General features: G+C 38.4%; 1 long non-coding RNA gene across 1 annotated transcript; it reads right to left on the minus strand.

The window, feature by feature from the left end:
• Nucleotides 1-42,699: 42,699 nt before the first annotated feature.
• LOC308339327 lies at nucleotides 42,700-117,324 on the minus strand. Its single transcript, XR_013966494.1, has 3 exons — nucleotides 117,178-117,324; nucleotides 61,973-62,103; nucleotides 42,700-43,716 (listed from the first exon to the last, which is right to left on the minus strand). It is a non-coding gene; the product is annotated as an uncharacterized lncRNA (long non-coding RNA).
• Nucleotides 117,325-144,179: the final 26,855 nt, after the last annotated feature.

Genomic DNA, 144,179 nt, shown 5'->3' on the forward strand with positions numbered 1-144,179 from the left:
GAGGCAAGGATAACCAAGCCATGTCAAGTGAATCTGCATATTTTAAAGGCTCTTTTGGAACCCCAGAAAACTTTCTAGACCCCATAGAATGAAGCAATCATAGTGGAATAAAAGACAAAGGCTCATGTTTGGGGATAAAGGACTTTCTGTCACTCTCGGCAGAGAAGCCAGCTTCAGGCCCTGTAGCCAGGCTTGTAGAGGAAGCTTGTGTTAAAGAGGTGGTGAGAGGAAGCCAAACACACGCTCTCTCCCTCTTTCTAGTGATCCTCCTTGATAGAGAATAAGGATAACTTGGTATGCCTCCATGTACTTGGTAATGGTTTCAGATGAAATGCTGGTCTTCGTTTCTTATCAATGGAAAACACTTGAGTGTTTTCCAGAATGTTAATCCTACAAGAAAGGTAACTTTATTTTAGAAGGAAGGAAGGAGGAGAGAGGAAGAGAAAGAGGGAGGAAAGGAGGGAGGGGGAAAAAAGGGAGAGAGGAAAAGAGGGAGAAAGGAAAAGAGTTTAATCTTGATTAACTCTTAGAAATGTATAGATGCAGAACCCTGGAGAATTAAACAATTATTGCATTATATAAACATGCCAGTTACATGGGTAATAACTGATACTAAGAAGTATAATAAAGAATCAGTAATGGATATCAAAAAAGGAGAAGAGAATAAACATATTTGGTTGTAATCTTACCATAAATCACTCACTTTTTAAATTGCATATATTAAAAAAAAAAAAAAAACTAGTCACAAGGGGCACCTAGGTGACTCAGTAGGTTAAGTGTCTGCCTTTGGCTCAGGTCATGATGCCAGGGTCCTGGGATTGAGCCCCATGTTGGGCTCCCTGCTCAAGGGAGAGTCTGTTTCTCCCTCTCCCTCTGCCCCTTCCCGCCCAAGACTGTGTGTTCACTCACTCTCTCTCTCTCAAATAAATAAATAAAATCTTAAAAAAAAAATAGTCACAAATCATTGAAATAGCTATTGACCAAGTCCTAAATAAAACTTGAACAAATAAAAAGAAATATATATTTGAAACTGATATGCTGTTTTTCTTAAACATAAACATTTCAAAAATTACTTTTAAATCATTCCAATTTTCTTTCATTTTCCAAATACCGAACTTGTGTTAGCATTGTCTTCACTCTGCTGTCAACTTACTCGCATTAAAAGTAATCTAGAAATCTACAATTTAAGCAACACTTAGATAAAATGGGTTACTTTAAAGATATATATTTTAATAAAACACTGTATGTTGTCTGACTGAAAGCAATAGTTTTGTTAAAAGAAAATGTCCACAAAATCCTGTTTTGGACCTAGGTGCTTCTATCCAAGGACGGAAGCTGTTTAGGGATCTTCTACAGCACAACGTGGGCCCCGCTCCCCAGGAATCTGGAGCCCTCCATTCCTGCTGCCTCTGACACTAAGGCTGATCCACAAGGAAGGTGTCAGTCCCCTCGGCTGCTTCTGTCACCAGAGGGCACTGACCAGTGGCACTAATAACAGTGGAACACATTCTGCAGTTTCCATCTCCTTCTAGATAATGCTACCAGTCTCAAATTTTCCAAACGCAAAAGCATGTTGTAAATAAGGTAGGAAAGCCAGGCTGACAGATAAAGGCATAGTACCTCCAAAGGAAAATAGTCATTAGAATAATCATTTTTACATGCCTTATTTTAATTATTTAACACTTTTATTTCTCAATGTGGATGACTACCCTCTTCCTCAGGAGAACTACAGACATGGGTATGTCTACGTATTACTTTGGTCTAGATTGTTTGAAGTCCCCCCAAAGCTACACTAGTCTAATAATTGAACACTTCTTGAGAGCCAATCTCAATATGAAAGGTGAAATTATAGGTAATTCAATTTACTCTCCCAAAGACTTGACTTTAAAAAGCAAATTAAGTGTGATTGGAGATTTTAAAATGATAATAATAATGAGGCTTACATGTGAGCCCATTCTCTGTGTTATAAATTCCTCAGCTGTACATATGCTGGATACAAACATGAAACAACCAATCAAAACCTACTTTGTGTTCCCAACTGTACTAGTTCTCCAATGACGGTAGAACAATCTGACTGCCTGTGCTGCTATATAGGGCAGCGGGGGGCGTCATCCCCCTCAACTGTGTGTTGGGGCAGCTGGCTTTGGAATGTTTTTCTACTGAGCTATGTAAATTTGGTCAAGGGATTTAGCTTCTCCGAGCTTTGGTTTTCTTGAACATAAAATGGAGACACTATCTTCCCTTTTTTAGGGCTGTAGGAAGAAATCAACAAGAAATATACACCAGTTGCCAGGCATAGTGCTTGGTAAATGGTGAATGCTTGTAATAGTTAGTAATTACAGTTGCAATGGTGATTTTTTAAAAAACATTGGTAGTAGTTATTCTAAGGAGAAACCAACTGGAAAAAGATGTTATAATACCTACACCTTCCCTAGTGTCCCTGGATTCCTTTCAGTGAGGCAGTTATCTGTATATCACAGCTTTTCCTGGTGTAATACACTCATGTATGGGAAAGGAACAAGTAAAGGAGGAATACCCTTGGCCTACATTCCAGATGATGGGCCTAAGCAGAGAATCACTCATCCAAAAGGAATAATTTCAGGATCCAAAGTATCCACCAATCCTTAAACTTCCCCATCACTGGTAATTTGGGGCAGGACAAATACAAATTTGGTTCCTCAAATATTTGGTGCAAAATGTAGTCCACTTACAATGGACCAGGCACAATATACAGGAGAGAAGAGATGAGTAGGGCCCCTTTACTTTCCATTGAGAAGCTTCAGTGTAATGGAAGAAAGATGGGCATGTAGACAGTTAAGGGCTCAGGAAAAGAAGCCAGAAATCAAAGACCCAAGAAGAAAACACTGACTGGGAGCACAATCCAAAGATCCAGGGGAACGTGGAGTTGAGATGGAAGCCAAACACAAATGCTTCTACCATTGCCCATTTTTCCACTTGTGTTCATGATTCCCTGATCATTCCTTAAGTTTCCTTTTTTTTTTTTTTTAAGATTTTATTTATTTATTTGACAGAGAAAGACACAGAGAGACAGGGAACAGAGAGAGACACAGAGAGAGGGGGAACACAAGCAGGGGGAGTGGGAGAGGGAGAAACAGGCTTCCCGCTGAGCAGGGAGCCCAATGTGGGCCTCAATCCCAGGACTCTGGCATCATGACCTGAGCTGAAGGCAGACACTTAACGACTGAGCCACCCAGGAGCCCACATTTCCCTTTTTAAAGTATCTTTTGTGAGGTGAAGAATGCGGCACATTTGCTCATTGGCTATATGATGTACAATTAATTATGCGATAACTGAAACAGGCTATGCTAACCACTCAGATTAGTTCTAATATTTCATAGGAGAGTATAGAGGCTAAATCTCACATTCCTTTTTTAAAGATAGAGACATACTTTCTAAGTATATCCTAAGACACATTTTCTACATTTGAACTGAATGAGGATTCATGCATATTACAAATGCTAAATATAACTTTTTAAACACCAGTATACTGAGAAAGTTTGGAAAAGCCACTGAAGGGATCATCATAAAGAAATCTTATCAGAATTTTCCTTAGCTTATAAAAGTAGAGCCTCCTGTAAATATAGTTGCCACAACCCCCTTATAGGGCAGATTCCAGCCTTCCTTTCAGGAAGGAGGCTGCCCCAAAGAACCTTCCATACTTTCACACTAAAGCCCTGCCCCCCCCCACACACGGATATACGAATACTTACCTCTGGTTATTCTGCTAGTTACTCACTACTGAGTTCTCTCACTGGCATAATAAACTCTTCTATTGTTAAACTGTTTATTGACAATTCATGGGCCCCACGACTGAAACCTAAATTGGAACCATTCACTTTGGGACATGAAATGGGGGGGGGGGAAATTCTTCCCCTTTACTCTACAGGCAACCTACCATAGATGTGAAAACTACACTTTAAACAACTTTTTAATGGTTTATATTCATTTGTATTGATTTTTTTTTCAAAGTTTATGGCATTTGGTAAGTTTTGTTACAGGATAAGATGCTACTCCCCTATTCAAGGACCACATCAGCATGCCTCTACTATATCTTGTTAATTTTTGCAAGATGTTAAAAAAAAAAAAGAATTTTTGCTTAATACAAATGTTTGTGGTTAACTTTTTTTTTTTTTTGGCTAAGTATGCCTAAATTAAAACTTCAAATGTACTGAACCAAGTAAAAACTATTTTAAAGGAGGATGCCACCTCCATCAAAGTCAAGTATACCTAGAAATAAAGCATGAAGTGTAATGGAAGAGTGTTATGTGATCTTGGTTTCACGGACTCAAAATGTGAGAATCATACATAAATTGTGGTGCTCACCACACCCAGAAGAGTGATGTTTCCGTAGTAACCAATATACTTACAAAGAAACACGAGTACTGTGGAAGAAAGAAAAAGAAACTAGAGTAAAAAATAGAAGTAACTGGCCCTGACTATATGATGACAACAAGAAAAACACTAAGGTCATGTCAAGATGGTGTTTTATCTCAGAATATTAGAAACTTAGAAGATTCTATGATGAGAGCCATATCTTCTGTTCCTTTTGAATCTTTTTATAGACTGAAACAAAGAGGCACTCAAATACTTGACCGAGAGAGAGAGAGAAAAGGAAGAAAGTCCAGAGGAGAGGAGGGGAAAAATGAGAATATCCAAGAAAACAAACACTTCTTTACCATCAGATCAAGAGGCATTCAAACAAGAGGGCAAATATCAGTGATCACCTTTACCATCAATTCTTGGGCATGATGATAAGGGGGGAAATGGCCTTATTAAAGCCTATGATTATAGGTGTTGATAAATTCCCATCAAGTCAGCCTGAACTAGCACTGGCCCTGTAATAAAAAAGGCTCAGACTGAAGGTGAATTATTTTCATAAGTTTGAGTTTAGTTCATTCACCCAGTTTTGAATGTGGAGAAGAGAAGAACATATGTTTCCTTCCCCAGTGGCATTTTTACACTCAAATAAGTCAAAAGTAATTATTCTGTCAATAACTCAATACTAAAAAAAAAAAAAAAGTGCATGACTTTAAAGGTTCATACACTTAAAGACACATGGACATTTTACAGCATGTTTGTAGGTATTTTGGCTTTTGAAATGTGACCTTTGGGGTTTCATTTCATTTTGTATTTTGTGTTCTAAGCTTATCTATCTTTAAGCTTCCAAGAGTAATTAAAAATTAAACTGGCCATATTGGAGAGGTAAATTTATTTGTGTTGCAGATTGAAACAGAAATAATTTGTGCTATATTTACAAAGCAGTGTACCTCTATAAACCTTAATGCTTTCTGAAAACATCACCAAGAAGTCCAAATTTTGAATTATTGTAGTGACTGCATAGAAACCAACTCTGTGCTTCTGGGACCTGAATGTTGTACACACATCCCTGGGATCTTGTTAACATACACATTCTGATCTACATGGTAAAGACTAAGCCTCACCATTTAAGTCACTCATTTCAGGTGAGGCTGAAGCTGCTTGTCAGCAGGCCACGTTTTAAGTAATAGGCTCCAAAGACTAGAATTTTTCATTAAATATTTCCCACTTTCTTCCTTTACAATTTGAGATTGATTCATTTAGAATTTTAACCCTGAGACTAGCTAAGTGTTCCATTCATCTATATTCCTTAGTACATAAAGAGAACTGCACACACAGAATTTCCTTAGAAATCTGGAAGAACTGCTCACTCCAAAAGGTTAATTTGATTGTTTTTCTGTCTTTGGTGGAGAGTCCTGATTATTTTAAGTCCAACCATTGCAACAAATTTCGCTACACGTACAAAATGTGATGTGAAAATCTAAAAGAAATATTAACGATACAGAAGGTATCTCCAGACCTGACCAAAATAACATTTTCAGCAACATACGGAGGAACGGGAAAGTATAATGAGTTTCTTTTAGCCCAAAATGCAACTACAAACATATCTCATATTGTTATTGGAACAACAAAATCAATGTCCTCCATATGGGCCTGCAAAAAAAGACGCCATTAAAATACCATCAGAAAATTTTCATTGAGAATTTGTTCAACTGTATCTTCTAGTCCTCTTTCTTTCTCCTCCCCCTTAGGGATCCCAATAATTCTGACGGAGTGTTTCATGGTGTCATTTATTTCCCTAATTCTGTTTTCATGGCTTCTAAGCTATTTGTTCCAGGCCTCCTCCTGATCCTTTTTCTCCATTAGTTTGTCCTCTAGATCACTAATTCTATCTTCTGTCTCAGTTACCCTAGCTGTTAGAGTATCTAGATTAGTTTGGATCTCATTGATAGCATTTCTAACTCCCTCCTGGGTGGCTTTCACTTCTGCCCTTAGAGGTTCCACTTTGTCACCAATGGTTTTCTCCAAACTAGCCATTGCCTGGATAATTGTTACCCTGAATTCCCTTTCCAACATACGGTTTATGACCATATCCAAATAGTTCTGATGGAGAGGGCACAGTCTCTGAATTTTTCCTCTGTTGGGTGTTCCTCTTCCTAGTCATTTTGGTGAGAGGTGGTTGAGGGGAGGCGTAGCTGAATGTATCAACCACAATCTAGGCAAGGTGCACCCCAGAACACTTCTGAGCAATAAGGAGTAACATGGAGGACACTGGGAGATGGGGAGAAGTGAGTTGGGGGAAATTGGAGGGGGAGGCAAACCATGAAAGACTGTGGACTCTGAGAAACAAACAGGGTTTTGGAGGTGTGAGGGGTGGGGGACTGGATGAGCCTGGTGGTGGGTATTATGAAGGGCACATATTGCATGGAGCACTGGGTGTGGTGCACAAACAATGAATGCTGGAACACACACACACAAGTTAAATTAAATTAAATTAAATTTTAAAAAATACCATGAGAAGCCATAAATTAAAAAATGGTGCAGACTAAAGAGTGTAATGATATAGGCAGGACACAAACAAGAAGCCAGGAGATCTTCAGGGGATCTTCCATGGCCTCTGCTCTATTAAAAAATACACCCACACACATGGAAGTAGTTTCTGGTGATTTTATGTTTAGTTTTTTGTTGTTTTCTATTTATATACATGCTTTCAGTGAACTCTCAACTAGGTAACCAGCCAATTCAATCTGGTTGCCTACCTACCTACCTAAAGATTTGATTAATCTTATTCACCTGGTAAATGTGTTATAGTTTTTAATGAATTACAGATGCTTACTGAGCAGAATACTTTATAAGGAAAGAGCAGAATATATGCACATTTATTAACTTTAATACTAAAATAGAACAGAATTTCAGGAGCTAAGGTATGTAGATTTGACAACAACAGAAATTATAATGTTCAGCTTTTTCTACTACAGATATACTACCTACCTGAGTTTAGCTTTGTTCAAAGTTAGTGTGGACACTAAAATACTCTTATTAACCACAACTTCCTTTTTTCTTAATTTGTCTCATAACCATGTCTCTTAAGACAGAGGGAAAAGATGGTACATGACTGACTGGATACATTACTGTGAGTCAAAAAGCAAATTAGGTGGGGCTTCAGGTGTTGAACTCTTTTCAAAACATTAGTTCATACACACTGGACCCACCTAAGACTCTAAATTACTGTAAGAATTTAATTTTACTGAATGTGCTCAAAGTGTTTCAAAGTATAGTCATGAATACTGTATTTGTACCCACAAGCAGGATACAATGGATTTAAATGATCTGATTCCTATATCAAATTGGCAAATACTCAAGAATTAATTCCCCAAAGCTCCAGAACTCTGATAGGCATCACAACTTCCTTTGATATCAGAAGGTAAATTAGTTTTTTTTCATTTGCTATGTGACTGAGGGTAAAAACAAATATCCCTAATCCACAGGGTTGTACAACCTCCATTTTAAAGAACAGACTCCCCAGAAAAGTAAGATGGATGAATTTCTTTCACATTTGTTCTCACTATCTTAACTATCCATGCCCTTGAGAGGATATCATACCTATTCAGCAAGGCATTTCAGTAAATTCAGAATGGAACTTTACATTTTAATGGTTGACATGAGAATTTCTTATAATAAACTGTTTTCTAAGTTTAACTTTTTTTTTTTTTTTAAGATTTTATTTGTTTGAGAGAGAGCAAGATAGAATAAGCACAAGTTGCGGGGAGGCACAAAGGGAGAGAAAGAAGCAGGCTCCCTGCTGAGCAGGGACCCCAATGTGGTGCTTGATCCTGGGATGCTGGGATCATGACATGAGCCCAAGATAGACACTTAACCAACTGAGCCACCCAGGAGCCCCAGTTCAACATTTTCCATTCTGTATAACGCATCTGTACTTACAGCTATAGAAACTGACCCACATGATGCTAGGTATAGTCCCAAGACTCTAAAAGAAACACAAACATTTTCCTTATAATGTAAATAAGAAGGAAAATATTTGATGAACTTTATGCCTTTTTATGCAGGTAATCAATCAGTTTTTCAAAGATTATTAAGTCTTAAATTTTACAAATAAAGGATAAGTACAGTTCCTGAGACTTGATAAGGTCTTGATCTAAACAATTAGTGATCATAGTTCTAAAAACCTGTTCCTTTCAGTATCACTGAAAGTATCACTTGGAAAGCCCATAGGACCATTCTTTCTTTAATCCGGAGATTGCATCCAAAATGCCATAGGCCACACTGAGCTTAAAAATAGGTGTGGCATTAAGACTTCTCAGTTTGGTTTGGTTTTTGCAATTTGGTATTTTGAAGGCTTTTAGTTGGAGCCTGACCTTGCTACCTCACCCCACTTCTCACTTTTCCCTACTGTTTAACATTCGTCAAATCCACTCATTTTTCTAATCTGTCTGATCTCTGCTGTAGTCCCTGAACCATGAGCCAATGTCAATGGAAAAACCTCAAAATAAAACACCATCCACTGCAACATCTTCAAATGGAGGGAAAAATGGCCCAATTCTTTTTCCTTGCACTGTGCCTCGTAAGTATGCTTTCATTTTACACAACAGCAAACCAATACTTGAAATGCGAGGGAATACTCAGCACAAGTCAGTTTTGGCAGCTTCTCAGCCACTCTTGTGACTCTGAGCATCCTGGAAAACTCTGCTGATCTGTATGCTGCTCAGCTTGGTGTCCAGTCAGCTTTGCAACATTATATTGCACAACTGAATGAAAAGGTGACATCTTCCCTGTCCCCTAACCCCCATCCTCCCAACCCCTCAGATGGTGGAATTTTCCATTAGAAAGAGCGACTATAGTACTTGGGGGGGAAAATTCAGTTTTTTGTTCTCCTTCTTCTGTCCACTATAATACAAAGCTTTGCTCCTCCTCTCGGGAAAATGTAAGGCTGGCTGGCAGTCAGTTTGACAGAAGGAGATCAGTGCAGCGGAAAATTGGATAACAGGATAAAATCTATGGGGCCACAGGAATCCCATCAAAACCAGCTCCTCCTGTCAAAACCTAGACAAGTGACAAGGACAAATATAGAATGTTATTTATATTTAAATATTTCTAATGATATCATAATTATACTTCTGCCTCTGTTAGGCAGCCATTTTCCTGTGAGCCACCATTCTGCAAACCAAATGCTGTATGTTGGGGAAAAATCTACATAAGAATCAGACAGCTTCAATCAGACACCTAGGAAAATCCTATAAACTCCTCAAACAGCTATTTCTAAAGGACAGAAAATAACTATTTTTTCAAAGACATTTTTCTTGGAATACAATCATCAAGTTCAATAAAAACAAATTATTCCCACTTCTTTGGGAATGGGAAAACCGAGCTATCTAGCAGGCAGCTAACAGATTAATTTCACTTAAAATAAGGCCTGGTATTTTGGAAAATGTCCTATTTTCTTTTTCTACAGTGTGTCATATTGAGTCATTCTACAGATGAAGTTATCAATGGCCTTAAATTGTGAAACTTCACAATAAGTTCAATAAACTAAAATGCAAATTGCCAAAAGATGTAAATTTCTTATTTTAAAATAATTAAGGAAAAGCTTTGATATAGATACTCTAAGTCAATATTCACTATAATTAATTTTATTATTAAAACATTTTAGAGTACTGGGGCACCTGGGTGGCTCAGTGGGTTAAAGCCTCTGCCTTCGGCTCAGGTCATGATTCCAGGGTCTTGGGATCGAGCCCCGCATTGGGCTCTCTGCTCAGCAGGGAGCCTGGTTCCTCCTCCTCTCTCTCTCTGCCTGCCTCTCTGCCTACTTGTGATCTCTGTCTAATAAATAAATAAATCTTAAAAAAAAAAAAACCATTTTAGAGTACTATCTTAATATACTATGAGTCATACTAAAGAATCTGGCACTGTGAGGAAGGGCATTTACAAAGATATAGTCTTTGTAAATACTATTCATATTAGATACTATTCATTAAATACTATTCATATTAGACTTTCATAAGACTTTCATTGCCTAAGCCCTTATTGGTCATCTTTAATATGTATATACTTATTCTCTTTTGTAGAACTATCCAACAAAAAGCAAAGAGGGACTGTCAGCATGCAAACTCAGTAATTTATATAAAAAATACAGTTATTTCTCATAATACAACATGCCAAGTTCTGGGGAAGAAAAGCAAAGATAAAGGAGTATTCAGGTACAACCACGTGCCATCCACAATGTACGTTCTGATACTACAGGCAGAGAATGAACCAGTTGAGGAGTCTCTATCTGCGTGTCATTTCCCACCTAAACACCTCTAGGAGGCTCCCAACTAGAAGAACCCATTTTACTGAAAAATTTTTCATGCTTCTCTTACTGCTAACTTCTTCCACTCCATTTTAAAAGACTCCCTGAGGGGTGCCTGGGTGGCTCAGTCGTTTAAAACCTCTGCCTTCAGCTCAGGTCATGATCCCAGGGTCCTGGGATCGAGCCCTGCATTGGGCTCTCTGCTCGGCAAGGAGCCTGCTTCCCTTCTTCTCTCTCTGCCTTCCTCTCTGCCTCCTTGTGATCTCTGTCTTTCAAATAAATAAATAAAATCTTTAAAAAAATAAATAAATAAAAATAAAAGACTCCCTGACTCTTGCTAATATGTACTGTTCTCATTCTTGCTTTCTCTTGCTTCTGCTCTTCCTTTGCCCACATTCTTTCAAATTTATTCTTTCAGATTTAGGTAAAGTATAATTTTACCTTGAAACCTTTGACTAATCCAAAGGACTGTTTAGCATGCGTATGGCAATGTTCTAGGTGTTTAACATACGTGCTATTATCTACTACAGCTTTGCAGGGAGGCAGAGATGCAAAAAGCTCAGAGCGGTTAGGTCATCTGCCTCAAAATACACAGTAAAAAAGTAGGAGAGTCCAGATGCACGCCCCATCCAGCTGATCCAAACACCTGTGTAGTTGAGGAATTACTCAGTTATTCTGTTCCCTTTCTAATACCTTCCTATCTGAACTCATGTTTTAGATAGTAGCAAATGATTCAGTACTTAATAGTTCTTGTGTTCATATATACTACTCTGGGCTCTTCAGTTAGACTATAAATGCAGAGAAGTTTATTAACCCAACACTCAAGCCTAATACCAGGCATTACACTTGTTGATGGATTCAATCTAGTTAATCTACAGCATTTTAATATATCAGAGAGAAAGCTGCGCTTCTCAGATGATTACTATTTTGCCACTGCTTTGGGTTATCTTAGCTCTAGTCACCCTGTGGAACTATTTGCCTTGCAGTGCAGTATAAAATGTGAAGTTCCAAAGGAACATCTTAATTCCCCATGTCTTTATTGAGTGACAATTGTGTGATAACATTTTGCCCGGCACCTGTTTTGCCGGGGGAAAATAGTAAAAAGGCTTAAGACAGTCTCTACTCTTAAGACCCTTAGTATTTTGTTGGAGAGATATTTTACCTATATTAAATTATATATGTATATAATGTTTATTAAGTATATGTTACATGTAAGTATATATACTATATATGTATACCAGTTAACATAAAAAGCAGGAATTTATACATAAAATATGATTTAGTACAGTGCCTGGCATACAGTAAGAGCTTAAATAATTTATTAAGAGGTGGGGATAGAGGGATGGATGAAATAGGTAAAAGGTATTAAGAGGTACAATCTCCCAGCTAAAAAATAAAAAAGACAGGGCAATATGATGCACAGCATAAGGAATATGGTCAATAATATTATATCAACTTTGTATGGTGACAGATGGTAACTAGACCCATTGTGGTGACCATTTTGTAAGGTACACAAATACCAAATCACTACATTGTACACCTGAAACTAATACAACATTGTCTGTCAGTTATTCTTAAAGTATCCATCCAGTCACAGCAAATGGAAGATAGTGGGCAAAATTTAATCTACAATTATCCATAATAAATGGTTATTTATCACCACAGACACTTCAACAAATATTTAGTATGTTTCTAAACAGGACTTACAGTCTGACAAAATCAATGCTGAGAAGGAGGTATAGAAAACATAACAAATTGGAGTTTTTCTTATGGAGCCCTCTCCTGAAAAATGTTTCATGCACTAAATCCTTGGGATGAGCTCTTTCCAATAGCATTTTTTCCTCCTTAAAAGTGGAATATAGGAAAAAGGGATAATGTTTTTGTACATCTAATTTAGATATACTCTGGCTATGATTTTATTCTAATATTAAGATCATTAGTAAATCTCTTTTTTACAATTATTTTCCTTGTACGAATTTGAATACATCAGCTTAGGGTTAGGTAAACTAAATGGAAAAATATTGCTAAGTCTAGTATCAAAAACTAGATGTGGTTCTTTGATTCCATGACTTGTTTAATGGATTACAATGAGGCATCAGCTAAGGGCTGGTAATTTAAATTATAAGCAGAGGGTTCAAAGCTGTGGCTAATTCATTACTCACACATCTCTAGTTGAGGTAGTAATTTAAAGTCATGTGTGTCGCATTAATTGTAATCTTGTTTCCAAATGACAAGATAAATATCTCAAGGAACATAATGTATTATGGTCATAGGTCAAACCAAATGAATGTCTAAAATAGATTAGCACTAAGTGCATGCAATATGTCATGTTTATAAATTTTAAAAAGGATAAATTATATTAGCATTTAGCAGATTGTTCATTACACATCATCAATGTTTAGCTTTAAGTGCGTTAATACTTTATTCAGTTACAGTATTCTCTGAAAATACCACACACAGAGCTGCTACAAAATCTCTTACTGAAAATCTACTACTTGGGGGGCGGGGGGAACTAAACAGAATAGGTTAATCCACACCCTCTCCCACCAAGATTTGATTACTTTGTTTCACATATGTGCGAAACATATATTTTGGCCCTGAAGTGGCTCAAACAAGGGCAATGCTCTAATTGGCAAAAGAAGAAAATTGCCAAAATGCCAGGTCCTTACCAATTTGCATGTGTAGCTCTGCTTTTAATTTAAGCCTCTCCATCAGCTGGCACTGGGTTAGAGCCTCGAACATTGTCCTAGAGTAGAAAACCCAATGACACGTGGCAAAGTAAGTGCAGGATAAAGATGCAGGCTGTCAGTGAAATTATAAAATAGACAGTTGGTTTTCGGATTTGAGCTGAAATTTAACTCTTGTGATTTCAGTATGAATTCATCAGTTTTTCTATCTATAAGCCGTGACATCACTGGTGATTTATCCAACTCTCTCATCACTTCTACAAGTCATTATACACTGCTATCTCAGCTTCCTGTTACTGGGGTGAATATTTTGGGAAAAGTCACTTAAGGTGGGTGAGGACACTGAAGAAGGAGGAGCAAACCAACCAAACACAGCTTACAGAAATATTTTCTTTAGCTAGCACAGGTGTCTTTGTGGTTTCACAGTGTGTGTATACGCTTTTCATTAAATCTGAGCATCTTTAAAGCAAGCAAAGTAGCCCCAGCCCATCAATGGCTTCCTCTACTCCTTTCTTCACACAAATCTTCCCACACCAGTGTTAACTACAGGCAGTGGAGTCTGCAATAGTAGTTGCTGCTCCAATCGAGACAGGACATTTGTCTTGCTGAGTGGAGTCTGCATGGAATGAAAATGATCAGGACAGCAGAGGGGATTTTTAGGGTCTATGGAAGGGAAGAGAAGGGGATAAAACGGCAGTTGAGACTAATGGCAAGGAGAGGAACTTTGAGGATGCAAACCAATCATATGAAGGTTCTGCTAGACTCTGGGCAAAGGGAATCCTGCCCTCTGTACAGAGGTTTTAGTAAAATATTAATACCTCACAAATGTATGAAAAAAATAGGTACGTTCTGAAAAACCAAGCAAGTTGTGAGTGTCTTAGTACAAAGCAAGGACTGAGGGTATCTTGAACTACATTTGTGTTAACACAAAAGAGTATTGGGGATTCTTTCTCCATCTAAGCTATGACATGACAGTTTCCTGCCACACAGCTAAGGAAGTGACCTGCATTTAACTAGCAGAAAGGTGTTGGGTCCATGATCAAGGCTCAGCCAATCAGATGTTGATGCAGGCATTTGGAAGCTCGAGAAGGTGAAGGAGAAGGACACAGTGACAGTCAGAACTTATTTACTGTTCAGTGTATTCCAGGCAAACATTTAGTCAAAAATGACATTTTTCAAATAGTCCAGAAAACTCAGAATGGATCTTTTATTGTTCCAATGAAGACCAAAACAATTTTTTAAATTCTAGTACAGGTTATATTAGTTTCAGGTGTACAATCTAGTGATTCAGTGATGCTGTACTTTACCCAGGGGTCATCATGATCCATATACTCTTAATCCCCTTCTCTTATTTTGTGTATCCCCCACCCACCTTCCCTCTGGTAATCAACAGTTTGTTCTCTATACTTAAAAAGTGTTCTTTGCTTAGTCTCTTTTTGTTTGTTTCTTAAATTTCACATGAGTGAAATCACATGGTATTTGTCTTTCTCTCACTTATTTTACTTATTAGCATTATACTCTCTAGATCCATCCATGTTGTTGCAAATGGCAGGACTTTATTCTTTTTTATGGCTGAGTAATACTCCATCTATACATATACCACATCTTCTTTATCCATTAATCTGTCCATGGACACTTAGGCTGCTTCCATAATTTGGCTATTGTAAATAATGCTTCAATAAACATAGGGGAACATATGTCTTTCTGAATTAGTGTTTGCATATTCTTTGGGTAAATAACTCAGTAGCATAATTACGGGATACTTCCCACAGTGGCAGCACCAGTTTGCGTTCCCACCAACAGTGCAAGAGGGTTCCTTTTTCTCCACGGCCTCACCAATACTTTTTGTTTCTTGTGTTTTTGATTTTAGACATTCTGACAGGTGTGAGGTGATACCTCATTGTGGTTTTGATTTGCATTTCTCTGATGATTAGTGATGCTGAGCATCTTTTCATGAGTCTGTTAGCCATCTGTATGTCTAATTTGGAGAAATGTCTGTTCCTGCCATCTGTGCGTTTTTTAATTGGATTATTTGGTTTTTTGATGGTGAGTTGTATAAGCTCTTTATATATTTTGGATACTAACCCTTTATTAGACAGGTCATTTACAAATATCTTCTCCCATTCCACAGGTTATCTTTTGTATTTGTTGATTACTTCCTTTGCTGTGCAGAAGCATTTTGATGTGGTCCCAATTGTTTATTTTTTGTTTCCCTTGCCTCAAGAGACACACCTAGAAAAATTGTTGCTATGGCCAACATCAAAGAAATTACTGCCTGTGTTCCTTCATAGGATTTTTACGGTTTCAGGCCTCTCATTTAGGTCCTTAATCCATTTTGAGTTTATTTTTGTGTATGGTGTGAGAAAATGGTCCAGTTTCATTCTTTCTTACATAGCTGTCCAGTTTTCCCAACACCGAGACCAAAATAATCTTTAAAACTTCTTAAGCTTATTTGGAATCTATGTCAAAAATTTCAAATTAAAAAATGTACAGGACACAAAATTCACAGGGGAAAGTGTATCTGTTAAAATATTCTTGCCTGGACTTATTAATGTGCAGTACTGTGGATTCGTTTTGCAAGTTCAAATCCCAATTTACTATTCCTAACTACATGACTGTGGACTAGTCACTTCCCTGTTTACTTTGATTTCTTTACTTATAACCTCAACCAGTAAAGACAAAGTGGGGGTGACTGGTGTAATGCACAGCAGAGTCAAAGCAGCAATCAGAATAGTCCGAGTCACACCAACCTATGGTGTTGACTAGTATTAGCTAAGACTGCCACACCAGACATCCCAGACTGGAGTCTGCACAAGACAAAGCTATTTTCTCATTTGTAGGTTGGAAGTCTAAGAAGAAAGTGTTAGTAGGTTTGGTTCCTCCTGAGGCCTACCCTACTTGACTGGCAGATGGCTTTTTCTCTGTGCTTATACATCCCTGGTGGCTCTTCCTCTACTTAAAAGGACATCAACCATAGTGTGTTAGGACCCCCACACGTATGACCTCATTTAACCGTAATTACTTCTTTGGGGCTCCAAATACAGTCACACTGGAGGCTAGGTCTGCAACATAACTGGTTTTGGGGAGACACAATTCAGTCTCTAATAGGGTATTCAGAGTGTCTACTTCACAGAGTTGCTACGAGAATGACATGAGTTAATATCTGTAAAGCATTTAAAACAGTGAGTGGTATATGGTAGGCCCATGCAAATATTTACTAAGTGATTTTGAAAAAATTTAGACTTTTTAAATGAGTTAATTTCCCCATCTCTTAAATGAGATGCCTTCTCTCTCTTCCAGATAAGAATCAGCCATGTATGGGGCGCCTGGGTGGTTCAGTGGGTTGAAGCCGCTGCCTTCGGCTCAGGTCATGATCCCAGCGTCCTGGGATCGAGCACCGCATCAGGCTCTCTGCTCAGCAGGGAGCCTGCTTCCTCCCTTCTCTCTCTGCCTGCCTCTATGCCTACTTGTGATCTGTCAAATAAATAAAATCTTTAAAAAAAAAAAAAAAAGAATCAGCCATGTATATTAGTGACTTACTTTTGCATAAAATTTAGCAATTTAAAACAAAATAAACATTTATTATGTCACACAGTTTCTGTGGGACAGTAATTCAGGAGTAGCTTAGCTGGGGCATTCCAGCTTAATCTCTCATGAAGCAATAATCAAAGCATCAGCTGAATCTTAATTGTGACTGGAGGATCCGCTTCCAAGATGGTTCACAAACATGGCCAACTAGTTGGTGCTGTTTTTGGCAGGAGGCCTTAGTTCCTCACCATATATACTTCTCCAAAAGGAGAAGTGTGTAAGTGCCCTCAGAACACGGCAGCTGGCTTCCTCTGATGCAAGTGGTCCAAGAGAGAACAAGGCAGAAATGACATTTTCTTTTATGATCTGGCCTCACAAATTACATAACATTACTTCTTCTATATTCTACTGGTCACAGAGATCAACACTAATATGATATTGGGATTGGGGCGGGGGGGGGAGGGGAACTACACAAAAGGATGAACACCAAGTAGTAATCATCAATAGGAGCCCATCTCAGAAAATGGCTACCATACTTGGCCAATCAGATGCTCCCGCCAGATTTTGAAACCTGTAGAAATGAAACAAGGACACAGTACCGGTCAGCTTACTTACAGCTCAGCACAAATATCAGGTACGAACAGCACCAGTTACAGCATCTGAAGCAAAAATTAGCATGGTGTGTTCTGGACTATTTTCCATTGTCTAACTTTTTTTTGGATTCTTGTTCTCTAATCCTATTTCCCAGTTTCCCAATTGATTCTGCGACCTGCCCAATGTTTTTTCAGTGATTTGTTTTTTAATCTGATAGTCAGTTGGCTTCTATTGTTTGTAATCCAAAACCCTGACTGATACAATTGAGAAATCTTCCCCACTGTCTTCTGCTACCATTAATGTTCCCATATCCCAGGTCACATGCTATTTCCCCAAGGAAGACTTCTTGAAGCTCTCAGATCAGCACAGGGTAGAAAACATGAGTCTCATGGTTCTGTGGTGTGTACCCCACATCTCACATGACAATATCTCAAAAAATGAAGAATAAAAGTCCAATATAAACTTTTTGCAGTTTTGACAGTCTTTGTGAGAAAGCGGACATCCTTCAATCATCCATTTTAGTTTGAACTGAGAACGATATTGTTTTCATTTGTTTTTACATTTTCCAATGTGCTCATTCTGTTAATTTTGAATTTGGTGTTTTCAAAGCTCAGTTTAATGTTGCCATCCTCTGTGCCACCAAGGAGTCCGGCTGAACATATACTTTACTCAGTAAATGATTTCCCTAGGGAGAGCTAACATGTAAGTTTGCTTTATGAACATGGAATTTGAAAATGAAGGGAACGAATTCTTTGATTTGATTGCTCAATGGTATCTGGCTAAGGAAACTTGACTGAGAATGGAGATACTCCCGCCAAGATGTCTGCCGGGTCCATGAGCAGCATTCCCTCTGCAGAAATGAGAAGTGCCAATGCTTGATTCTCCACTCTCTGGGGCCCCATTTTTCTCTACTGACCAACTGTCACGGACCTGGACTGGATCCTGATGGAAGAACCAACCAGCACTTGGAGCCTTTGGAGGATCAGAGGTTTATTTAACACGGGCGGGCTCAGAGGGGACTGTTCTCCAAAGGTCTGAGCCCCGAGCACAAGCAGGGAGGGTAATTTATACCCTTCTACTTCCATATACTTGCTTCTTCTGGCGTGTGTGGGAAACAGGATAGAGAAGAAGAACCCAGAAGGGCTCTGAGACAGGGACTGGAATTCCCTTGCTGGTTTGGTCCGCCATCTTAGAGCACAGTTTTTCCCTTATTAGGACAACCCTTCCCCTCTTCCACTTGTTTTACTCTTTCTTTAGTTATGTTACTAAAACCCACACCCACACTTGATGGTATGGGAATAATTTATTTTAAAGATAATTTTAAGCCTGATCAGATTTGGAAGCTAGAAAGTAGAAGGAGTAGCAGAATTCTTAGGAATTACTCTCTAAGTTTTGGGTCTTGTTTTTGCGGGTTTTTTTTTTTTTAATTAATCTGGTAAAATCAATGTGGTCTGCATTACCAGCTTGAGGTATAATTAAGATCATAAATCTTTTCAATATTCAAATTAATCACTCAATTCCTCATAGGACCGTTTTAAAAGGAAATCCAATGGCTACCTCTTGAAACCTTTTCCTTTAACCAAGTTATTAAGAACTATGGATGCTTGTGTAACCCAAAGGGGTCATCCCTGTTTCTCAGCTACTTGTTGTTAGCAGAATTAACAAAGGAAGGGAAGGAGGCAAGGAGGGAGACAAGGAGGAAGGGACGGAGGGAAAAAGAAATGCTAAAGGAGGAGGAGATAAGGCAGGCACTCAAGCTGTCTGACCAGTTTCATGCCAGCACTAACAATCAATTGTCATTTCTGTTGTCACTGCCATACAAAATTATTGCACTTAACAGATCTTATCTAGTGCATCATTGAGCCTTTCTACACTCGCCAGTGATGCCACACATGCTGCAGAGGTCCACCATGCACAGGCTTCTGAAGTTCCAGGTCTTTTACCCTTTCAGTCAAGTGCCATTGTTTTCACAGTGCACCCATTGTGAAAGAGAGATCTTCTAGCCACAGACTGTTATGGAATAAATCGCTTCATGATTTCCTACTACTTGCTAGTCAAACAACTGTCTTCTCGGGACGCCTGGGTGGCTCAGTTGGTTAGGCCGCTGCCTTCGGCTCAGGCCGTGGTCCCGGGGTCCTGGGATCGAGTCCCGCATCGGGCTCCTTGCTCGGCGGGGAGCCTGCTTCCTCCTCTCTCTCTGCCTGCCTCTCTGCCTGCTTGTGTGTACTCTCTCTCTCACACACAAATAAATAAAATCTTTAAAAAAAAAAACAACAACAACAACTGTCTTCTCTCAGGGCAAATCTTCCTTTGGAGACACAGGGGAACTTATTTGAAATCATTTCAATCTATCTGATGTTCTGATAGGTGGTCTCCACTGGAATGGGAAGATTCTATTTCCTCCTGAGAAGTCTTTGACAATGCAAGTTTACTTCAATTTTCCCCAAGCCTGCACTGCAAAGGTTCTTTGGAGAAAACTTTATCAAGCCACAAAGTATTCTGATACATTGATTCAGAAATAAGAAAAACAGCTCCAAATTGACCCTTTGTAAGTCACTTAGCAAAAAAGTTGCTTGCACTTTCCTTCACCAACCAAGAAACAAAAAATTGTTCTATCTTGCTGGGTATATCTCATACCTCTATGTCCAGGAAAATATATAACTCATAGTTTTTAAGCTATAAGAAAATTTACCACCAACTTGAAGAGTAAAATGTAATAGATAATGGCAACATTAAGCATAGTTACCTTGGGTAATAGTACACAAATTTTTGTCCAAATATCAGGTTGTTCTACATGCAGTCTACGGATATGCAGTCAACTGACGCCCTCTACTCGCATAGCTAAGAGGTAAGCATGTATCATAAAACTAAACTATTTCTCTTTCCCTGGACACAGTAATTAAGGGATGGCTCAATATGAGCCTACAAGAACCTAGTTTTTGCTCTACTCTTGAAGGACAGTAGTTCTCTTTCCTGTTAGATAAGACACAGAACCACTACTAAAAAGCCTGTTTTAAAATGGAGTCAACCCAGAGGAAATATAATTAGCAATAAATCCTGGTCACAGCAGATAAAGAGTACTCAGTTAATGAATCAATAAACTCCCCTTCTGGATGAGTTATTTTGGTTTGGGATTTTTGTTGCTTTCTCTCAACAGAGTCTCCTCTGATACCTATGAACCAGTTAGCATATCAGAGGGTTTAAATTGGTGATGAACTGGGTAGAAGGAAAAGGGTGGGGAAGCGTATTTTCCTTTTCTCTTTCAATTTGTGCCTCTTGTAACCACTATAACAACAGGAAGTACAGTTTAATTGGAAATGGGCTAACATACTTCTAAGAATAATCATCTAAGGCTAACTGCCTGGGTAGTTTTGAAGTCAGATAAATTGGCTCTCTTGTTATAAAGTGCATCTCTCCTGATTAGTACTTGATTAAACAACAACAACAAAAATAACCTCTTAGAACTGAAATATCAACAGCTTCCTGGATTCCATTTTTCTTTGCAAGATAATGAGCATAGCACACTGTTTAGCATGTTTTTAATTGGATGAATATCAGATATACAGTGTTTTTCTATCATTGATGGCTTGTGTGCTAAGAATTTCATTATATCTCAAAATTACCACATAGGATTTTCTTTGTATTTGTCACAAACATATTCCTACACACAGAGATAATTGCCACAACTTCATCATATACATTAAGCTTTTTTCTTTATGTTTAACTTTTCTTTAAAGTATCCACTTTAGGGGTACCTGGGTGGTTCAGTTGGTTAAGCACCTGACTCCTGATTTTGGCTCAAGTTATGATCACAGGGTCCCGATATTGAGCCCCACCTCAGACTCCAGCCTGTTTAAGATTCTCTCTCGAGGGAGGAGTCAAGATGGCGGAGAAGTAGCAGGCTGAGACGACATCGGGTAGCAGGAGATCAGCTAGATAGCTTATCTAACCATTGTGAACACCTATAAATCCAACGGGAAATCGAAGAGAAGAAGAGCAACAATCCCAGAAACAGAAAATCGATCACTTTCTGAAAGGTAGGACCTGCGGAGAAGTGAATCCAAAGCGACGGGAAGATAGACCCCGGGGGGAGGGGCCGGCACCCGGCAAGCGGCGGAGCAATGGAGCACAAAATCGGGACTTTTAAAAAGTCGGCTCCACTGGGAGACATCGCTCCAGAGGCTAAACTGGGGGGAAACCCAGGCGGGGTCAGCATAATCCCAGGACCCGCAGGGTCACATTAGGACTGGGGATGTCTGAGTGCCGCAGAGCTCGCAGGTATTAGAGCGGGGAAGCCGGCTATAGCGACAAAGCCGAGGAGTGAGCTCTAAGCCCGGGGTTACCTTGTGCCGGTCGCAGGCTGGGTGGGCTCGGAGCGCGGCCGGAGGCCACGGAGACAAAAGCGACCCGGCGCTTTTCTCCAGCTCCAACAATTGACTGCTTTCCTCGAGGCGCAACCGCAAGCCAGGGAGGCGGGGCTATTGGGCGCTTTGTTCTGAGAGTGCACTGAGGAGCGGAACCCCAAGCTCTCGGCTCCTCCGGGCCGAGAGAATGGGAGGCCGCCATCTTCATTCCCGTCCTCCGGAACTCTACGGAAAGCGCTCAGGGAACAAAAGCTCCCGAAAGCGAACCCGAGCAGATTACTTAGCCTGGCCCCTGGCAAGGGCGGTGCAATTCCGCCTGCGGCAAAGACACTTGAGAATCACTACAACAGGCCCCTCCCCCAAGAAGATCAACAAGAAACCATCCAAAACCAACTTCAGTCACCAAGAACAGCGGAATTCCACAGCAGGAGAAAGCAAATCCTACCTGGACAAAATGACAAGGCGGAAAAACTCACCTCAAAAAAAAGAACAAGAGGCCGTACCGAAGGCTGGAGACCTAATCAATACAGACATAGGTAGCATGACAGATCTAGAGTTCAGAATGACAATTCTCAAGGTTCTAGCCGGGCTCGAAAAAGGCATAGAAGATATTAGAGAAACCCTCTCCGGAGAGATAAAAGCCCTTTCTGGAGAAATAAAAGAACTAAAATCTAACCAAGTTGAAATCAAAAAAGCTATTCATGAGGTGCAATCAAAAATGGAAGCTCTCACTGCCAGGATAAATGAGGCAGAAGAAAGAATTAGTGACATAGAAGACCAAATGACAGAGAATAAAGAAGCTGAGCAAAAGAGAGACAAACAACTACTGGAACACGAGGAGAGGATTCGAGAGATAAGTGACACCATAAGACGACACAACATTAGAATAATTGGGATTCCAGAAGAAGAAGAAAGAGAGAGGGGAGCAGAAGGTATATTGGAGACAATTATTGGAGAGAATTTCCCTAATATGGCAAAGGGAACAAACATCAAAATCCAGGAGATGCTAAGAACGCCCCTCAAAATCAATAAAAATAGGTCCACACCTCGTCACCTGATAGTAAAATTTACAAGTCTTAGCGACAAAGAGAAAATCCTGAAAGCAGCCCGGGAAAAGAAGTCTGTAACATACAAGGGTAAAAACATTAGATTGGCAGCGGACCTATCCACAGAGACCTGGCAGGCCAGAAAGAACTGGCATGATATATTCAGAGCACTAAACGAGAAAAACATGCAGCCAAGAATACTATATCCGGCTAGGCTATCATTGAAAATAGAAGGAGAGATAAAGAGCTTCCAGGACAAACAAAAGCTGAAAGAATTTGCAAACACCAAACCAGCTCTACAGGAAATATTGAAAGGGGTCCTCTAAGCAAAGAGAGACCCTAAAAGTAGTAGATCAGAAAGAAACAGAAACAATATACAGTAACAATCATCTTACAGGCAATACAATGGCACTAAATTCATATCTCTCAATAGTTACCCTGAATGTTAATGGGCTCAATGCCCCAATCAAAAGACACAGGGTATCAGAATGGATAAAAAAACAAAACCCATCCATATGCTGCCTACAAGAAACTCATTTTAGACCCGAAGACACCTCCAGATTTAAAGTGAGGGGGTGGAAAACAATGTACCATGCTAATGGACATCAGAAGAAAGCTGGGGTGGCAATCCTTATATCAGATCAATTAGATTTTAAGCCAAAGACTATAATAAGAGATGAGGAAGGGCACTATATCATACTCAAAGGGTCTGTTCAACAAGAAGATCTAACAATCTTAAATATCTATGCCCCTAACATGGGAGCAGCCAACTATATAAACCAATTAATAACAAAATCAAAGAAATACATCGACAGTAATACAATAATAGCAGGGGACTTTAACACTCCCCTCACTGAAATGGACAGATCATCTAAGCAAAAGATCAACAAGGAAATAAAGGCCTTAAATGACACACTGGACCAGATGGACATCACAGATCTATTCAGAACATTCCATCCCAAAGCAACAGAATATACATTCTTCTCTAGTGCACATGGAACATTCTCCAGAATAGACCACATCCTGGGTCATAAATCAGGTCTCAATCGGTACCAAAAGATCGAGATCATTCCCTGCATATTTTCAGACCACAATGCTCTGAAGCTCGAACTCAATCACAAGAGGAAATTTGGAAAGAACGCAAATACATGGAGACTAAACAGCATCCTTCTAAAAAATGAATGGGTCAACCAGGAAATTAAAGAAGAATTGAAAAAATTCATGGAAACAAATGATAATGAAAACACAACAGTTCAAAATCTGTGGGACACAACAAAGGCAGTCCTGAGAGGAAAATATATAGCAGTGCAAGCCTTTCTCAAGAAACAAGAAAGGTCTCAAATACACAACCTAACCCTACACCTAAAGGAGCTGGAGAGAGAACAACAAAGAAAGCCTAAACCCAGCAGGAGAAGAGAAATCATAAAGATCAGAGCAGAAATCAATGAAATAGAAACTAAAAAAACAATAGAACAAATCAACAAAACTAGGAGCTGGTTCTTTGAAAGAATTAATAAGATTGATAAGCCCCTGGCCAGACTTATCAAAAAGAAAAGAGAAAGGACGCAAATAAATAAAATCATGAATGAAAGAGGAGAGATCACAACCAACACCAAAGAAATACAAACAATTATAAGAACATACTACGAGCAACTCTATGGCAACAAATTTGACAACCTGGAAGAAATGGATACATTTCTAGAGATGTATAAACTACCACAACTGAACCAGGAAGAAATAGATAACCTGAACAGACCCATAACCAGTAAGGAGATTGAAACAGTCATCAAAAATCTCCAAACAAACAAAAGTCCAGGACCAGACGGCTTCCCAGGGGAATTCTACCAAACATTTAAAGAAGAATTAATTCCTATTCTCCTGAAACTGTTCCAAAAAATAGAAATGGAAGGAAAACTTCCAAACTCATTCTATGAGGCCAGCATCACCTTGATCCCAAAACCAGACAAGGATCCCACCAAAAAAGAGAATTACAGACCAATATCCTTGATGAACACAGATGCGAAAATTCTCACCAAAATACTGGCCAATAGGATCCAACAGTACATTAAAAGGATTATTCACCACGACCAAGTGGGATTTATTCCAGGGCTGCAAGGTTGGTTCAACATCCGCAAATCCATCAATGTGATACAATACATTAATAAAAGAAAGAGTAAGAACCATATGATACTCTCAATAGATGCTGAAAAAGCATTTGACAAAGTGCAGCATCCCTTCCTGATTAAAACTCTTCAAAGTGTAGGGATAGAAGGCACATACCTCAATATTATCAAAGCCATCTATGAAAAACCCACCGCAAATATCATTCTCAATGGAGAAAAACTGAAAGCTTTTCCGCTAAGGTCAGGAACACGGCAGGGATGTCCGTTATCACCACTGCTGTTCAACATAGTACTAGAAGTCCTAGCCTCAGCAATCAGACAACAAAAAGAAATTAAAGGCATCCAAATCGGCAAAGAAGAAGTCAAACTATCACTCTTTGCAGATGATATGATACTATATGTGGAAAACCCAAAAGGCTCCACTCCAAAACTGCTAGAACTTATACAGGAATTCAGTAAAGTGTCAGGATATAAAGTCAATGCACAGAAATCAGTCGCATTTCTTTACACTAACAACAAGACAGAAGAAAGAGAAATTGAGGAGTCAGTCCCATTTACAATCGTACCCAAAACCATAAGATACCTAGGAATAAATCTAACCAAAGAGGCAAAGAATCTATACTCAGAAAACTATAAAGTACTCATGAAAGAAATTGAGGAAGACACAAAGAAATGGAAAAATATTCCATGCTCATGGATTGGAAGAACAAATATTGTGAAAATGTCTATTTTACCTAAAGCAATCTACACATTTAATGCAATCCCTATCAAAATCCCATCCATTTTTTTTAAAGAAATAGAACAAATAATCCTAAAATTTATATGGAACCAGAAAAGACCTCGAATAGCCAAAGGAATATTGAAAAAGAAAGCCAAAGTCGGTGGTATCACAATTCCAGACTTCAAGCTCTATTACAAAGCTGTCATCATCAAGACAGTATGGTACTGGCACAAAAACAGACATATAGACCAATGGAACAGAATAGAGAGCCCAGAAATAGACCCTCAACTCTATGGTCAACTAATCTTCGACAAAGCAGGAAAGAATATCCAATGGAAAAAAGACAGCCTCTTCAACAAATGGTGCTGGGAAAATTGGACAGCCACATGCAGAAAAATGAAATTGGACTATTTCCTTACACCACACACGAAAATAGACTCAAAGTGGATGAAGGACCTCAATGTGCGAAAGGAATCTATCAAAATCCTTGAGGAGAATGCAGGCAGCAACCTCTTTGACCTCCACCGCAGCAACTTCTTCCTAGGAACATCGTCAAAGGCAACAGAAGCAAGGGCAAAAATGAACTATTGGGATTTCATCAAGATCAAAAGCTTTTGCACAGCAAAGGAAACAGTTAACAAAACCAAAAGACAACTGACAGAATGGGAGAAGATATTTGCAAACGACATATCAGATAAAGGGCTCGTATCCAAAATCTATAAAGAGCTTATCAAACTCAATACCCAAAGAACAAATAATCCAGTCAAGAAATGGGCAGAGGACATGAACAGACATTTCTGCAAGGAAGACATCCAGATGGCCAACAGACACATGAAAAAATGCTCCACATCACTCGGCATCAGGGAAATACAAATCAAAACCACAATGAGATACCACCTCACACCAGTCAGAATGGCTAAAATTAACAAGTCAAGAAATGACAGATGCTGGCGAGGATGCGGAGAGAGGGGAACCCTCCTACACTGTTGGTGGGAATGCAAGCTGGTGCAACCACTCTGGAAAACAGTGTGGAGGTTCCTCAAAAAACTGAAAATAGAGCTACCCTACGACCCAGCAATTGCACTCCTGGGTATATATCCTAAAGATACAAACGTGGTGCTCCGAAGGGGCACGTGCACCCGAATGTTTATAGCAGCAATGTCCACAATAGCCAAACTGTGGAAAGCGCCTAGATGTCCATCAACAGATGAATGGATAAAGAAGATGTGGTATATATACACAATGGAATACTATGCAGCCATCAAAAGACATGAAATCTTGCCATTTGCGACGACGTGGATGGAACTAGAGGGTATCATGCTTAGCGAAATAAGTCAATCGGAGAAATATAACTATCATATGATCTCTTTGATATGAGGAAGTGGAGATGCAAGGTGGGGGGGTTTGGGGGGAGGTAGGAAAAGAAAAAATGAAAAGATGGGATTGGGAGGGAGACAAACCATAAAAGACTCAATCTCAAGAAACAGACTGAGGGTTGCGGGGGGGAAGGGGGATGGGAGAGGGTGGTGGGGAAATGGACATTGGGGAGGGTATGTGCTATGATGAGTGCTGTGAAATGTGTAAACCAGACGATTCACAGACCTGTACCCCTGGGGATAAAAATACATTATATGTTTATTAAAATAAAAAAATTAAAAAAAAAATAAAATAAAAGTAATATAATTAAGTAAAAAAAAAAAAAAAAGATTCTCTCTCTCCCTCTTCCTCTCTCCTCCCCACCCCGCTTACTTGCATCCTATGAATGAATGACTGACTGAATGAATGAATCAATCAAGCCACTTAAAGTCTCAGCGCACTTAGCCTGGTTGAAAGATCTTGCTTTGGCCATGGTTTGTCTTTTTTTCAAAACAGGTATTTTCGGAACAGAGGAAAATCTGAGTGGATTTTTGTTTCACCATTAAGTCCTAAGCAGTTACCAATGGCACACGCCATGGTTTTGTTACAAAAGAGAAAGGAAACTGAGAAATGTGCTCTTTGCCCTCTAGAAATTTATAATCTGATTCTAGTTACAAAATGGGCAGGGTGATAATATTTTAGTAGTTTACACAGCAAAATACAAACTAATGTAATATAGAATCATTAAGTGATAAGAAAATATTTGGTAAAGAAGGTCTTAATAAATACTTGTTGTCTCATCAGAGAGAAATTAGTCAGCAAAGTCTTCCTAAATGTCCATCAACCTAGAGTCACAGAGTACCCCCGAATCAATGACTTTATCATTCATCTATTCAGCAAGTAATTACATACATTCTATGTTTTAGATGCTTTTTTAGATGCTTGTAGTCTTTCTAGTTTTATTTAGTCTTTTATTTTGGATGCAATCCATTGTGCAGAATTATTATCCTTGGCTCACAACACTATCATTGATTAATTTGGGGGCCACAATTATGTTATTTCTAGTGGAAGGCTATCATAAACATTTGCTCATGTTTCCTGGTACATAAACGACTGCATATGAACAAGGAGTAGAATTGCGGAGTCAAATGGTATGCAATGCTCTAATTTACAAGGGGAAGTCAGAAATAATAATTACAAGAAAATATCTTCCATTTATATTCCTACCAGCAATGAATGAGAAATCCAGCTGATCCACATCCTCACCAACACTTGATATTATAAGACCGCTTAATTTTTAATTTTTTAATTTTTTCCAGTCTATTGTATATAAAATGTTAGCTCACTGTGGTCTTGTTGTCCTAATTAAACCTAGGTTGAGCATTTCTTCCTATATTTTGTGGTAATATATGTGTTTTTTTTTCCCTTTCTCCTTTTCTGACTGTTAAAATTCTTAACATTATAGATATAGATAAAGAAATCAAAATAGCAAATAAAGATTCTAACAAGTCAACAAGAGAGACCACTTAAAAGTCTCTCATATTCTTTGCTTTTGGGGGAAATATATGAAAGAAAACTTATGCTTTGGCCTAGTAAGGAAATATTAACTGCCAACTATTATTCACCTTATATTACATTAGGCAGCTTTGCATCAGAATTCCTCCATTTTTTTAGCCTCTCCCACACATCAACTCATTCCTATCACTCACATAATTCCAATCAAATCAAAAGAAGAAAGTGTGGCTACAAAAGGCTCCTTTCACACAAAATGACTCTGAGTGACTGAAAGGCTCATGAGTTCTGGTCATGGTCTGAACACCAGTTGGCTGGCCAGGAACACAAAAGTCTCAGGTCACCTTGGAGTCACCCCTGAGAGCCACATTGGGATGACCTGTGAGACTACAGAAAATCACTTCAAATCAAACTGGAATATACATTACAGTCAGAGGGCCAAGCAACATTTGCTTTAAGCACATAATACCAATCAAAGTCACACTCTCAGTTTTTCAATTTTCAGATGTGAAAGAAAGATAACGATTGCACAAAACTTCTTGCTTCACTGGGTGTCTGACACTTGTTGAAAAGCACAGTGAAATACTGGAAACACTGTATAGCTATAAAGACAAACCAAAAATAATAAATTTAACATGAACAGTAAAAACATGTTTTTAAGATTTCATTTATTTATTTATTTGGGAGAGAGAGAGCATGAGTCGGGGTTTGTGGGGAGGAGGCAGAGGGAGAGGAAGAAGCAGACTCCCTGCTGAACAGGGAGCCCGATGCAGGGCTCCATCCCAGGACCCCAAGATCATGACCCGAGCAAAAGACAGATGCTTAACTGACTGAGCCACCCAGGCGCCCCTAAAAATAATTTTTAAGACGTAAAAAAAAAAAAATTATATATTCAAGCCAAATTTGAAATCTCTAAACTTTTTAGGATAATGTTGGGTTTTTTTCCCCCTCAAATGAGAGCAAGAAATTATAAAACTTCAGAATTCAGAGTTACCAAAAAAGGCTTAAGAGATGGAGGAAGTCCAATTGTAATGGTCTTCACTTGCAGCCACAGACTGTCGTCTTAATCCATTCTGGCTGCTGTAACAAAATACAAGAGACTGAATAACTTCTAGATCATAAGATTATTTCTCACAGTTCTTAAGATTGGGAAGCCCAAGACCTTGGTGTCAGCATACTTGCGGTCTAGTGAAGGCCAGCTTCCTGGTTCATAGCCTGTGCCTTCTCATGATGTCTTCACGTGGAGGAAGGGCTAGAGATTTCCCTGGGAGCCACTTTTATAAGGCACTAATCCTATGCATGAGGGCTCCACCTTCATGGCTTAAGAACCCTTCAAAGGCACCACCTGCTAATACCAACACACTGGACATTAGGGTTTCAACGTGGAAATATGAGGGGGACACAAACATTCAGTCTATAGCAACTATATTTCTCATATATTTTCTTCTTCAGCATTCTAGTATTTTCAGAATGGGCAGATATTTAAATTTGCACTTTGTTACCACTGGGCAAATTGAGTATCACTTTCCAAAAGCCACAAGGGGATTAGCCCCACTAACAAACCAGGAAGTCACATCTCCCAAATCCTACTGGCTTGCAATCAGGCAAACTTTTTTCTGCTCTTCTTGTAATAAATGAGTGAAAACACACAAATAACAACAACAAAAAGTATAATTTTAATGATACACCAATTTAAAGCTTTTTTTTTAAAGAAAAGAACTATAAAAGTACTATGTGATCATCCATTTTAATTGTGTATACATTAAAAAAAGTCTACGAAAAGCTTATGAAACCAGTTACCAGCCACCTAAACTCTTTTTGTGTGTCCTCAGAAAAAATTCCCAGATGTCACAATTGTCACACCTACTTGTTAAATTGGAGAAATTCTTGAACCACAGTAAGCAGATGCTGGAACAGATGGAAAGTTTCTTTTTGGGCTGAGAAAAAGAAATTTCCAATTAAGAAATGCCTGGACACTATTTTGTCTCCCTTCTAGTTGACTGAACTATGAGATTTCCTTATGTCACAGTTTAGAATTCAAACAAAAAATCTTTTTAATATTCTTTGTTTTTTTCATATATCTATAAGCATTAGCTTAAAATCTGCTCACTTTTATGTCCTCCTTATAAAATTGCTATAGTGCTTTCCAAAAAAAAAAAAGGAAAATTAATAAAATATTTTCATGTAATGTTTATATTTAACACTCTATCCTTATGCACTTCTGGTCAAGTTTGCCTCATACATTTTCTATTCGCTTACAACTTTATACAGTATCTATTATGTGCCTAATACTTGTTTCATTCAGTATATATCAGTATATTATCTCCAACCTACCCCAAAAGAAGCATTACAAAATGCAAAATAGATTATTTGCACAGATATGGAAGCAGATGTCTGCTTTCCTACCAACTACCATCCCAGCCCTCAAATGCAATCTCCAACTAACAGTTACCTTCCCTAATACCTTTCTGGAGGAAAGATGAGTTGGTTCATTCTTGAACCATCCCGTCCACCTAGCAGCTGCTTCTCTGACAGGTCCTTCAGCCTGGCCTGATGCTTCTTGTAAGCCCTTTCAGGCTTCACTACTGTCACAATCCCAACTCTTTCCTCCCCCATTTACCACCAAGCTGAGAATACACAGAGCAGCTTTCTTACAATGTCTGTGGCATTGGGGCACCTCGGTGGTTCCCTCCATTAAGCCTCTGACTCTGATTATTGACTCAAGTCATGATCTCAGGGTCATGAGATAAAGCCCCACATTGGGCTCCAAACTCAGGGCAGACTTTGTTTGAGATTCTCTCTCTCTCCCTCTCCCTAGGCACCCCCCTCTGCTTGCATGCTCTCTCTTTAAAATAAATACATTAATAAAATCTTTAAAAAAAAAAAAAAGGTCTGTGGCATTTAAATGTCCCCAGCCATTTAAATGTGCTTGATTTTTAATGTAGTTTTACTTCCATAGCAAAATTGAGTAGAAAGTACAGAAAGTTCTCCATTATCCCTGTTTCCACACACACACAAAACCCTTTCTACTGTCTACACCCAGCACCACAGTGGAATGTCTGTTAAAATCAATGAACCTACAATGACACATCATTATCTACTCCAAATCCTTAACTTATATTAGGGTTCACTCTTGGTGTTACACATTTTATGGATTCTGACAAATGCATAAGGACATGCATCCACTACTGTATTATCATACAGAAGAGTTTCGCTGTCCTAAAACTCCTCCGTACTCTTCTAATTCATCCTTCCCTCCCCCGACCCCTGGAAACCAGTGATCTTTTTACCACTGCCATAGTTTTGTCTTTTCCAGAATGTCATATAGCTGATATCATACAGTATGTAGCCTTTTCAGTTTGATTTCTTTCACTTTGTAATATAAATTTAAGGTTCCTCTATGTCTTTTCATGGCTTGATAGCTCATTTCTTTTTAGCACCTAAGAATATTCCACTGTCTGGGTTTATCACAGTTTATTTATCCATTCACCTCCCAGAGGACAACATGGTGGCTTCCAGATTTGGGTCATTATGATAAAGCTGCTATAAACATCACAGTACGGGCTTTTGTGTGGACATAAGTTTTTAGTTCATTAAGGTAAATACCAAGGAGCACAACTGCTAGATCATATGGTAAGAATATGTTTAGTTTCGTAAGAAACCGCCAAACTGTCTTCCAAAGTGGCTGTGCCATTTCACATTCCCACCAGCAATGAATGAGAGCTCCTGTTTGCTCCACATTCTGGCCAGCCTTTGGTGTTGTCAGTGTTTTGAATTTTAGCCATTCTAATAGGGATATAGTAGTATCCCATTGTTGTTTTAATTTCTAATTCCCTAATGACATAGGATGTTGAACACCTGTTTGTCTGTATATTTGCCATCTGTAAGTCTTCAGTGAGGTATCTCTTCAGGTCTCTTGCTGATTTTTTAGTCAGATTGTTTATTTTCTTATTCTTGAGTTTTAAGAGTTCTTTGTGTACTGTGGATACCAGTCCTTTATGAGACATGTCTTTTGCAAATTTTTTCTCCCAGTCCGTCTTCTCGCTCTCTTGACATTGTCTTTTGTAGGGAAGTTTTTTATTTTAATGAAGTCCAGTTTATCAATTACTTCCTTTATGCATCCTACCTTTGGTGTTGTATCCAAAAAAGTCATCACCACACTCGAGGCTGTACAGATTTTCTCCTACAGTATCTTTTAGGAGTTTTATAGTTTCACATTTTATGTTTAGGTCTAGCATCCATTTTGAGTTAATGTCTGTGGAGGATATAAGGTCTTTGTCTAGACTCATTTTCCAGCAGGTTCATGTCCAGTTGTTCCAGTACCCTCAGTCATTTTTTCAATGACTGCATTTCTAGATTCCCTCAGCTCCCAAAATCCATGTTTATTTTTTATTGCAAAGGAGTTTCCCTATTGTTCATCTCCTCAGTTCTTCTAGAGGGCCTCATTTTTATAACAAAGCTCACTGATCCAAAGAAGTAAGAGACTCCCTTACTGAAAGTATTCCATTAGAACATGTTAGGGAACATGCAGATAGGAGGGAGGTGGTCACTGGCTTTGCCATAATTTCATTCCAACTGCAGATAAAACAGACCCAATACTATCATATAAAAAAATAATAAACTATTGTGCCGGACAGCTTTCCCATTTTTCATCTTTTCTCTTATTTTTCAATGTTTTATGAAATAAAACCACAAAGAGGCCTGATAACTAAACCCTGATTAAAAAACTTAAGAAATGAAATTACTGTGCCATATATATACACACACACACACACATACACACATATATATATTCTCTCTCTCTACATATATATGGTCTCTATATACATATATATATGATCTCTATATTTTGCACTTAAGTACTATTTGCCAATATTTAATAAACCCTCTTAATTATCACATTTCAAATGTTACTCTTCTATCCTGATTCTGGCATTTCTTAGCATCATGTTTTCTAAGATACTTAAATAAGTCAACAGTGTAGGAACCAGTTTAATAAGTGGTAAAGTACCTTTTTCCCACTTGCTTTCCAACTTTGAGAGAGCATTTTAAAGAACGACTAATACATTTCTTCCACCATGTAAGAAAAGATTTGAGGGCGCAATTACTGACATTCGTTTGCAAGGTACAGTAAAAATGTCCCTTAAGAAATCCTGTGTCATCCCTATCCTTGATGAGGACATGAGGTATATGAGGAAAGACAGAGTAGGGAGAGGCAGTAGTAAGGGGCTACCACAGTATAAACGAACCTTTGGCAATGCGAGGACGGCATGAAAGCAAAGAGGCTTTGAGAGAGTGGAGTGTTGTGCAACGATAGTCTTTCTCTGGAATTCCAGTTGTATCTGGGCCCATTTGGATAAACGAAGTTCCACTAATGTTCCTTAGAGTCCTCAGTTTTGAGTTTCTATAAAAATAGGCCTTAATGGATTTTGAAGAGTTAGGAATACTTCACAGACACTAATACCTGATGAAATAGAAATAATGATTCCTCATTTTTGTTTTAGCTTTACTTGAACAGGCCTTCGAACTACTGAAAAGTATTTATAAACATTTATAAAGATGCTCCTCATATCCTGGAGTAAATGTGGTGTTCTGCCTGCCTGCTATGAAAGCTGGCAAACAAAAACAGAGAAATTAAATGAATTTTTAGGTAAGAGAAACCTAAAGATACACAGGCAGGCATTCTAACCTAGAATTCTACTTCCTTTTTACAAAACTTCTTAAAATAGTAGGATTCACCAATTTAAAAAAAAGACACATGTCTAAAATTCAAAAATGAGGGTCACATAAATATCGACATGTAATTTTCCTCTAACAATTTAAACAATAAATTGCTAAGACTCTATAAGACTGACTAAATTAAGATTTAGTACCAAAAGAAAAGATTAAAAAAGAAAAGTTTTACCTCATTACAGAATTAGGCTTTACGTATTTATCCTTTCTTCCCTTTAAATTCTTTTTAATTTTATATATAACTTACGGGTTTTCAGCTATTTGTCAATAATGCCCTTGTTTCCTCAAATAAAAGATGTAATGATCTCATGAATTCTTTCTAAAGTTTTATAGTAAAATATGTTGTTCATTGCTTTTCTTCAGAAAACAAGTATGAAAGCGAAATACCTCCATTATAAGCCAACAAAAAAGGATCACTTTTAAAACTTGTGCCCAATGCTGCATTTGGGGCCTCTTTTGCAAATGTGTGATTACATTTTCATGCAGTTGAAGCAATAACAATTTCTTCTCCAAATTACTTCGTATCCCCACAACCAAGTGGACGTTAGGGTGTAAAACAAAAGTTTACTGAGGTTTGAGAAGACTGTCCTACTCAAAGACTGGCTCCTTCATATTGAAAGGCCTGCCTCTCCATTTTGTCACTGCAAACAAAGAACTCCTGGCTTTTTAGTAGCAACAATGAGAGACAAGACTGGTGAGTCATTGTTCAAGTCAGCAGCCCAGCTGAGGAATTGGCCACTGACAGCTGGACTGATGAATATTATGAGTCGTCAAAGAAAGCCTGTAAGAACCATATGGAGTGACATACCAACACTTTAATGTGCCCATCAGAAACTCCCACAGCTGATGGTGTTCACACAGCTGTAGGTTATTAGAAAGGAGCCCTAAATGAAGGAGGGAGCCCTCTTTAGGGTCATTCACTATCATAATAATGTTAACTAAAACCTGCTGGTGGCAGAGCAACTTCAGAGAGAGGAACAATATATCACTTCTTTGACATCTGACAAAAGCTATAGGGAGTTCTATCTTTTGTGTGTCTTGAGAAATTAATTTTATGTCTGAGTTTTACAATGATCTCCAAGAACTAATAAATGTGGCTTTTTGCCTGCCTTGCATAGCTCTTAAAATGTCAAAACATGCCTTTATTAAATACATAAAATTCCATTTGAACTACACGTAAAAAAAAAAAATTAAAAAAACCACTGAGAGTCTCTAAATAATCTCTTCAATACCTCAAGTGAATAATCAAATAAATTTATAATACATAACCACCATGAAAGTTTTGGAATTCTATCCTGAGTAGCCATGACGCCATTTGAAAGGAAGATACAGGGATAGGTGTACTTCTCTGCAGATTATTTCTTTAACATTATAGATTTTATTACTTACTAGTAAAACTCAACCAGTATGTAACAAGTAGCTTCAGGAAAAACCCAACATATAGCTGTCATTCTACAAAAAAAAGAAGCCAGGATCTTTTTCCCATTTGAATTTCAAGTATGCCAGTGTTCAGAAAAATATTACGATAAAATAAAGATCACATAGGCTAAGAACAATTGATGACTCTATTGTTCCCTTAACAAACGCTTAGTAAGAACCTTCTGCGTGTAAGAGCCTAAGACCTCCGAAAGGAGTAACTGTGGCTCAATTTAAGAGCTTGCATTTCTGGACGTGGCTAAGAGGAAGGAAGTCCATTGTGAAGCCAAACGTACTGGCTTCTGCATCAAGCCAACAAGGGAATGCCAAAGAATCACTCATAGCTCATTGTAAGATAATGTTCAGATTTTTCTCATACGTGTAGTTGCTCTACTCAACAAGGTTAACACTATTGAGTCAATAAAGCATTTAATCAAAAAACACAACCAAGAAACCTATTAAATAAAAGAAAAACAGAAAGTTTGCAAGTTGTCCTTTTCAATGATAATGCTTCTCTACAAGTGAGTAGCATGTGAACTAGGACCAATCCTAACAGGAAGTGTTACTCTGAGGCAATACCATCCTCTCTCTTTACTGCACACAGTTGTCATCCTTCATCCACAGACTACCACACGTGGCATTCATGTGGACAAGGAGCTGGGAGTTAGGGGCAGGTTTAGCTGCTCACGGTCTGCTGAGCAAATGTCTAGGAAATACATTTGGGGCTGCTGGCAGCAAAGCGACTCCCAACCCCAGAACCCTGCACTGATTCCCCTCTTACACTTGAATTTAAGCTTTTCCATTTCCAAATTTCTTTTTTGTTGTTGTTTTTTGGGTTTTTTTTTTTTGTTGTTTTTTTTAAAGAGTTTTATTGATTTACTTGACAGAGATCACAAGCAGGCAGAGAGCGGGGGGGGGGGGGCGGGGAAGCAGGCTCCCCACTGAGCAGAGAGCCCAATGCGGGGCTCGATCCCAGGACCCTGAGATCATGACCTGAGCTGAAGGCAGAGGCTTTAACCCACTGAGCCACCCAGGTACCCCCATTTCCAAATTTCTGACCTGTTTTGTATCCTCTTATGATGTGGTCGGTCAGGGAGAGCCACAAGAGGAAGCAGAGGAGAGACTCAGGAAGACAAGGCTGATTATACACCCATATCCTAGAGACCAGAGGCACCCACAAGGATGGTCAGGAAGCAGAAGACATGAGTGCGGGCACACTTTGTGCCTCAGCCTTTATTGGGGTTTCTGTGTAAAAAGCAAGCCAGGGCAGGTAAACGGTTTAGAATTGGCTAATTTGAATAGTTTTAGCAGCAGCAGAACTATAGGGATGGTTTCCCAGTTGCTCAGTACCTGGCCTTGGGACAATGAAGGCAGAGAACTATTGCTGCTGGGGGCATGGCAGCCAGATAGAGAAGGTCTGGCTCTGGACTGGGGTTGGTTGGTTTGCGTATCAGCCTGCCCTAGCTGGGCTTTGGGCTAGCTCTGAAGAATTAGCTAGCCCCAAGGGGGGTGGGGGGGCAGGCAGTCTCTCCCTGGCCAAAAGAATTTTTGTTAAGATATCAAAACATGATAAAATACAGATTAAAAATATATACATAAAAATACAACACACTGCTTTCTTCAAATAAGAAAGAGAAAGCTTACATTAATTTATCTTGACAACAAAATAATAAATGCTGGCCATTTATGCATCCAGCCTTTCAGGGTGCTTTAAGAAGACTGACATTGATTTCTTCCCCACCTGCATTTTTTTAAGCAGCGAATTTTATGATCATAAGTCAGCAGAAAAGTCAAATAAAGACTCGGAAGTCCCATGGTCTTAGCTTCACTTGCCCTCTCACTTTTGAGCTGTATTTCAGAAACCCCTATTTTCTTTCCTTCCTCTATACTACATGGAGACTTGGATATCATGTTATTTGTTTCTACCTAAAAGAGATCACAGTGTGGCAACCAATTCTTCGGACACACACAGGTTTAGCACAAAGGCTTCTTTGGTGGAGACTTGGACTTTTCTGGAGAAGACAAAGCAAGGAATTTTTGAGGTCCACTTTGGCGAAGCTCCAGGTATTGGGGTTTGTTCAGAATTGACCTTGATACCTAAATGCGTGAAAGACTGCTCAAGGTTGCATACGAAGGGACTCACTGAAAACTGTCGCATGTTAAAGGCTGAGAAGACCCACAGGAAATCGATTATGTCCACTATCTCCAAATGATAAAATCCTGGGAAGATTTGCTCTCTATCTGCTGTATGGCTAGGTGGCCACATTTCTTTGGTTGGCCTGATCCCCTGCTGGTTTACACCTGCTTTTCCGGGGGCATTTGAATAAGCACTCTGTTTTTCAAAGGTGTCCTGATAGTGTTAGTTCTGGTTCTAGCTTCACTGTGCTCTAGGGATACTGGAGCAAGTTTCTTGATGTGGATCAGTTTTATCATGTGGAAATGGTCACAGTGGTACCCACCTCATAGGATGCTTTTGCGAACTGTGTTAATGCTTGTGACGTCGTGCTTAGAATACTGTCTGGTACTTGGCAAGGACTCAATCATAGCTATGATTTTATGTCATGGCATATATTTTATGAATCAATAATTATTATGTAGTGGTTTCCTACATTTTGGAGTCGTCCGTGGTTATCTGCCTATAAATACATATGAAATAAGTATCAGGAGATTTGGTCTCTAGAGAGAATACACATTCTCAGTGTATAATGTATAATTTTTTAGCCAGAGGTAAAGAGAAAAGTATGGATTCTTTATTTCTCAAGTTTTTATTTAAATTCCAGTTAGTTAACATACAGTGGATTATTAGTTTCAGGTGTAGAATTTAGTGATTCATCACTTACATACAACACCCAGCACTCATCTCAAGTGCCCTCCTTGAGGCTCCTGGGTGGCTCATTGGGTTAAAGCCTCTGTTTTTCAGCTCAGGACATGATCCCAGGGTCCTAGGATGGAGCCCCACATCGGGCTCTCTGCTCGGCAGGGAGCCTGCTTCCCCCTCTCTCTCTCTGCCTGCTTCTATGCCTATTTGTGATCTCTGTCCGTCAAGTAAATAAATAAAATCTTTAAAAAGAATTTTTTTTTCAAGTGCCCTCCTTAATGCCCACCGCCTACTTAGTCCATCCTCCACCCACCGCCCCTCCAGCAACCCTCAGTTTGTTCACTAGAGCAAAGAGTCTGTTTTCTGGTTTGCCTCTTTCCCCCGCCCCCTCCCTGCCATGTTCATCTGTTTTTGTCTTTTTTTTAAGATTATTTATTTATTTGATAGACAGAGATCACAAGTAGGCAGAGAGGCAGGCAGAGAGAGGAAGGGAAGCAGGCTCCCCGCTGAGCAGAGAGCCAGGTGCGGGGCTCTATCCCAGGACCCTGGGATCATGACCTGAGCTGAAGGCAGAGGCTTTAACCCACTGAGCCACCCAGGCGCCCCATCTGTTTTGTTTCTTAAATTCCACACATGAGTGAGATCATTTGGTATATGTCTTTCTCTGACTGACTTATTTTGCTTCACATTATACTCTCTAGCTCCATCTACATCATCGCAAATGACAAAATTTCATTCTTTCATTCTTTCTTTATGGCTGAGCAATATTCTCTGTGCATGTGTGTACACACACATATATATAGTTCGATTCTTTTAAACTGGAGTTTTGTAGATAACAAATGTAGAGTACACTGCTGAATACTAAGACACATTTTCTCCTTTAATAATTCTCAATTCAGAAAATAGCTGGCAATCAATGTGTATAAAAACTTTGGTATTTCCTATTCCACAAATTTGTTTTGGAATCACTAGAGTTAGAATCATGAAAATAATGGAAATATATTTGGAAGTATATGCACACATACTTATATATATGTGTGTATATATTTATTATATTTGTGTGTATATACATCAAATATCACCTTTCCTTATGTGTGTGCATATTTGTGTGCAAAGTGGCTTAATTCATAGAGATATTGATACACTTGGCCATATTAAAATTAAAAGACACTGAAAGAAAAGGACAGGACAAGCCTCAAAATGGGAGATAATACTTGCAACACATAACTGAAGGTGACAGCATCTAGAATATGTAAAAGGCATACACTTCAATTAAAAAATAGAAAAAAAAGGGGAAAAGTCAGGAATAAGTATTTCATATGCAAGCAACACTTCTGGCCAATAAACAGATGAAGTTGATCCATGTCATGAAAAATCTTGATGATGTATATTAGATCACAATGCAATATCATTTTTCAAAATATGCAGCAAAAATAAGAAGTCTGACAATACCGAGTACTAGAGAATAAGACTATGTTTCAGTTTTATGAAAACAGTTTATGAAGTTGTAGATCTCGTAGATTCAAACATTTTTATACCCAATGGCCAGCAAGTGCTTTCCAAGGTACATATGTAAGGTAAATATTTGCATGTGTGGACCAGTCACCGACATGAAAGAGCTCTTACACCACAGTTCTCAAAAGCAAAAGCTTTGAAAATTCCAAATGTCCACTCACAGGAAAATGGATCAATTCTGGTATACAGTTGTGTGGTGTATGTTTGTATGAAAACAAAATTTAAAGATGAATGAATTACAGATACAAAAAGGATGAATCTTAGTAAATGTACACATTGAAAAGAAACAGATTCAACAAAACCAATGTGTTGTACAGATATATGCATATATTTTTGCTTATGTATATATAATAAAACTATTTTTACAGGGGCACCTGGGTGGCTTAGTGGGTTAAGCCTCTGCCTTCGGCTCGGGTCATCATCTCAGGATCCTGGATGGAGCCCTGCACTGGGCTCTGCTCAGCAGGGAGCCTGTTTGCCCCTTCCCCTCTGCCTGCTTCTCTGCCTACTTGTGATCTCTCAGTCAAATAAATAAATAAAATCTTTAAAAAAAAAAGGGATAATAAATAAATATGGGATATTGTTTACCTCTGAGGCAAATGAAGGGGGTCAGAAAAGAGTGTACATATAAACTTAAGAGAAACATAATATTCTGGTTCTTGGGTTAGCTTATAGACTCACGGGCATCTTTATATTATTAAAACAAATACAAGAAGGTCTTGCTTATTTGAACAATGACAGTATATCCCAGACCACGCATAATGATTAACTCAATTCCAGGCATCTGGGGTCCAAAAAAGATGGTGACTGACTTTAAAAGATTAGTGGTAAGTAGGCTTTCTGCTTTTACAGACTTTCCTTGTTGTATTTTGTGTCATACTGAGGATCTTACGAGAGTCACCCCACATGTCATTACATTGTCTTTTTGTAATAAATGTCAAAAGATAGAGTTTTATGGAACAGAAAAACATTTCCTTTCACATTTTACAAAATGTACTGTGGTGATCGCTGCTTGGCAGGCAGCGGAGAGTAGAGCTGATGCCTTTAAAGATTCACCAACTGTTTGAGCAACTTAATGAGACAGCAGAAAAAGCAAACAGATTTATTTAAAAAAAAAAAAAAAAAAGCAAAACTAGAGAAGCCTATTTGCTTTTCTTCTCTTCTTGCCAATCACCTTTATTTGGCATATCTTTGTGTCTGCGCATGCCCTAAGCTCTGTGTTCCTAGTGATAAGTACAGATCAGGTAGTGGTGAATCAAGTCCATCATCCAATTTTTAAAATATGAATTTTAAATTTAAAATATGAATCTGCAGGTGCCTCGTTAGCGCAGTAGGTAGCACATCATAAAATATGAATCTGCCTTTCCCTTTTTTCTCCCAAGTTTTTATTTAAATTCCAATTAGTTAACATATGGTATAATATTAGTTTCTGGTGTAGAATTTGGTGACTTGTCACTTATGTACACCACCCGCTGCTCAACAAAGGAGTTCTCCTTCATACCCAGCTAAGGCACCATCGGAAAGAAAAGTATATGGCACAAAATGGTCTTAAAAAATATTCAAGAAGAAAGCTTCTGAAACTTATTCATCTTCTAATTATTACTATCTACATTTGGCACAAAATATTACAACTAAAGCACAGCTTTAGATTTGCACTTGATAATTCAAAGTTTAAAATTTGCTATTGTGATCAACCGAATTTCTGGCACCTGAACAAGAATACATAATCTAGAGATGTAGTGAAATTCAATAAAATGTCATAGGCAGATCAATACATGGAATACAAGGACATGAAACCCTGAATTGAGCCAACCTAACAAAAACCATTCCTAAATATCTAATTATTCACTCTACATAGAATGGTCTTGACTGATTACAGAAATTAAAAGGCAGCACTTTCCTCCTCTCAGGACTTTTAAGGCTATTACAACAGACTTGGCATTTGATCAAAATCTCCAAATTGGTGATGTCGAGGAGTTCAGCTGAGGAGCACATGTGCATCTATTTCCTCACATGGTTGCTCCCGCTCTTCGCCAGAGAGCTTTCCAGTTCAAGAGGAGCTGGGAGTGGGGTACAATGAGTAAGAAAGGGGCAAAGGCCTATCTGTCATTCCTTCCTTCATGCAATAAATACTTATTCTGTGTCTTCTACGTGCCACAAACCATGCTGGACACTGGAAAGCAATGCCCAGGAAGGATGGCAAGGCCCCCGCCCTGGTGCAGCTTCTCATCCTGTGGGTGCTGCTGTCCAGTAAAGAGAAATGTAGATGGTGGAGAGGTATGGGCTATGACAGAAGCAGCAATAATGCTTGCAGCAATATGAATGTTAAGAATCTGCAAATACCTGGGCGCCTGGCGGGGGTTGGGGGGGGCGCTCAGTCGGCTACACGTCTAACTCTTGCTTTGGGCTCAGTTCATGATCTCCTGGATTATAAGACTGAGCCCTGTGTTGGGGTCCACACTGGGAGTCTGCTTGAGGATTCTCTCCCTCTGCCCCCCACTTGCTCTTTTTCTCTGTCAAATGAATAAATCTTTTTGTTTTTAAATCCACAAACAGTCTGAAATTGAAATGTTCTGTGTAAGAGTAAACCAATGCCTGCACATTAGGATCGCCTAGAATTTTTTTTTTTTTTTTTTTTTTTGAGAGAGAGCACACACATGAGGGTAAGGAAGGGAGAGAGAGAATCCCAAGCAGGGTCCATGCTGAGCGCCCAATGGATGCCCTCTGTCCCCCACTCACCATGCGGGGCTTGGGGCTAGTCCAGCAACCCTGAGATCACGACCTGAGCTGAAATTAAGAGTCAGAAGTTTAACCCACTGAATCACCCTAGTGTACCACCTAGGATCTTTTTAAAATTGAAAATTCAGGGCTATGCTCCAGACAGCTTAAATGATCACCTCTGGGGATGGAACACAGGCATTGGCAGTTTTTTAAGTTCCCCAGGTATCACTAATGTGTAGACAAGTTTGGGAATCACCAATCTAGAAACAGGAAGATAAACAAAGACAAAGTGGAAATGATCTCTGTATAAAGGACCTGGTATCATTTTCAGGTTACAAACTCAGATGTTTTAAGAGAAAAAAAAAAGTCTTTGTTTCTCTGTAAATGACCTCAGTTTCCTTTTTTTGTTTTTTTCCAAAGATTTATTTATTTATTTATTTGGCAGAGAGAGACACAGAGAGAGAGGGAACATAAGCAGGGGGAGCAAGAAGGGGAGAAGCAGGGCTCCTGCCAAGCAGGGACCCCAATGTGGGCCTTGATTCCAGGACCGTGGGGTCATGACCTGAGCCGAAGGGAGATGCTCAAGGACTGAGTCACCCAGGCGTCCCATAATTTCCCTTTTAAGCCCCCAGTTGCAAAAGGTGGCTGAAGTTTCTCTCACTTCTTCCCTTTGTTCTCTCTTCACTGGAGCTGGAGAATTATCAAGTACCAAAGCAGGAGAGAAGGGTTAGTAGTGACGAGCTTCCATCTCATCTCCACCTAATCTCTACCCACATTGGCTCCACTGAGTCCGCTCCACACGTGGCTTCTCCATGTCAGTTTCCGAGATCCTCAGGCAGCTGCCCTGTATGACCCACAGAGGCTCTCAGGCTCCTGGCCACTCCACAGACATTCTGCTCTGGCCCTCTTTACAATGATGTTCAAGGGGCAGGGTAGCCTTTAAAAACAGTGTAGAAAGGAATTATTGAGAATGAAAAGCACTGCTTAATAATATAGCAGAATAAATCTTGATACTTTTTCTTCTCCTTATTCTCCACTGAGTATGCCAAGAAATTTGTATGTTTGTTAAAATGTGCCTCACTTGTACTGTATCATGTTATCTTCAACCCTCTGCTTCTTTCCTGAACTATTTTATAAGCCACTTGTCCATTTTGTCAGAGTTGATTTTTCTTAATTAAAAATATAATCCATAAACCTACTTAATTGAATGCACAAAACCCCAATACTGTGTGATATACTGAAGGCTACCAAGCTAGGAGGAAGGTCCTATCTCCCCCACTTAGAGAATTCTCTTAGGAAACCTCCTGAATCACATGTGACTCAGAACTGGCCAATAAGGCAACAGTGTCCATTCTTTTTTAAGAGCAAATTTTTCTAAATACAAGTTAACCCCATTTAAAGATGAATACTGACTAGTATCTCTCTTGCAATATTTCTTTAGTTCTCATATGAATCTATTTTGCAAACTCATCTCAGGATTGTGTTTCCAGCATCAGCGATAATAAACCACTGAAGTAAGAGCCTGTATTTGTGATTGGTGAAATTGTTCTTGATTTATGATTCTATGCTATGTTTCTTAAATCTCTCAGAAAACCAAATACCTCAGAATACACATATTTAGTTCCTATTATATCTCTGGATCACGTTTCATTAAAAGATGCTACCACAATCTACTGGAATATACCAGAATCATTTTTGTTAGGTGAGTAAATATTTAACATAAAAGAGCAGTTCAGCAAGTATGCTTAACACCAATAAAAGGTATTTGCAGATATGGCGAAATATTAGAAGGAAACAAGAAATCAAATTAATGATTATGCGTAAGGAAGCTGGAAAATGGGCATTTTTCTCTTAGATTTCCTTGAATCTTTCAGTGATTATTCTAACACTTCCTATTTTTAATAGTTTCTTGATGTTTATTATGCTAGATATAAAGTACAAATCTGCTCACTACAATATAGTTTAGGACCTGTCCTTGGTTTGAGTTTCTTAGAGTATAACCAAAAACCCCCAACCAATTCAGTCAATAGCACAAGAATTACGACACTCCTAATAAGAATCAGCTTTGTGAAGAAGTCTGCTTTCTACACAGGCTTTTCTATGTCTGAAAGGTAAGGGTCTACTATAGTTGGTTTATTTTTAAATTGCACTAAGGTGGTAAGGAATGCCAAAGCATTTATCATTCATCGATAAAAACTGTGCTCAGGCCGAGTGCTTTTAAATATGCATGACTAAGTTCCCAGTGGTTGTTTATTTGCTTTGTGGCAGCCTGCCTGATTGCCTGTTATCTGATCAGTAAAAGCAGTTCAGAACTCAACACTGGAAGGACAGGGAAAGTTCAGGTTCAGAACATTAATTCTGAAGATGGAGTTTTATTGTCTGGTGCCTGAAAGAGGAATTAAAAGAGTTCTAGCTGAGAACAAGAATGAGCAAATCCATTGTCTTTTTATTGAGAAAGGAATCGGAGCATCATTCTGGCCAGGACCCACTGTCCACCTACCAGATGACCTTCTTGTACAGTGAGGCTTCTCCTCCTTAAAGTAGGCAGATTCCAGGTCACCTTTTGTGCCACAAAAGTGAGTATCTGCAGACATTGTGGACATGGGTACCTGGGCACTGGGAGGAAGGAGAGGACTAAAGGGACCCACTTTCTTTTGATAAGAAGCAGATGGACTGAAAGTTCTAAATTGAAACAGAAATATCCAAATACAGACACTCTTTCCCCCATCTCTTGGTAAGTTACTGAGCTTCAGCTATATTTAGGTGCTATTTGCAAAGATTGTGGGGTTCTAGAGACAGTCTTTCCTCACGTGTCTTAGAGTCAAGTAGAAACAGCTGATGTGCAAGGTAGAGTTAAGGAATGGGCCACAGAAGAAAGGAGTCAAGGTTTGTAAGAAAGTAAGTGCCTGGCTGAGAGGAGGAGGAGGTTGTTTTAGGGGACATAGAATTTGAGGTAGGCTTCCATGGTAGGTAAGAGTTTAATAGATTGGATGTTAAGAAGCCTTTCCTGGGGATAAGAGCTACAAGGACAAAGGCAAAGAGGCAAGACCATGGAGGTCATGATGAGAAAAAAGGTAGGGTACTGAACATAAAGTCTATTTAGGGGGAAAAATATACTACAGACAGCTCATTCAGACCATGAGCTGAATTTACCTACCTGATGACTTGTTTGGCCTGATCAGCATTTCGTTTTCTTTTTTACCCGAAGAGAGAGAGAGAGTTTTATTTGAATAAGCTATCAGTATTAAATAATAGGAGGTTGCACATAAAATTCTGAATGTTTAGCTTCTCTTGAAAAAATCTAAGGTTCTGGCATCTATGCTGGGCTTTCATTCCCACCTATCAGTGGAGATGAGAGGTGGACCTCTTGAACAGGGCAGAAACTGTCATTGGCCACAGTTCCTATCACTTCCTATTGTTTCTGCAAATGTCAGATACTGTTTATTATTATGACTAGGCTGCCCTCTTGTTTGTAGTGAAGACAAAACTTTTTCTTAAACCTTGCTTCACATATGTCTGATGCCTATAGGTATTTGGGCTATTTTTACCTCCACCATAAAAGAAAACATTGAACATCAGCTGGAAGCATTTTTTCTTCATTTGGTAGCCGATGGCAAAGCTTTGAAATTTTTTGAGGATTTAAGTGAATGAACAGCCTCTGTCTTAAGAAGCTTATTCTAGGGGCTGCTGTGTGGCTCAGTGGGTTAAGCCTCTGCCTTCAGCTCAGGTCATGATCTCAGGGTCCTGGGATCGAGCCCCGAGTTGGGCTCTCTGCTCGGCAGGGAGCCTGCTTCTTCCTCTCTCTCTTTCAGCCTGCCTCTCTGCCTACTTGTCATCTCTGTCTGTCAAATAAATAAATAAAATCTTTAAAAAAAAAAAAAAGAAGCTTACTCTATAAAAGGAAAATAAAATTAATTGCAGAAGGAAAATAAAAGTGGAAAAAAACAATGAGAGACCAATTCATCAACCAAGTAAGAGGTAAAGAGGGTTGGAGTTTGGTGGCAAGAGTGGCAACGGGAAAAAGACACATGTCAGAGATACTGCAAAGATAGTAGCAAGCAACTGACTGCATTGGAGGAGATGTAGAAAGATCAAGCAACTGAAAAGAGACTGCAAAAAGAGGACAGTGATAGGAATATTGCCAAGAAACAATTAGAAATGCAGTGATAACTAAGGCAACCTTTTAGTGATTCTGGATTCAGCATAGCCTGACAGTTACTGGGTGAAGAATTAGGGACCAAAATTCTCAGGGAAATAACATACCTGCTCTTAACTTCCAGGTGGCCTCTTTTTGGTTGTTATTGTTGTTGTTAGTCTGTTTCCATATATATGACTGGTAGACTTATCTCCAATGGTGTCTACTTACCTCGTGTTACATCACTCAATAGAGAGGATGGGTGACAGAGCAGATGATGGATTGTGTGTAGTACTGCCAGAAATTAAAAGGACTTTGTCAAAAGAATTTACCCTAGGTTAATTAGAGATGCAATAGACTCCTAAATAGTAAATTTAACCTTTGCAGTTCTAACCTCCCTAAAAAGTCAGTAATACTCAGACAAAAGAGAAAATTGGCTACTGAGTAGGCCCAGCTAAGTATCATCATTTTATCTCAACACGACTCTCTTGATACGTGAACAAACAAACCATTTCCAACTTCTCTTCCCCAAGATATTTAACCCTAGATCTGGAAATAGAACCAAAGAAGCCAGTGAAAGTAGGCTCTAGTGAAAGGTGGTCTGCAAGTTTGGAGTGGTCAACTCAGCAGTGACTTTGTTTCTTGGATTAATATGAACATTTCAACAGAAGCAAGTTAAAGCAACTGAAGAGCAGTCTTCACCTATACTTTAGTCAGAGTACAAATTAGTCACTTAGTAATAAGAGCAGAAACTTTGTTAGAAGTTGAGGAGAATGTTAAAATGTGGTAAGTTGCATAAACTTAGTTGCATAAGTTGTTAATTTAGGAAATCAGGAGATGTCATGTGTCGAGGGCGTACAGTAATGGTTGGTTACGGGTATGTCTTTTTATAGGGCTGTAAGAGAGAAATACTCTCTAGATCATTAGGCAGGGAAACAGGAATTTAAGTTTTAGTATACCATGGGGCTACCTCCTTCTGCAGCTGATCACATATTAAGCCTTGGCAATAACGTCACTGAATCAGCCCAGTCCTCAGTTCACTTAAGGTAAGAAAAGGAGGTGAAGGGGTTTAACTAAATGACCTCTAGTTTTTTGTTTTTTTTAAGATTTTTATTTGATTATTTTGACAGGCAGAGATCACAAGTAGGAAGAGAGGCAGGCAGAGAGAGAGTGGGAGAAGCAGGCTCCCCGCTGAGCAGAGAGCCCAACATGGGGCTCGATCCCAGAACCCTGGGATCACGACCTGAGCCGAAGGCAGAGGCCTTAACCCACTGAGCCACCCAGGTGCCCCTAAATGACCTCTAGTTTTGAGAACTTTCCAGGTCTGACAATTTACGACACCCTCTGGAAGTGGATTTTCCAATATATATTGTGTTATTCTTCCATTTTTGTTTTTTAAACACATCTCTAAATTGTATGTTTGGGATGAGTAAAAGAGCTTTTTTCATCTGCTTCACAGAAAACCTTGATTTTTGCTAATTGCCCCCAGTACTAGTTTCCAGAATGACTGATTAAAATGGAGCCACTGCATAAAAGCAATTTTCCAAGCCTTCTCAATAGGTTAGGCTGAGATCACTTCCTAGAAACAAGATACGTTTTTGAGGAATTTCTAACTGGCCAAGAGAATTACAAAAAGACACTCTTTTAGCTACACCCTGCACGCAGTCCAAGTAGACACTTAAGCTCCTACTAGCTCCTCACCAAAGGCCAGCATCTACTTGGACTTGGGTGGGTTCGTCAAATTCCCTAATTCAAGCAAGAAGCAGTGGTGCAAAGTTTCTCCAAAATGACACTGAAAAGTGCCTCAAATTAGAATATATAATCTGGGGAACTTGGGTGGCTCAGTGGGTTAAAGCCTCTGCTTTCGGCTCAGGTCATGATCCCAGGGTCCTGGGATCGAGTCCCGCATCGGGCTCTCTGCTCAACGGGGAGCCTGCTTCCTCCTCTCTCTCTGCCTGCCTCTCTGCCTACTTGTGATCTCTGTCTGTCAAATAAATAAATAAAATCTTTTTTAAAAAAAAGTATATATAATCTGTTTTAATGGCTCAGTTACAGTTCTTGACCAAACCTTGTTAGAGTGAGGGGAGCCTGGTCTCTAGGCTCCTCACACATTATCTGGAATCAGCTGGGACAGGTCTACATAAAATAAAATCATCAGAACTGTGTTTCCTCAAAAGTTCTTCTCTGCCTGAATTCTGTTCATCTTCATATACTGAAAAGTGATTTGTAGTAAGAAAAAAAAAGTATTTCTCAACATTTTTATAATAATTTTTATAGCTTAAAAGTTGAATAATTTATTTTTAAATATTTGACCTATATCAAAGTTTGACTGATTTTCGAATATACACTCACAGGGCAAAACTCTGTTTCATTGTGGCTTTCACTACAAAAGTGTTTCCAGTCTGCAAAACTCCGAACTGAAAGCATTCAACATCAGACTCAGAAATCTGGCTGAATCTAACACTAAAACAGAAACAGGTTCAAAACACAAAACATTTCATCAGCTCAAGATGGGCAAGGACCCCTGAGAGATCACAATACGTGCCAAACAAATCATAGTGAATATATGTGGAATATTAAGAATTTATAAGACAGAGTCATATTATTTCTGACAACTTTATGGTATGTACATTTCACAAGTTCTAGCTCTTGCACCTTGAATAAAATGCTCACAGTGAAACTGGATAATCAGAGTTATTCTCAGCCTCTTTGCCTGCATCACACAGTACTTGGAATTTTTAGTGTCTGAAAATACTGATGCTCTTAAATACTCCCTTCAAAATCAGAGCCTTCTCATTTTAATACTAATCAAACTAAACCATTTGGAAGCACCCTGACTTCTTTTGCTTCTGTAGCTTATTATATTCATTACCTTACTTCAGTCAGGTTCTGGATGACTTGTTTCTATTCTAGGTAGAGCCTGTGTAAGAATGGTTTAATCATACTAATAAGGATTGGCCTGATTCTCCCATCCCAATGCTCATGTAACTTCCATAGAGTCAAAATCCCTTTCAGAGTGCCTTCATCTTGAAAATTCATGTGCTGTCCATATGGGAATATCTGTACACCTTTAAGATGATTGGAGTTTTTTTGCTATTATTATCTTCTCAAAACAAATAGAACAAATAGTGCATGTCATGCCCATCTTTTTCAGACAAGAAATCTCCATAAAGTACTTAATGGGCCAACTGGAAAATGTTCTAACAATAGTCTTCTCTGGTTTTTCAATTTATTACAGGTGGATAATCTCTGAAAAACCCAAGACGGTGAACAGATTGAATCACTTTTAACAATTTGAGTCTTGAATGAATTCCAAAGTGCTTAGAGTCAAGCTGTTTTTCCTTTAACTAATACCTCAAATAAAGATTAAATAATTTTTCTTTGAAAATTGGCCCAAAGTACTGGAAAATTGTATGTTTTGGAAAACCACACTGATTATAAATGAGCTTTTGGGCATTATAAATACTCTGATATTTTAGTTGGTGTTGCCATAAATTTGGGGGCAAGAGAGTGTCTTTTCCAATTCTTCTTTGGTATGCTGAACTTCTCTAAGAGACACAACTATAAATTCAGTACCAACCAACGTTTTTTTTATTTTTTAAAGATTTTATTCATTTATTTGACAGACAGAGATCACAAGTAGGCAGAGAGGCAGGCAGAGAGAGAGGAAGGGAAGCAGGCTCCCCGCTGAGCAGAGAGCCCAACTCGGGGCTCGATCCCAGGAACCTGGGATCATGACCTGAGCCGAAGGCAGAGGCTTTAACCCACTGAGCCACCCAGGTGCCCCCAAATAACGTTTTAGACCGGACTTGCCATCAACTGAAAACAAAGGTCAGGAAAGCAAAGGTATGCGTATGCCTTAAAAAGATGGCATATAGTCCATTATTATAATGCATACAACAAAATAAATCAAAATATAAATCTTGAACAACTAGTGTGCAATCTCTAATCAAGATTTAATTTCAGCAAACCTGAAAACCATCTCTTTTCTAAATATGTGTATTTAGATGTCTTCAAATTTTGCTTTGGATTTCCATTGTTAGTGAGGACAGCCAAAACTACCTCTTCCTTCCTTGACTTAAATATGGCAAACGCTAAGGAGAAAGACAGATTACTGATTCTGGACATAAATGAAACAGCATTAGCAATAATGCCCAGTAGATTTATCTTAGCGTATGAAGAAAATGTACTTTTTATAGTTATCCTATGTCAAGAAAAAGCCTTCAATCAAGCCATCTCATTCCACCCTATGCACAGGAAACAGTTATCCTCATCATCACAAGGGTCAATGAACAGTGTAGAAACCACATTCTGAGGTTAAACGAGTACAGACCTTGCCATCTCTTTCAGGCTGACAAATTCTGGCCAAACTTACACTGATTCTAGAAGAATACAAGCCATGAAGAAGGCAGCCTAAAGATAATCTAGCCTAGCAGTTGCTTTGGAATTTGAACATTAGAAAAAAATAAAATAAAATTTGGCACCTGTGTTGTACAAAATGCACAGCTACATAAGAAAAGCTCATCTTTTTGTAAAAACTTCTGTTTCCCCAGTTGCACGGCTTGAAAGTGAATCTGCATACCAGAAGGTTGTTCAGGATTATGAAACTTAATGCATTTTACCACAAGCAAATATAAACATTTTCCAGGAAAGCACAAGGCAAGAGACATGAAAGACCATATGTTTTCAATGCTCTCCATGTCAAAACAATAGTAGTCTCCAGAAAATAACTGCTAGTCATATTGAATTATTTTACCAGATATCCTCCAAAAGTTACTTGGAAGAAAGTACAGGGCACTCCATGTACCATGTAATGGATAAAAATAGATTTCCCAGACCAAACATATTACATTCTTGAATTATTTTATTGGCCATAAGACTTTATAAGGTTCTGGAGTTTTATTGCTCATGGGTTAGTGGCAAAGGTAAAAATGAGATAAGAGAAAACAGAGACTTAATTCTCTGGAAAATGGTTCTCAGCAAGCTGTGTAAACTCCTTTTCAATAAACTACTATTCTTAAGACACAAAAACAAACAGGGCATTTTCCTGTCCCAGAGGCTATGATGATTTTTTTCTCCGGCTGAGTCTACAACCTTTAACAGGTGCCTGCTGCTCTTGCCTCGCTCCACCTTGAAGTTAAACACACATATGGAGAACAAGAACAAGTCAGCCTGGGAGAGAAGGGCTGAGGTAAAAGTACTATAAGGGCTTCCTGTCCTAACATCCCCCAGGCTACCTTTTAACCCATATCAAAGTACTGCTCCAGTGACTGGATGGAGGGGCACCACACATAATGTGTTTAGCTGATCACCCCGCCTCACATGGCTCTAGAAATGGCCTCTTGCATTGCAAACCATTTTCCCAATAATGATATCAAAAACTTGCAGAATGAGTTCTCAAAACTAAATCTCTATTATCAAAGGAGCAAGCCATACTCTAGAAATAGCCACCCATACTGAAGATAGGGAAAGAGGAGGGAAAGCAAAATGGAAGGATTCCTCACTCGTGGATTATTTGTCCCTTCCAGAATTTCCTTCCTAATCTTTTTATATTTTGAAGACACACAGTTTACTTCCTAAGTCTTCTACTTAGTGAAGACCTACTATGTACCAGACCCTTTGTGAGGTGCCCACTGTATCTTACCTCATCCAATCTTTTCAGCAACCTCTTACACACTCTGACACACAGAACAGACTAAATAATTTGCAGGGCCCGGCACAAAATGAAAATGTGGGGTCCATGGTTCAAAAATCAGGTACAAAATGTCATCATAGACACTAAAAGAGAAAAGACTTTACTTTTCATTCATGGTTGATCTCTCTGGGTTTTTGTTTTTCTTTTTTTCCCTGCCTCCCTCCCTACTTTCTTCCCTCTCTCCCTTCCCCCTTCCTTCCTTCCTTCTTTCCTAACTTTCCTTCCTTCCTTCCTTCCTCTCTCCTTTCTTTCTTTCTTTCCTTCCTTCCTTCCTTCTCTCTTTCTTTCTTCCCTCCCTCCCTCCCTTCTGTCCTTCTTCATCCTTCTTTTTTGCTTACGTGCTATTCAACATTAGCTCCCCTGGGCTGAGGAAACATCTGGCTAGAGCCAAGGCCTCACCCATCACAGGGAGCATGCACACACCTACATGTGGACAGCTCATCAGCTGCCAGGTATACCTTCTACCAGCCACCCAACACAGACATGGTGCCTCAGTTGCAGACAGGAGTATTGAACCAGGCATGTTCACTCTTACAAGCTCAGCACCCCAGCCCAAGAGAGATGGGTTGTACTAGCTACTTGGATAGGGAGTGGATAAGAGGCTCACCCCTCTGTATGCAATGCACGAAGCCCAGCTCTTCTCACCTATGGAATGGGCAAGAGCCTCTCCTCACCTGTCCCCAAAAGGAAGAGGACCTGGGAGGCCAGTCAGAGTCCAGGGGGGAAAGGAACCAGCAGCTAATATCTACCTTGGGGTGGCAGGGAGTCAGCTGGGAGACCCCAGTCCTTCTCCATTGTCATATTCAACTTCATTTATAAATCACAAAATCAAGATAAAATAACTAAGAATTTTAGAATGGTGACAATTGAACCTGAAATCAAGTGGGAGACCCTGCTGAACATGGAGCTCTCTACGACTTCACTGGTCACGTGCTCATGAAACCAGCCCTGCTGACCACCAGCCATCTCCTCACTCTAAGAACCCCACTCACCTGATTGAAGGCATGGGGTTTCTTAGACAAAATATAGCAGATATCTATCCACCAGGGGAAGAAAGGAATCATTTTTTTCTCTTCTTTCCTTTTTCTTTCTTCCTTCCTTCCTTCCTTTTTTTTTTTTTTTTTAAACAAACAAAAAGACTAATAGTGAGAGAGCTTAAGTGACATCCAACAACGACACTCCCCGTGGTTTGCATGTGGTGGACCTGGGTCTAAAACCAGCATCCGGGGCCTTTTCACTATGTGGTGCTGCCACGTAGCTAAGAGGGGAAATGCATGATGAACATTTCCCTATAAACATGTTGATATCTGAAATGTTACAACCCTGCTTAGACTACTGACTTTCAGGGAAAAAAATAACCAAACATCCTGACACTTTGAGCAGATGTTTGTGAAATATCCTCCTTTGTGTGTTATGGTTTTAATGTGAATGTATTATGTATTACAAAAGCAAGAGTATCCTTGAAGCTGGCCATCGTTAATTTGTTAATGACTCACATATGGTATAATTTATAAATGATGTTATCTCACTGATTTATACTTTAGAAAGAAAACATATCTAATTATAATCTTATTCTTATGACAGTTTCAAAATGCATTGAAATTTAATCCTTTAATGGTATTAAAATGCACATGCATGTCATTATATAAGCTAATGCATTTTAGATAACTTTTTATTTTATTCTTTAAACTAATTAATATCAATCAAAACATCAAAAAATATTATAGAAAATTTGGAATATAAGGAAAAGAAAACAGGTCGCCCATAACAGTTCTTCTATAACCTTTCCAGTCTCACACAACCACAGTTTCAATTGTGGTATATTTTCCTCCTAATATTGTGATATAAGCCACAATACGCAATCATACCACAGTGGCTTTGTTTACATAAAAGGAAAATCTAAAACCAAAAATTAAAAAAGGCCCAGCTCTCCTCTCCTGTGGTATGGGCAACATATGATTTTATTATTTTACCTAAAGACAGAGACATGGACTCGATCCTTTTTAAAGATTCTATATTTGAACTGAAATTATAACTTCTTAATTTGAAAAATACCAAAGAGAAAAAAAAGTAAAAGTCTCCCAAAGTTCACCTAAGTAGTAAAATTTTCTCCCTATTCCACCCATCCAGCTCTATCCCCTAGACTTAATGACTCTTAAAGTTTAGTGTACATCTTGCCCCAAATTTTCCAAATCTGGATACACATATATAGATGTACATGAATATACACTTGAATTGTTACAAAATCTGTATCATACTACAATCTGGTCATAACTTTATTTGTATATTCAACAGGTTATAACCTAACCTGGTAACGGGGCACCTAGGTGGCTCAGTGCCTCTGTCTTCAGCTCAGGTTATGATCCCAGGGTCCTGGGATCAAGCCCTGCATTGGGCTCTTTGCTCAGTGGGGAGCCTGCTTCCCCGTCTCTCTCTCTCTCTGCCTGTCTCTCTGCCTACTTGTGATCTCTATCAAATAAATAAATAAAATCTTTAAAAAAAAATAAATAACCTGGTACTAAAATGTTAAATCACAGTTTTGACCTTATGTTTATTAATGTCTATCTAAATAAGTAAAGCCTAAAGGGCTAAGATATTTTCAAGTCAGAAAATAACATTTTCATACTGACCTATCCAGGTGTTTTTTTTTTTTTTTTTTTTTTTTTTAAACATGAAGGCTCTTATTAACTCATCAACTACAGGGATTCCTTCCTAGGTAAAAGTAATTTTGCCTACCTGCTAACTTGATTAGACCTTCACTTGTGTTTCCAGTACAAATTACTACAGACTCTCTGTGTTACAGTCAAATACATAAAATCAAATCTTCTCACTGAAGTGCAAGGTACTGGAGGAAAAAAAAGACTAGTATAAATTGTTTCTCCTGTAGTTATTAGAATAATGTCTTATACAAAATATGCCTGTAGTTAATGTTTGTTACTCAAACAAGTGCATGAATGCCCGATCTGATTTCCTTCAAGTTGTTTCACTAACTGTAGTATTAGTTTTATACGGATCAGTCCAGGTCCTCATGTAGTCTTTCTCAGTAACTAATATTTGACATGACAAATCAACTTCAGTACATGAGCAACGATGAGACAACCAACAGGCCCATGTAACCACCAAACTTGAACCCTTATTCTCTATCCTGATCATCAGCAGGGAACTTTCATTAGGCACTGTAGCCTTTTTTTTTTTTTTAAGATTTATTTATTTATTTTAGAGAGAGAGTAGAAGAGATTGGGGCTAGGGTTGGAGGTGGTAATGGTAAGGGCAGAAGGAGAGGGAGAGAGAAACTTTAGCAGACTCCCCCATTCAGTGTGGAGACCCATGCAGGGCTCGATCTTACAAGCCTGAGATCAGGACCTAAGCCAAAAACCAAGAGTCAGAGGCTCAACCTACTTCGCTGCCTACAGACCCCCCAACTGTAGCATTTTAAAATATCCTCTTACCTTGGATCCTTTGTAACCTCGTTGAGTAGATCAAGATAGTAATAAGCTTCTAAAAACTTGACCCTTTTTAGTCTCTAGGAATAATTACTCAAACAAATCTTTCGGTAAATTTTTGAATTTACAAATCTTTTGGTAAATCTTTGAATTTACAGTTCTAAAGACATACACATATGCATGTCTTTGTGTTCATTTTAGGTTCTCTATTCTTACACAACTTTGACCTTGAAAAGATTATTTTCCTTTGTCTGCATTCCTCTTTCTTTCAGATTTTGCTTATGCAGATTTTCAAACATACACAAGACAGAAGAGTATAATCAACTCATCCCCAAATTTTAACAATAATTTGGCAGATGTTGACAATCTGAATAGTGACGTAATTTGTTCCCAGAGAATCACACAACAGCTTTTGTCAAGATTCTTTTCAAATGCTAGACAAGGCTCTCTGTAAAAGTAAACAGAACGAGAGTCACCTCAAAACAAATGATCCTCAGGAAGTGAAAACCGGAACCACATGTGCACTCTGAACTATAGCTTTCAGGGCATGACAGTCTTTCTACTCAGGCATCTTGTTTGCAAAACAAAACATGAGAATACAGAGTGAGGAGCAGAAAAAGCTGCATGTGATGAAGGCTCAGGGGCACCCAGAACTGCCCCGCACCCTCCAGAACACACAGCGTACAAGGCACAGTCTTTGCCATTGAGGAAGTCACACATTGATTTGTAAGAAATGATAAACTATCCAATTACCAAAAGAAATGGAAGCATTCATTTAATTACAATGTTGTCGAAACATTTATTTATAACCTATGCCTTTTATTTTTTTCAAGCCAGGTAATACTTTTCTTTCTTTTCAAATTATTAAGTGACGTACTAGTGCTAAATGCAGAGTTCAGTAGAAAATCCCAACTTTCCTACCTTTAACTATCAACAAAACCACATAAAGCTAAAGAAAATCTCATGGAGTACATATGTTACCAATAATCCTACCATTTCTGTTGTGGCCCAGGAGTGATCTTAGCAAGCTAATATGTGAAAGAACACATAACTCCTTTCTAGTTGACTTATCTATAGTGAAGTGTTACAGAAACTGCCTCACTTTATCCTTTTAGTACCATAATTCACTCTGACTTGTGCACATGAGCAGGTTGGCCCACTGTTGGAGAAAAGGGAGGAATAGAAAAACGGAGTGGAATCATGAAACTTACCCCGATTTCTCATCCACATTATGAGGTATGATCCAAAGACCAAGAGCACAGGCATTTCCTGAAAGCTTTTAGAAATGCAGAATTGAAGAAGGCCCACTGAATTCTGCTAAAGCAGAATTGGCATTTCAGTAAGACCCCCAGCTGATTGATATGCCCATTAAAGTTTGAGAAGCAATGTCTTAAACTTTTTTTTTATCTCTAGGCTGTGATTATGGCATCACAACACAATTAACAAATGTGTTATTTTGCCATATCTCTGATAACATGGTCTCACTTGATTGGACAACCAGGTTTCACTACCTTTTTTGAATGATCTATAAGCTCATGGATACATTTGATTTAGTAACATTTTGTACATAAATCTTGGGTTAAAGACTAGCCCTTTTCCTGTGCCCTTTTGAAGTTAATACTTAGAGTTAAGACCTTTGATTTCTAGAAATCACAAGTCTCAGCTCCAAAAGAAAATTATTTCACATGTAACAATCAACAGATTAATCCACACTGCTCTGTCTCAGGAAGAGAAGAGTAAATATCAAAACCAATTATTAGATTGAATAAATGGAAATACTGCCTTGAGCATAATCTAAACCAAGGCATTATAAAAACATACACACACATAATTTCATGGCATCTTTCATACCTATTTCTTATAGATAAGATATTAATTTAATCTTTAAAAGCTTTTGTTTTCTCAGTATCTGCAAATTACTTTTAACTGGAGAAATATGAGAAGGCAAAAGTACTTCCCATTTTATTATATTGGGCCTCTCAGTAAACTCTGGCTTTTAAAATTATTTAAAATATTAATGAAATATCATTTTACTTCACTATTCCTACATATCTTTTGATTTAAGAAAAAATTTTAACACAAATACACAATTTAGCTTTGTTCTTATATCTAGGTTAAAATACAGCACCACAAATATCTTTATGAATACACAGAATATTTAACAGATCTTTCCCAATTTGCCACTTTAAGTAAAACACACACGCACACACACACACATGCACACACACACACATCTGATCTCAGCAAACTAATAGTTCCTACTGAAAACTTCAATTTGGAGTGGAAATGAGATTAAGTGGCAGACCAGAGGAAAGCCTGGTTTGGGTAGTAGTGGACAAAGGGCAGATCTAAATATTGGGCATGTGGTCAACTTTAGGATGGAGAGTGGGGAAAAGAAAGGGAGACAACCATCCCTCCTCTTCCTTCTCTCCTCCCCTATTCCTCTTCTACCATCCCCACCAGCTCCCATACTCTTTCCTTCACAGATCAAAGGACTCCCCTTACTGCCTAGGAAAGGCCAGAAAACACCTTCTTTACACTGTTCCCAGTAATTAGCCACTGGCAGATTATTAGGGACTATCCTTAAAGACAGAAATATCCAGTGGTCTCAGTTTTATATTAATCATACCCATGGTCTCAACTGAGGACCTAAAATCACAAGTATGGTCTTAGTAGTTAAGAACCTCTCTGATATTAGAATACATATCTATTTAATATGTTTGGTTCAGAAGTATAAGAACAATCCAGCATGGACTTGCCTAAACTTAAACTGTTTGAGAAAGGAAGATGCTGGAACAAGGCAGACCGAGGACAAAGAAATGAAACTAACTTTGTCATGGTTCCAGAGGACAAGGACAGAAGTCTAAATGAGACTCCAAAAAGGGCACAAGAGGCCCATGTTAGCATCCATAAGCAGTGGGACTAAAACCGTAGTAGAAACCAAGCAAGGCCAGTCCTTGAGGACAGCCAGGTGGTAGCATTCTTCTGAAATATTTTTCTTATTTTGGTAAGTGATTCTATTTTGGGAATTGGAGCATAGATATATGACCCTCTGATAATAGTTTCTTCCAAGAAACATTTGGCACCTTTCCTCCTTTTGCTTTTCTTATGCCAAAATGCTCTCAAATTTTAGTTTAAATTCTCTTCTCCAATCTGAGATCATCTTGACAGCCCTGCATGCTGCAATGAGATGTTTCCTCCTCTTGACAGAACCACGTGTTTTTCATCACAAAGAATTGTATCAAAAAATTTATGTTCTTCAACATTATTTGTGAAGTCAGTGTTTCACTTCCCTTATTCATCTTTTTACTCCAAACTCCTGACTTTAAAAAGCAGGAAGACACTTTTTTTTTTTTTCAATTCTGTCTGTAAACCCAAACTATTCCGTTTCTGTTTGAACTAAAATTTACAAAAAATACATTCTACATATTTTTCTCAGTGGTATCATTTTCTTCTTGGTGTATTAGTAGAAGCATGTAGAAATTGGTGAGTTGTAAGAATCTTAACATATCTTGTGATTTGCCATGGAGACCACAAAATTTTTCCCTAAAGCTAATGTCAAAGACTGCTGTCATTTTGTAGAATGTGGGAAGGTTCTGCTTCATGAAAAGGTCAGAGTTCATATTTTATGACAAGACCCTCATCTGACTCCAGAAGTAGTTTCTTCTTCAACTTTTTCTCTTTGGCATAACATGTGCATTCACTTGCCAAGATTTTAACCTTAATATTTGTTTTCCTTCACCTCCTCAAACTATTACTTATTTTGTTTTTGGGTTTTTTGGTGTCTTAGCATTTTATCTAGGAGCTCATCATCCCCCTAAATGAATTAGAGCAAACCCAGTTCACTCCTCAAGATGTTTTTGAACATTTTGTTGTGTTTTCTTCAATCACATAATGCTAACATTTTTACATACTTTATCATGTCATATATTTTAAGCTTTCCATATATCATGAAGCTTCCCATCTCTCTCAAAAGATTATATTCTCTTCAGAATATATTGTTTAACTTTAAACCACCACGACGACCAACACCCCTATGGAGCCTAACACATTGGTGACATCAAATTGAGAGCCAACAGGTGTTCACTGAATTAGAAAACAACCAAGAACTATTTATTTTGCAGCCATAATTCTTTTAGCTCCAAATAAGTTAAACACTCCAAACACTACTACAAATTCCTGAGTAATAAGGGGTCCTTTTGAAATCTGATTGTCTACCTCCTGGGTCCAGAAGCTATTAATCTTCTGAGTATTAGAAATCAGCGCTGGTAGGGCACCTGGGTGGCTCAGTTGGTTGAGCGTCCAACTCTTGGTTTTGGCTCAGGTCATGATATCATGGGTTGCGGGACTGAGCCCAGCAATTGGGCTCTGCACTCAGCAGGGAGTCTGTTTGGAAGATTCTCTCCCACTGCCCCCCTGCCCCGACCATTTCTCTCTCTAGAAAAGAAGAGAAAAAGGAAAAGGAAAAGAAAAAGAAAGATTCTCTCCCACTGCCCCCCACCCTTTCTCTCTCTAGGAAAAAAAAAAAAGAAAAAGAAAAGAAAAGAAAGAAATTAGCACTGATGTGCACCATTCACTGAGCCCAAACTCCTTCAATAACCACAACAGCACCCGGACATGCTTACCAGCAATGAAACAAAATATTTCATTCACCTCTTCCTGCCACTACCTATAGCTCTTATTGTTTCCTGCTTTAAGGAAGTCAGAGTTTCAGGAATGTTATTTTAAATCCTTGTTTGACTAATTCACCATCTCTTGATTCCTCTTGTTAGAAATTTTCTATTTCTAACTTAATATTAGATTCCAAAGAATAAGTAAACTTACTTTACTTATTCAAAATTATAAATCCCTGTGTAACATTTAATAATTGTACCTTGGTTTTCAAGTATCTTTAAAAGTCTTTTCATACATAATAATGGGAGAAAAAGATTAACAGATCCTTAAATGGGGACAGAGAAATAAAGTGTAAACTGTTGCAGTTAGAACTGAAAATCAAACTCCAAGTCTACCATAATAAAATAAATGCTAAATATCAGCAAAATACTATTCATTGAAAGCTACTTGTTATTCCATAAATCTTTACAAAAATTATTCATCTTTGAACTTTAGGACCTAACACGGTATCTAGTTTATAATACGTGAGTTTAAATAAATTATACACAGTATTGAATCAGGTACTAAGGAGAGTTATGACAGAAATTGAGGAGATTTATTTATCAAGAAATTTGCACTTTAACAAAGCTGCAATATGTAACAAATGTAACATGAGTATTGGAGCATTTATGAATAACACTGGATACAAAATTAGTTTCTTTACTGGAAAACTTCTTAGAACATTTAATACACTCAGGTGCACTGAAAAATGTGGATAGAGTGAGCAGAACTACCCAAATTTAGTTGACCATGAATTTCTTTCCCTATCCCTCCAAAAGAATACTTTTTAAAATCATTCAAGAAAACAGTTCTCCATAAAAAAAAACCTTTCAGAAAGTGATGAACCAATATAATGGCAGTGATTAAAACAAGACATAATTAAGCAAGAAAAGATTCACAGACAGAAGTACTGAATTGAGTTTTGACATGTTTGGAGAAGATGGAAGGCAAGACTGTCAAGGGCTCTTTAACTCTCACATAGTAGAGGTACAAAGAGTGGAGTAGAGGTTATCTTGACCATTGTGGTATCAGTAAACCAAAACTAGCAGGAAAGGAGTGTTTAGGGAGAACTTACTAGAGGAGGTAAGGAACAGTAGAATCTCTAAAACAGAGGTTCAACAAAGACTGTGCTTGTGGGTATATTTATATTGATGTGATTACGGGTACACGTTCAAACTATAAAAACATGAAAATGCAGTTTGTTACTTACCCTAAGTCATATTAATCTAGTACTGTGTCTTGCTACTTCAAAAGTGATTTCCCTTACCTGTTTGAGAGACTAAAGTCATCTTCCACACTGAGGGCCCATTTGGACAAGTTGAAATGCATTAGAGCTTTTGTACTTTTTCACCAGAAGGAGGAAATATGAAGTATGTGGGAGCTGGGGATTGGAAGAATCTAGGGAAAATCAGAGAAAAAAATGATAAATAATATGGTGCCTTGGTGTCACACTGCCAGACAGTCTTAAAGATAGGTCTTGTAATGCATATGGATGAAAAATTACATTCGGAGCTAACGCTGGTATTTTCCAGTAAAGCTCTGAGATTATAGGCTCTGGCATCTAAATAAAAACTTGAAATTAATATGGAAAAAGAAGCCACTCCATCACTGGTCTAAATGAGAGTGGCCACATCTGGTGAGGCCTGCAGAGCACTGGACAAGCAGTGGTAGACACCCTTGAGGCCAGTAGAGAGCCCAAAAGCTGCTTTCCCAGAAAGGCTTCAACTGCAGCGGTTACAATGCAATCCCTACCTCAAGTGACTTGCTGGCAGGATGGCAAAAGAAATGAGTGGGCTTTCTTTTATTTTTTCCTCTTGGACATATGAGACATCAAGGAGATTTTTTTCAGAAATAAGTGGTGTTGAAGATGGAGAGTCATGCATATAGAAGAGCCTTAATTATTTTTTTTTCTTGTCAAATTTTTATTTAAATTCTAGTCAGTTAACATACAGTGCAACACTGGTTTCAGGAGTAGAAATCAGTGATTCATCACTTACATAAAACACCCAGTGCTCATCATAACAAGTGCCCTTCTTAATACCCATCACTCATGTAGGCCAGACCCCACTTGCCTCCCTCCATCAGCCCTCCATTTGGAAGAATGATAATTATTTAGCATTAATGTTAATGAGACTTTATATGAACTTACAGGTTAGTCAGACCAGGTAATATTTCTATAAGGTAAAGATACAGTGTTTCTATACAGTGTTTGAGGACATACTTCTAGATCAAGAATTGCAATGTCTACGGGAGCTGTGCAATAAACATAAATGTGGGTAGTGTACCAGGTATGACACAATAGGTACAAAACACCTTGTGGGGTGCCTGGGTGGCTCAGTGGGTTGAGCCTCTGCCTTCGGCTCAGCTCATGATCTCAGGGTCCTGGGATGGAGCCCCACATTGAGCTCTCTGCTCAGAGGGGAGCCTGTTCCCCCCCCCTCTCTGCCTGCCTCTCTGCCTACTTGTGATCTCTCTATATATATATCAAATAAATAAATAAAATCTTAAAAAAAAAAAAACTACCTTGTATTCAACCCAGCATCACTCTTGCTGGATGTTATGTTTTAAAACACTATCCAGGCATAACATGAAGGCTGTATAAAGCTAACAGACCTCTACTGTTTCATCTTTGCTCTCAATGTTTCTCTTAATCCTTCAATTATTCCCCATGTCTTACAAACAAAATCTACTTTCATTAGCATGTCACTAAAGGGTCCATTATAATTTACTCTCATCACTTTGTCTTCATTTCTCATTGCCCCTCATTTATACTCTAGAATCCAGCTAAAAATACATGATAAACGAATAAATAATAAATTTCCTTTCCAAAACACTACTAAAAGCATGGATGTGACAAAACGTACATAACTTCTCATCAAGAGTTTGATCCAACATTTCTCTGTGAAATGGGCAGCGAATATGAACTAGAATATGAACAAGAATATGAGCTAATTAATGCTACAAAAAAAGAACAGCTCTATTATTATGTACCCAAACATGCAATAGAGTACCCAAATACATAAAACAATTAATAGCAAACATAAAAGAACTATCTGATACTAACATGATAATCATAGGTGACATTAACATCAATGGACAAATCACCTAAAGAGAAGATAAATAAGGTAACAGTGGTCTTGAGTGACACACTGGACCAGATGGATTTAACAGATATATTCAGAACATTTCATCCTAATACATTCTTTTCACATTGAACATTCTCCAGAATAAATCACATATTAGAACACAAAACAGGCCTCAGCAAGTAAAAAAGGATTGAAGTCATACCATGCACCTTTTCTGACCACAATGCTAAGAAATTCAAAGTTATCCACAAGAAAAAACCTGGAAAACCCACAAGCAAATGGGGTTAATTAAACAATATGCTACTAAACAATGAATGAGTCAACTGGGAAATCACAGAAGAAATAAAAAAAACATGGAAATGAATGAAAATGAAACACAACAGTCCAAAACCTTTAGGATGCAGCAAAAGCCATCCTAAGACAGAAGGATATAGCAATACAGGCCTAACTCAAGAAACAAGAAAAATCTCAAATATACAACCTAACCTTACACTTAAAGGAGCTCGAAAAAGAACAATAAGTAAAGCCTACATTCAGCAGAAGGAAGGAAATAATAAAGATTAGAGCAGAAATAAATGATACAGAAACTAAAAAAAAAAAAAAAAAAAAACAACCCAAAAAACAATAGAACAGATCAATGAAACCAGGAGCTGATTCCTTGAAAAAATTAGTAAAATTGATAAACCTCTAGCCAGACTTACCAAAAAGAAAGGAGAAATGATCCAAATAGTCACAAATAAGAGAATAATAACCCAACCAACATCACAGAAACATAAGCAATTAATTGCGAGAATATTATGAAAAACTGTATGTCAACAAATTGGACAACCTAGAAGAAATGTATAGTTACCAAAACTGAAACAGGAAGAAATACAAAACTTGAACAGACCGATAACCAGCAAAGGAATTGAATCAGTAATCAAAAATCTCCTAACAAACAAAAGTCCAGGATCAGATGGCTCCACAGGCAAATTCTACAGAACATTTAAAGAAGAACTGATACCTATTCTTCTCAAACTTTTCCAAAAAATAAAAAAAGAAAGGAAAATTTCCAAAGTAATTCTATGAGGCCAGCATTACCCTGATACCAAAACCAGATAAAGACACCACTAGAAAACAGAACTAAAGACCAATATCCCTGATGAAAACAGATATCAAAAATTCCCAATAAAATAGTAGCAAACCACATCAAACAATACATTAAAAATATCATTCACCGTAATCAAGTGGGATTTATTCCTGGGTTGCAAGATTGTTTCAATATTCACAAATCAATCAACAAGATACATTACATTAATGAAAGAAAGGATAACCATATGATCATTTCAACAGATGCAGAAAAAACACTGAACAAAATACAACATCCATTCATGATTAAAAAATTCTCAACAAAGTAGGTTTAGAGGAAAGATACCTCAATGTAATAAAGGTCATATACGAGGGGCGCCTGGGTGGCTCAGTGGGTTAAGGCCTCTGCCTTCGGCTCAGGTCATGATCTGAGGGTCCTGGGATCGAGCCCCACATCAGGCTCTCTGCTTGGCAGGGAGCCAGCATCCCTCTCTCTCTCTGCCTGCCTCTCTGCCTACTTGTGATCTCTGTCTGTCAAATAAATAAATAAAATCTTAAAAAAAAATTCATATACGAAAAACCCATAGCTAATATCATCCTCAATCAGGAGAAACTGAGAGCTTTTCCCCTGAAGTCAGGAATAAGACAGATGTCCACTCTCACATTTTTATTCAACGTAGTACTGGAAGTCCTAGCTGCAGCAATCAGACAACAAAAAGAAATAAAAGGCATCCTAATTGGAAAGGAAGAAGTCAAATTGTCACTATTCACAGATGACATGATACTCTACATAGAAATCCAAAAAAAACTCCACCAGAAAACCGCTAGAACTCACAAGCAAATTCAGTAAAGTCTCAAGGTACAAAATCAACATGCAGAAATCTGTTGCATTTCTATACACCAACAATGAAGCAGCAGAAAGAAAAATTAAGGAATCAGTCCCATTTACAATTGCACCAAAACCAATAAGATACAATAAACCTAACCAAAGAGGTGAAAGACCTATACTCTGAAAACTATAAAATACTGGGGAAAGAGATTAAAGACAACACAAAGAAATGGAAAGACCTATACCACCCAAAGAACCTACACCCAAAGAACCTACATTTTATCTCTCAAAATACCAATAGCATTTTTCACAGATCTAGAACAAACAATTCTAAAATTTGTATAGAACCACAAAAGACCCTGACGAGCCAAAGCAATCTTGGAAAGAGAAAGGCAAAGCTGGAGACATCATGATTCCAGACTTCAAGTTATATTATAAAGCTGTAATCACCAAAACAGTATAGTACTGGCACAAAAATAGACACATAGATCAACAGAACAGAACAGAAAACCCAGAAACGAACCTCCAATTACATGGTCAATTAATCTTCGACAAAGCAGGAAAGAATATCCAATGGGAAAAAGTCTCCTCAACAGATGGCGCTGGGAAAACTGGAGAGCAACATACAAAAGAATGAAATGGACCATGATACACAAAAATGAATTCAAAATGGATTAAAGGCTTAAACAGGAAACCTGAAACAATAATAATTCTGGAAGAGAATATAGGCAGTGACTTCTTTGACATCAGCTATAGCAACTACGTTCTAGATACATCTCCTAAGGCAAGGGAAACAGAATAAAAAAATAAACTGTTGGGACTATATCAAAATCAAAAGCTTTTGCAAGCGAAGGAAAAACAACAAAACTAAAGACAACCTAAGATAAAGGGTTAGTATTCAAACATAAGGAATTTATAAAATAACATCCCCCAAAACAAATAATCCAATTAAAAAATACGCAGAAGAGGGGCACCTGGGTGGCTCAGCGGGTTAAAGCCTCTGCCTTCGGCTCGGGTCATGATCCCAGGGTTCTGGGATCAAGCCCCACATCAGGCTCTCTGCTCAGCAGGGAGCCTGCTCCCCCACCTCCCCGCCGGCCTCTCCGCCTACTTGTGATCTCTGTTAAATAAACAAATAAAATCTTAAAAAAAAAAATAAGCAGAAGACATGAATAGATATTTTTCCAATGAATACTTACATATGGTCAACAGACACATGAAAAGATGCTCAACATCACTTAACATCAGGAAAATGTAAATCAAAACTAAATGAGATATCACCTAACACCTGTCTGTATGTGAAAATCAACAACACAAGAAGAAATAGGTGTCAGTGAGTATGTGGAAAAAGGGAAACCTTCTTGCACTATTGGGAATGCAAACTGGTGCAGCCACTCTGAAAAATGGTATGGTGTTTCCCTGAAAAGTTAAAAATAGAACTAGCCTATGATCCAGCAATCACACTATTAGGTATTAGTAATACACTAATTCGAAATGGATACATGCACCCTAATGTTTATCATAGCATTATCTACAATAGCTAAATTATAGAAACAGCCCATTAAGTCCATCAATTAATGAATGGATAAAGAAGATGTGGTACACACACACACACACACACACACCCCCCGGAATATTATTCAGCCATAAAAAAAGAATGAAATCATGCTATTTGCAATTACATGGATGGAGCTAGAGGGTATAATGCTAAAGGAAATAAGTCATTCATGGAAAGACAAATACCATACGATTTCACTCATATGTTGAGTTTAAGTAACAAACCAAATAAGCAAAGGGAGAAAAGAGAGAGAGGCAAACCAAGAAACAGACTCTTAACTATAGAGAACAAATTGGTGGTTACCAGGAGGGAGGTGGGTGGGGGGATGGGTTAAATAGGTGATAGAGAAAAGGAATGTACCAGTGATGAGCACAGGGTGATGTATGGAAGTACTGAATCACTACATTGTACACTTGAAACTCATATTACACTGTTAGCTAACTGGAATTTAAATAAAAACTTTAAAAAAAATTAAAAATCGGCAAAGAACTTGAAAAAATAAAGAATTCCACTGAATATTGGGATTATTTTATATTTCTTTACTTGCCTATAAATAAATATGATTTACACAGGGATGTTCATGTCACGGTAATTTTGAACATAATATCATCATGAGATGTAAAGCACTATATTCTGAGAACCTCTTCTGCAATGTTTGAACTAGAGTGGCCCTGTTACTTTTGAGAGGAAAATGAAGTTTCTCTGTGAAGGTCCAGGTGCAGTTTTCTTTCTTTCTTTCTTTTTTCTTATCTTTTAATGTAGAGTGGTGGCATAAATTCTGGTCAACGAACATGTCCCAGACTGATAATTAACTCTGCTCACTCCAGGATTCAAGCTTGAGTGGGCATATTAGGGATTTGGAGGAACCCTCCCTCGTAGCCGAGGGACTAAGAATCTTCTCAGTAAACAAAGAGAAAAGACGGCACAGCTATGTTTTAAGAACAGTATGTCAGTTCCAGAGGAGCGAAGTTTCAAAGTATAGCATTCATTCAACAATCATTTACTGATCCCTTATTTTGTATCAGATGTTATGAAAGATGCCAGACACGCAAAGGTAAATAGGAGCCATTTCTGCCCTAAGAAGTTCACAGTCCAGAATACTGGGAAGGTTACAATATGTCATATCATCATACTTTTTGTGGGGGTTAGAAGCAAGCCAAGTGTTCTGTGAGAACACTAGGAGCAGCATCTCCCCAACACGGGGGCAGTCAAGGATGCTTTCCAATAGGAAATCTTAAAACAGAATCTTAAAACAGAATCAAGAGTTATCCAGGCAAAAATAAGTAGGAAGAGCATCTTCAGCAGAGAAAACAAAATATGGCAGAGAGAAGACAACAGTTTCTACCATGGGATTGCCCTCTGTGTTGGGGCCATCAATCCACATAAGAGGTTAATAACCAGAAAAAATATAATCAATAAAGAAAACTGTTTCTTAGAAATCTCCATGGATTATTAAGAACACAAAGTGTTAACTTCATCAGTCCAATTGTTTCTGCAGTAACAAGAACACAGTGCCCTGAATATCCTTGAAGGATTAGTGGGTGTCAATAGTTATCTTAATGTTTTTAGCTGCCATTAATAACAAGTATGTAAAGAATCTGGCCTTGCCCAGAGAAAAAGATTGGCCTTTGGTAGGTAACCTCAGATTCTGGGAGACCATCTCTCCTGATAGGACTGTCTTTATTAACTTTGGGACATTAGATCATGCTGGATAGTCTGACAAAGTGATTTAGGGTGAGAAGGGGCCACACCCAACAGCATTTAGGGTTGGGGGTGACCATGTCTGAACAACCAACAATGCAATCTAGGGTAGAAGGGGCTTTTGGTCATGCCCAGATGGCCTGGAGACTAGAGATTGAGATCAACCACATGGCCATCAATCATGGCCTCGTGACAGAGCCCACAGTAGACACTCCGAACACCAAGGCTCAGATGGGCTTCCCTGGTTTGTAATACTCTCTGTATATGGACACACAATGATAGCAAGAGGGTAAGGCATCCTGACTCCAGAGGGAGAGAAAACAGAAGCTTCTGTGTTTGGTGCTTCTAGATTCTGCCCTATGGGCTTCTTCATTTGGCTGATTTTAATCTGTATCTTTTCCCTCTCTTACATAAGATATAGCCATAATAGTTTGCAGTGAGTTCTTGGTGCCCTTCTAGTAAGTTATCAAACCTGAGGGAAACCCCTAAGTTTATAGTTTGTGCCGGAAGTGAGGGTAGCATCATGTGGGAACTGTTTCCTCTAACTTACATTGGACCAAAATTCTCACAAAGGATGAGTTAAGCAAACCAGAGAAAGAGAAAAGAAAATGAAATACCATTTACTGAGAGTAAATGAAATATCTACTGAGGATTTCCAAATAATTTGGGAGAAAATTGAGGGCTAAATTGAGGGCTAAAATTCCCCCTGAGTAGGTAATGGTGTGGCTAGAAATTACTTTAAAACTATTGCCATGACTATATTTTAACCATTTATCTAGTCTAGTCTGAGAAATACAGCATGCACATAACTGTGTACATTCTATTTCCTGTCATGACCAAATAAGCTCCTCTCAGATAAACCCTTCCATAGATAAAACTACAAAAAATCCGCATAAAACAAAAAAATAAAACTACTTGAAGGCTCTGGAGAGTGAACAAAAATAAAATGGTTAGTGAAGAGGATTCAATACTTAGATGAAGGAAGTGTCATGATATGCTTCCCATTTTTTTAAACAGGTTTTTTGGTTTGGTTTTGTTTGTTTGCTTGTTTGTTTTTAACCCAAATGCAGGCTGCTGCTATGAGGGGCATAATATATGGGATGGCTAGAACTCAGATAGAAAGGCATGGTCTTAAGACTTAAACCACTGGACAAACTTTAGGACAATACAACTGCTGGAAAGTGGGGATGGATTAAGAGAGAAAGCCCTCACTTCATATAGGGGAACCTACAATTCAAATGATGGCCTACATCTTAGCAGAGACACTAGGGGCTAGGAATCCTGACATCCTTCCTCATTCACGAGTTGAAGGGAAAATAATTGGTGACACTGAAATTCTACATCTAGTGAAAATATCTGTAAAGAATGAAGACAAGGGGTGCCTGGGTGGCTCAGTGGGTTAAAGCCTCTGCCTTTGGCTTGGGTCATGAACCCAGGGTCCTAGGATTGAGCCCCATGTGTAGGGCTCCCTGCTCAGTGGGGAGCCTGATTCTCCCTCTCTCTCCCCCTCTGTTCTTTTTGCCCTGCTTTTGTTCTCTCGCTTTCTCTGTCAAATAAATAAATAAAATCTTAAGGAAAAAAAAGAATGAAGACAAGATATATACAGGGGCATGCATGCCAATGAATGCCATGTTAAGTACAGAATTACTTGCTGCTTTACCCCTGCTTGATTCCCACAGAAAATACGTTTCTGAACTTGCCTCAAAAACTGTCAATTTATAACTGTTTCTATAAAGCATTCTCCATCCTCCCCTCAGTATCATAAGGTTTACTTGCTGGTTTATCCATTATGTCAACATGTTTATAGACCTTATGGGATTGGGGATCCACCTTTTATATTTTTTAAATACCTGCCATGATTATGCCATTGCCTTTATGAACATGACACACGTCACTGCCCTCAGGAGTATTCTGATATCCCACCAGCAAGAAAGCAGACGATACTTTCCCTTAAAGAGTAAGGCAAGAAAAGAAAGGGCTTGGGATTTCTTCAATATCTTGAGAGCCTTATGCAGAAGGACATCAGAATGTTGTTTACAGCAATGTTAAAAAAATTAAACTGTTTGGCACTCCGATATAAACATAGAGCTTTAAATTTATATCAAGTGTTCGGAATTTCTTCGACAAAATAATCATGCAAATATAGCATATTTAGATAAAATGATACCCCAAATAATCCACATGTCCTAGACAAGTTCAATATGATGATAAAAATCAATATAAACATCACTATATCCATTTTTTCTTTCCCTTTCCTAAGTCTACCGAATTAACATTTTTTTTTGAGAAATCTGATACAGAGACATTTTTGTTTTCTCTTGGCACAAATATTAATCCTTCATGAAACAAAAGTACTAAGTGTTGTTTATGCTTGGAATATTTGCTAAGACTCTTGAAGACTATTTTCCTTTCTTAAACATCTGGTGGTCAAACCAGAAATGCTAACCCACTTCCAAATTTGAGAAGCAAAGTAAGCAGAAATCTTTTCACAATGATGCTTGTTTCTGTTTCGGGGAATCTCCATTAGCATTTCTGGTGGGAGTTCTGACTGCGGGACTGAGAAAGCCCTGTGGAGAATTCTGTTAACTGCAAAGGGTTCATATAAAGCCAAATACTGTTTGGGGAGCTTCGACTTTGTGGCTTGGTTTTCTACATCAACCTTCTCAGGTTACGTTCACTAGTCTTAACCCTGTTATGAACTCTGTAAAATTGAAAAGTCATTTGAAATCAGCATTTTCCCACCATGTAAGAATTCTGTAATCACAACCCACACACTACAATTGCACTTGATGTTAGCCAAAAGTCCGAGAAGCGATACACACACTACAATTGATGTGTTTGCAAAGCTTCCCTCACATTGGTCATTTTCACCCTCATAAGTCTCACTGCCCTGAGTGATTCAAGAAATAGTCCCTCACTACTGGTTTGAGATCATCAAATTATTTTTTCTTATTTAAAAATTTTTAAATCCAGCTCTGTTTTTGAAACTCCAGTTATATATTATAAAGTAGTTCAGTGTGATCGCTGGAATTGAAACAATGTAAGTAAACACAGTAGCACTTAAAAGCCGCTTCTTGCTGCTCTCATCTATACCCTCCCTCCTCTTCTGCTTCACCAGACAATGTGTTTTATGCTTATCCAATACCAGCTACCCCAGTAAGTCTTCCATATACCTCAGACTCACAATTCTTACATGGTATTATTTTTCCCATTTAAAGTTTAAAAAACAAAGACTTAGAAAAATAAAGCACAGTTAGGTTGCGTAGCTAGTAAGGGCAAATCTAAGATCTGAAATATTCCATTACTTACACAACACTGTTCCCCTATTGTCTCTCCTTTAATAGAACGAGGTAATATAGAATATTCAAATTCTGTGTATATATGTCTGTGTAAACTATGTATGTTTACACAATTATAATATACATTATAATCATACATTAGAAGCATATAATTATATGTATAATATACTCCTATAACATATATAATATGTATGTTACACTGTGAATCACATTAGATAAATATTAGAAATTATATAAGATTAAATTAGAAATTATATAAAAGATATTTAACATTAGAAATTACATAAATTTAATCCAATACATACATTATATATGCAACGCTTATATAATCACAGCATCTGATGTCTAAGAAATTTATATATTTAATAATCTGAAAGTGTGAAGTCTTGAGAATCAAGGTGTTCTGTAGATATAACTGAAAGGGAGTCAGTACATTTTAGTCCTATCTCATACTTTGAAAACATCCTTGTACCAGATCTGTATAGCACCTCACATTATGATTGCTTCTCCCCACAAGTCTGTCTGACTAATAATGGTCTGGTTAATTATGCCACCCTAGAAGAACTACGACTATTTCTGCCAATAGTAGATGTGGCAATAATTTTTGTTAAAGAAAACTGTATTAATTACAATGGAAAGATAGAATAAAATTTTACTTGTAAGACTAGTCATTTTACTGAAAACAATGTTAAACTATGGTTTGGTAACATAGAAATATGATAACTTGCTGGCAAACGTATTGCTAATTTTTTTTATGTTGATGGAGATCTAACAGTATCACCCAGAAGAGTATACAGCAAATAATATGTATCCGCTATGATTAGTTGTTTCCTGTGCTATACTGGTTGGCAAGTATTTTTACTAGTAACCCTGTTGCATAATATATACAGCTCGAATTTCCTGTGCTTGTGTGGTAGAGATAAAGTTTTAATAAATGGCCCTAACACACTTATTTTAAGCATTTGGTTTAGAAATAATAGCATATCTTTTCTTTGTGGCACCTTTAATTCATTTTTAATCTACATCAGGTTAATTTAATATTTAGGCTGGATAAACTTGTTTCTGCCCAGATAAAAGTACATAGTCTAATGGAACATAGTATTTAAATAAGGGAGACTAAAGGCTATTTTTATTCAAGAACTTTTATTTCAAAGGACTGAGATCAGCTTAAAAGATCATTTGATTTTTAATAGGTATGCACCAGCTTGGATATCCAAATACCTGCTTTGACAAATAGGTTTCCATTTTCTCTGACAACAAGGAAGACTTAAAATGTAAATTTGACGATTTGAAACTTTTATTGGATAAGCTGATGCTTGGCTTTGGTTTTTGTATTATTTATTTATTTATATTAACATATAATGTATTATTAGCCCCAGGGGTACATGTCTGTGAAGCATCAGGCTTACACACTTCACAGCACTCACCATAGCACATACCCTCCCCAATGTCCATAACCCAACCACCCCATCCCTACCCCCCTACCCCCAGCAACCCTCAGTTTATTTTTTTTGAGATTAAGAGTCTATTATGGTTTGTCTCCCTCCTGACAAGATGGTTTTGTATTTTTTAAGCTGAGATCTTAACTTGCCAGAAATGGGCTCTTTTTTCTTATCTTTGCCATTTCATAATAGTATAGAATATATAGCAATGATTTCAAATGGAAATGTTGTTTTCTACTTTGCTTTTCTGTAGAGCAGGCTATTTCACTGGACATGAAAGAAGTGATCCAGGCAGAGTATAAAGGAAGTAAAACTAATAAGCTCTAGTATTTTAAAAAAAAAAAGTGTGAAGCTAAGTTAGAAGTGAGTGAGAAAAATGTATACAAAATAAATACAAGGGTAAGCATGAGAAGATATGCAGGCATTAGTTTACTAATAGGTGTGAATATAACTTAAAATGCTTGCAGAAAAAAGTGTAAAACAGGGTGTAAAATAAATTAAATGCATGTTTACAGCTGTGATTCCTAAAAAAAAAAAAAAAAACAAGGAACAAAAAAAAAACCTCTTGCCAACCCCACTAAGAATCACTGGGCCTTAAAAATACTGCCTACTCAGAAATAATGTAATTTCCATAGTGATACTAGTAATAGTAGTCTTTAAAAGGCTATACACATCCACATTGGGTTACTGACTAAGAGCCGCCTGGAGCTTCCAGCTGGGCCGTTTTGATATCCCAGAACTCTGCTGTGTTTGACTTACAGTTGAACCACAAAGAATCACACTACGCATTTCATTCCCAAGAGACAGAAAGTATGTCTAAGTGGGAAGACACAACTTAATTTCTAATCTGGAAGGAGTGTGGGACATAGAATTTTAAATGATGGGTAAATATTTGAAATTTTTAGTTTTTTTCTTTAGATTTGCTTTAACTTTTAAAGTAAGCTACAGTTAGATAAATTTCCATAAAGATTTTAGGTGCTTGCCTTTGAGGTTCTTTTCTACCATGTTAATTGAAACATTTCTGATATATATCCTTGGTAAAATAAAGATCATGGGATTTGAAATCAGGAAAGGTAGGTTTAATTCTGGCCAAACTCTAACAAATCATTTATTTTATGTGAATCTAAATTTCTTGGAGCTAATAAAATTTCTCAAAATTGTTGAATAAGCCAGTCAGATGATAATCACAATTTAATTTTTTTTTTTAATTTTAAGATATTTTCTAAAAGATTTTTTTTATTTGAGGGAGAGAGAGAGAGAGAAAGAGAGTACACATGTGAGCAGGGGGAGGGACAGAGGGAGAAAGAAAATCCTGAAGCAGATTTCCCTATTAGCACAGAAGGGCTAGATCCCAGGACCCGAGATCATGACCTGAGCCAAAATGAAGAGAAAGCCGCTTACCCACTGAGACATCCAGGTGCCCTGATAATTACTATTAAAAAAAAAAAAAAAAAAAAGAAAGAAAAGAATGGCACTAGGCTTGGTGTTTTACTCTTGTAATTCTTTTAACTCTCAAAATTCCCAGGGTAAGGGTTCTTCAGATTTCACTTTTCTGATGAGAAATGAAGGCATAAAGAGATAACTAATCAGCTGCAACTCACACAGGTGGTGGGTGTTGGAGCCACAAATCAAACCCAAACCTTTTTTATTTCAAAGACTATGCTCTTTTCACTATGCCACCTTACCTAAAGGATATGACAGCATTTTGTAAATTAAAGAACTTTATTAAATGTTATAATTGAATATAAGGGTTAGTGATTAAAATTATTTATCACCTAATATAATCAAAGAACCCTTTGCTTCATATTGTGAGCATGATGTGGTAATGCACGGTAGCCAATTTTTCTTTCCACTTTCTATCCTGGTTGACATGTAAAGGAAAGCTCAGGAAGAAATCTGGGACAGTTATTTCCTTCCCTTTTGGGCCAACAGTCAGACTATGTTTCCCAGCATCCAGATCAGTTATAGTGGGCAATGTATTTAAAGTTCCAGATGATGAACTGTGGGCAGAACTAATGCACAGAGCCTTCAGGGCTGGCCCACAACACCTTCCATTTTTCTTTTTTCCCTTAGCAGCTTTCCAATGCCAGAGATACAGGAGAGGATTCCAAAGCCCTTGAGGGGGACAGGGCGGGGGGCGGGGGGGAGAACTAGACAAAAAGAATTATGTCCTTAAATAACTACATGAATTAGATTTTCTGCTCTACTCAGACCATGCCAACCACACTGCGCTGGAACTTGAGCAATAAACCTTTGCTGTGTGAAGCCACTCAGATCTGGGAGTCATTCATTAGCGCAATTAGTCTGCGCAGACTCATACAAGAGTATACCTAAGAAATGGTTTATTAAACCAAATCAGTGGCCCATTTAGCTCAGGTACCTGTCTTGCTTTTGCACAGGGGCTGTTACATAAGGATGATGTAGTAATAACAACAGCTACCACTCTATAAAGTACTTGTTCTGTGCTAAGCTTATATTTAAGTGGTAAATATAAGCCACTAACCTCAGCTTTACATATATTATTTTATTAATTCCTCATCCTAAATAGGCACTATTCATTATTTTCATTTTACAAGAAAAAGAAGATTCTAATTTAGTTTGAGTAACTTGCTCAAATACAATTCATTCTGACTCCCAAACTGAAAGCCTATATCCATTGTACAGGAAGGTTCTATTGGCCTGGAGTCTTTAAACAGTCTACCACAATGTATCATTATAAGTTTACCTCAACATTTAAACAATGTTTTTTAATATTGTTTCAGTTTGAACCACCACCATTTGGACGGTTCCAACACTGACTAATTTCTTTGGGTCTTCAAGCTTCTTGCTTGGAGCTATAAAGAAGTGACCCCTCATTCTCTGCAATTTATTGGCTTTCTTGATGGAAAACATCCAAAATATAGATAATGTAGGTTTCAAAATTTCATTTTTAGAATGTTTTCATAAAAATACTTTGGTTGACTTCAAAGAGCTTTTCTAATAACTTCCAGGATTTCCTTTTGATCGTGAAAGAATATTGAGTCAATTTTGACCACCACCACGACCACCACCACCACCAACAAAATCATCTACAAGATGTCCATTAGTTCAGAAATCAAGTTCTAATTATTCTCCATAAAGATAGCCTAATACTTGTCTATATCAAAGTCACTGGCCATAATCTGCTCACTCTCAGAGTCTGCAGTTTTTTCTTCTCTCAGATTTTCCTGGCCAGAAAAGACTATAACATATATAAATTTGAACATTCACTCCACTTTCTTTACTCCAGTACTGAATAAAACAACATCGCCATCACTAATCTATAAAGGACGCTAGTGGTAGTGCTTTATATTTAAAGTAGCCAGTCACCAACCACTGACAAAATAGCTTCTCCAACATATGTAGAGGGTTTTCGTGTCCATACAAAACCAGAGGAATGATGGGGAGAGAGAATGAGACAGTTGGGGAATATTTTGGTATTACCATTGAAATAGGTAATGAGAAAGCTGCAGAATTTTCGAAGATGTTTATCTCATGTAATTTAGGGCTCTCTGTAAATTGGTTTGTTCATAATGAAAAACGCTGTTAGCAACAAGACTCATAGTTGTTCTTATGCAATTTATTTTATTTTACTTTTATTATTATTATTATTATTATTATTAGCCATAGGATAGCTTGCAATTTTTTATGGTCAGTAAAAAAAAGTTTATTAACTTAGACTCCTCTACCTTACTTTTATCACTCTGTACATTTATCCTTTCTAGGTCTTCAATATGAATGTTAGAAACATAAATGACAGGGGTTTCTGGGTGGCTCAGTCTGTTGAGTGTCTCTTGGTTTTGGCTCAGATCATGATCTCAGGGTGATGAGGTCAAGCCCTGTGTCAGGCTCCGGCCTGAGCATGGAGCCTGCTTGAGATTCTCTCTCTCCCTCTCCTTCTGCCCCTCCCCCTACTTGAACTCTCCATCTCTAAATTAAATAAAGTCTGAAAAAAAAAATGACATCTGATAAAAAGTAAAAACTGGATTACCAAATCAATTAAATTAGTGACCCCTAAATAAGTTCCCCAAATCGAGATTTAGCCTCTGAAACAGCCACTCTCCAACAATAATTGTTAAGCCATTTTCACTTATGTGGTCCCCAAGGAACACAGTGTCCATTTTTCCCTAACTACAGGTGAAGCCTGAGAGGAAAATCTCATTACTTTCCCTATGACTGTGTTCTCTCCCCACCCCACCCTCCATAAGCTTCTCTATCCACAGAGAAGAGCAAAATTATCATGCAAAAAGGACAGGGCCATTTTTCGATTCCTCCCTTAATTTTCTGAAGATCTGTGAGGAGATTTTAGATTGTCCTAGAAAATAAGAGCTCTCTCTGTTTTTCGCATCATTTCCCTCAATTCCATCCTCCACAGAGAAAGCAGGATAACCTATCTGACCTGTAAATAAGTTGCAGGTTGAAAACTCTAAAATGCTTTTCCCCTTCCCCTTCCAAAGAAAGTCCCATATAACCCCCACACTCTTCCATAATCTACTCTTGGCCTACTGATCCAGTCTTCCCACCTCAGACTCTGCACTGACAATATAGAACTAACACAGCAGACAGTCTGTCCCTTCTGGGCTTGGTTTATGGGTCTTTCACCCTTCATGGTGCCTAACTCCTCAAGGTCAGACAATTCAATGGCACCTCCCCAGGAATCCTTCTCCACATCCTCACCTCCCCCACCAACACCCTCCCCCCGCCCACCCCAGCCGCATGAGCCTACAATTTCTCTCCCTTGGATGTTATAATAACCTGTGCCTAACACCATCACTGCCTTTGCCATGTTACATTTTAATTATTTGTGTATGAATCTGACTTCATCATTACACTGTGATCTGGAGGGCAGACTTTGTCTTTTATTTTTAAATCTGAGTGTCTTAGATGTTCTGGCACAGAGCAAATGATATTTTGCCAATGAAAAAAACTAAATGTATTCAGAGTAAGCTCATCTGAACCATCCAGATTTAACTCAACTCCGCTAATATGCATGTCTGTGGATGCCGCTGCCTCAAATCTGGTCTTACAGCTTTCCTTTCTACTGAGCATCTTTTTTAAACTGTATGGTTTGTTTTTGTTTTTGTTTTTAATTGTCTACTGTTCTGCTTGAGGGTTTGGGGGTGGGTTTTGGTTTGTTTTTTCTGTATTTTGTTTTTGTACCTTACCAAACATGGTCTGGGTTTTTTTTTTTTTTTTCTCATTTTTTTCTCTAAGTTCTCATAGAGTATTATGTAGTTAGTTGGTAATAGAGTAGAATGGTTGGCAAAAAATACACATTTGTTTTTTTAACAATTGTCCTTAAATAGCTGTAAATGCTATGCAGTTTTGATAACTGTGATTTAACCAACTTAAAATTATTTCAAAGCATGTGCATCCACACCCATTTTGACCACCTATAGATTCAAAATCGATGTCAGTTTACAAATCAGTTTTATTGCTTATTGGTTTCAGATTGTTAGGCCATGGGTATTTCAAATTTCTGCATTCTTAAAGCTCAGGGTTTCAGCAATTTCCCTTCCTCAACCTCAAATTTTCATAACAAATTTTGCAGCAATTAAGGCATATAGACAAATACACTGAAGGGCAGAACATTTGGATTGTTTATAATGCAGCAGAGTAGAAAGGTACTTGATTTGGTGATTAAATTAAAGCCAAATATGGCTTCTTATGAAAGTTTTTAGCATCTAAAATTCTTCACCTCCCAAAGTGCAATATAAAAGCCATGCATATATTACTCTACAAGGCATACAAAACATACGAATATAACAGGAAAAAAACTTGCATTGTACATACACACTACATATAAATGCTATAAAAAGAAATTGACAGTAGTGACTTAAAGAAATAGGGCCTCGATTACATTTTAATGGTACACTAGCAATATGCAAAAACCAAAGTAAGACGTGATAATACGAAATTATATTTCTTTTTTTTTAAATATTTTTATTTATTTTTTCGACAGAGAGAGATCACAAGAAGGCAGAGAGGCAGGCAGAGAGAGAGGAGGAAGCAGGCTCCCCGCCAAGGAGAGAGCCCGATGTGGGGCTCGATCCCAGGACCCTGGGATCATGACCTGAGCCGAAGGCAGAGCTTTAAGCCTCTGAGCCACCCAGGGGCCCCGACGAAATTATATTTCTATGGTATAACTTAATAATATAATAAAATGCACTACACTAAGATGTTAATGTCTCTTTGAGTATAAGAAATATAGGCTTTAAAAAAAAAAAAGAAAAGAAATATAGGTTTTTTTCTTCTTCCTGATTTTCTGGATTTTCCAGTTTTCCAAAATAGAGATCTATTCAAATAGAAAAAATTACTTCTGATCAAAAAAAGAAATGAATAAGGATAATATTTTTACCTCTCTGTAGTTCATACCTCTAACTATAAGCTCTACTGATTTGTAGCTTTTAAAGCATTTTCTCATTTAATATGTCTTTTGATCCTCTCAAGAAAAGAGAATCCAACAAATGAGAAAAGTTAGCCTCAGAAATAAAGAGAAATGTCTTAAGATTGCCCAGATGTTAAGTGGCAGGGACACTTTCAATTTTATTTATTTATTTTTGAGAGAGAGAGAGAGAGCGTGCACGCACAAGCACACAAGCAGGGGGAGAGAGAATCCCAAGCAATCTGCACACGCAGCTCAGTGCAGAGCCCAACACGGGGCTCCATCTCATGACCCTGAGGTCATGACCTGAGCTGAAACCAAGAGTCAGATGCTTAACCCACTGAGCCACCCAGGCACCCTGGAGTGGCAGGGACACTTTTTAAACAAATTCTGGTTGTATTTTGAGTACTGACTATTTTGTTGAAAGGGGCAATGACTTGCAAAGAAGGTCATAACAGGAGGGGTTATCAGGAAAAAAAACAAGAAGACTGACTAAGTGTGGACTACATGCCCCACTGTATTAAAAGGGCCACAGAGAGACCGGCCTTTAGTCTTCTATGATATACTTAATATTACCATCTCCATTCTATGAATGGGGAAACTGAAGCACAGAGAGGCCAAGTAAGAGGGTCAAAATCACAGAGAGGCAAGTGGCAGAGCCGGGATTCAAACCCATGCGTTCTTACACATTCTGGGTGGGCAGATTCTGACTAAAGCCCTTTTCTAGCCTGTTGCCAGCATAAGCACACCAGTCACCAACAGAACTCATCAAGTGTCAGGTTTCCTTGAGACACCTGAGTGGTTAGGAATTAACCCATTTTCAATCAGTTCATCAAACTACAATCTTTTAAAACTTATCATTTAAAAAAACCACATTTTTTTAAAAGCAACTTTTAGTTGCTTTTTAACAGGTGAGGGGAAAGCAAAGGATTCAACAGCAAAATGCATGCGCTTCAACAACCTTCTTTAAACCCTGACCTTTATGGAGAAAAACTGATTTTATTGCATGAAAATACAAATCAGCTGGCTATATTAATTATGAACCAGATTCAATAGCAGAATCAATAATAACAGAGTAACTACCAGATTCTGAGTTTACAACATAGGAACCACTTCATCCCTTCCCATCCACCTATACAGCTAACATCCAGGCTTTGGTTTTCTTCTCTCTCAGAGCTGTAGCTGTCACCATTTTAAATGGTAGAGCGGGAAAGGTATAGATAGATGTACATGTCTCGTGTGTGTGTGTGTGTGTGTGTGTTTGTGTGTGTGTGTGTGTGTGTGTGTTTAACAAATATACATTGACAGAAGGAGAGGGACTTTTTACAGGCCTTGTCTTCTTGTACCAAACCCACAAATGGAGCAGTTTTACCTTGGACCTCACTAGACTTTGCTGAAAACAGATTTTCTGGCCCATGACACCCATTGAGTCAAAAAAAGATTTTTTTTAATCTTCAAGTTCTATAACATTAGATATGAATTTAACCACTTAGCCATTCCAGATTACATTTCTGGGTTCCTACTGGGTATAAACCAAGTGAATATAAATCATTATCTATTGCATTCACACTTGACCACAGTATACAGCCAATAAGAACAAGCACGGAACAGTACAACCAGATTCTAATGCAAACAGTAAGCCTTGGGTTTATTTCCTTTAGATGTCTACATGGAATTTAGTGAATCAATTATTAAATATTAGTGTCCCTTATGGAGTGAGATAATCTACTAGCTTCACTGTTCTAAGTATTACCTATTCACTTCCTTTGTCCACACTGATTTTTCAGATAGAGACACAAGATAAATTGCCTGGTTAGGTTTTTTTGTTTGTTTGTTTGTTTTTTTAAAGATTTTATTTATTTATTTGACAAATAGAGATGGCAAGTAGGCAGAGAGGCAGGCAGACAGAGAGAGGGGGAAGCAGGCTCCCTGCTGAGCAGAGAGCCTGATGTGGGGCTCGATCCCAGAACCCTGGGATCATGATCTGAGCCGAAGGCAGAGGCTTTAACCCACTGAGCCACCCAGGTGCCCCCATGGTTAGGTTTTAAACTCTTTACCTTGAGGCATTTTCTTTGCTGTTCCTTTTCTTTCTTTTTTTTTTAATCCTTGCAAATTTAGACACCACAGAAAACTGTTATTTGCCTCATAATGGCCTCTTCAGCGTGTTTCACAGTCTTTTTGTGGAGAATAATGACATAATGATAGTGTTCTCAGACCTATATTTTCTACTTGATAAACTAGCAATTATATGATTAAAGCATTTTTAGAAACTCACATTAAGTATATGATACCCTAGAAACCAGTCCATCATGTAATTACACAGTCAGGAGAGAAATAATTTACATAACTAAAAACCATCTGAAACAGTATTCATGACCAGTATGTGATTTTTTCCAGCAGATTAAATATTGTAAAAATATTAATTTAATTACAATATACTTTTAATATTTGTTAGGATTATCAATTCTGAATTTTATAAATTGTGTTTAAACTTTCATTTTCTGTCCTTCGTGAAAGGAAGTTATGCCAAGCTTTGCTGAAAACATGTGCTCACGTGCTGGACACATTAGGACCAAGACAGAAAAACCTTATGCTTTCTCTTCACAGATCTCATACCTACAGAAAACAGAGAAAGGCAGGCAATGCCTAGTTATTCAAGCTCTACAAGGAACATCAAATTTTGCCCAGGACCTGTCTTACATCTATCTTATAGGAACATTTGACTAGATCTTTCTGATTTTTTTTTTTTGAATGTCAGATCATTACACCTACATTGTGATGAGTTAGAGGAGATACAAACATATCCATTACCATTTTCTTGGGAAACAGGAAAGATGTTCAGTGGGCACCCAAGAGATTCAAACACCATAATCTGGGAAGACCCACCCTTAAAACAGAATGCCTCTTTTTACTTTTTTGATCAATTTCCAGAAGAACCAGTTACCTTGCTTTCCCCGATTTCACTGAGGAAAATGACAAAAAATTACAGAGTATATCCTGAAACCTAACCCTTCAAGGGAAAAGTTTCACACACCCAAACACAGGAGGGAGTATTGCCGAAAAAGTAAGCTATTAAGTAAGAGTGCCAAACCATGTGTATTATGTTGACAACTGTGTGTTTAAGAAAAACAATATATATTATTATCACTGTAAATATGCACAAGAAAACTGTGACAGGGTTACCTTGTTCGTGCCCACAGCAAAAAAAGATGTGTGTGAATTAAGCATGCAGGCAGGAAGCCAAGAATGACTTTTCATGTGTTTTTGTATACCTTCTGATTTTTGAATCATTTGAATGTATTATGCACTAATAAAGCATGCTAACCTTTAAAAAAAAAAAAAAGAAGAAAAGATCTTCTTGATCCATTTGTGGAGTAGGTAAGAAATGCAGACCAAGTGTGTTCTTGGCTGTGATGCCAGCTGAGTTTTAAGAGCAAAAAGATAGCAAAATCAGATGCCTCTTCTTACCGGGTTATTCCACCACCACTGCCAGCCCTCGATGACACTGGGTTCTAGGGTTCTTAACTCTCAGAAGTTAGAAAACACACCACGTTCTATGTTTGATTTTATTTATTTACTTGATAGAGAGAGAGAGCACAAGCAGGGGAGTAGCAGAGGGGGAAGGAGAAGCAGACTCCCACTCACTGATCAAAGACACAGGACTCGATCCTAGGACTCTGAGATCATGACCTGAGCTGAAAGCAGACACTTAACAGACAGAGCCACACAGGTGCCCTCACATTTTATGTTAATAATGATAACAACATAGCCGAATCAGACCACCACAAGGCATTTGGGTGTCCATGTTTGATGCTCAGCAAAATCGTAAATACTACTGACAATTTCTAAGAAACATAAGGAGGAAACTAGCCACAACCAACAAGTAATCACCACCATCCTATTTAAAAGCTTAACCTTGACCCTCAGCAAGGTAATATGAATACCCATTCTTAAAAACTCTGCTACCTAAAGCACCAAAAAGGGCTGGAAGTAAAAACAAAGACGGCAATGAAGAACATATACCGTAACAACATTGCTGATTTGACCAAACTTACGTGCAGTTATCTGGTTTTTCCAGATCTGTACTTCCTGAGACATTCACTTTGCAACTGAGAACTCATCAACTCTGATGTTAGGACATGCGAAAAAAGAACTGTTAACTTGTGTAAAGGGTAAAAATGATGAAGATACCATCTGACACTGGCATAAGGCTTCACAGAACTCTCACTTAGAAAACTTCATGGCCCTGTCATAACTCAGGGAATTTGGTAGGCTGGGGATCATGAACTATGCAGCGGGTGAAGGGCTGGTTTCAAGACTGGTAAGTGGCAGGCCTACTCACTACTAAGTGAGGCCTGGTAAGACTCCCTGCCAGGTCTTCTGAGCTCCTGTTCACTGCTCTGGTACACCTCGTGTCTTCTCAGTCTCTGAGTTTTCTCCTTCCTCACACAGCAAAGGCTTTCCACGGTTGTGGAAAGTAAGATATATAATAAAGTTTATTATTCTGCTGAGGAAAGAGTCCAAAAGCATTTTTGTTTGTTGGTTGGTTGGTTGGTTGGTCTCTCCTGAAATTTCTTTGTAAGGGTCAAAACGGTTAAGAAGGAACTGCAGTATTTTGCAAAATGAAACACACATTGATTGCAACATTTGTGCTTTCAACTCAGAACTTAAGAACACCGTGTCCTGTAATTTTGATTTTAGATAACCAACTGTAACTCCTGATACAACTCCTGGCTGACCTTGTCATTTTACATCTAAGGATGCTTTAATGAAAAAATACTGAAATGTTTCTTTATTCTCTTTCATCAGGCTCACAAATTCCCGTCTTCCTAGCCACCATGGGAGATGATGTGGAGGCTTATCCATATAATACACTATAGAAAGAATCAAAACTTGAGGGGAAATCTAAATCATATTATAGTTTTGGCAATTCAAATAAGAAAAAAAAACAACCTTGAAGAAGTCTGTTCTCAGTTTATCTGCCCTGCACTTTGGTATATGCTGGTAGAATTTCACTGCACCCTCCAAGGCCTTCAAAGTAAAATCTTTGGAGGTCTTCAGGTCAGGCAGGCTACCCTGTTGTCACTAATTTCCTGTGCTAATGGTATACTGAAAGTATTTTGAATCTTTTGGTGTAAACAGAGCAAGATTAAAAAGGAAGCTTTTCAAAAATAGACTTTCAGAAAAGGAAAGACAATAAACATGACATTAAAAATGTCAGCATTTGTGCCTTGATAATATGACCTATCTTAAAAATGCCATTTTAATTGTTTCACCATATATTTAAACATTTTGTGTTCACTGATTCCCAGCAGCTAACAATAAGAAAATAGTGTCAAGCTCGGTTTGAGACCATTTTTTACTAGAAATCATACTAATGAGCTGTATTGAAAATGTCACTAATCATACTTCCATTGCAGTCTTATAAAGTAATGACTAACACTTACATATAAAGTTGGGGCACCTGGGTGGCTCAGTGGGTTAACACTTACATATAAAGTATACATAAAGTAAATGTGCATGTGTGTGTCTAACTTGATGGGTCAACTTTTTTGATAAAAAACAAAACATTTTTGTAAAAGTGTTGAGAGAGAAAGCAGAAACACTTTAATTACACTTAATAAAGAACATAGTCTATAAAAAAAAAAAAAAAAAACATTTCAGTTTTTCTCTTTTTTGTAAAAGAAACCATGTCTAATGAATTTTAAATTCTACCAAGAGATGAAACAAAACAGAACACAATGCAACCAAGTGTTTCAGCGTATGCTGACTAGCACACAGGTCCTGTCATTGGAACCGTGTCACAGAAGAAGATTATCCTGTGATCTGGGGGTAACTGAGAGGTCCTGTGATAATGAGCCTGTGTGCTGATCTTGGGGTCAGAAGATAGGGAGTGCAGCCCTGATCTAGCCATCCGCTCTGTGCTTGAGAGCTGAATCCTCACCTTCACATCTTTAAAATGGATATCATAATTCTTATTTTAGGCAGTATTGGGGAGAATTAAATTCAGCATGTAAATGAAAACATGTAATAAACTGTAAAAGGGCACATAAATGGAAGGCATAATATTATTAATAATACCTGAAGAATTTTAAAGCCAAGGACAATATTGGGATTGTATTGTACAGATTCAAACAATACGAAAAATGTTAAAAGTGAGTAGAAAGAATAAAATAGGCTACTGTTTTCCTTTTTATTCATTTTTTTAAAAATGTAATACAGATGATATTCATACTGGGAGAGAAGCAAAACATCTGCACTCACTGTTTTTAAAAGATTGATTGATTGATTGATTGAGAAAGAGAGTGCAATGGGGAGGGGCAGAGGGAGAGAGAGAATGTCAGGCAGACTGCTCAGCAAGCTGGATCTCTCGGCCCCAATATCATGACCTGAGCTGAAACCAAGAATTGAATGCTTAACTGAGTCACCCTACTTATTCCTAAAGATAAGTTTTCATCCCAGGCACTGCACTTATTTTCAAAGGTAAGCTTTCATCTTCTACTCCTACTTCTTAGGCAAAACACAAAATGTTCATCTTCTACTTGCTCAACAAAACAGATATTAGTAATGTTATTTTTAATAAGGCAGTATAGGAGTTGGGTCTTTGACTCTTACGAACCTCTCGAATCCTCCTAATTCTGTGACTGCAGGTACGTTCCTTAACATGTTTCGGTTTCTTCACTTGTGAAAAGCAGATAATAATTGTACCAAAGCCTCGGAAGACTTATGAATATAAATGAGTTATCAAAGGTTTAGAGTTTAGTACACTGTCTGACACCTCGTAATATCTCAATAAATGTTTTTTGTTACAATATGATTATATATTTCCTCCCACAGGCATTTCAGACATGCTGACCGCTTTTCAAACTCTATTTGTAAACACCAAGGAGGTCAGAATGCACCACAGATTCATCTTCTTTCACGAGTCGAGGCACTTGCCCTGTAAAGTCTTTTCAGATGAAATCTAAGCAATCTTGCTTTCCAATGTAGCCAGTGAACTTGATAACCAAAATCAACTCACCAAGAAAAGCTCTAACACACTTTAATAGCTTAGCAGTCATATTTTGTCTTAAACCATCACAACAGACTAGTAAATGTTTATTCCAAATTCTTGCCATGTGGCTTCATTTTTTCATTCATTTAAAAAAAAAAAAAAATTTCTGGAGTCCCCTGTCACATTCCAAGCACCGTATTTGGTGTTGGGATATAAAGTCACACAAAAATAATTTCTGCCTTCCTGTCTTAAGAAAGATAGATATTAATCCAAATCACTCCACAAAATGAATATAAAATTACAACTGTAAAATGTACTGTAGAGGAGAAAAATCTAGTGCTTGTGGGAGTCTGACATTAAAGGGAAAGGAACAAATTACATCCATGGGGAAAGCTTCCCTGAGGAAATGAAAATTGAGTTAATATCAAAAGAAAGAGTAGAGTTAACAGGAGAAGTGTAAACTACTGCACTGCAAATTTAAGGATCTGGGTATGGGTAGGAGGGACCTTGGGCCCTTGTGGGCCTGAAGGGAGATGGGGGAGACTTGACTTCGGAGAAGGAGAAGCGTGGGGTGGATGGCATGAAGCTGGGGGCTGAGCCAGGCCCTGAAAGCCATGATAAGAAACAAAGGAAAACCACTGAGGAACTTTAAGCCTGGGTACGTGGTTGGTTTTGAGGAGAGGAAGAGGTTGATAGGATCCAATATGAATTATGTGTGTGAACAGTTTAGAGGGGGTCAGAACAGATGTGGAGAACCATTTACATGACTGTTGCTGGGGTTTAAGAAAGAAAATGTGAAAGCTTAGATTAGGGCAGCTGAGCCCGATGTGTTTATAAGTGATAAAGGAAGAGTTTGGTTTTCCAGAAAACATATGTTCTTCTCCAATTGCCCAGTCACATTTTTCATGTAAAGACATTTTTCTTTTGAAATCCTCCAGAGAATCCAAGTAAAGGCTAATGGTAGGTAAAGGATTTTTACAGACATTTGAGTTCAACGAGAGAACCTTCAAAATGCCCATTTCTAAATAATCAGTATCATCTCCCTTTAGTGAAAGCCAAAGTATTAGTGTAAAACACGTACTGAAAATGAACCAAAGGAAGTAATTTCCACTGAAATACTCTTTTAACACAAAACGCCATGGGTAAACAATCGCTTATGAAAAAACGAGATCAAAGAGCAGTAATACCTTTGAACTGAAGCTGAAAGAAAGACAAACACATTCAGGAAAGGGAAAGGATCGTAGGAAACAGATCCAGGAGTAATAATTCTAAAATAGCCAATGGCATCATTTTTAGAATCTGCCAGAAGACTATCTACTGCCATAGGAAAAATATCTCCCATAGTTTGGCCACTAAGCAACCATACCTAAGACATAAAAGTAACATACACAATAGCCACAGCACCTTCATAGTATTTCACACCCACGGAATTAATGCAGAAATACACAAATCGCCCCCCCCCCCGCCACAGACACACACACACACACACACACCAGCACACAAATAGCACTGAAATGAATGAAGCTCACACATATCAAAGAATTAAGCAGAAAAACAAAAGGACAGCCCAAAACTTATCTTCATTCTGCAAAATAGACATGCAGGAACATCCATTACAATTTTCTCTAAGACAAATTGTATCTCTCAACTAAGAGGGGGGAAAAATGCAATCACTGGCAGCCTAGTTCTCCCTGAGTAGAAGTGATACATTAATTTAGATCATTGTGCACATTGAAAAGTTATTGCACTGCAGGGATTTCCAATTACATAATGCAGAGTCAGAACTCTGTTTGGGTGTCACTTGGCTGCCAGCATCCATGGGTGAGCTGTGTAACACTCCTCTGTCATGTAGCTCATGTGAGAAAAGAATTTTGCTGTTCCAAGAAATGGTACTCATCTTGGAGACCTTCCCAGTTACACAAAAGAGCATAATTCCCACATTATCCCCAGGCACACTGTCTAGGATGATAACTCTATGATAGCTTTATGTGTAAATTATATACACAGTTCTACTAATGAAAGGCATGTGGGACTGCTTCTTGGTGGTGGCAGTGCAGACATACAAAATCAATTTGTTTTCCAATTTTTAAAAGTGATACCTGAGCTATCTCTAATACTCAATTGAGACCGTGAGGTTAGATGGTAGATAGGGTAATTGCACTATGATTATCTAACAGATCAAACCTGAAATTGGCAAACAATGTTGCTGCAGACCTACCAACCACCAGATACCTGGTTTATTTCAGTACTTCAATTTTAAGTCCTTCAAACTTTTAACTCCACACTAATCTGTTTTTCATCAGGAACTGCACTCTCGCATTCAGGCTTAATTTTTCTACATATGAAAGCACACTTACAGAAAAAGAGACCAGAAGTTTTTTTAAAAAGGTGAATACTTTTATATTTATTATCTATTTGGTGCCAAAATTCCATATGTAGTACACAGTGTGTGCCAGACACGAGATAACCTGGAGGACAAGGCAGCGTTCTCTCCCTCTAGGACCTCATGCCTCTTTTACTAAGAAGTCCAAAATATGAAAGTTTCTGTGTACTAGTTATCAATAGCATTTGGAGGATTTTTTTTCTTGTACTAAATTCAATCATTTTAAACCAAATGAAGAACCAAGATTAGAAAACTGAGGTAGGCATAAGAACACCTTGTGTTTCTTGAGGTTTTACTGTGTATACAAGTTACGCACATACCCACACCTAATGACAATCTTGTCATTGGATTGTTATGACCTCCATTTTAAAGATGAGGAAACTGTGGGGAACACAAGTTATAACACAAGATCACAGGTTTAATAAGTACAGTATGAATTCAAACCAACATGATCTGATTCCCCAGTGCTCTCTCATTCATTTCCGTATACTGCTTCATTTTAACATTTATGATAACCTCAACATTTAGCATTAGTGTCTCAGCTGTTTTTTTTTTCTTTTTAGATTTTATTTATTTGACAGACAAAGATCACAAGTAGGCAGAGAAGCAGTCAGAGAAAGGGAGAAGCAGTCAGAGAGAGGGGGAAGCAAGCTCCCTGTCGAGCAGAGAGCCCGATGAGGAGCTTGATCCCAGGACTGTGAGATCACGACCTGAGCCGAAGGCAGAGGCTTAACCCACTGAGCCACCCAGGCGCCCCTCAGCTGTTCTTTTTTAAGTATAGTTGACAGACAATGTTACATGAGTTTCAGGTGTACAACATAGTGATTCCACAGGTCTGGATGTTATACCATGCTGACCACAAGTGTAGCTACCATCTGTCACCATACAACACTATTACAATACCACTGACAAGGTCTCAAGTTTTGCTTAATTTCATTGCTTGATTAGGAAACTTTAATTTTTTTTAATCCATTCTCCTTCCATTGTATCTAGAAGATCTTAATGGAGGAAATTAACCAAGTGTTTTTCTGGGTTATTTCATTGTAGTTGAATATAGGACCACGTTGCTCTCTCAAACTCTTCTTCTATTGCTTTCAGGCTAAAATTAATTTACCAAGCACCTGTTATAGGCCAAGCACTGTGTTACAAGATTTATGAGTAAAGATACGGTCTTTGCTCTATACTTACAGGAAAAAAACAAAACAAAAAAGATCTAGTGAGTGATCTGGTAGAAAGAGTGCAGGCTGCTAAGGAAGCAATGGCCAGCAGGGGGCTCAGGTGAGGCTTCCTGTAAGAAGTGGTGTTGCAACTGTCACCTGAAACTGAAGTACTATCTGGACCAGCTTCGATCTTTATTTCTTCCACTTTGACCTATCTCCCAGAATGTGGCTTTTCTCCATACTGTTCAACTGAACTGGCATTCTCATTGGACTCCTACCATCACCTAATTTCCAAACAGAAGCTAGGCTCTCCTGAACCCTCCTCCTTTTAAAATTCATTATTTAAACTATTTCCTCACCTCTTTATATTGATTTTCTATAGCACAGATAATGTTAATATATATTTGCATGTAGAACATATAATGTAGGGACATCTGGATGGGTCAGTCCATTTAAGGTCTGCCTTTGGCTCAAGTCATGATCCCAAAGTCCTGGGACTGAGTGCTGCGTTGGGCTCCCTGCTCAGCAGGGAGCCTGCTTCTCCCTCTACCTGCTGCTCCCCTGCGTATGCACATGCCTGCTGCTCCCCCTACGTATGCACACACATACTCTCTCTCTCTTCCCCTCTCTCTCTGAAATATAAAACCTTTAAAAAATATATAATGTAGTATATTAACTGTATATGACATTAATATAAAATTATAAATTTAGTTAAAATGTTTAAAATTATATACCTGTCTTTAAAAAATTTTCTGCTAAGTTATAGGATTCATTTTTGTATTATATGTGGAATTAACACTTGTTGATTTTTTAAAGAGCAAATAGATTACCTACACTTGGAAATAACAGTAAAAAGGGAATTACAAAGAATAATAAATACAAAGTGTTCATAGTCAAATAAGTATTATTTAATTATAATAAATAAGTGTTCATAGTCAAAATGACACTGATCCCGGGTTTTCCTTTTGACTTATCAAGGGACAGAGACATTAATCTTTTTTGACTGGACTGGGGCCAGAGGAAAAAGTTTTTTCCACAATTACTAAAATTGAGGTATATGTTACTGTCTTCTCAGATAATAAACTTCATACAGAAATTGCTATGGCTTCCCAACAGTGCCACCACTCAAAAGTACCAGACTACATGGGATAAAAGGACAAAACGTTTATTTTCTCACAAAGATGAAAATACAAGTATTTCATGAAATTAGCTGAAAAAAGACTTTGAAGCTGAGAAGGAATAAATGTATCTGAGATTACATTTACACAATTTACTATGGAAAATGTAATCATAAGACTGATGTGAGTTAAAACTGCATCAGCTTCTTAAATTTGTCATCCTTGTAGATTCAAGAAGAACACTCAGAATTATGAATGTTAACAGTTCATTAAAAGGTCATGGGATATATTCTATACCTGAATACATTTAATCTTTCTCTCCTTGCCTCCTTCTTTCCTTCTTAGTGAGGTAGGAGTTGATAGGAGAGTGATAGGACCGTATTGGCCCAGCCAGTGTATGGTATTGTGGTGTTGGAGCCCAGAAGGGACTAGGAGGTTGACTAGGAGGAAGGGGAGATGGTGGTCACCAGCCTGGAGCATAGCTGGAGCCTGAGGAGAAGTTAAGGAAGTTACTGTTCAGGGGGTAGTGGTAGTAAGATTATGGAGGTAGGATATTTTACATACAGGGGAGATCATATTAGTATGGTGAGCCAGGTTTCTCACTATACATACAATTTCCATATGGAAAGGGAGAACACTGAAATGAACTTCATGGTATTGGACTAGAATTAGAGAATCAGTGCAAACTCAAGGTTTTCAATAGTCACTGACAGATGTGAAAATACAAAATAAATGTAAATACACAATAATTTGTTATATATGATTATAATAAATATATATATGCATATATTCCCTAATACTGTTGACTAGGAGAACCTGGGAGAATTGACACTCCAGCAAGAATAAACACATCTAACACCCAGATGTTGGTTTCTAAATAACACCCTTTATAAAAGGAAGCAGAGATGCTTAGAGAAAAGCTAACTCCAGGGCCAGGGCAGAGAAAGAACAAGATGTGCCTCCTTGTGCCAGAAAGTAAGAAAGTCCTCAGTGAGTTAAATGAATATGCTAAAAATACATAGAAACCAGATTAGACTCCCACTGGCCAAATCTCGGACAAAATAATCATCAAAATAAGTAATCACATTAGTAAATGATAAATCATTGAATAAAATAAGAACCCATGAATTCATAGTAATAAAAATAGATAAATGATTAAATGGGGGGAAACAAAGATTTTTCTTATGGTAGACTACAGCTAATAAAGGCAGAATAAATCGTAGAATTAGAAAAGCACTATTTGTCAACCATCATTATAGTAATTCAGTAAAGAAACATGAACGAGGGGCATCTGGGTGGCTCAGTGGTTTAAACAACTGCCTTCAGCTCAGGTCATGATTCCTGGGTCCTGGGATCAAGCCCCTCTTTTGGCTCCCTGCTGCGCTGGGAATCTGCTTCTCCCTCTCCCCACCTCTCCCACTGCTTGTGCTTATTTGCTCTGTCAAATAAATGAATAAAATCTTTTTTTTTTTAAGATTTTATTCATTTATTTGACAGAGAGAGACACAGTGAGAGGGAATATAAGCAGGGGGAGTGGGAGAGGGAGATGCAGGCTTCCCACTGAGCGGGAAGCCCAATGTGGGGCTTGCTCCCAGGACCTGAGCCAAAGGCAGATGCTTAATGACTGAGGGACCCAGGCACCCCTAAATAAATAAAATCTTAAAAAACAAACATGAATGAATGCTAAAGCTAGGGAAAGATAGAGTTCAATAAAGAATGAGATATTTGCATAGTTTCTAATTATCTCCACACAAATAGTGATTAAATTATGAAAGGAAATGAATAACTTCACACCAGAGAAAACTAACAAACACAACCTTAACTAACAGACCAAAGTTGCATCACCAGTACTGAGATAAATAATGTGAAGCATTGGGCTATGCAATATCCTGTAACAGGGTACAAAAACAGAGCATCCCTTCTGTGATATTCACACCAAAACTGCATAAGCTAGGGGCACCTGGGTGGCTCAGTCGGTTAAGCATCCAACTCTTGACTTCAGCTCAGGTCCTGATTAGGACCTGAATTGAGCCCCTGCTGGCACAGCTCAGTGGGGAGTCTGCTTGAGACTCCTTCTCTCCATACCCTCCCCGCTGCCCTACTCTTGCTATCTCTAAAATAATATCTTTTTTAAAAACTGTACAAACTAAATCTATTATTATTATTTTTTAAAGATTTTATTTATTTATTTGACAGAGATCACAAGTAGGCAGAGAGGCAGGCAGAGAGATAGGAGGAAGCAGGCTCCCTGCTGAGCAGAGAGCCCAATGCAGGGCTCAATCCCAGGATCCTGAGATCATGACCTGAGCCGAAGGCAGAGGCTTTAACCCACTGAGCCACCCAGGCGCCCCTCTAAATCTGTTATTGAGGAAACATCAAACATACTCAACTGGAAAGCAGTCTACAAAATAGGTGACCAGTGACTAGGTTACAAATATCAAGGAATCACTAAAGAACTCTTCCAGATAGGAACTTCAAGAAGTGTGACCTCTAAATATATCACATGATCCTACATCGGATTCTCTGAGATGGCTGGTGAGACTTGAATAGGTTCTGTGGACTAAATGGTAGTAATGGATCAGTGTTAATTTCTTGACTTTGATCGTTGTACTATGGCAATGCAGGAGAATATCCTTGTTTATCTGAATCACACACTGAGGTGTTTGGGGATGATGCTGCAACATGGTGTCAACTTACTCTCAGAAAAATTCTTTGTACTGGACTTGTAACTTTTCAGTAAATTCCATATTATTTCAAAGTAAACTTACACATATACACAAATTTATGTGTGTATAAATGTAGGTACACCTACACACACACACACACACACACACACAGAGGAAATACTTGAGAGTCAGTTTTTGACTAGTCTTTTTCTTTCTCTCACAAATATTTGCATTTAACATTGGAAAAAATGTATTACTTTTTCACACCTAAACTTGTGGACATATACATATACCGGCTTAGAGTAGAAACCGTTTTGCATTAATTTCTGTCATTTGCTAACGACATTATCCATTCTGAAGAAAAGTTCTATCCACAAAAGAAGGCCAGACAAATACCACTAATATAGAAATACATGGATATTCTTATTCTTTTATTTGGCATATACTTTTCTATAAGGCACAAATAGGTATTTCTTCTGTTTGAGCAAGGAAGAGTGGCCACTGAAAACTGAGAGAAAGCTCCACAGTTTGGGGAAAAGAGGAATTTCCTCAAGGGAAAAACTGCTAATTCAGCGCAGAGGTCATGCACAATGATCAGACAGAAAGAGAGCCCAAAATTTGCTTTGCAGTGATGGATAAGCTAAAATACTCCAGAAAAGAGCTATCTGCATGGATTCTATTGTTGTCAGGAATAAGAATCTTCTAAATGACCCTAATGCTTAAAAATCAAAGGACCCAGGGACACCTGGGTAGCTTGGTAGGTTAAACCTCAGGTCATGATTCCGGAACTCCGGGACTGAGCCCCAAGTCAGGCTCCCTGCTTCTCCCTCTGCCTGACGCTCCTCCCCCTACTCATGCACTCGCACTCGCTCACTCTCTCTCTCCCTCTCTCTAATAAATAAATAAAATCTTAGAAAAATCAAAATAAAAATCAAAGGGTCCATACGCATATTCTTGTCATTTTCTCTTCAACTGACTTCACTCAAGCTTTGGCCTCGACCATTTTACCCAAACCGCTACTTCCAAGACCACCAAGGGCCCCATATTGCCTCATGCACTGGTTAGTGTTCAGCTTCTTCTCATTGATTCTATCAGCAAAATTTTACAATGGTGATCACCTCTTCCACCTTTCGTCACCTTGCTTTAAAGTCAATACTAATCTTCCCCTTCATCTATTTAGATGACTTTGCAAACGTGGAACACCCCAGAGCTCAACCTTAGACACCTTATCAATCTGTATGTATTTTTTTTTTTAAGTGATCTCATTCAGTCTCACAGCTCTCTATACAATCTATTCAGGCTGGACCCCTCACTTGGTTCCAAATTCTAACTGAAAAACTGCTGACTTAAGACCTATTAAACATCCAGGTGAGGTGCACCTGGGTGGGTCAGTCTTTAAGCGTCTGCCTTCAGCTCAGATGCTGATCTCAGGATCCTGAGATCGAGCCCCACATCAGGCTCCCTGCTCATTAGGAAGCCTGCTTCTCCGTCTCCCACCACCCCCCCCGCCCCGTTTATGTTCCCTCTCTCACTCTCTCTTTCTGTCAAATAAATAAATAAAACCTTAAAAACAAAACAAAACAAAACAACAAAAAGAACATCCAGGTGGGTTATCTCCACTTTAACATGTCCGGACTCCTGAGCCTCCCCTCCAAGAGCTGCTCTTCTGTCTTCCCGCCTCTGTTAATGGCAAATCCACCTTGCTAGTGGATCAAAACAAAAAATCTTGGAGTCATTCTTGCCTTTTCCTTTCTTTCATACCCATATCAAATCTAGTGCAAATCCTGTCAGCTCTACCGTCAAAATATACACAGAAGATCACTGCGTTTGATGACTTTCTCTGTCGCCTTCCAGGCTCCAGCCACCTTCATCTTGTCTGTAACACGAAAATAGCCTCTTAAGTGGTCTCACTGCTTCAACCTTGGCCCCTAGAGTCTATTTTCAACACAGAGGCTAAAATGATCCTTTAAAATTCATATTATATCACCGCTCTGGTAAAAACCTTCTAATTTCAAGAGTATTTCAAGAGTAAAAGCCAAAGTACTTACAATGCTGTATAAAGCCTACACCATCTATTATTCTGTGTGTGTGTATTTTCTTTTTTTTTTTTTAATTTTTTTATTTTAATAAACATATAATGTATTTTTATCCCCAGGGGTACAGGTCTGTGAATCGTCAGGTTTACACATTTCACAGCACTCATCATAGCCCATACCCTCCCCAATGTCCATTTCCCCACCACCCTCTCCCGTCCCCCCTCCCCCCCACAACCCTCAGTCTGTTTCTTGAGATTGAGTCTTTTATGGTTTGTCTCCCTCCCAATCCCATCTTTTCATTTTTTCTTTTCCTACCTCCCCCCAACCCCTTCTCCGCCTTGCATCTCCACTTCCTCATATCAAAGAGATCATATGATAGTTGTCTTTCTCCAATTGACTTATTTCGCTAAGCATGATACCCTCTAGTTCCATCCACGTCGTCACAAATGGCAAGATTTCATGTCTTTTGATGGCTGCATAGTATTCCATTGTGTATATATACCACCTCTTCTTTATCCATTCATCTGTTGATGGACATCTAGGCTCTTTCCACAGTTTGGCTATTGTGGACATTGCTGCTATAAACATTCGGGTGCACGTGCCCCTTCGGAGCACCACGTTTGTATCTTTAGGATATATACCCAGGAGTGCAATTGCTGGGTCGTAGGGTAGCTCTATTTTCAGTTTTTTGAGGAACCTCCACACTGTTTTCCAGAGTGGTTGTACCAGCTTGCATTCCCACCAGCAGTGTAGGAGGGTTCCCCTCTCTCCGCATCCTCGCCAGCATCTGCCATTTCTTGACTTGTTAATTTTAGCCATTCTGACTGGTGTGAGGTGGTATCTCATTGTGGTTTTGATTTGTATTTCCCTGATGCCGAGCGATGTGGAGCACTTTTTCATGTGTCTGTTGGCCATCTGGATGTCTTCTTTGCAGAAATGTCTGTTCATGTTCTCTGCCCATTTCTTGACTGGATTATTTGTTCTTTGGGTATTGAGTTTGATAAGCTCTTTATAGATTTTGGGTACTAGCCCTTTATCTGATATGTCGTTTGCAAATATCTTCTCCCATTCTGTCAGTTGTCTTTTGGTTTTGTTAACTGTTTCCTTTGCTGTGCAAAAGCTTTTGATCTTGATGAAATCCCAATAGTTCATTTTTGCCCTTGCTTCTGTTGCCTTTGGCGATGTTCCTCGGAAGAAGTTGCTGCGGTTGAGGTCAAAGAGGTTGCTGCCTGCATTGTCCTCAAAGATTTTGATAGATTCCTTTCGCACATTGAGGTCCTTCATCCATTTTGAGTCTATTTTCGTGTGTGGTGTAAGGAAATAGTCCAATTTCATTTTTCTGCATGTGGCTGTCCAATTTTCCCAGCACCATTTGTTGAAGAGGCTGTCTTTTTTCCATTGGATATTCTTTCCTGCTTTGTCGAAGATTAGTTGACCATAGAGTTGAGGGTCTATTTCTGGGCTCTCTATTCTGTTCCATTGGTCTATATGTCTGTTTTTGTGCCAGTACCATACTGTCTTGATGATGACAGCTTTGTAATAGAGCTTGAAGTCTGGAATTGTGATGCCACCGACTTTGGCTTTCTTCTTCAATATTCCTTTGGCTATTCGAGGTCTTTTCTGGTTCCATATAAATTTTAGGATTATTTGTTCTATTTCTTTAAAAAAAATGGATGGGATTTTGATAGGGATTGCATTAAATGTGTAGATTGCTTTAGGTAGAATAGACATTTTCACAATATTTGTTCTTCCAATCCATGAGCATGGAATATTTTTCCATTTCTTTGTGTCTTCCTCAATTTCTTTCATGAGTACTTTATAGTTTTCTGAGTATAGATTCTTTGCCTCTTTCGTTAGATTTATTCCTAGGTATCTTATGGTTTTGGGTACGATTGTAAATGGGACTGACTCCTCAATTTCTCTTTCTTCTGTCTTGTTGTTAGTGTAAAGAAATGCGACTGATTTCTGTGCATTGACTTTATATCCTGACACTTTACTGAATTCCTGTTTAAGTTCTAGCAGTTTTGGAGTGGAGCCTTTTGGGTTTTCCACATATAGTATCATATCATCTGCAAAGAGTGATAGTTTGACTTCTTCTTTGCCAATTTGGATGCCTTTAATTACTTTTTGTTGTCTGATTGCTGAGGCTAGGACTTCTAGTACTATATTGAACAGCGGTGGTGATAACGGACATCCCTGCCATGTTCCTGACCTTAGCGGAAAAGCTTTCAGTTTTTCTCCATTGAGAATGATATTTGCGGTGGGTTTTTCATAGATGGCTTTGATAATATTGAGGTATGTGCCTTCTATCCCTACACTTTGAAGAGTTTTAATCAGGAAGGGATGCTGCACTTTGTCAAACGCTTTTTCAGCATCTATTGAGAGTATCATATGGTTCTTACTCTTTCTTTTATTAATATATTGTATCACATTGATGGATTTGCGGATGTTGAACCAACCTTGCAGCCCTGGAATAAATCCCACTTCGTCGTGGTGAATAATCCTTTTAACGTACTGTTGGATCCTATTGGCCAGTATTTTGGTGAGAATTTTCGCATCTGTGTTCATCAAGGATATGGGTCTGTAATTCTCTTTTTTGGTGGGATCCTTGTCTGGTTTTGGGATCAAGGTGATGCTGGCCTCATAGAATGAGTTTGGAAGTTTTCCTTCCATTTCTATTTTTTGGAACAGTTTCAGGAGAATAGGAGTTAATTCTTCTTTAAATGTTTGGTAGAATTCCCCTGGGAAGCCGTCTGGTCCTGGACTTTTGTTTGTTTGGAGATTTTTGATGACTGTTTCAATCTCCTTACTGGTTATGGGTCTGTTCAGGTTATCTATTTCTTCCTGGTTCAGTTGTGGTAGTTTATACATCTCTAGAAATGTATCCATTTCTTCCAGATTGTCAAATTTGTTGCCATAGAGTTGCTCGTAGTATGTTCTTATAATTGTTTGTATTTCTTTGGTGTTGGTTGTGATCTCTCCTCTTTCATTCATGATTTTATTTATTTGCGTCCTTTCTCTTTTCTTTTGGATAAGTCTGGCCAGGGGCTTATCAATCTTATTAATTCTTTCAAAGAACCAGCTCCTAGTTTTGTTGATTTGTTCTCTTGTTTTTTTAGTTTCTATTTCATTGATTTCTGCTCTGATCTTTATGATTTCTCTTCTCCTGCTGGGTTTAGGCTTTCTTTGTTGTTCTCTCTCCAGCTCCTTTAGGTGTAGGGTTAGGTTGTGTATTTGAGACCTTTCTTGTTTCTTGAGAAAGGCTTGCACCGCTATATATTTTCCTCTCAGGACTGCCTTTGTTGTGTCCCACAGATTTTGAACCGTTGTGTTTTCATTATCATTTGTTTCCATGAATTTTTTCAATTCTTCTTTAATTTCCTGGTTGACCCATTCATTTTTTAGAAGGATGCTGTTTAGTCCCCATGTATTTGCGTTCTTTCCAAATTTCCTCTTGTGATTGAGTTCGAGCTTCAGAGCATTGTGGTCTGAAAATATGCAGGGAATGATCTCGATCTTTTGGTACCGATTGAGACCTGATTTATGACCCAGGATGTGGTCTATTCTGGAGAATGTTCCATGTGCACTAGAGAAGAATGTATATTCTGTTGCTTTGGGATGGAATGTTCTGAATAGATCTGTGATGTCCATCTGGTCCAGTGTGTCATTTAAGGCCTTTATTTCCTTGTTGATCTTTTGCTTAGATGATCTGTCCATTTCAGTGAGGGGAGTGTTAAAGTCCCCTGCTATTATTGTATTACTGTCGATGTATTTCTTTGATTTTGTTATTAATTGGTTTATATAGTTGGCTGCTCCCATGTTAGGGGCATAGATATTTAAGATTGTTAGATCTTCTTGTTGGACAGACCCTTTGAGTATGATATAGTATCCTTCCTCATCTCTTATTAGAGTCTTTGGCTTAAAATCTAATTGATCTGATATAAGGATTGCTACCCCAGCTTTCTTCTGATGTCCATTAGCATGGTACATTGTTTTCCACCCCCTCACTTTAAATCTGGAGGTGTCTTCGGGTCTAAAATGAGTTTCTTGTAGGCAGCATATTGATGGGTTTTGTTTTTTTATCCATTCTGATACCCTGTGTCTTTTGATTGGGGCATTTAGCCCATTAACATTCAGGGTAACTATTGAGAGATATGAATTTAGTGCCATTGTATTGCCTGTAAGGTGACTATTACTGTATATTGTCTCTGTTTCTTTCTGATCTACTACTTTTAGGGTCTCTCTTTGCTTAGAGGACCCCTTTCAATATTTCCTGTAGAGCTGGTTTGGTGTTTGCAAATTCTTTCAGCTTTTGTTTGTCCTGGAAGCTCTTTATCTCTCCTTCTATTTTCAATGATAGCCTAGCCGGATATAGTATTCTTGGCTGCATGTTTTTCTCGTTTAGTGCTCTGAATATATCATGCCAGTTCTTTCTGGCCTGCCAGGTCTCTGTGGATAGGTCCACTGCCAATCTAATGTTTTTACCCTTGTATGTTACAGACTTCTTTTCCCGGGCTGCTTTCAGGATTTTCTCTTTGTCGCTAAGACTTGTAAATTTTACTATCAGGTGACGAGGTGTGGACCTATTTTTATTGATTTTGAGGGGCGTTCTTAGCATTTCCTGGATTTTGATGTTTGTTCCCTTTGCCATATTAGGGAAATTCTCTCCAATATACCTTCTGCTCCCCTCTCTCTTTCTTCTTCTTCTGGAATCCCAATTATTCTAATGTTGTGTCGTCTTCTGGTGTCACTTATCTCTCGAATTCTCTCCTCGTGGTCCAGTATTTGTTTGTCTCTCTTTCGCTCAGCTTCTTTATTCTCTGTCATTTGGTCTTCTATGTCACTAATTCTTTCTTCTGCCTCATTTATCCTGGCAGTGAGAGCTTCCATTTTTGATTGCACCTCATGAATAGCTTTTTTGATTTCAACTTGGTTAGATTTTAGTTCTTTTATTTCTCCAGAAAGGGCTTTTATCTCTCCGGAGAGGGTTTCTCTAATATCTTCTATGCCTTTTTCGAGCCCGGCTAGAACCTTGAGAATTGTCATTCTGAACTCTAGATCTGTCATGTTACCTATGTCCGTATTGATTAGGTCTCCAGCCTTCGGTACGGCCTCTTGTTCTTTTTTTTGAGGTGAGTTTTTCCGCCTTGTCATTTTGTCCAGATAAGATTTGCTTTCTCCTGCTGTGGAATTCCGCTGTTCTTGGTGAGCGAAGTTGGTTTTGGATGGGTTTCTTGTTGATCTTCTGGGGGAGGGGCCTGTTGTAGTGATTCTCAAGTGTCTTTGCCGCAGGCGGAATTGTACCGCCCCTGCCAGGGGCCGGGCTAAGGAATCCGCTCGGGTTTGCTTTCGGGAGCTTTTGTTCCCTCAGCGCTTTCCGTAGAGTTCTGGAGGATGGGAATGAAGATGGCGGCCTCCCAATCTCTCGGCCCGGAAGAGCCGAGAGCTTGGGGTTCCGCTCCTCAGTGCGCTCTCAGAGCAAAGCACCCAACAGCCCCGCCTCCCTGGCTTGCGGTCGCGCCTCCAGGAAAGCAGTCAATTGCTGGAGCTGGAGAAAAGCGCTGGGTCGCTTTTGCCTCTGTGGCCTCCGGCCGCGCTCCGAGCCCACCCAGCCTGCGACCGGCACAAGGTAACCCCGGGCTTAGAGCTCACTCCTCGGCTTTGTCGCTGTAGCCGGCTTCCCCGCTCTAATACCTGCGAGCTGTGCAGCACTCAGACACCCCCAGTCCTTCTGTGACCCCGCGGGACCTGGGGTTATGCTGACCCCGCCTGGGTTTCCCCCCGGTTTAGCCTCTGGAGCGATGTCTCCCAGTGGAGCCGACTTTTAAAAGTCCCGATTTTGTGCTCCGTCACTCCGCCGCTTGCCGGGTGCCGGCCCCTCCCCCCGGGGTCTATCTTCCCGTCGCTTTGGATTCACTTCTCCGCAGGTCCTACCTTTCAGAAAGTGATCGATTTTCTGTTTCTGGAATTGTTGCTCTTCTTCTCTTTGATTTCCCGTTGGATTTGTAGGTGTTCACAATGGTTAGATAAGCTATCTAGCTGATCTCCTGCTACCTGATGTCGTCTCAGCCTGCTACTTCTCCGCCATCTTGACTCCTCAACCCTGTGTGTGTGTATTTTAACTCCACCTTACAGTTCCTTCTACTTGCTCACTCTACTCGCCCCTCTGACCTCCTTGCTGCATCTGGCATATTCCTGGCATACACTGACCTCAGAGCACGTGCTGTTTCCTCTAACAGGAAAGCTCTTGCCCAGACACCTACATGGAGCCTTCCCTTATCTCTCGTCATCTTTTCTGTGATGCCTTCCCTGATTATCCTATTTAGAATTGCAGCTCTTGGGCGCCTGGGTGGCTCAGTGGGTTGAGCCGCTGCCTTCGGCTCGGGTCATGATCTCAGGGTCCTGGGATTGAGTCCCGTGTCGGGTTCTCTGCTCAGCGGGGAGCCTGCTTCCCTCTCTCTCTCTCTCTGCCTGCCTCTCTGCCTGCTTGTGATCTCTGTCAAATAAATAAAATCTTAAAAAATATATACCAAAAAAATAAGTTTAAAAAAAAAAAAAGGAATTGCAGCTCTTCCCATCTCAAACCACTCCAGGCTCTCGAATTCCCCCTTCCTCCTATATTTTCTAACATTAACACTCTCTAACATGCTACATCACTTCCTTATTTGTCTTGTTTCATGTTTATCTCCCTGCTAGAGTATAAACCACAAACACATATTTTTATCTTTTAGCTTACTACCCATATATCTAGCACTAAAAACCTGGCACACGGTACTCACTCCTTAGATATTTATGAATGGATGAAACTTCATGGGAAAACAAGAAACTAAAGTAGGTCACCCTGCAGCTAGAACTTGATGCACAATGTAGTAAGGTAGAAAGAGAGAAAATAGAATTACACCTTTATACAGCAGAGATACCAACCTCAAGTTGGCAATAAGATCAGCCCATGCAACTGCAGCTGTTTGAAAGCTTCTTGGGCATCAAGGTATCTCAGAGTGAATAAAGATTAAACCCTAGTTACTTCTAATCTAGTCAGTGCAATCTGTTATGTACGAAAAGGAAGAAAGGGCCAAGAACTTAGATAAAAAAACTTTGACAAACTAAGGTCCACACAGAATTTCAGATATTAAAAGTTAATAATACTCAGCACAAAGGCTGTTGTTAGCTTAATAATTGTGCTTTTAGCAATTCTAAATATCACAGGAGTGTGGGACTTGTAATTAGCTAATGTTAGCTACTGAAGATTTGGCAAGGAACAGAATCTTGACAGTTTTTACACATAAGAATAGCACTTCTAATATGAGAGCTCTCTTAGAATAAGAGCAGTGCTCTTGAACATACACAAACAACAGCCTGATCTCTCAGCCATGTCTCTTGTCTGTCATAGTACCTATATTTTGAAGATTCTTTGTAGACATCTGGAAAAAGACTTCAAGAGCTCCAGGTTGTCTGGCACTAGGACTGAGCAACGAAAAGCTCATACTATGAAGGCAAGTATTAGTTTCATGACTTTGAGGGAAGAGTATAATCTTCTAAACTTCATTTCCCATCTATAATATGGAAATAATAAAGCTAACTTTTTCACTGGGTTATGGAAATTAAATAAGATATAGTAGCTATTATATAAACATTAACTATACTACAGCCATTGGAACATATAAATATAAACATAGAAATAATATAATGGGGCACCTGGATGTCTCAGGAGGTTAAGCAACCAACTCTTACTTCAGCTCAGGTCATGATTTCAGTGTCATGAAAGCAAGCCCCGTGATGGGCTCCATGCTCAGCAGAGTCTGCTTGAGATACTCTCTCTCTCTCTCTCTCTTGCTCCCTGTGTCCCTCCCACTACTCATGCTTGTTCTCCCTCTAAAACAAATCAATAAAATCTTTTTAAAAATAATATAATGATTAGGATTAACCTAAATGAGTAAATATGACATAATTTGTGTTTGCATTTCATGTCCCAAAATCTTTTTTGCCCCTTTCTTCCACTCTCCCATTCTTTCTCCCTTGAATATCCTCATTTTCACATATTTACAGTATTCACATATTTACTCTACCCTCTGATTTCAATCCTAAGGAAATGATCTCATAAATGAAAATCTAAAAAGTGTAATTTTTTTCCAAAGTACTAACTCTTAAAGAGATTATTCTCTAATTGTGGAAATTAAGCAATTTATAAAAAGTAGCAACAATAATTTTTCTAGCATCAGGAAACCACAACAAATGTGATTTCAACTCAATCATTTTCTTCAACTGATCAGCAATATATTGAATACCTGCTATGTGACAGGCAGTGTTAAGTAGTGAGTATACAGCAGTGAGCAAAGAGATATGGTTCAGACCTCCCAAAGTTTACAATCTAGTAGAAACAGACATAAAATATGTTAGTAGCTACATAATTACAGAATATTAGTGCAAGGTGATCGAGTTCCATGGAGATAACAGGCAGGGTATGATGATAGAAAACAAAGTACTTAAATGGAAAAGTTAGTGGAAGCTTGTCTGCAGAATTATTATTAGTTAAGTTGAGACATGAAAAATGAGAGAGCATCAGTCATACCACAAAACTAAGGAAAAAACATTCCACGTGGTGGCAAAGCTCTAAGGTAGGAAAAGAGTTTGGAGTTTTCTAGAAAGTAAAGATGCTAGTGTAGCTGGATCATAGTTAAGAAGGATGTGAATAGTTCAAGGTAAAGTTGGTCAATCTTTTGTATCATGTAGGACATTATAAGGAGCTTGGATTTTTATTTTATGTACAATGAGGACTTTAAAGGATTTTTAAAAGCATGATGTGACTTAGTTTACAGTTTTCAAAGTTCACAACAATGCTATATAATGAACGATTATGGTGGGATAAAGGAAGAAGCAAAGAGGAATCATGGAGATCAGTTAGGAGACTATTACAAGAATCTCAGTGAAAGATGACTGTACCCTCAATGGGATCACGGAGTAGAGATGATGAGAAATGAATGGATTGAAGGTATAATATGGAGGTGTAATCTATGTTTTGCTGAAGGACTGGGTGTTGGTCATGAAGAAGGAGAAATCAGAAATGACTTCTAGGTTTTAAGTTTGAGCAACTTGTGGTTGGTGATATATACTGAGATGGGAAAAGAAGAGTTTTCATAGAAGGTAGAGTTCTCATTTGGATATATTAAGTTTAAGACAACTGTGAATCAACTAAGGAGAGAGATCCAAAAGCTAGCTAGAGAAGGATTCCACATACAACCAAAATAGAACAACAAAATAACCTAACGAATACATAAAAGAACTGTTTTCAAGACCCTTGATATCAGGCAACAGGAGAGTAATCCCTACAATACAGGAAATATATGAGGTAAGTCTTAAGATGATCTTACTTAAATCCCCAAGAGAGTTCCCACAAGGTGGCACAGGGAAGGGAAATCTGGTAGATGCCCTAAGTGGATCAAATGAAGCTAAGAGTCCAGGAAAATCAAGAAGGCTAGAGTTCACAGGACAAAAAACTGAAGCAAAGACAGCAGCACTGAGAGAGAATTCTGGAAATCTACAGAGAATTCCTTTATTCAGTAGAGCACTGACCATCACATGCATTTGAAGAAACTACGTGAGCACTGAGAAAGAACCACCTAAAGGCTGAGAGGTAATTTAACTTAGAGTTTACATGGGCTGGGAACAGTCCTGTATACAACAGCCAGACTGGAAAATAATGATTTATGGGGCATTAGGTAAGTACTCAGAAATATCTTGCTATAGTAATGGTCATTACCCTCAACAGTACTCTGATCCCATCTAATAAATCTTTAAAGATTTAAAAGAATCAAATATTTTCCAAATAAAGCTCAAAATTATTTATAGGAATAAAAAAAATCTAACATAAACAAGGTAAAATTTACAATGCCTGGCATCAATTCAAAAATTAACAGGCATGCAAAGCACCAGAAAAGTCTCACCCATCATAAGGAAAAAAATAAAAATAAAACCAATCAATGAAACTAACCTAAAAATGACACAGATGATAGAATTAGCAGTCAAGAATATTAAAATGATTATTATAGAATTTTTTTCCATTTTTTCAAAAACCCAAGGAGAGACATGGAAGATACAATAAAATACAAAATTTCTGGAGATGAAAACTACAATGTCTGTGATGAAAAATATATTGAATTGTATGAACAGAAGGTTAGTCTTTGCAAAAGAAAAGGCTCAGTGGACTGAAAAACATGGCAACTAATAAGAATCATGAAAATGAAGGAATGAGAAAAAAAGAGAATCACAAAATAAACAGAGTTTCACTGAGGTCATTCTAAAATTCATATGGAAATGAAAAGACCTAGAAAAGCCAAAACACCTTTGGGGGTAAAATGTTGTAAGAGTAACACTACCTGTTTTCAATATGATATAAACTACTTAATGAAAGTAGTGTCATATTGGCATGAAAATAAATAGGTCAATGAAACAGAATAGGGTCCAGAAATAGATCTACACATGGACAGACAGGGTTTTTTTTTTTGTTTTTTTTTTTACAAAGGTGAAAAGGCATCTCATTTGAGAAAGGATGATCCTTCAAAAAGTGGTCCCATGCATATGTAGAAACTAGATATCCATATGCAGAAAAATGAACTTTGATCCATACTTTATACCAAAAAGGAAAAAAAATTCAAAACAGACCCTACACTTAAATGTAGAACATACCATTATAAAACTTCTGGAAGCAAATATAGGAGAAAATTGTTGTGACTCTGGTTTAGGCAAATATTTTAAAAATATGACACCAAAAGTATAAAAATAAAAAACAACTGCTCTTTGAAAGACACTGTTGAGAATGAAAACACAAGCCACAGACTGGGAAAAAGTATTTGCAAATCATATATCTGGTAATGGACTTGTATCTCAGTAAGATACAACCCAATTAAAAAATAAGCAAAAGATGTAAACAGATACTTCACCAAAAGTGATATACCTGTAGGAAATAAACACAGAAAAGACACTCAACATCATGTTACTAGGAATATGCAAATTAAAACTACAATGAGGTAACAGTACACACATATTAGATTTAAAATTAAACACTGACCATACCAAGTGTTGACAAGTATGAGGAATAACTAGATCTCTCATACCCTGGTGGTGGGATTAAAAATGGCACAACTGCAGGGCGCCTGGGTGGCTCAGTGGATTAAAGCCTCTGCCTTCAGCTCAGGTCATGATCCCAGGGTCCTGGGATTGAGCCCTGCGCAGTCTCTCTCAGCGTCTCTGCTCAGCAGGGAAGCTGCTTCCCTTCCTCTCTCTCTGCCTAACTCTGCCTACTTGTGATCTCCATCTGTCAAATAAATAAATAAAATCTTTTAAAAAAAAAATGGTATGACCGCATTAGAAATCAGTTCGGCGGCTTCCCCCAATTTTTAACATACACCTACCATGTGATCCAGCCATTCCAACCCTCAGTATTTACCCAAGATCAGTTAAAACGTATGTCCATACCAAGGCTTATGCAAATATGTATAGCAGTTTTATTTGTAACAGGCAAAATTTGGACCAACTCAAATACCCATCAGTAGGTGAATGGATATTTATACAATGGAAAACCAGTACAATGGAATACTACTGTTGAGCAATAAAAAGCAATGAACTATTGGTAAATGCAGCAACATGGATGAATCAGAGTAATCAATATGCGTGAAAAAAACGCCAGATTAAAAAAAAAAAAGATTGAAAAATTTATTTCAAATAGCTCTTTAAAGTAACCTTGCTTATTTGTGCCTTGTCATTTTAAAGCTACAGCCCTGAAACCTTTTAAATGCTAAAGGATCGTTCCACTGTTTATACTGAATCACTGTATTTGTGTAAGATTCTAGAATATGTAAACCAACATACAGTGACAAAACAGGTATTTGGTCACCAGAGGACTAGTGAGGGGGTGGGGGAAAATGCATGAGGAAGTTTTGGGAGGGATCATTATAGTCATTATTTTATTTGTGGTGCTGGTTTCATGGGCAAATACATATGTCAAAACTTAGCAAATTATACATTTTAAATATGGGCCATTTATTGCATGCCAATTATTATTTCTTGATTAAGCTGTGAGAAGAAAAAGGAGGAGATGCAGGAGGACAAGGAGGAAAAGGAAGCAGACAATGAGTTTGGCACAGCAGTGTTTGCTGCAGATACAGACATGGTAGTCATTAGTGTGTAGACGATACTCCAAACCTTGGGAACAAATGAAGCCCAACAGGGAAGGAGTACTCCCAAGAGAGATGGGGACCTAGGATACTGCCTTAAGAAAAACCAAAAGTTAGATGTTTAGGAGGCAGAAGCTCCTGACACACTTTGTTTTTTTAAGTTGCTTAAATCCAGCCAATATCAAGTTTGAAGCATCTCATCATTACACAGGCTGAACTGGTAGGAATACAGACTTATTTAAGAGAATGAGAACTTAACCGTTCTTGTGTCTTTTTACATGTGTTCCTTTTTGTTAGTCCCTAGTATTTATTTAACACGACTATTACTGATCTTAATTTACAGAAGTTGTCTTTTGTTCCCCCCCAATGTTATTTTCAGAAGTTCAATTCGAAACTCTCCATTATAGAGAAAATATTTTCTTATATTTCTATGACACATGCTAGCATATTTTTTAAAGGATTTATTTCTTTATTTTGAGAGAGAGAGAAAGAGAGAGTGCACGCACAGAGGGGTGGAGTGGCAGAGGAAGAAGGAGAAAGAATACTAAGCAGACTCCACACTGAACACAGAGTTCAGCTTGGGGCTCTATATCATGACCCTGAGATCATGATCTGAGCTGCAAACAAGAGTCAGTGCTGTAACTAACTGTGCCATCCAGGCACCCCTGAAACATGCTAGCATATTCTGAAGATAAAATGCATTTTAATTTAATGTTGAACTAAGAGCATTATACTTGTCATGTATCATCAACAGAGTACTGATACAAAGTATTCACAGAAACAGAAAGTGTGAACATTGTCATAAGTGTCAGTGTATCCTAAATTAAGCTCATTAGAGTTCATAAATAAATAAATTTTGTGCTTAAGCTTAATATAATTTATGTCAAGTGACTTAAATTAACCTTTTCTATTTTGTTCATTTCTATTTTGTTATATTAAAGCAAAAGCCCTGAGACCTTCTAGATGAAATCTTCATATTTTTATCAGAATTGGAATTTTATTGCCAGGAACAAAAAAATCCAATGCACCTCTTCCCTCAGTCTTCTCTCTATCTCATCCTATTCACGCTACTTCTTCCTCCCTATCACCAGATATTTCTGCAGGTGTTGCTTGTGGCCTGTGGCTTCACTTCCCAGTCCTCTCAGCTCTTCTGAAACTGCTCTCTGGAAGCCCCGTGAAGTCTCAGGCACCAGCTTCCCTGAGCTTGCTTGTCTGTTCTCCCTGCTCTCCCGTTCCTAAGCTTGTTGCAACACTTGACACTATAGATGGCTCCAATCTTCTCACAACTCCCTTCATCCTTCTGGGATCCCACCTTTCTGTGCTGGCTATTCCTTTTCAGTTTCTGAGTCTTTCCTTCTCAGCTTAAATTTTGAATCAGCAGGCTGCTATTTTGTACCCTTTTCTTTATCTTCCCTCTTCCTGGACAATCTTATCCCCGTCCACGTTTCTCCCTCCAGCTTCATAAGTTATGTGTATTTCCATGAAAGAAAGACTGTTCTCTCTCTTGGAGCTAGAAACACTCTTGCCCAGCCCAGCTGCTTGGCTAATACATACTGGATCTGGAAGATGCAGATCAAGACAGTATATTATTTTTAATGGCTTAGAAGTCATGTCCACTCAACAATAAGCAAGTCTGTTAGCAAAGGATAAACTTCACTAAATACAGGTTCCCCCACTACCTGAAAGTAGAGTGTGCCCATGAAATTTTATAAGCCAGAATGGAGAAAAGGCAAAGATGCAATTACTACTAATTTATAGGGGAAAGATTCTGAGCATTCCCAGACCCCCCCAGAAAACCTCTCTTAGGCCACATCTTACTGATGGAACCACAAAAAAAAAAAAAATCTAGATAAAGTCAGATACTCTCAGACACAGTTCAAAGCTATGGCATCTTGACGCGGAGATGTTGGGTGTGGTTCCTGAAGAAGCTGGTGGGGTCGCTCTCGCAGCTGGGGTAAACACTGCCTCTACCTATCCTGCCTCACTCGGTGCAAAACAAACGCTGAATGCTATTTTTGTTTCTTGCTTTTTTTTTTTTTTTTGGTAAAAGCAAAAATTCCTTTCGGATTTCTCTCAGTGAAAACAGATACAATGTATATCTTAAGTAAAAGCAAAGCACCACAAACCATTCAAAATAATAAATATAATAAACTAATAGTCACAGGGCAAGTGACAATCAGACAATCTGTTCCAATTCCTAACACATTTACTTGGGGGGGGTTCAGAAAAAAAGAAAAGCAAATATAAACTTGTGGTTGTTGGTTACGGAGCAATACATAAAAATTGTGGGGGAAAGCTCTAGAAAGTAAAATACAAGAAAGGATTTGAACTTTCTCGTGGCCAAGAGCCAGGGCTCATTTTACATGAATCTTACAGACATCCTGTCTAGTTGAAAGTAAACAAAAGAAAATGAAGGTATAATCTGCAACCAGAGATTACAGCATTATGCTGAAGCCCAGAGAAGCTCTATTCCTCACATTAGGGACTTGTCACTTGTCACTGTCCTAGATGAAGCCAACTTAACATGCTGACTCTTGCAGCATCATCCACCCGGGACAAGGCCCAGATAGATCTACAATGAGATCCACTTTATTGGTTAGGGAACCCAAAGGATTTGCCCCAGAGGATTTGCAAAGTCTTTATTCACATAGATGCCACTAATGGAAGAATGTGTCTCATTGTCACAAAAGCAAATTGTTCTTCATTTCTATATAAAGTTATTCACTGAAGAAATTCGTCATCAAAATCAGTTTATGAATAATTTTGGTATATATAATTTGTATCCATATGTTCCACAATCATGTAAAATTAGCCTGCACAAAGTAATTATTTTTTCACTTCTTAGGAATACTTCCTTTGTATTTTCTAAATAAAATTCTAGTGTTTATAGCTGCCATTATCTGAAATTATATACTGACCTCAATCTTTCAATTTTCACCAGAATATTCTGTTTGTATTTAGTAAAGAGGAAAGTATGTGTGTGTATGTGTCAGTATAAAGAAAGAAAATATAAGAGAATGGAATTAAGAGATGGTATAGAAATTAAACATTTATGCAAATTAATTTTATAATAAAATAATGTGTCGATCATAAAATAAAACATTAAAAGTTTTACTCCACTCAGTAAATTTTAGTTCTGAATTTTTTAAATGCTTATTTTCAAGATCTCCATATTCACAGGTTAAAATACTTACATATTGCTCATTATGTTCCTGGTAACCTATTTCTATTTTTTTAGTTTCATGATTTTCATATCTGAATCATGTTAAAACATTTAGTGAGCTCTCCAAGTGAAATTATTTCTCAACTTATTTCTCAGCACTTCCTATTGTTTCTAGAGTAGCAGATAACATCAGTACATATGTATAGTTAAAAGAAAGACATTCTGTTTATTATTCTTTGGTGACATTTTATTGGAAATGAATTATATTCATGTAGTTTTAACATGAGAACAGAAAATTATAAATCTTAGAAGAGACTAGAAATATGGAGTAGATAGGTCAATGACATTTATAAAGAATATTATCTTAAATAGCTGTCCATTAATATGCTTCTGAGCATATTGCTTGGCAGACACATTTATAATACAGGGAAGAGCTCGCTAAGCCTTTTATTTCAATTACTGTGAAGATTCTCCAGGGTGACTCTAGGTGTTCAGGATGAAAGGCCATTGTAGTTAGTCAATACATTTTCTGCTACTAATTTTCTCTACTATTTTCTCTACTAATAAGATTGAAGTACATTATTTAATTGTTTTAGGTTCCAAGATCTTAAAAAGGGTAAAGATGTTAGACTTTACAATGAAGCAAAACCCTAGGGTGCTAGAGGGTTCGCTCTATAGAAACAGGTCTTGTCAGGAGTCATTGAGCTGATGTCTAATATCTATACTGACTTTTATCAGAACACAAGTGGAACGACTGTAGCATGATAATACTGAAAGTGAGCTTCTCAGCTAATCAACACATGTAAACTTCCCCCATAATTCTAATAGCATGGGCTTTTATTCAAGTCTAGCTCATGAATCTTGAAAAGGACACTACAAAACCCCCCAACCCTTTCTTCCTCGTCCCCCATACAAACAGCTTTTCAGAGGAGTTAACTTAAAGCAACAGAAGGTGAAAGATCAATCATGAGACCACAGAAAGAGCAGCAGTCTGACCTACTGTCCTTTATATACTACTGATTTCCTCCAACATAACTTAAAAAAAAAAAAGGTGAAAAGGGTATTTCCATTTTTTTGATTTATTGATGTATTTCTTTTGAGTTTTGCTAGTTCACACAATCAAGAGACTTCTGTCCTAAGCAAGTGACTATCAAATTCCAGCATTTGCAGTGAAAGAAAACAATTACCAATAACTGCAATTAGTTGTTGGTTGATGATTATTAAGCATGCATGTTTGAAATTCAGAATTTTTACATGACGTTAGTCTATCGCCCCCTATATCTCTTAATATTATGTACTTTTTTTTTGAGAAAAAGAAAGAGTTGGGTTTTATAAATACGTTGACGGAAGAAACTGCTCAAGAAAACCTACGTCTCAGAAAAATATTGTTAGGAATTTTTTCTCAACTTCAGAATTTAAACATCTTTTTCTCCTCTCAGGAAAATAATTTTTGAACTAACTTAAAAATGTCCAAAATGGCTTGTGGCATGTGTTGGCCCAGTTTCTTTTTGTACTAGGATAATTTTTGATGTCTTTCTCAAGTTATACCATTGATGTTCATCTTTAAGACAGTAATAAGCTAGAAACTCTGTAAAGACAGAAGTAATAGTACACTTATATTGTAGCAAAACCATTTGTGTCTTTTAAAATCAGTCACTATGAAATGTTATCTTGCCTTCAGGGAGCCTAAGTTTAGAATTAGCATCCCTAAATTATTATATTTAAAGGGAAGACAAATGGATGAATGTAAACTGCCGTCCAATGTCAGTAAAAACGGGACACAATCCCATCCTTAGAGCTGGTAGAAAATACAATCAGACTAATAAATATAAAGCTCAGATGACTGAACCTTATGATAAAGGGGATATATCTCTTACCTGAAAATATGGGGGTTTTTTCCTGGTCATTAATTGTACTGTTAATGATTTAAACCATATATTTTGCCTCTGCTTTCTTGTATTTCTAAGGTAATGATGCTTTATTTTCAAAATGTTTATCATTTCTGGGGCACCTGGGTGGCTCAGTGAGCTAAAGCCTCTGCCTTCAGCTCGGGTCATGATCCCGGGGTCCTGGGATCGAGCCCCGAATCGGGCTCTCTGCTCAGGGGGGAGCCTGCTTCCTCCTCTCGCTCTGCCTGCCTCTCTGCCTACTTGCAGTCTCTGTCAAATAAATAAATAAACAAATAAACAAAAAATGTTTATCATTTCTATTTGATATTTTTTCCCAAAATTTCTGAGAGCTCCAGAAGTTCCCTGTATGTATGCAAAGGTATGCAAAGCACATTACCATTAATCAATGCTGTCATCCTCCCAGGTACACTTCCCTGGCTCAGGAGCCTTATGGGCCCTAGTGAACAGAAAAGGCCCAAGCAGTCAGGAATCAATTTCATAGTGTTTCTTCAGAACCCCCGAAAGGTGATAAGTAACAACTACAGAGCATCAAGGACTCCTTGCATGAAAAACAAAAGTACTCAGTAAAAGACAAATAGCTTTCTCAGAGAATGCAAGATTTCAAGTGATGGGCAAGGGCAAGACTTGAGTACACTTCCTGGAACCTCCACCAGAACATCAACACTGACTCCCAAAGGAGAGTACTGAACTGGGGTGAATCAGCCACCTGGTGTCGGAGCCTGACACTAAGCCTCGGTGGGAGTGGGGGTGGAGAAGGATGTGACTGAAGCTGGTGTGAAGCTGGATCCCATATTGGCAATCATTTTATTTGCCTTTCCTCCAACTTTTAGCCTTCTGGCTCCCTTTCTACATCCTGCAACAATCATCCTGTACACTCTTTCCTAGATAATCAACATTTACAACCTGGCGAGTGTGTTTCTGTACCCATTCCCATGAAATCATGTATAGATGTAAGGTTTGATCACTGGTTGGGGCCGTATTATATACACATTTCTGTTCCTGTACGTCTTCCTTAATACATTTTAGAAACCCCTCAATGATATAGCTCTAATTCATTCTTCTCAGGAGTTGGTAATACTTCACGTTATTGATATGTCACAATTCATCACCATTCTCTTAACTTTTGTTTACCTGTTCATTTGCTACTACAAAAAATTCATTCAGGCAACATGTCTTTATCAAATGCCCTCTAGGACCATCTAGTTTGACTCCAGGAACAGCAGTGAACAAAGTCCCCGCCCTCACAGAACATCCATTTAGAAGAGGGGATGGACAACGCTTTATTATGTAACATAATGTGATATTTTTCTAAAGCTAAATAAGGAAACAGAAGGTTACAGGAAATTACTTATTACTTTAAACACAGAGGTAGGGGGAAACCGCTCTCAGACAACTGATCAGAAACCTGAAAGGTCTGAGAGAGTAAACAAGGAGGAGTGTTAGGAGAAGAGCAATCAAGTAGACCGGACAGCACCAAGTCTCTGAAAGGAGAGCGCATGCACAGAGTGACAGAATAGAACAGGACAAAGGGTCTGAAGGGAGAGCATGCGCAGAGTGACTGAAGACAAAGGGCAACGCGGCAATGCCATTGTGACTGATGTGCAATGAGCACTAGGACGGAGGCAGACAAAGGCATCAGCAAGATATTGCGCCCAGGGCCCGGATGCTGTAGGGCGTGGTAGGCTATGGTAGGCACTTTAGAAAATGCCACAATAAACGTCACAGATCTTGCTAGATTGGTTTCCGAACAGGTTGTCACAATTGACATTTCTACAAGCTGTCTATAAGTATATGGTTCCCTGACACCAAGTGCAATTTTCTAACTTTTAATAATCTGATGTGTGTAAAGTAGTATCTTTTTTTAATTTTCATTTCCCCATCTGTTAGGGAAGTTGAACGCTTGCTTATTTCTGTTTAATAAGAAGGTAAAGAGTCCTTACTATGTGACATGCGCTGTTGTTAACACTTTACATGAATTTTCTCATTTAACAACCCAGTGTGATAGAAACCATTAGTTTACAGATGAGGAAACTAAAGCAGAAGGTAGTTAAGTAACTTGTGTAAGGTCTCATAACTAGGTAGTAGTGGGTTAGGAATTTAAATGTAGGCAGCCTGGCTCTATAGAGTCCACACAGCTGTTTGCCAGGCATTTGAGTTTGCTATTCTATAAAATCTGCTGATAACCTGAAAGAGTATTAGGAGAAGAGAAAATATGTACAGAAAAGCTATACACATGCAGACTCTTCTCCTTAGCTTATTATGCCCGTCAAACCCAAAGAGAGGTGTGGATATTAGAGCCACTGGTGAGAAATAGGACAGTTTCACTATGTGAACAACAGTATCATCTCAGGTTGAGAATAAAAATGAAATTCTGGTGTCATCTCAGGTCCACTGGCCTCTGTAGTAATAGATACCAGAGCCAGAACTGGAGACTTTAAATTGGCACAAATATAACACAAAGCTCCTGGCCAGGAGAGCTTGCTACAAGGCCCAAAACGTATCAACACAAGATAAAATTGTCTAGGTTGGTAGGAAATAGTCTTTGAAATATGCCAAAATGTTGACTTTCAAGTGTAATGATAATAAACTAGTTTATAGCAATAAAAATGTGTAAGATGTGTAAATATCCACACTGAAAGGACCCTTTGTAATTATCATTGTCCAGTCTTTACACAGAACCTCTGGATTTCTTTCTCACTTGATCTTCCTTACATTGTATGAGGAAGGAAAGGGGAAAAGTGGAAGCAGCCTGGAAAAAGCATAAAAGCCCCGAAGCTCAATGGGACACAGGGTCTTGAAGAACACAAACCACAAATAACCTGCCAAGTCTGTGTTCCTTTTTCATGAAAAAGAAGGTTTAAGGATGCCTTAGTAATCTAATACCGACGATATGGAAAAAAGAAATGATTTCAAACATTGAAACATACACAGCATTTTAAATGAGTATCAAACCCCCATTTAAAATAGCTACATACTCTGTGTTCACCAAAAGGAGAGTTAGAAAAATCTTAGACATGGTCTTGAATCCATCCCAAATTTACAACTCCTGATGTGGGAAGAAAAAGAGGATCCCTGCTGAGCAACAGGCCTGTATCTCTGTGGATCATTTCATAAGTTTAAATTTCCACTTTGGACTTAAAGACATACTTTCAGAATGAAACAGAAGAAATAAAACATCAGTTATATTTTCTAGTCCTATCATTTGACTTTTAAAATTCCAAACATCTTCCATCAAAAAAAATAACGCACTTCCTCCTGTCTAGACAACATAACCTGCTTCCTTCTCAGATACGCTACTTGGGACCCAGGCTCTGTCTTAATTCACTCACATCATCTTTAATTCCACCAAACCCAGGGCTATATGTCCCTTCCACACCCCAAAACTAGGGAACCCTGCAAAGTGGTGCTTATCATTCTTGAGCCAGTGCTTTCAGCAGATTCTGTTTTGAAAAGCATTTGTTCCTGTTTTGTTTTGTTTTAACTTACCTTGTGAAGTCTCATCCCTGTGACATCTGATGGTGGCTTTGGGTGTAGGCTAACTCGAAAAAAGAAAGCAAGTAGTGGTTAGGGAGGCGGCTTTCTGTGGAGCAGACAGGTTGAGCAATCTAACACAGAACGTGCTAAGTTCAGGTCAGCCACCAATTAGTAAAACTGAGAAGTCAACGGTAGTGTTTAACACTAGTCTGCTTAGTGTTACCACTACTTCCACACATGGAGTAGTGAAGCATTCTGACTGTGTAATTTTAACCACAGAGTTCTGCTTTTTTAAAATATTTCTTCCACCTTACCAAGACTTTTTATAATAGACTGTATTTTTGAGAAAGGAAGGCTTCTTCCTTCAAGATCTATTATCCAGGAACCACTCCATGCATGTCTTAGAATGCATCACTACTACGTCTTATAAGCACCTTCAGGACAGGATCCATCTCATATTTCTTTGCATTCCTCACAATACTAGCACAATGTGTTCCAAGGGGGTGAAGGTATGCATGCCTATGTCGTTTATTTGATCATCTACTCATCCACTTATTCACTCATCTAAATTATTAGATGTATGTATATTAAGCTTCTCTTCTTCATGCCCTGAGGATACAATCACAAATAAGACACAGTCCCTGCCCTGGAGGTCATAAAATCTGGCTGGGGAAAGAAAACTGAGCAAGTAACTGTGACCAGCATGTGAGAGGATAATAAAAGTTACTATAGACTATATTGGGCCCCAATGGGGAGATGAGCAATCTAACTGGGGGTGAAAGAATTGATCAAAGGAGATTTTTGAACTGTAAGAACACCACATGGGCATTTTCCATGCAAGGAAATGCATTCCCCACTGGAAGCCCAGCATATGCAAAGATCCAGAGGCACAATATAGTACAGTATGTTCTGAGAACAGCAGCCAGTTCATATTAATGCAGTATAGAGGATCCTGACCAGGGATGAGATGGAGACATTAACAAGATGATTTTTAACTTCAGGAGACATTTCTCTCACAATAAAAATAAATGGCAAGCGTATCCATGTAATACTTCTTCAGAAATATTTTAAAGATTGATCACTTAGAAGTGTTAATAAAATCTATCAAGGTGCTTTCAATAATATATATAGCTCATGCCCAAGGAGGAAAAAAAAAGGATATTAACAGAGTTTCACAATGGTGAATGTTCTAAATGCTAACTCATGAAATAGAAAGAGATTCTAAAATACTAATCCCTTTTGAAGAAAGTATATCCACTCCATTTTCATTTAACATAATGACTTAGACCTAAGAGAATTACAGCAGCTTTAATAGTATCTGGCACATGGTAGATACTCAACAAATAGATGTTAATGGAACTACCACATAGGGCTGCAATTAGCAAATAAAGAAACGCTTTGCTTTGCTTACTGAGACTGGCTCCCAGGCTGTAGCTGCTACCACTCCTTTGATAAGCAGTCTTTTTCCCTGGGATCCCTAGAGGCACCTTCACTAGGTCTCTTTTTGGTGCCTGCTCCTAACTAACCTTCCCTCTGTCCCACACAGAGCTGGAGATACTTGAAAATGTGGTCTCTAGGTGCGACTGGGAAGCTTTGAAGGAAATAGTCCTCGAGCTATGGGCCTTGGACATGCAAACCAAAGGAGCAGAGCTGCAGTTACCACCACCAACAGCAATTCAAACTATGCAAATCTAAAAGGGAAAAGCCTGGTCTCCGGGAAGCAGATAAACCATTTCTTCTGTGCTCTGATCTTTACTGTCTGATACTACATTGCTGGGGAGAGAAAAGAGGGGGCAGAGAAAGGACCCTGAAGGAAGTGCAGGAGAGAGAAGAAAGTTGTTAGGGAACAGGCGTACTATAACAGAAGGCAGTCTGACAGAGTGGTGCCAATTCTCAGGCCAGACCCAGATGCCATTTCAAACTCCAGAAATGCCTCTCTAGACACACCTGCCTCTCCTTAATTCACTCCTTGGTGTGCTGCCAATCACTCCCCCTCCCTTCTGTCCTCTTTAGAACCCCCTTTCCTTAGACTCCTCCCATCCCTTTGTTCAGCAACTACCCCACTACCCTCCTTTCATCAAAATGAATCCCTTAGAAACAATGAGATGAATGGGATTTTGGAAACCACCCAACACAAACCCCTTATTTCACATCTGAAGAATGGAAAAGACATATGAAGACAGGAAAAGTCTAACTTCTCCTCCAAAACCGTATTTCTGGAGTGTAGGAGAGATGAACCTCTGTCTCCTGACCACCTCCCTTCTTCCCCCCACCAAATTCAGGGCCATTCCACCATAAGAGGTTATCACTGCTCCTATCAGCTTATTAGTGGATGACTATGGCTTTAATGTAGGTATCACACACTAAACCTGGACTCTGTCCTCTTCCCAATAAATCATCCATTGGTACTGAGTCCTTTTATTGCCCATGCTCTGTGCTTCTGTTCTACTTTCCTCACTCAAATACTTTACATGCCAGCCTCAGTTGCCCTGCCCTTTCATAGATCAGTCTATCTCAATGCTGCTACAGCACTCCTTCCCTCCTCTGAACTCCAGCCCCTCTCATCTAAAATTCATTTTGGAAGCATTTATTTACTTTCTTGACTAAGCTCTTGAATTGCTGTTTGACTTACTCTTATCTTTTGTTCTAACCTAGAAAATAATCTTTTTTTTAGGGAGGAAAGAGGCAGAGGGAGGGAAGAAGGAGAATACCAAGCAGGGTCTACGCCCAGCGGGGAGCTGACATGGGGCTTGATCTCATGAACCTGAGATCACGACCTGAGCCAAAATCAAGAGGCAGATGCTTAACCAACTGAGCCATCCATGCACCCCCAGAAAATAATTGTCTTGAAAGAAGAACTCCATTTTATTTACTTCTGTATTTGCCCATCAGCTAAGACTATACAGTGCACAGGACAGAAATTTGAGAAATATTTGCACAATGAGTAGACTCCACTAACAGAATGGATGCTTTAATGAAAGAAGGTCTCAATAAAAAATAAATATTTCTTAGCATGTAGGCTTCAAATATTCTATAAATCTTGCTATATAACTAGCTTGGACCATACCAAGAAGATAAATGGGCCAGGCAAAGCTGTAAAGACTCTTTAGCCCTAACCTGTGTTTGTGAATTAAAGAAAGAGGGAGGAAAAGAGCTTCATTCAGTTTATTCAAATTAGAAGGATAAGCCTAACTTGGCGATCTTGGAAGTCCTACCCAGCTCTTAAACTCTTAAGTACTACAATCTATCCCAATCGCTGGAATTTGGAATGCTTACATTTATAGCAGTCTTCAAAGTGTTTTCCCAGAATTACACTGCAAATCTTTAAAAAAAAAAAAAAATTTCTTTTAGAGACAGAGAGCTTGCATGCACTCGGGGCTGAGGAGTGGTGTGGGAGGAGTGGTGTGGTAGGAGTGTATGTAGGGGGAGGGACAAAAGGAGACGGAGAAAGAGTCCCAAGCAGATTTCTCCCTGAGCCCAACCAATGCTCAATCTCAAGAGCCTGAGGTCACAACCTGAGCAGAAACTAAGAGTGTGGGGCTTAATAGACTCTACCACCCAGGCGTCCCCATCTCCCACTGCCATGCTCCACTGCAAATCTAAGCAAATAACCTCATCCTTCAGCCCTTTCCCTGATGAACCTCTGTCTTATTCCCGAGAAAATATGGAAGGATGTGGTCTAAACTATTTTGGATTTTGGTTTGTTTGCTTGCTTTATGTCAAGATTGGAGGTCCAGGTGCAAGTATGCTCCAGGAAATTACCTTGGTACTCGGGATGTTTTTCCTTTCTAATTAACAATACATAGAAAGTAGAGCCTAAAACATTGTAGTTTGTAAAATAAAAAATAGGTAAATTATAGGTAAAATAAATTTTACTATTTAGACTGAGGACAAAGCTACTACCATCTGAATTTTATATAGGGAAATTTGAATACCAAATTACAAATAAACACTTGGAACAAAGTCTGTTCATATATTAGAGAATGTTCCCAGCTATGTTTTATCCAGTAAAATCAATGTTCTTGAACTTATTTTTCTAATTAGAATGTGGTTAAACATTTGAGTGTATCTCTAGTCTTTCCTTAATTGGGCCCATAAAGAAGGGACCAAGCTTAACATCTCATCTCTTTCCAATTTCTTTTTTTTTTTTTTTTAATTTTATTTATGTATTTGACAGACAGAAATCCCAAGTAGGCAGAGAGGCAGGCAGAGAGAGGAGGAAGCAGGCTCCCCGCCGAACAGAGAGCCCGACACAGGGCTCGATCCCAGGACCCTGGGATTATGACCTGACCTGAAGGCAGAGGCTTTAACCCACTAAGCCACCCAGGCGCCCCTCATCTCTTTCCAATTTCTTTGCAGAACGTTTTTGTTTCCTTGGGAAGAAATCAACTACCACATAGTACCTAATAGATGCTATCTCTCTGGGAAAATTTCACTTCCATACATGAAAATTTTAAACCTTAAAGTATTCCTTTTAATTGAAGCTTTAGTTACTTATATTCATTTTGAATTGAAATAAAACTTATTCATTTAGCTCAGTTTAAACTAAATTACCTCAACTGGAAACAAGTAATGCTTTTAGTTTAGTTTAATAGCCTGCCCTTGGTTTTAGTTTAGTTTAATAGCTTGCCCTTACCTAGAATTGTATCTTATCTAAAAAAGTAGCTGGTGTATTTCCTACACACCTCTCTATATGAAAGTGCAACAACGCAGGCTTTCTTCTAATTTAACAAACTATCAAGCATCAATTGCACATAGGAACATATACCAATCTAATGTCAGAGGACACTGAGTTTAAAATAGATTTTCTCTACTCTCAGGCAAGCTTCATCACTTGCTAGGGCATATCTGTTATCTTTATCCAGATTACTCAGATGGAATATCAGCAAAAATTTAACTCAACTCTTTGGTGCAAAATTTCCAGGAAGCATTATAGTAGCAGCATGACACAGAAGCACACATTCGGTCTTTGGAGACAGGTAGGGATTTTAATTCTGGCTCTGTCCCCTATCAGCTGTGTGATTTGGAATAAATTAATTAACCTCTCTAAGCCACAGTGTCTTTATCTGTAAAATAATACCTATCTCTGGGATGTTCAGCCACCAGAGTTGATACAGTTAATAAATAATTGAAGCACTTCCCTATATTGGTAAATGGCTACTGCCCAAATCCTGCCAATCCCCATACCTGCCCCCCTACACCAGGATCCTGGGGACCTCCCCCAAATTCGGGAACCAAAGGGTCAAACCTCACCAGGCAGAGAGACTTCTGGGATTCTGCTCCAGTGCTGCTATTCTGATTGGTCAGTGCCCTTGCTCTACTGCTTCTTATACATAAAATCATAAACATAAAATACCTCGCAGTTACTCTTAGGATTTAGTGGGAGAGAAATGCTTAACATTTATCAGGGATTTGTGTCCTATGCCGTCAACTGTTCTATCTATACTCAACCTCACAGTGCTGAATGTGTCTGCTACGGCTTATCAAGAAAATTTCTCACTTCATAAGATCATAGAAGCTTTTCCCCCCAAATTACCTCTTCCTTTCTTTGATCACTGGCAATTCTGACTCACACATCTTTAGTATGCATGTATTTAGTAATCCTAAAATGCAGGAGAAATAAAGGATTTCTAAGCTACATCAAAATGGGTTAGTAAATGGACTTTGGCTTTCAAGATGACTTTTTTTGACCTTCATAACAATTAAATTAGTCAAAGTCTGTACATTGTTTCTATGTGTATATAGTTTGTTTGACATTATAGGATCACATACATACAATATTAAGGAAACAATAAGGTTTGCAATTTGGTTTAACTCTGAAGTAGGAATCCAAATAATTTTAATTTCCTTGCTTCAGGCAAAGAAATGTTCAGTTCTCAGAAGAAACCATGAAATATATTCCTTTGACGCAACTTGACAGCTGAAGAAAATGGCTAATTCAGAAAAACCAACACGTAAGATCTATATAAATTTTTTACTTTGAAATGACCAAGTGTGAAAAAAAGAGTAAACAGATGCATTGCCAAGATTTTTTTTTTCTTTTCCTGGTTTGCTGCTCATCACTTTAGCAGGGTATGAAAATGTGACCGTGCATCCCTACATCCCTACGTTTTCCTCCTCAAAACTGACCTGTGTGCATTGGGTTAGAAGCATTTCTGCTCCTCTCTATTGCTGTTAGTCTGATAGGGCATAATTAGCATAGAATACTAGGTAGGGCAAAGAGCAGGTAGCTTGCCAATCGGATTTACTACTGAAACAGTGGGTGTTGCCACTTCTAGCCATTTGTGACAGTACTGTTAGGAATTAAATCATGGCATCAGCCGAGTGCTATTTGGCAGTGGAAACCTAGTAGGTCATCAGTTTATGCCCCCACCCTCCAGACAAGTGGCAGGTGGAGCACCACTGGCCCCTGCTAGTGCCATGAGCTGGAGGCTCTGGCCCGTAGATGAGAATTTACAGGGTTTTGTTTTTTTTAATTCATCAGGCCATATGCTGCCAGGCTCTCATGCAAATAGACAAAATTACAAATAATAAAAGAGAACCAACTGTTTTAGTGATTGGCTGTTTTGTGTCACTATTGCCATCGATGTGAGAGGCCAGTTAATGAAAGAGGAGTCTTGGACTCCCAGTGACATCAACGTAAAGGGATGGATACTTCGAAATCCAAGCTTCATTCAAACCATGTTAAACCTCTGCCCTAGGGTAACTCAGCGCCAGTGTCTATTTGGCTGAAAAGCAGGGAAGCCTGGCCTTCCAGCTGGCCTAGAGACTGGGCAAGCTTCTCTAATGCTCCATGCAGCTGAGACCCATTGTCCACTCATGTGAGAAGGGAGAAAAGGTTAAGTTTCATTTATGTTGGGTTAAGTTGGGGCTCCTGAGTTTATCAGATTCAGACACACTTAGAATAAGCAGCTTTTGAAATAAAAGAGATTAGTCAAGGCAATTTTCTGTTTAAAAATTACAAGAAAATTAGCATTTATAAAAGCTGGTTGGAAATCCCTAACTTTTTAGTATCAAAGACTGCAAGAAAAGCTCTCCAAGCAGATTTAAACTCTTCCCCTGAAATACTTGCATTTAAAATTAAAATGTTGCTAAACTTTTGTATAATTTCTGCTATTTCTAGATTCATAATTATTACCAAGTTTCCAGTCTGTACAAATGGAGGATTTCACACCCTTGATAGCGTTCACACATTTATTTCCCATTTTAAGGCAGTAAACTCCCGACCAAAAAATGAAGTAGACGGACTTGGAATTCACATCTATATATGTATATTTAAAACGATTCTATTTTAGAAATGTTGTGCTAACGTTCATTTGCACCTCTATCGGGTCACTTTGAAGCCATAATTTGCACCTTTCTAAAGACAATTCAGAACCAGTTGTACTTAATTAATATGCAATGGGTTGCCGTTCCAGAATTGTCAAAATCCAAGTCCATGGGAATACATATACACTCATGTGTGATACTGGCTGAAGTTTGTGATGAGAGTCTCTTGTTCGACTCCTGCTACACAGCAAGGATGTACTGATGAGCGTGTTTGTCCACAGTGGCTGAGGCACAGCAAAGGTCTTACAGGCAAAAAAAAAAAAAAAAAAATGCAAATAATTTTCCTTCTTTTTACCCGACCATGCCACCAAAACCCGTGTTCCTTAGAGCGTCACTGGGTTTGTTCTTACCTCCTGGCGAATTTCTAATCTCAAGTGTGCTTATGAAACCCACACGGGCTTAGCTCTACTTGTGGGGAATGGTTCCCACATCTACTGAGGGGGCGAATCATAATCAGAGGCTGCAAAGGTTTGTCTCCAATAAACTGTCATAAATACATTTTTATCAAAATCTGACAGCTCTTCCATAAGGAAAAAATGTTAGTTCATAGATTAAATGAACATTGTGAGAAAAAACTATTTCATGTTGTGTATAAACGACAAGGACAATGAAAGATAATGCTCCATTTAACTGTTCAAAAGAGAGTGATTATAGTCCTATAACGGGTAGTAATAAACTCTATTGTCATTGCTATTAGAATCCTGTATTCTAACATAATTGACATTTTTTTTTTTCTCATTTGAAAGGATTCACTGCCCTGGGAGGCAAGACCCATAGTATAATGTCTCACAAAGAAAGTTCTACCTTTGCCACAAATTCATAGCTCAGAAAACAGCACCCACATTGACCTTAACTTAAACATATGCTGAAGCAAGGAGTAATTCAGCCAGTTCATGAGGATAAATGATAAGGTTTTCCAACGTTTTCATGTTATGAGAGATTACATAAGTGAAGTATGGAAGAACAGGTGATGTTCTAATAGCTTGAAAGGAGCTTACAAGATGTACTACTTTCCACGATGAATTCTAAAATTTACCATTCACATTTCGTGGTGCTAAAAATTCCTCTTGCACATGAAAATGCATGCCCCCAACAGGCAAATTTATTTACATCATCCAAAGATGTACCTAGACATTATCATGTACTCAGGTATGATAGCTAATTATAAATTTTAGGAACAAAATGGCTAATTAAATTTAGTTGCTAAAAACACAAACACATAAACAACTTACTGATGAAAATCCCACTTTTTTTTTTAAATATTTTATTTATTTATTTGAGAGACAGAGACAAGTAGGCAGAGAGGCAGGCAGAGAGAGAGGAGGAAGCAGGCTCCCTGCTGAGCAGAGAGCCCGATGTGGGACTCGATCCCAGGACTCTGGGATCATGACCTGAGCCGAAAGCAGAGGCTTTAACCCACTGAGCCACCCAGGTTCCCGAAAATCTCACTTTTGATTAGCTAAAGTGATAAGCCATAAATAAATAAAATGCAGATGGTATGTATGTATGTATGTGTGTGTGTATGTATGTGTGTGTGTGTGTGTATATATATACATATATATATATATAGCAAAACATTCAATCGTATCCTTGAGTAATTATTTTACATAAATGGTAGTTTCAACCACATCTTTATTCCACTGAACTCCAAGTGAGGTTGTTTTAAAGGGTAAAGAGGCTGTACTATGGGGACAGGGCTGAATTCATGTACTCATTCATTCATTCAGCAAATATTTCTTGGATTCCTCATGTGGCAGGCACTCAGTTTTCCTAAGCACTGGGCATCAATATGTGAACAAGAGACTTTCCAGCCTCATGGAGAGGCAAACCCCAAACAGGAGAATAAACAAACAAGATAATTATAGGCTGTGGTAAAAGCTATAAAGAAAATGAATAGGTTATATAATCTAGAATAACTGACTAAAAAGAGCCATTTCAGATAGCTGAAGATGATTTTTTCCCTGGTGTAAATACTGTAGTATCATTCACTTATGACATACTCAGAAACACACAAAATCACAGAGCCAAATCCTTTCAGAGCTAAAAATGGCCTTAGAGATCATAAAACATAACTCCCTTATTCTATACAATAAAACCAAAGTTCAGGTGTGTTAAACGACTCCCTCAATGTCGCATGACTTAAGCTGAACAATTAGCTTTCACGGTTAAAGAGTAAAGGGAAAAGTTTTGTTGGTGCACATTATCTAATTATTCCATGTTGGTGAGACATACAACTAGGTGGCATAACCAAATCTGGTTATCAATCTAGTTATGAGAAGAAACCATATAAATAATGGTCTTCACCATTATTTGTTTCGTAATTCTTATATAGCATGCAGACCTGAATATCTGATATCAAGTTTCCAAATTTATCCCTTCATAATGATTTTTTCCTTCATGAATGATCTAAGAAGACTCTATTGCTTAAGTACAAGATACAGGAGAGCTGCAGAAAAGACATTAGCAATAAAATGTTCCCCTAAACTTTGTAAGAAAGGTCAACATAATATTAAAATCTATAGGGCTAGATCAGATCCTAAAGTCTATTTAATAAATCATCAACATCATCATCATCTCAATCTTCACATATTTTCACTAGAACACCCATCCCCTCACAAAAACATATTACAAAGCCATTGGGTACTTAACATGGTACCAAGATCCAGGACAGAAAAGAAGAGACATCTTCTTTATCCTTCAGTTCATAGTGTAAATGTACACACACACACACACACACACACCAAAACAGATCAGCTTGCTTGAAGAATGAAAGAAGCAATGGCCCTCAGCGGCCAGCTCTTTCTTCACAGCTTCTCACCCACACACATTTCCCTCTTAAAATGTTCCATTAGTAAATTCTCAGACATGAAAGTATTAGTAGTTCCCAGGGTTAGAGCGCTATCTGGCTAGCTGTCTCCCAGCTTTCTGAGGGCCGTATTAAAGAATACACCAAAGAAGTGCACATGAGGAATTATAACAGACTAATTTGCTTCTACCATTAAAATAAATGCCGTATATTTAAACTATAATGGACAAACAGAGGCGGCCTGAGCTCAAGAAGTGCCCCCAGCATCAGAATGGTATCATTAAGTAGGCAATTTGTCGCACCAGGCTAAAGAAATCCACTATAGAAAGATTGATTATTCCATCACCTTGTGGCCAATATTGCTATTATGTGAGTTCCACTTAGTACCACATCCCAAACTGCAGATGAGCTAGCCATTGGAATTGCAACTGCTCGTGCAGAGGCTTGCATGGAAAGGTCAAAAATGGCCCATTACATCAGGTGGTTCGGAGGCATTTCACAATCCCGACTTTCAGAATAAGCATAGATAATTAATAAGGCTGACAGAGCCCATTATTTTTACACTCAAGTGCATCACATTAAATTAACAGAGGCCACATGATGTGTGACATTTTTTCCACTGATAATCATTCACGTGGTGCCACTTTTGCTACCACATTTTTCTCTTTCACTGGCTGAACTCCAACAGCCAGTTGCGATGCAGCCTTTCTATCAGCACCCAGTTTTTTGTTCTCTTGTGTTTTGATTCTCCTTGACTGGAAAAGCTATTTTGAGTCATTCTCACTGGTGGGACTTTGACATGGTGGGAAAGAAGCTTGACACCAAATATTAGCATAAAAACAGACAAAATACAGAGCTGACACAGTCTCAGCCAAAGGATGTCCAATGTAGACAGGGAAAAAATATGGCCTCAGAGTTTCTGTTAGCAAAGAATGGACTCTACCTTCATATTTTCAGAGATGGTATTACATTTGTTGATTTTAATGAATTACTTCATAACATGCAGTGATTCTTTGAGGAATTAAAAAAAATATTACTTGCTCTGTACTTTCCAATTACATGAAGTGTTGTAAATTCTTATTCTCATACATAAAAAATCTACCTTGGAACTTCTGTTATCAGTAATGATAGATATAGTTCATGTGTATATTTAGTTGGCTGTCATAGAAATTATAATGAATGCTTGCTAAAATTAAGTATTTCATATGCATTAAATCTGACTGAAAAACAATGAAACCTATTTTGGACAAATGCACTGAAAAAGAGGTATATTCAACCGTTCGCTGCCATCACAGTCTCTCTGGAAGGAATTGTGAGGCCATGCTGCTACCATTTGGAAATAAGCAAGAATTTTCATACGTAAGTATAAAATTGTTCTTCGTAGTTATATTATCTTTTTTCCTTCCCTTCTCCTTCCTTCCTTCCATTCATCCTTCCTTCCATCTTTCTTTTGACTTAAGACAGTTTGTTAGAAATTGACCACCTAACTAATTTTCATATATGGCTCCAGATGATCTTCATAAGTAAAATAACAATCTTAATCTACCTTAAATATCAAAGAACAGCCACCAGCAAAATACCCAGCACATAGCTCATATTTGTAGTGCAACACGCCTTCCATGGAACTCAAAATTATGACACGTATTATTGGCCTTTAAACACTATCCATTTACTAATGTTCAATATAGCTACTAATTCATTTGATGAGGGGATATTTCTATGGCTATGTAGAGAGTATTCACCCAAAAACAGAGTCTATCTAAATTACAATAAAATAATTTCACTTTGAAGATACTATTCCAAATTATTAGATCAATTAATCTTACGATTTGCTACAAAACTGTCACCTATGGACCTTACCTCCATTTAAAAACTCTTCTTCCAAACCCCTACATAGTCACATTTACTTCTCCAGCTTCCTGTGTTTGTGGCTAAAGTTGTTTTGAGACATTCTACTCAGAGTAAAGAATACCTTCTCACCATTCTGCTGATACATTTGAAACAACAGCATTGAAAATTCTCAGATAGCATTCTCTGAGCTTTTTGTAAGGTCAACTCTGTCTGGCATGCTCTAGGCTCTACATCTCACTGATTGAGTCTGCCATTTATTGGAGAGCTGCAGGCTTCTCCCTGTCAGCTCAGGTTTGTGTGCAGATAAGTCATGTGTGTAAAGCACATGGAATGCCACACTAACAGATGTCCATAAAACATGAGATATGGAGCTCCTGGGTGGCTCAGTGGGTTAAAGCCTCTGCCTTCGGCTCAGGTCATGATCTCAGCGTCCTGGGATCGAGCCCCGCATCGGGCTCTCTGCTCAGCAGGGAGCCTGCTTCCTCCTCTCTCTCTGCCTGCCTCTCTGCCTACTTGTGTTCTCTGTCTGTCAAATAAATAAATAAAATCTTTAAAAAAAAAAAACCAACACATGAGATATGGATGTCATTTTCAAACATCTCAGAAACAAAATAATCTGCTGAGATGGTCTTAAGAACCCGATAAGCAAATGTAAAAAGTTTTTTGATTGTCATAGGGTTGACTGGAGTTGGCCCCTCAAATTCTTACAAAACTGAGAATGGAAGGGTCCCTGTGTAGAGGACAGACCGTACATGAGGGCAGAAACCACGTGGCACAGTGTAGTTGAAAAAGATGTACTTGGTTTGGTCATCAGTCCCTCCCTGTATTACCCTTATTGGCCTTTGCCATAACCCTATCTTCATTGTCTCATGTGTTAAAGACCAGAGAGTTTGGGTGGGTTGGGGGGCAGCTAAAAGGAAGGATAACTGAAGTAGATAAAGGCATTACAGATAAAATTCATTTTCTCATACTCTTGTGGAGGCCCTCGCTTGATTATAAAGATAGACCTCAGTGTAAAAATGTAAACAGTCTTTCCCCCTGAATAACAACTTCCATTAATTTAGAAGCAAGACTACTGATCCCAATACCTCCTTTTTCTCCCATACCTAAGATCTACTAAAGTAGATGTGTTTTAGAAAAATTGGTATATATAAAATGCTATACCAGGGCGCCTGGGTGGCTCAGTGGGTTAAGTCTCTGCCTTTCGCTCAGGTCATGATCCCAGGGTCCAGGATCAAGCCCCACATCAGGCTCTCTGCTCAGTGGGGAGCCTGCTTCCCTTCCTCTCTCTCTGCCTGCCTCTCTGCCTACTTGTGATCTCTGTCAAATAAATAAATAAAATCTTTAAAAAAATAAAATGCTATACCTTGATTTGTATCTACTTATTAACTAACACTATAATTGTGGGATTCAAAAACATCAGGTCAAAAAATTAATTTAAAAGTCACCTTTTAGAGTATTAATGGTTACCGCCACAGGCTCTGGATAAGAAACTCCTACTACCAGGGACTGCATCACCATTGGCAACCCATCCCTACTTCTAGTGTCTAGAATCTAAACCATTCTCCTCCCACCCAATTTTGAATTTCCTATTATCATGTTATCAATCTCTATTCTCTGTGGATCATCACAAATTACAGGATTATGAAAGAGCTAGCTTCCAAAACTTCACTTCTTTAATCGCATTCAGATTATATCTATTCCCCTCTGCTATCGCAGAATGTTTATGTCCCCTCAAAAGTGATGTTGAAACCTATTCCCCAGTGTGATGGTACTAGAAGAGAGGGCCTTGGAGAGGTGATGAGGTCATGCAAGAAGACCCCTCATGAATGGGATTAGTGCCCTTATAAAGAAACCCCAGAGAGTCCCATTGATCCTTTTGCCCTGTGAGGTTACAGAGACGACAGAGGTCTATGAACCAGGAAGCAAGCCCACATCAGTCACCATGTCTCCTGGTGCCTTGATCTTAGAATCCAGCTTCCAGAACTGTGTGAAATAAACTTCTGCTGTTTATTATATATTTAATATATATTATATTATAAAGACACCTGGTCTATGATATTCTGATATAAGAGTAAGAAAAGGACCTTAACCTGCCTCAATTTGCCTTCCCTCCTCTTTTAGTAAGACTTGGTGACGCCTTCCTATTTCAACTCCTGTACAGAGCATTCTACACTCCTTGTAGCCAGTGCTTTTAAAACTTCACTTCAAGTCACTTGGGCATCTGGTTAAAATGCAGGTCTGGATTCAATAGATCTGGATGGGGCTGAGATCTTGCATTTCTCACCAGCCCCTGGGGGATGCCTAAGCTGAGGATCCGTGGCTATGCTTTGAGTTTTTACTCAAAGTTTAAATTCTCTCCTACGAGGGTATCTACTTCCTCTAAGAAGAGCAGACAGGCACCATGCATGATTTATTCATGTTTATATCTCCAGTGAATCACACTGTACTTGACACATCACAACACTCAATAAATATTTGTTGAGTCAATGATTGACTGAATGAATAAGTGTGTAACATTCACTCTGGCACTTAGAAAATTCTGCTTAAAATGGAATATTTTTATATATATTTTTCCTTTGGCTGAAACTTAGTCGAGGGCGGGTATCACAGTGTACTTCTTTGTGTCCTTAAAGGGCTGTATATGCCCTGTGTGTCCACAGAAAACAGGCACTCAGTATAATACAGATTATACAGTCAGTTGATAAAAAGGAATTGAAGGAATAAGTAACTGGCCAAAGAGAGGCATCAGGTGTAGCCTGCACATGAGGCACCTGGAATGCAGAGGTCATTTGACAAGCTTGCTATATAATACAGAGAAGGCTTCGAGTCCAGCAAAAGGCAGAGTAAGGGGGCAAAAATACGAAAATGAGCAACCAGGAGAAAAGGCCCTTTGTAGACACAGACACACTCTAATGAGAAAAGTGCTTCAGTTAGTTAAAATGCCAAGCCAGTGGTTGATATGCTTGGGAATAAAACCAAGCATTATTACATGGGTAGGCAGATGGTGCATTTTTTTTTCTTAATTCAAAGCTTCACTTTTGTAAATAACAATGGAAATTGAACAACTGGCACATACCAAGCTTTGCAGACTGTGTTAAGGGTTTTCAGAAATGAATTTCCTCAACAATTTCTGCCTTTGAAGTATTTAAATGTATACTGACTTGCAGTATTATTTATTCAGTATTTCACATCTGTATGTTCTCTTCTCAATCAGGCTACAGCCACCCGGGGTAGAGAGGGACCTTATCTATGCTTATGGTGGCCCACGGTGATACTTGCCCAATTAATAAAATACTTAGAAGAACTTGGATGGCACACCACTCTGTTTCCCGATATGCACCTAGTATTAAGCAGAGAAGAGCAGGACAGCTCAGGAAGCTCAATCTGAGGCATGTAACTTCAGTGGATTCCCAGACTCAAGAGGGACTTCAAATGCACTTGACATGGATTTCTTTGCTTTCTTTCCTTCCTCCTTTCCTTCCCCCTTTCCTTTCCCCTTTCTTTCCCTTCCCTTTCCTTCCCTTTTTTATTTACATTCTCAGAAGATGAACTTAGAATTCTGCCAGCGACTGGTTCTTAAAAATATCATGTCAGGTAAACAGATGACAACAGCCTTACCTGGAGGTTTCTGAAGCATTTCACCAAACATTGACTGCCACCAGATTACAAGTAGGCCAGACACAAACAGCTTCTCAGTTGAGGCAGTGTGTTATTATTTTCTGACTACATTACATTTGTCAGAAAAGTAAATTAAGGTCTTGAATCTTAGAAATATACATACACGCACGCACGCACTTAAAGGTGCAGATAGCTATATGGTTCAAAATTTGCCTATACTGCCTCAGATTTATGCTTTAATCTATTAATGACCTATTCTATAATTACTTAGACAATTATGCTTTAATTCTTCTTAAAAAGGATTCTGGAAGAACAAAGGGGCTTCTCATAGAGTATTTAAAATAGATGGAATTAGAAATCTGTAACTTAAAATTATACATGACATTTAGCTTCATTTAAAATTAGAGCGCCAGAAGAAGCAGATTTCCATGGCATTTTCATTATGCAGAGAGGTAAACAACAAATAAATAAGCCATACATGAATATGAAATTAACAGCATGATAATTGCTTTACTCCTAGAGTGTATACGATATTAAATCCTCAAATAAACACTTACTTAACCTCATTCTCACATATGCCTACTGCTTTTATCAAAAGCAGCCTACCTGGAAAGCTCCAACTAAGGCAGCTTCCACAACGAGGTACGAAGTCCACAGAAATGACTGCCACCCCCTGGAAATTTCAGAGTGATTTTTTTCTAAGATCTAGTATCAGAGGTATAGTCGAGAACCCATAAAAGTGAGAGGAAATTTAGAAGTGGATTTTAAAAAGGCATTTCGCATATCACAATTATTTTGCATATGACATCATACTTAACTCCTCTGCTAAGTTCTTCAAAAAGCCTCAACCAGATCCTGAGCAGGACCATTCCAGGGAAATGCGACCCTCCTGCTGAGAACAGGCCCAAAATCTCCCTAACGCAAGACTTGTTGGTCTTGTGTTAGTCCTTGTTTGTCCCTGCTCACTTGTTTGACAACATTTATGCATGAAACTGATCAGCCTTACTTCTCTTGAACTGTTCATTCTCTGTGGTAAACAGAAAACTTTCGTAGTTTCCTTATGGCTCTTAATAACAGCTAAAGCCTATTTTATGCTCTGGGCCCAGCCTTGCCCTAACTTTAACCCCGAGGAATGGTTTCTCTAACTTACTCAGAACCTGAAACTGACTCATTTATAAAGAGGCTTCTGGCACTGTTGGGAGTTTTCCAGTAAGCAAGAGTTAAAGGCCCAGTAATAACGTTACCTCTCCCCTTACGAGTATGAAACTGCTGAGTTTCACAGAGTTCAAAGTTGTTCGATAGAACTTGAAAAAATGGCTTATCATTTTCCATCATGGACTCAAAGGTAAGGTTTGTAAGGGACATATGGCTTGTATCCAGATGACATGGTCTTTCCTTGAAGGAAAGACCAACCACTCCACTGGAAGCCAGTGACTAAAAAATAAAAGAAACAGGAAAAAAAAAAAAAAAGAAAGAAAACAATTACGAAGTCCAAAAAAACCAAAACCTAAAACCAAAAAAAACCTTGTTGTCTCAAATAAGCATCTTTAAAAATTATTAAGTTCTGTTGTCCCAGTGATGAAACTGGTATGTCTTTGTTGATCTGAACTTCAATTGGACACAATGGGTAAATTGAAGCCTGAGGCTTCAATGCCATTATCAGAGCCCTCTGTCAGTGAGTGCTTTAACCTAATTACATTTGATGCAGCAAATCAGCAAAGCCACTGCTGGTTATGACCTCTGCCAAGAGCACTAGCGAGCTAGACAAATGGAGCTTAAGATGCTATTAGTTGTTCTGTTGCAAAGTTCCAGATACAACCCGACAGGAGGCAGTTGCGGGGCCTGGGTGTGCACCCTCCAGATGGCATTCTGCATTGGCTTGTGGCAAAGCTCACAGGGATACTGGCACATTTTCTCTGTCAAAATGAAAGTTTTCCAATTACAAGGAGATAATGTGAGGAGATGCAAACTTAATCTCTTGAACAAAAGGTTGCAAGCTGTGTCATAGCCATTTCAGGGGAGAGATTTCAGGATCGTTCAATTGATTTAAACATTACAGATCACAGAATGGGCTGTCTTTTCTAATAAAACCACGGAATCAGCTGTAGTTGATTTTATTTCCTCAAACAATGCTGTAACACTTTCATTATCTAAGGGAGGCTTCTTTTAAATTAGTGCTCTTCCACTGAATTGGACTCTGTGATTTTCTTTTTTATTTTTCCCCCTAATGTGTTAACAAGTACTAAGAAGCCATTTTTCCTTTTAGTTAAACCCCAAATGCCTTACATGAAGGCTTCCGGTGTAATGTTCTAATAGACCACGATTCGATACCAGATCATAGAACTTCATTAGGAAGACCACACGTGTTAAATGGCAAGACAGCACTATTATCATCAAAACCTGTGAGATAATTGAGCTAAAATGTTTGCTTCTTCATTGGCTAACCCAGCAAGCTCTAGTAAAACTGATATGTACAACTATCCACAGCTATGGAAATGAGGTGATGGGCCTCAACGCTCGTCCAAAAACTGCCAGCCCATCAAAGCAAGTCTGTAGGAACTTTGTTAGAAGGTTACTTCCCGGGAAGATGAGGATTTACCACTTGACAAGATACACCGTGACAGAGGGGAGCCATTGTCTATATACCTCTTTGAACCAAGAGGGACCCAAACAGGATGAGGGCGTCTACGTGCCAGCTTCCAAGCAGAATGTTCCCAGGTAGCTGCAACCACACCTCGGTACTGAATCTGTGATACAGAATTTCAGCAGAAGGTATACGCAAACGATCAGATGACTCCAATGGAAGCAGAGATCCTTGTATATTTATGCTGGTTTCCTTTGTGTGTGTGTGATTTAAGGGGATCTAACCAATCCAAAATTTCTAAGCAGAGATTCAGAATATTAAAAGCAACAAGGTAGAGGGGCGCCTGGGTGGCTCAGTCAGTTAAAAGGGATAAGGTAGACTTTCAAAAATTAATTAAGCTAACCCACACACAGAAGACACTTTTATATCAAATTCCGAAATCATTTTAAATACACATTTAACTCATTTAGATGAAGATCAATGTTGCAAGGTTGAATAAAACACCAGATTGCCATCGATAGGGTAAAACCATAGTAAGCAGATGCCTTTTGTCGTTTCCATAGGAAGTAGCTAGGAAACTGTCATTTCTTTACTGAAAATTCAGTCAGCTAAATAAAGCAGGATTATAAATTCTAAGTAGTCTCCACTGTAACATTGTAAGATGTGTAAATCAGTCAGAAATATAAGCAAGCCCTTCAAATCACTCAGAAAACTTAACAGATTCCTACGGAAGAGTTAACATTTTCAAGCAATGAGCATTTTTAAGAAGTCTCAACATCAACATAAAGTGGTCCAGAACAGCTGTTGTAAAGCTCAACATCAATTTTATGTCGGCTCAACTGCTAAACAGCAATCACAATGACATCCCTTAGGAGGCATTTAAGGGCCCAAGTGTATAGCAATTTAAAAACTGAGCAGGAAATCAAAACTAATTCCACGTCTGTTTACGAAAATACTTCTCCCTATGTTCTCGTACCACCACCTAGTGGTTACGTAGCTCTCAATTGGCCCATTAATAAAAACCAAACAGTAGCTGTTGGGATATTATAAAATGAAAAGGAGAAATAAAGGAAGAGGAGAGGGAGGGAAGGAAGGAAGGAAGGAGTGAGAAAAGAAGAAAGGGAGGAGAAAAAAAGAGACAAGAGAATATAAAAAGAAAAAAGAAATAAAAACAAATACACAAAAAATTTCTAGGTCTTATGATCTACTTCTTCATAAAAGTCATAGAATATTATCAGCTAAAGTTAAAACATTATTTTAAAAACCATTTTTCCTTTTTGCATTTATCAAGTACATGGAAATTCTATGATTGACTTAACAACTGCCTGTTTAAAAAAAAAAAAGGGGGAAAGGTGGGTGAATTTCTAGAGAATTGTCCCACACTACAGATATACTGGCCTAAGATGATATAATTATTTGTGAGAGCATCACCGTTGATCAGTAGAGTTGCTTGCATAACTTATGGCGTAGACATAAAGAATAAAATAGATCTTTATCTTGTTATGGAACAATCTCTTAAGTATTGGGTAAGTGGGGGAAAAGCAACATGTAGAACAATGTGTTTTGAATACTACCACTTGTATAAAAATATAGGCCTTCGTTAACGAGTATACAGTATCTCTGGAAGGACAGAAAAGAAGCCAGAAAAATTACATCCACAGAGAGGAACTGGATGAAATGGAAACCAAGGTGGGAAGGAGATATTTTGTAGTTTAAACCATGTGGATATATTCCCCATTCAAAACTAAATAAATTTTAAACATCAAAAATAATAAATTATTAAAAGAAACTATTATACGTGGCTTCTTTTTTAAATCAATGAAACTACCTGTGAAATTTTTCATTTGGAGAAATATTTGTCACATTGAATGTGAATGTAAATTTAGTGTATCAGTGACAAAAACTGGCTTCTGTTTTCTTCTATAAAAGGAAAAGACTACTATAGTTCAGAGGGGAGAAATTATTTGTAAAGGGCATAAAATTAAAGTAATGAAATACCACAACCATCTCACTCACAGTTTGACAAGTTCTGCAAACCTGAGTTGAGGCCTACTCTTGCCAGGAGAGTCAGGAAGTTTGGGGCCCTCCATGCTCTGGGCTGAATTGCATGGCTGGTTAGGAAGCTATGCTGGAGGAGCCCTAATGGCTAGTCAGACATCTCAAGGTAGAAAAGTGGCGAACGATTAGGAAGTAGGGAAGTAGGGAAGGTATATGAAATCTTAAGTAGGGGAGAACTGAGACCAGGCCCATTTGGACTCAGCTCAACCTCCCCCAGGAACTGTGCTCTTTGAGGTCAGCCATTACCCACCCAATGGGACGATGCCTTTAGCGGCAGAGAGAGGTAGATGTAACAGGCAGAAGAATAAGGTCCATGGTAAGTTGCTGTGTTAAAACAGTCATTCGTTAAATAGACGTATGAACGTATATCATTTCTGTGCTCCTGACTTAGCAGTTCTGTCGTTATTATTATTCTGGTGCCTCACAAAAAGAAAATCTTGAAGAAGTCCTAGAGAAGATCCCGAGTACTCAGGGGAAGCTGGAAATTAGGTTTAGAAAGGGAAAAAACCACAGGTTTCGGCTGAGATGGGAGAAACTGAGGTCATAGGCCGAGAGAAGGGTGGGCTTATGGGAACACCAAAGGAAGGAAGCCCAGCGCAGGCCAGGGAGAGGAGAGGGCATGCTGCTTCCACCCACTGCCTTCCTAAAAGCGAAATGCATTGGAATGCCTGACTTTTCTTTCATGATCCATTAAAAACTTTCTACTCTTGATTTGCCTCTTTTGTTGATATTCATCGTATTCACTAGATTTGAAAGGTCACTATCAGCTTAATTTTATGTGCCAACTGGACAGGGCTGTGGGGTACCCAGATATTTGGTTCGATATTATTCTGTGTAGGTCTGTGAGGGTGTTTCTAGATGCAATTAATGAGTAAAGCAAATTACCCTCCTAGTGTGGGTGGCCCTCATCTAATCACTTGAAGGCCTGATAGAATAAAAGGCTGAGTAAGAAAGAATTTTCTGTGCCTGTCTTTGAGCTGGGACATCAGCCTTCTGCCTCCAGACCCAAATTCAGAACGCAAGTTACTGGGAGAAACTTGGCATATCTGATTCCACATTGCTCCTATTTCCTCTGCTGCTGTGACTTTTAGTTTAAAAACTTTTTAGCCCTGCATGTAGTCATGTTACAGATGAGATTCGCAAAAAAACACTCTTTACCCAAAAGCTACCTCGCCCAAGGAGAAAAGGAAGTACGACCAGAAATGACTATACCATGTTAAGATTTACAGGAACGACAAGACCAGACTCCCACATGCAAAGGTCACCAAGGACAAAGTTGCACGACCTTCCTCAGATGTCTACAGACATCAGTCACCTTTTGACTCCAACCCCTTCCCTCTTTCCCCTTTTTTCAGACATAAAAGCAGCTTGGATTTCCTGCAGAGGGCAGGTGGTTCTTTGGGACGTCAGCCATCCCCTCGGTTTGCTGGCTTTCCGAATAAAGTTTTTTTGTTTGTTTGTTTGTTTTGGCCTCTCAGCTCATTGGCCCATCGTGCAGTGAGCAGAACAAGTCTGGGGTCTGGGATCAGTTACATTATACCCTGGGCTCTCCTGGGTCATAGCCCTGCAGTTTCAGACCGTAACTACACGAGGCCCTGGACTTCTCAGCCTCCATAATCACATGAATCAATTCCTTATAATAAACAAACACCTACGTACCTACCTACAAACACACACACACACACACGTGTCCTATTTCTGTTTTTCTGGAGAACTCTAATACAGGTAATTTTGCAGGTGTTAAATTCTATAGAAAGTTCTTAAATAAGTAAACATGTAAAATACTTAGACTTTAAACTACAAATAGTTTCTGGCACGAAATAGGTACTATATCCCATTGAAGGTAAAAGATATCCTGCATTAATGCATTCTATAAACCTAACATTTGAAATACTGAAATACTGAAAAGTATTACTGAATGTTTTAGAATATTCAATAATCAAAAGGGACAGGTTCCGTTCGGGCAAAGGTATGGGGAAGAAGAAGATGTGTTCAATAAACAATACCACAAAGTGAGACATTCTCACCAGTCTAGTACAGCCTCAAAGCTTTTGGACAGAAATGCATCAAAAAAACAAAACAAAAAAAAGCATCACTGCTCACTACCACAGGTGCTGACACTTGAAAACAACATAACAAATGTAGTTCTCCATTAAATTTACATACTCTTTTCAACATGGTTTTTTAATTTTTAAAAAATCACGTTTTTATTTTGAGATTTTTATACATTAAAGCACAGTTGTGAGAAATAATACAGGAGATTCTGTGTACCCTTTACCGAGTTTCCCCTAATACCAACATACTGCAAAACTGTAGCACAAAATCACAATCAAGATAGTGACATACAGTTGCAATAGAAAATATTTTCGTCAAGAAAAACACCACTCAGGCTACCCTTTCATGGCCACAACCAGGGCTCTCCAACCCCCACCACCTTCTTAACCCCTGGCAACCACTAATTTGTCCTTGATTTCTTAATTTTATCATTTCAAGAAGGTTATATAAATGGAAACACGCACTATGTAACTTTGGAGGACTGGTTCTTTTCACTTGGCACAATTCTCTGGAGATTCATCCAAGCTGTTGTCCATACTCATAGTTCATTCCTTTTAATTGCTAAGTAATATCCCTTCATATGGATGGCCCATGGCTTGTTTAAACACACACTGCACGACATCTAGGTTGCTTCCAGTTTGAGGCCGTTACCAATAAAATTTCTCTAATTATGTGTGTACAAGTTTTTGCACGAATATAACTCTTCCTTTCTCTGGGATTAATACTCAGGAGTTCAACTGCTGGGTTGTATTGTAGTTGCCCACTTGTTTTTTTGCGTTTTGTTAACAAAATGCGACCTGCTTTCCAGAGTGGCTGTACCATTTTACATTCCCCCCAGCAATGCATGCGTGATTCAGTTTCTCTGACTCCTTGCCATCATTTGATATGGTCACTGTTTTATTTTAGCTGACCTACTGCTGTGTCTAGTGACATCTCACTATGGTCTTAATTTGCATTTCCCAACTAGCTAGAACATCTTTCCCTGTGTTTATTTGCCATTGGTATATCCTCTTCAGTGAAATGATTCTTCGCACCTTCTGTTCATTTTCATATTGGATTGTTTTAAAGGTTGACTTTTGAGGGTTCTTTATGTATTCTACATATCAGTTATTTGTCAGTTATGTTTGTAAATACTTTCTCCCAGTCTGTACTTGTCTTTTTATCCTCTTCACAGGGTCTTTCCCAGATTGAAAGATTTATTTTTTAATTTTGATGAAATCTAATTCCATTTAGGGATTGGGATGTTGCTGCTGAGTTTAAGAACACTTTGCCTAAGGGCGCCTGGGTGGCTCAGTGGGTTAAGCCTCTGCCTTCATCTCAGGTCATGATCTCCGGGTCCTGGGATCAGGCCCCACGTCAGGCTCTCTGCCAGGCTCTCTGCTCAGCAGGAGGGACTGCTTCCTGGCCCCCACCCCTCCGGCCTGTCTCTCTGCCTACTTGTGATATCTCTCTCTCTCTGTGTCAAATACATAAATTAAATATTTATTTAAAAAAAAAAAAAAAGAACACTTTGCCTAGCTCTATATTCCGAATTTTCTTGCATTTTTTTAACCTGTAAGTTTTAGGGGTGCCTGGGTGGCTCAGTGGGTTAAAGCCTCTGCCTTCGGCTCAGGTCATGATCTCAGCGTCCTGGGTTCGAGCCCCGCATCAGGCTCTCTGCTCAGCGGGTAGCCTGCTTCCCTCTCTCTCTCTCTGCCTGCCTCTCTGCCTACTTGTGATCTCTGTCAAATAAATAAATAAAATCTTTAAAAAAAAAAAAAAACCTATAAGTTTTAGAGGTTTATGGTTTAAGTACATTCTCCAATTTAACTTTTCTGTAAAGTGTTTTTTGTAAAAATATTTAATTCAAATTTCAATTTTTGGCCTACAGATAGATGTTCAGTTGTTCTAGCATCCTTTGCTTTTTTAACAACATTATCTTTCCTCCATTAAACTGCTTGTGCCCATTTGTCCAAAACTAGTTGGGCATATTTCTGTGAATCTATTTCTAGGTTCTGTTCCTCAGCCAGTACTGCAGTCTTAATTACCATAGCTATATAATGTCTTGAAATCGGGTACACAAATTCCTCTCACTTTATTCTCCTTTTCCAAAATGGTTTTAGCTCGGGGCACCTGGGTGTCTCAGTTGGTTAAGCAACTGACTTCAGCTCAGGTCATGATTCTAGAGTACCAGGATCAAGTCCCACATTGGGCTCCCTGCTCAGTAGTGAGTCTGCTTCTCCCTCTGACTTCTCCCCCTTCACGCTTTCTTTCATTCTCTCTCTCTCAATCTCAAATAAATAAATAAATAAATAAATAAAAATAAAATGGTTTTAGCTATTTTAGTTCCTTTGGTTCTCCATATTTATTCTAGAATAATATTTCTTATGTCTACAAATAACCTTGCTGGGATTTCGATAATTGAGTTAAAACACAAATATCAATTTGAAGAGACTGGACATTTGCTCATTAAGTCTGCCAATCTGTTAATATGGTGTGTCTCTGCATTTACACAGATCTTTGATTTCTTCCATCAGTGTGTAGTTTTCACCATACAGATCCCCCGTGTTTGGTTAGATTTATGTGTTTCTCTCTTTTTGTGAGTGATTTTATTTATTTATTTTTTAAGATTTTATTTTTTTGAGAGAGAGAGAACCAGAGAGAGCACTAGTAAGGGGAACAGCTGAGGGAGAGGGAAAAGCAGGCTCCCGACGTGGGGCCAATCCCAGGACCCTAGGATCATGACCTGAACTGAAGGCAGATTCTTAACCAACTGAGCCACCCAGGCGCCCCTGTGAGTGGTTTTACATACTGTATTTTGAATTTCTATGTCCATAGTCTCATTTGTCAGTACATAGAAATCTATTTTTTTATGTTTGTCTTATATCTTGTGGACCTTACTAAACTTATCTCTCTCTGCCTGCCTCTCTGCCTACTTGTGATCTCTCTCTGTCAAATAAATAAATAAAATCTTAAAAAAAAAAAAAAAAAAAGAAGAAGGACCATCTCTACCCCAATGTTCATAGCAGCAACAGCCACAGTCGCCAAACTGTGAAAAGAAATAAGATGCCCTTCAACGGATGAATGGATAAAGAAGATGTGGTCCATATATACTATGGTGTATTATGCTTCCATCAGAAAAGATGAATACCCAACTTTTGTATCAATGTGGATGGGACTGGAAGAGATTATGCTAAGTGAAGTAAGTCAAGCAGAGAGAGCCAGTTATCATATGGTTTTGCTTACTTGTGAAGTATAAGAAATAGCACGGAGGACATGGGGAGATAGAGAGGAGAAGGGGAGCTGGGGGAAATTGGAGGGGGAGATGAACCATGAGAGAATGTGGACTCTGAGAAACAAACTGAGGGTTTTGGTGGGGAGCGAGATGGGAGGTTGAATGAGTCTGGTGGTGGGTATTAAGAAGGACATGTATTGCATGTATTGCATGGGTGTGGTGCATAAACAATGAATTCTGGAACACTGAAAATAAATTTTTTAAAAAAGGCTGCTGGGCCTGGAGATTTCTTTTTTGGAAGTATTTTAATTATGAATTAAATTTTCTTAATAGTCATAGGGCTACTCAAGTTATCTATTTCTCATTGAGTTGTAGTTTGTTTTTTGTTTTTTTCCCCTAAATTTTTCCAAATCTTCTAAATTTTCTAAATTTTTCTAAATTTGTTCATTTCATCCAACTTGGAGAATTTATGTCTGTAGTGTTACCAATAGTATTCTCTTTTGAGATCTGTAGGGTATGTAGTGGTATCTCTCATCCCATTCCACCTGACATTGAGCATTTGTGTCTTTTCTCTTTTGGGAGGGTGGTCAGTCTTGCTAGAGGTTTGTAAATGTTATTGAACCTTCCAAGGAACTAGCTACTTTATTTGTATTGATTTTTCTCTTTTCAATACTATTGATTTTTCTCTTTTCAATACTATTGATTTCTGCTCTTTATTATTTCCTTTCTTCTTGTTTGGGTTTATTTTGCTTTTCTTTGGTTTCTTGACATGGGTCCTTATATCACTAATTTAATACTTTTCCTTTTTTCTAATATATTCTAATACAAATATTTAACGCTATAAACTTTCCTTTCAGCATTGCTTCAGCTGTATCCCAGAAGTGGTTACATATTTATTTTCACACGGTTTGATGAATTTTTTGAAATCTCTCCCAAGACTTCCTCTTTGATGCATGGGCTATTTAGAGGTGTATTGTTTAGTTTCTGAGTATTTGGAAATGTTCCTGTATCTCTTTTGTTCATGAGGATACTTGCTATAGACTTAACTTGTTCACGACCCTGAGATCATGACCTGAGCTGAAATCAAGAGGCAGTTGCTTAACTCACTGAGCCACCCAGGTGCCCCTTGGGTCATGTTTTTTAATCTACTCTGCCAATCTTTGCCTTTTAATTGGTATAGTGGTTTTATTTAGTGTATTTATGGATATGACAAGGTATAAGTCTGTCATTTCATTTTTTGTTGTTTTCAATTTCTTACATTTCCTTTTCTTGCCTTCCTGTGAGTTACTTGAACATTTTTTAGAATTTTATTTTGATTCATCTATTGTGTTTTTGGGTGTCTCTCTTAGCACATCATTTTAGTGATTGTTTTAGGTACAGATCAGCTACACATAACATCACAGTTTACCAGTGTCAACCTCTTACCAGCTCAAGTGAAATATAAAAAACTTATCTCCCTAAAACATCACTTTCTCTTCCTCTGTTTATAATTGTTT

The sequence above is a fragment of the Martes martes genome (assembly GCF_963455335.1).
Source record: "Martes martes genome assembly, chromosome: 3".
Taxonomy (NCBI): domain Eukaryota; kingdom Metazoa; phylum Chordata; class Mammalia; order Carnivora; family Mustelidae; genus Martes; species Martes martes.